Genomic DNA, 115,503 nt, shown 5'->3' on the forward strand with positions numbered 1-115,503 from the left:
TAAGTGGGAAAATGCTTCCACAACACCCCAGACTGTTCTCAAATCTCACAGTGATACGATTTAGGAAGAGTGATGTGTGCATTTGTGTTCTTATGAAATTAGTGGTTACAGTACATTTTGGCAACTGTTCATTTGGCAATGGATGTAGGGGGAAACATTGAAATGTTACTGTGTTCAACTAAAATATAAACGTTTTGGAAGGGCGGGGGTTATCAAGCAGGGGGCATGGTTTAGTCATCTTCTTCTATGAACAGGAGTCCATTAAGTTGGTCCATGTCTCTTATCTGAGCATTAAGCACACTTGGAATGCTGCAAAGACTAAGTTTGGTAGCCAGATGCCACCATGGGGTTTATAGCTTTTATTTGTTTATGATACAAGACCACGCTGATCATTTAATTTATCATACGGTCCTCATCGTTTTCTGATTACATTACGTAAAGTATATAAAATATAAACTGTTTCAAGAGAATCAATCAGGCCAGGCATGCGTAGTCATCTGAATCTCCACTCTTAATGATGCACAGTGCAGCGCTACTGAAGAGGAATCCGCATTTATCTTTGTAATACTGTACACAGCGTTTTCCTCTGAGGTAAACACTCTTCCATAAACAAGCTTTGGTTTAACCATCCCCAAGGTGTTATTGTTCCCTGCTGGAGCTCAATGCTTTTCAGACTACAGACAACCATTTACAGCTCCATCTGCTGCAGAAGCCCAGATAAACTCCTGTTATTAGCAATAAGCTTAGAAAAGAGATACAGTAGTCCTCTCTAGAGACTTAAGGTGCGTACACACACCACTATTGTCACCTGAAGAAATTGGGATCCACAACTGTGTGGCTTCCAGCAGGAGAGGTAAGGAGGACAACAAGGCCTTTGGGTGTCACAGTAGTCTACTCATCAGGGGGACACAAGCACACATGTTCGATTCTTGCCTGGGGTGGCTAGGAACAGCCAGAACAGCTGAGATTACTAGAGCGCGTACACGCAGCTTTAAACTTGAAAGAAAACTGAACACATGAGATAAATAATCGCTGACTGAATGACTGCACTAGTAGAGTAGTTTAATGCTGGGTACACACGATAAGATTTTCAGTGCGATTTTGTGATCCAATTGTTTTTGCGGCACGATTCTGCGCTCGTTTCTCTTATCTTCATTCATGTTTCTTATCTTTTTCTATTCACTGCAATGAGAAATCAAGCGCAGAAACTATCGGGAGCAATATCGGACATGACTGATTTTATCAATCGGATCCATCTATTGCACGGAAAATTATACCATGGGTATTAGGCATAAGAGTAGAGTTTCAGTTGATTACAAATACCAATCCATTAAGTGGTTCTTTTTAAGTCCTCCCTTTCACGTTGGAACTGCAGCCTACAGAATGTTTTATCAGCAATGAGCACAGACTGGAGTAAGAAAGTCTGTACTCTTGATTAAACAAGCCCCACTCAGAAGAAGAATATGCTGTATAAAAGAGAGAATAGCTTTTCCTGACTGGATAGAGTGCAGTATTATAGCTCAAATGAGGAGATTCAGCTCATTAAAAATGCCCATGACAGGTTCTCAAAGACCTCTTACAAGTGTCGGGTTCCAGTTACAAGCTGCCCAGTTTTTTATATTACATGTATTTTCTTTTCATTAAAAGATATTTATTCCAACACGGACCACATTTCAGAGGGGACCCCAGGAGACGATATATTGTGCTGCCATTTTAACAAATCCACAGCAGCATGGGGTTAGATGGCGGTGTTTCGGCACAAAAAAAAAAAAAAAAAAAAAAAAAAAAAAAAAAAAAAAGGGAAAGAACCCTAAAATAAATAAAATAAAAAAATACTCAAGATAGAAAGCTCTTATGCAGTCCGAGATTTAACAGCACTTTTACATTGATTCATGCTCTGAGCATCCAACTGTTGGCTTATCTGGAGGAAGTAAACCCTTCCAAGCTCTGTAATTCACACAGTCCAGCCTGACAGAGCCTCAGTAGATGAAATCACCCGGGACGTCTTGCAACATGGGCTCTTCAAACTTAAATCTCTTTGTAATGGCTTTTGATTCAGTTTGTTTTTCTATTTCGGTCTGTCTGCACTGTCCCAATGTGTAAGAAGCCATTAATATCAGCTCCTCTGTCACAGTCTGTTCTGAATCTGCCTGAGGCAGGCTGGTTTCTAGAGAACTCTCTGCTTTTAGCTCGTCCTCCTCCTCCTCTTGTACTGCTTGGTTCTCCTGTACACTGCTCAAAGCAGTAGCACAGGGACCTGGTAAATCACCTTCAGCCAACCACGGATGCTGTAAACAGTCCTCTGCTGTTGCACGACCTCTGCAAGGTAAAAGACAGCTTATATTAAGAATCCTTAAACGCAAGTTTAAGAAACAAAAACTAGATAAATGTGTCAACATGCCGCTGCTGTTGGAAGAATAAAAAGACCTAAAGCACCTACAAACTACCTGCCCAGCAGACTAGAAATGCTTACCTCTGATTAGTTTTTAAAGTGACTGTTGGCCATTTATTTATTTATTTGTTGTATTTATAAAGCGCCAACATATTACGCAGCGCTGGACATTAATTTAGGTTACAGACAATATTTAGGGGTGACATACAGCAATATGACAATACAGGAATACAAGAAAACCAGATCATGCAGCACAGTATGAGAACAAGGTACTGCTTAGTCAGTCACTGGATGGGAGCATGGAGTTAGGCAAGTTAGGTTCACTCAAATGCATAGCATGGGTGCACAGTAATAGAGGTGCATGATCAGGTAGGACACAAAAGGAGGAGGACCCTGCCCAAAGGCTTACAATCTAGAGGGAGAGGTAGGGACACGAGAGGTAGGGGACCAGAGTTCGGCTGTGGGTTTAGAGCAATTGTGAGGGGTGCTAGGCCAGAGTGAAAAGGTGAGTTTTGAGGGCCTTCTTGAAGGTGTTGAAGGAGGGGGCTGCCCTAATGGGTGGAGGTAGGGAGTGCCATAGTGTCGGAGCGGCTCTTGAGAAGTCTTGGAGGCGTGCATGGGACTGGGTGATGCGGGGGACGGTCAGGCGAAGTTCATTGGAAGAGCGGAGTGAGTGGCTTGGTGTGTATCTCTGAGTAAGATCAGAAATGTAGGTTGGACAAGTTTTGTGGATGGATTTGTAGGTCATACACAATATCTTGAATCCGATTCTGGACTGGATAGGAAGCCAGTGGAGGGATTCACGGAGGGGAGCCGCCCTGGTGGAGCGATGGGAGGAGTGGATAATTCTGGCAGCCGCATTCATGATGGACTGCAGTGGGGCTATTCGGGTCTTAGGGAGTCCAGACAGAAGGGCATTGCAGTAGTCGAGGCGGGAAATGAGGGCATGGATGAGGAGTTTGGTGGTGGCAGGGGTCAGGAAAGGGCGAATCTTACAGATGTTACGAAGGTGGAAGTTGCAGGACTTTGTGAGGTTTTGGATGTGGGGAGTGAAGGAGAGTGCGGAGTCCAGGGTGACACCCAGACAGCGGGCTTGAGAGGTAGGGTGAATAGTAGTGTGGTTAACAGTGACCTACACATCTGGGAAGTCCAGGGATGACCGGGGTGGGAAGATCATAAATTCCGTTTTGTCTAGATTTAGTTTCAGGAACCTAGCGGACATCCAGGAGGAGATGGCAGATAGGCAGGAGGAGACCTTGTCCATGGTAGTGGTGGATATGTCAGGGGTGTGGAGATAAATTTGGGTGTCATCTGCATACAGATGATAGTTAAAACCCATGGAGGAGATAACCTTGCCAATGGAGGATGTGTATAGGGAGAACAGTAGGGGGCCAAGGACCGAGCCTTGGGGGACTCCCACCGAGAGGTGGTTGGGGGTGGACGAGGACTCATTGAAGGAGGTCGTGAAGGAGCGGTTGGAGAGGTAGGATGAAAGCCAGGTCAGGGCGAGATCGTGAATGCCCATGGATTGGAGGGACTGGAGGAGTAGGGGATGATCTGCTGTATCAAAAGCTGCTGAAAGGTCAAGGAGGAGGAGAATGGTGTATTTACCTTCAGCTTTAGCTAAGGCAAGGTCATTGACCACTTTGGTGAGAGCCGTTTCGGTTGAGTGGGCAGGCCGAAATCCAGATTGCAGTGATTATATATTGTTCAAAGTGCAATATTCAGTGCTGCACATACAATGTAAACCAAGTTGAGGGAAAAGGTTGAGCACTATGGTCCCTCCCCTCTGTATCCCACTTAACTAAAGGATTTGTTAAGTACATTTGGATTTGGCTCTGGTGCTATTTGCTGTATAAAGATTTGGGAGGGTGTCATTTTTGGAATCCAGTGTTAAAATGTGTCTGCTGCAACTGATTGCTAATAATTCCAAGTGCATGACAATTTATGTAGTTTGAAGATGGACGAGTCCACAAACCACCTCAAAGCCAATCTCCTTCCTACTCCAATCCACCACCCTTGTTCTAAAATCTCCCAGGTGGCTGAATGCAAAGCCAGAATAGTTTACACATCTGTACTGATATGATGTTGCACTGCAGAAATCATCTTTGTCATGGTGCTGCACAGCCAAAGCAGAGGTTTAGCCAAGCAGTGGCACTGTAACTAATAGCTATGAAACAACTGCTGCTGTAGCTAATGACGGAATTGGCCCAAATCCCAGGGGTTGCATGTGGGCTTTTTCATTAAAAGATATCAAAGCCAAAACACTTTGGAGAAACGGGGGAGCCGGCATGTATGGTGAGCTGTGCAGATGTCCACCGCTCCCAGTGTCCCCCTCACATACCTAAAGCCCCTCCAGCAGCTTCGTGCGGGTCGCAGGAGTCAGGCTTTACTGCGCAGGCGATAGCCTGGCTTGCTGGCGTCCCACAGTGCGCGACAGCGGCTGGGAGTGCTCTGTGTATGATGTAATCGTGACGAAATGGGCATGCGTAGAACGCTTCTGGCCATGCACTAAGGGACGCCAGCAACCCAAACTAGCACCTACGCAGTGAAGCCCGACTCTAGCGAACCGGGAAAAAAAGCTGCAGAAGGGCTTTAAGTATGTAAGGAGGGGGGACACAGGATAATGGGGGGGGGGAGGAGATGAGCAGTGGGCATCAGGAAAGCTCACCATACATGCCAGCTTCCCCGTCTATTCTAAGGATTTCAAGAGAACCCGAGGTGGGGTTCTAAGAATGATATCCGCACACAGAGGCTGGGTCTGCCTATACAGCCCAGCCTCTGTTGCTATGTAGTGTCCCCTCAGGCCCGCCCTGCTATGCCCCCATAAATCACAGCTGTGTTGTCGACACGCAGCGGGCTGTGTTTACCTATGTAGTGTCACTCTCGCTACTCCCCCCCCCCCCCCCCCGACTCCTGCATAGCTCCGGTCCCCGCCCGCTGAGTGGAGGGAAGGGACGCGGGTGGGGACAGGAGCTATGCAGGAGGCGGGGGAGTGGCAAGAGTGACACTACATAGGTAAACACAGACCACTGCGACACGCTGTATGTCGACAGTGCGGCTGTGATTTATGGGGGCATAGCAGAGCGCGGGGGGGGGGGGATAGGCTGGGGGGACACTACATAGCAACAGAGGATGGGCTGTATAGGCAGACCCAGCCTCTGTGTGCGGATATCATTTTTAGAACCCCACCTCGGGTTCTCTTTCAGCTCAGGTATCCTTTAAGCTGGTTGGACTTCCAAAATACCTGCTTGTAATCCATTAAAGGAAAACCCAGGAGAGAGTGATATGGAGGGGGCAATATTTATTTCCTTGTAAACTATACCCATTGCCTGGCAGCCCTGTTGATCTCCTGGCATAAGTTTTTCCACTGAGAGGGCAGTGCAACATACAGCACTATAGATATAGGGAGGGTTTCTGGGGTTGAGACCAGGAGAATTAATGTAAGTTGTTATCCTGAATAATTTAGCATCTTCTATTGCAGTATGGTGCCTCTTTAATTGGAGATAAAAAAGATGCGCAACTATCTAGCACTGCAGACAAACATCCATCTATCAAGTGTGAAGTGTACTACTATTAAATATAGATTTGTGCACAAGCTTCTTATAGAAAAGGTTGTGGCTAAACAGGCTGAGTTGAATGGCCCTGCAGCGAGGCCTTAAAGCTGCAGTGACCTATTTAGGTAAAAATGGCCTGGTCTTTAAGGGGGGGGGGGGGGGGGGGGGGGAGTGTTTAACACTGTGGTCCTCAAGAGGTTAAATATATCCACAGAACCCCTTTAAACCTAGAATGGACTGACTTATTTACTTCCAAACAATACATTTTTGTACTGTATTTTACAGATACCTTCTTGGGATTCAGTGAAAATAAAAAGTACTTCCCGCCAACATACATGAAAAATACATGGTATTTAATGAAACTGAGGCAGGTAACTGTAATAAAAATATAAACGCTAAAAGCTTGTATCTTACTAATTCCTTAACAGGGCTAACTTGTCTAAATGAAATAAAAACTCCTGCATTTCTGAAGCCAACACCCAGGCAAGCTACTACACAACATGCATAGTAAGCAATTCTAATAGTAAAACGTGCTCACAACCGTTCTAATTAGAGGAGATGCAAGGGAGGTACGCAAGAAATGACAAGGGAAGCACGAGATACACTAAACAAATGGGGGAGAAAAGAAAAGAAAAAAAAAAAAAAAAAAAAAAAAAAAAAAAAAAAGAAGTACTTACTCAGGTTCTCTCACTAGAAGTGCTTTGATAAAATCAACAGCCAGTGCTGATATCTCTTCAAAGTCCCCATCTGTGTAACTCACATTCAGCTGAGAAATGTTTAAAAAAGTGTGCTGCTTGTCATCTCCCAGAAAAGGGGAGGTGCCTGTGAGCATTACATAGGTCAGTACTCCAATGCTCCTTCAAGAGAAACAATATAACAGGTTATGGACTATGAGAATGGCTCTAACACAACTTATTTTCCGACTCTAGTAGGCATCAACATTTTGCAGCAAACTAGTAACCCTCCATTCATACATATTATGTTGCAGTACTGTTTTTGTAGTAGCTAAAACTGGGCTTATACTCCTTGTCCTGAGGCAGACCTCAACAAGGGGAAAGGGGGAGTCAAGACTGCTTATGGCATAGGGAGCTGTAGTGGTCAACCACAGAATATACAGTGCATCCAGAAAGTATTCAAAGCGCATCACTTTTTCCACATTTTGTTATGTTACAACCTTATTCCAAAATTGATTAAATTAATTTTTTCCTTGGAATTCTACACAGCTCATAATGACAATGATTTTTTTCCCCCCGGGTTAGCTTTTTTTTTGCATTAGATAAACTCATATTTGTTGCAGGGAGCATTAAGTGGCTATTTCTTGTTCCGCTAATGTCTAGCAGCTTGGTCATTTCTTCCCTCCAGTTACAGTACTGGTCCCTGCAGTAAAGGCAAATTCTGTTGCCACTGCTGTGCTGCGGCCTGTGTAGCAGAGAAGAGTGTGCCTGCTTCCACAGTTGAAACCACCCCATCTTCTAGACTCATAAGCAAATCTCCAGAGGCTATCATGCTAAGATCCTGTATAGATTTGATCTGTATCACCCTTAACGATTGTTACATAATTGTTTGGTCATTGGGTCAATGTGTGGTATGAAAAATATACAGGCACGTTACTATAGCCAAGCAGCATGTACAGTTCAATGGAATGGGAAGGCGGGACCACTAGAAAGCGCACTTGTTACAGGCTTCCAGCAAGTTGGGTAAGTGCTATAACTATGTGTTCATTTATCACGTATCATTTAGTAATAGTGTGCCTGATCACCAAGCAAGGTCATGTAACATCCGCATACATGCTAGACATTTTACTAACGCGCACGCACGTGTGTGTGTGTGTGTGTGTGTGTGTGTGTGTGTGTGTGTGTGTGTGTGTGTGTGTGTGTGTGTGTGTGTGTGTGTGTGTGTGTGTGTGTGTGTGTGTGTGTGTGTGTGTGTGTGTGTGTGTGTGTGTGTGTGTGTGTGTGTGTGTGGCAAATACATTTTTTTTTTTAAGATGATTGGCATAAGAAGGCAAACAACGCTTTACTTGAGCTGTCCACACTTCATGGCAAAATTTGTAAAATCAATCATAATACACAATGTTATCATAATTCAGCCTCAAAATATTTCTGCAGGGTAGTACATTAACTGGGTAAACAGTTCTACATACATATGAAGGAATACAGTATACTTACCACATATCAGTGGCTGTGCTGATTGGTTCATAACTCAGAACTTCAGGTGCTTTAAAAAAAAAAAAAATTTGAATTACTTATCCAAATGTTCACATGACTAACAATTTTCAAGTGTTCCCTTTAAGCAAAATAGGTAGTTAGGATGCATACTATTCAACCTTACCACCTTGGCAGTACAGTCTTGTCAGCCCTGGTGAAGTCTCAGAACCCAGCTGCACTTCCTAGTATTAAAGTGAACCCGAGGCGAGTGATATGGAAGCAAGCATGCAGCATATCTTGTCAGCTCTGACAATATTGTCAGAAACACCTGATCTGCATATGCTTATTCAGGGTCTGTGGCTGATAGTATTAGAGGCAGAGGAGCCGCAGGAAAGCCAGGGAACGGTCATTGCTTAAAACATAACTAATGGGCGGGATATGGAGATTGCCATACTTCATTTTAAGCAATACCAGTTGCCTGGTTATCCAGCAGATCCTCTGCCTCTAATACTTTTAGCCACAGACCCTGAACAAGCATATGCAGATCAGGTGTTTGACATTATTGTCAGATCTGACAAGATTAGCTGTATGTTTGTTTCTTGTCTTATTCAGACACTGCTGCAGCCAAATAGACCAGCGGGACTACCAGGCAACTGGTAATGTGTAAAAGAAAAGAAATATGGCAGCCTCCACATAACTCTCACTTCGTGTTCATTTTAAAAATCAAGCTAGGCTCCTCCGAGACCTGCCACTGAGGAACAGGCTACACCAGTGCATAGGCTAGGTAGCAGTCACAGACTGCTTCAGTAAAACAGCATCTATGAAATACTGAGCTTCTACGTTAAGCATATCTAAAAGTTGCATTTTTTTTCAGTCAGATATGATAAATTATTGAATGGGAATTCCTGAAGAACCAAGTCCCACTGTTCTATGGTTATACGCAAATGTATCAAAATTACTGCAATAAAATGTACCTGCATGTAGCCAACAAATTACAGCTACAGACTCCTGAGGGCAGTCCGTCATGCAGGCACAGATCTACTTACTAAATGACCTTTCTTTACATGAATGTAGGTACTTCCATTTGTTAAGCATCTATGTCTATGTGCCAAGAGCAAGAAGACTCAATCCAGTCCAGTCTTGGAGAAAAACTGAAGTACTTGGCAACCAGAAGTCTAATAAATCAACTAAAGTTCTCCCCGGGGCAGACAGCCAGAGCACCTCAGGCACCCATCATAGGCCTAGAGCAGTGATCTGCAAACTTGGCCCTCCAGCTGTTACAGAACTACAAGTCCAACAATGCATTTGCCTTTATGAATCATGACTGGCTGTCAGGCTCCTGCAATGCATTGCGGAACTTGTAGTTCCTTAACAGCTGGAGAGCCAAGTTTGCAGATCACTGGCCTAGAGTCACTTCAGGCAGAGATCAGCAGTTGATATCTAAAAATTATAGCTAAGGTAGACATAAAATCATGACTGCCTACTCACCAACATATTCTGGGGTCCCCATAATTTCTCTTAATTCATTATTATTAACAATCCTGGACAAGCCAAAATCCACTATTTTTATATCTCCTAGAGGACGGTCACTGGTCAGCAGAATATTCTGTGGCTGTGGAAAGATGGAAAGGGAACAATGTTTATTTTTTCATGGAATGCTAAAGGCACAAAAGTATTGCTCTTTCAAAACATTACAATAACAGCCATACGTTTCGGTTTCTTAAAATTCCATTTAAAAGTGTGAACAGTTTTGTGATATAGTAAAGCAGAGGTGCAATACGATTACTGCGCCTGTGCAGGAAGCTCCTGGTGACACCAGCGGGAGCGAGGAAGCGTGCGGGCAGGGCCACGCAGGCACAGTGGTCCGCAACATTAAAGTCTCAAAAACCAGGAAGTGAACTGTGGTGGGGACTGGAGGATCGTTTTGTTCCGGTGTGGGCACAGGACGTCTGCTGGGGGCAGTTAGAATCCCCAGTTAAGTTCATATCTCCCCCCCCCCCCCCCCCCCCTTCATACTTAATCAGATGGTAAAAGTTTTTTTCATCTTCTCCATAGCAGTGCATTATGAAAAATCTTTCAGTTCAAACACAGAGTGAACTGAACCATTGGGGAAACATGGGTATTACTTTGAAAATCAGTTGTCGTTTCAGCTATATATAGGCGTCTGGGGATCGGAGGCTCCGTGAGTGAAGGCTGTCTTGAACCCAGGTTGGGTCAGGGCTCAAAGAAATTCTTTTGCATAGATAACTGAAATTTCTTAACTCTTCCTGTACACCTTTTTATTTATTTTATTTTTGTATTTTTTTTAAGGAAAAAAGCCCTTTAATTATTCAGACAGCTTGGTGTGCAGGTAAAATTGTTCCAAAAAAGATGATATATAAACAGTGTGACGGCACCAGCCCGAGGCTCCAGTAGCCCTTTTTCAAGCACAAAATAGGTGAGTACAGAGTAGAAGTATCAAGAAAATTATTGATCCTAGATGGAAGAGACCGTATAGTATGTATAGCAGAGCCAAGGCAATCCTGAAGTGAAGAGATATAGCACCTTAAGAGGAACTTTAACCAAGGATTGAACTTCATCCCAATCAGTAGCCGATATCCCCCTTTTCCACAGAAAATCTGTACCTTTTCTCGAATAGATCATGAGGGGGTTCTGTATGCCTGATAGTGGTGAAACCAGGGCTGTGGAGTCGGTACAAAAATCTTCCAACTCCGACTCTTCAGTTTCTGAAACCATGACTGACTCCGGGTGCCCAAAATTGCCCCGACTCCGACTCCACAACCCTGGATGAAACCCCTCCCACAGTGTGATGTCATGACCAATGTCTCCTGACAGTATTCTGTCTGTAAACCTGTGTTGCATTCTGGGAAATAACAGCTTTTTCCAACTGCCAAGCAAGCAGTACCTCACTCTGTGAAGAGCGCGCTCAGTAAACAAACATTCTGCACAGATCACTTGGCAGACCTAAAGATGTCACCACAAGGGAAATTTCAGAATGTAAAGAAAGATTTTAAAATGGGCAACCCGACTGAAAAATGTATAAGATGAATATTGTAATGAATAAGCAATTTTATTCATTATGTTATTTTCACTACAGTTCCTCTAAGACGCAAGTGTGTTACTTTTTTGCAAACTCAAGGATCTGTCAAGAGTATTTCCTAACATACATCAGTGACTGAGTGTGGATGTGTTTATCAATATGTGGGTGCTTTATAAATCAATAATCGCCCCTTGGGCTGTACCCATTGCTTCGACATTTATGAATTTCTAGAACTACTGACCGGCAGTAGTGATATGTCACATTATCAGTACATGTACATCCATCCCCAGATAGATTTGGAGCAGGACTGGCCAAGATCAAATGGTTAAACACGCAATTCTGAACTGGTATTTTGGAACTGCTGTACTAAACTGACTGCTCCCTCAGTAAGGCCCTGTTCTCACTCTGCCGCTTGCTGATCGCCAGCAATCAGAAAACGATGCATCACAAATAAATCCTATGTGATTACACTGAGGCAATTGTGATTTCCGCCTTCGCACTGCATGAAGCATTTTCATGGGAATTGCCGTGAGATTCTCATTCACTGGAATGAAAATCGCTAAGCACAATTGCGGAAAAAGCGTAAAAAATAGCATGGCAAAATGACATTTACTTGCGGTTCCGTGTGTGAACTGAAGCCACTGAATTGTGGTGTGCAGACAATTTAACTCAGCACCTTTGACAACCTGATCCTATGCAACTATTCTTAAACATAGACAATCAGATTTACATGTAGGGAGAGTGAAAGAAAATTAGAATACTATGGAAAACACAATCAGGTAAAGTTGGCAAAAATGTATTAAAAAAACAAAAAAAAAAACGCATGATCTTTCCATAGATTCAACCAGAATACGATTATCTTATGGTCTCAGATTACAGATCTCCATTATGCTGCCTTTCAGCCCACTTCCTATTCTGTCCCCTCTCCCAATTCCTTTCTTTCCTCCCTTCAATCTGCACATTACCTACTCATGTACAAACATGATAAATGTTGCCAGTTTTTCATGATCCTTTCAGGTGACCGTTTACCTACAATCACCATATGAGCTTCTTGGCACTCTGTTGAGCAGCCCTTTCTGTGCTATGGAGATGAAAGAGAACAAACAGGGTGTGATCTGCTGCAGCTCACAATGGGACCTACAACAGAGATTGGCTGACAATTCTTAAATACTCAGCAGATCAGTGAACAGAAGAATACAGATGCATAAACTAAGTTTTTAATCATTTTGGGTGGATAAAGATCAGTAATCTTAATTTATAGTCATCCTGTCACATTAATAAAAAACAACAAACTGCTGTAACCTGATCAAAAAGTCATAGAGGTATAGACCCCAAACCAAATGCAAAAGTTTGTTTTCTGTGTAACAAGATCACTGGTAAAGGGAGTCAGGTGAAATATCTCCAGTAAAAATACAAACGAAAGAAATACATTCTAAAGCCTCAAACGCAACTTAGATTACTACCACCTGGCAGTGATCGGGACTCTATCCTTTAGGTCAGTGCTGTCCAACTTTGCGGGCATGGAGGGCCGTTTTTTTTCCAGACCACATGGTGGAGGGCCGGCAGACCTCCCCAACCCAGCCCCCCTTGCAGCAGTTTCCCCATAAAATGCAATTAGAGTGGTAGCAGATTTCCCCACAAAGTCTAACCAGATTGGCAGCAAATTCTCCACACAATGCAATCAGATTGGCCGCAGATTTCCCCACAAAATGCAATCAAATTGGCCACAGATGTCCCCACAAAATGCAATCAGATTGGCGGCAGATGTCCCCACAAAATGCAATCAAATTGGCCACAGATGTCCCCACAAAATGCAATCAGATTGGCGGCAGATTTCCCCACAAAATGCAATCAGATTGGCTGCAGATTTCCCCACAAAATGCAGTCAGATTGGCCGCAGATTTCACCATAACCCTTTCCCTCATGATGCAGCTGCTTAAATTTAAATATTTACACCCCCCGCTCCCCTCGTCCCCCCCCCCCCCATGTTGCAGCTGGTGGCCTGTAAATATTTACAGTCCCCCCCCTCATTCTTCCCCCTTCTCACATACCTCAGATCGGCGGCAGGCAGGAGATCAGAGCCAGTCAGACCGGCGCATAGCAGCCGCGTGGTGAATTTAAATGCAGGAAGTGACATCATCGGTCACGTCCAGCACTTAAAGTCCACCTTGCGGCTGCTATGCGCCGGTCTGGCTGGTTGCCATCTCCTGCCTGCCGCCGATCTGAGGTGTGTGAGAGGTGGCAGCATGGGAGAGAACGGGGGGGGGGGGGGGGACTGTAAATATTTACAGTCCAGCAGCCGCAGCATGGGGGAAAGTGATTTAAAAAATAAAACCGTCCTAATAAAAAAAAAAAGTCCTCTCGGCTCTGGGGACTCCGGGGGGCCGGAGCAGGAGGCCTGGGGGGCCGGATGCGGCCCACCAGTTGGACAGCACTGCTTTAGGTGACAGTCCATGGATGTACAGTCAGGTCCATAAATAGTGACATCGACACAATTCTAACATTTTTTGGCTCTATACACAACCACAATGTATTTGAAATGAAACAAACATGATGTGCTTTAACTGCAGACTGACAGCTTTAATTTGAGGGCATTTACATCTAAATCAGGTGAATGGTGTAGGAATTACAACAGTTTGCATATGTACCTTGCATTTGATGAGGGACCAAAAGTAATGGGACAGAAAAATCATAAATAAAACTCACTTTTTAAAGAGACTCTGAAGCGAGAATAAATCTCGCTTCAGAGCTCATAGTTAGCAGGGGCATGTGTGCCCCTGCTAAACCGCCGCTATCCCGCAGCTAAACGGGGGTCCCTTACCCCCCGAAATCCCCTCCGTGCAGCCGGGGATCTCTTCCTGGTTGAGGCAGGGCTAACTGCCGCAGCCCTGCCCCACGCGCGTCTTTCAGCGCATATCTCCGCCTCACCCCCGCCCCTCTCAGTCTTCCTTCACTGAGAGAGGCGGCGATGCGCCGCTGATAGATGCGACTAGAGGCAGGGCTAAAGCCGTTGACCCTGCGTATAGGAGCAGCAAAATCTACGCCCAATTTGGTCGTTGATTTTGCGGGGGGGGGTGTCTCGTTTGGGGGTGAAGGGACCCCCGTTTAGCCGCGGGATAGTGGCGTTAGCGAGAATTATTCTCGCTTCAGGGTCTCTTTAATACTTGGTTGCAAATACTTTGCAGTCAATTACAGCCTGAAGTCTGGAACCCATAGACATCACCAGATGCTGGGTTTCATGCCTGGTGATGCTCTGCCGGGTGTTCACTGCAACAGTCTTCAATTCCTACTTGTTTGGGGCACTTTCCCTTCAGTTTTGTGTTCAGCAAGTGAAATGCATGCTCAATCGGATTCAGGTCAGGTGATTGACTTGGCCGTTGCATAACATTCCACTTCTTTCCCATCAAAAACTCTTTGGTTGCTTTTGCAGTATGTTTTGGGTCATTGTCCCATCTACACTCTGAAGCAACAATCAATATGTCAACATTCAAGAGAAGACTTCACATACCATCATGTATCGTTGGGGAGGATGACCAAAGGTACATGACAGACCAGCACAGAGCAGGTGTGGTAAGGAGAACAATAGTGTTGGGCTGCATTCTGGCACGATAATGTGTCCAGAACTCTCATACAGACTCATCTGGACTGCTAAACATACACTAGATTCTTGCTCAAGGTGGTCTTCAGCCATCTCGGACAAGTTTAATCTAGTGTGTACAAACTTAGCAAGAGAACACCAGGGAGGAATCTTTTGCCAAATTGGATCACCACCGATTTCCTTCACTCCCTGTATCTGTGACTAATCGCCAAGGTTAAACACACACACACACACACACACACACACACACACACACACACACACACACACACACACACACACACACACACACACACACACACACACACACACACACACACACACACACACACACACACACACACACAAACACACACAAACACACACACAAACACACACACACACACACACACACACACACACAAAATTGGGTGTAATGAAAAACAGGACCTTCTTAGATTTATCCATGTCGATCAATCTATTTTAAACTTTACGCCTATAACCATTTACAAGCAGACAGACTGTGAATTCACATGCAACGTCTTTTTGACGAATCAGGAAAAAAGGGCACATAGAGCAAAGTGGAGAGAAAGGGACCACCATAGGCTGCAACGATAATAGCCACCATTAGTGGCAAAAGAAATTTGAGCACAGGGAACCATCCCCTCGCTTAAATTTCACTCTATTGGCAGCTTTTATTATTGCAGCCTATGGCGGCACCCTTATTTCCAGGCACCTTTATTACTTGTACGCCTTTTGAGGTACAGTGAAATCGTCATCTGTCCATTTACATTCATCATCTGTATATGTTCTGGCTGCTGTATGGGGGTTGACAGAAATAATATTCCAGTCTGGCACAAAGTTGACTCCTCATCGACTTAAAGTAAACTCTGCTGCTTAATAGGTGAGCGGCGGGTGCCTTACCATGAGACAAGCATTGTTATTCAATAATAGAAGCTTAATACTGAAATGACCCTATAGTGAAGGTTAAGAAAAAAAATTCAGATACTTGGCATTAGCTTTTTGTATCTGGCATGAAGTTTAGAATTCTCCATAATGAACTAGAGAACGTGATCTTTTTACTGTTGAGCACAAACACAGTCATTGTTTGAGGTTTTATTTTTGTACTTCCGCTATATAAGTGGTTCTCTCACGCAATTACATAACAGATTCATATGTGCAACTTTAACTGAAACCTCAGAAACTCGAGACAACAGACAACTTATAACAGATCCTATTGAGTTGCATTTACCTTCAGGTCAAGATGTACTACATTGTGCCTGTGCAAGAAACAAACTCCTTTTAATATCTGCCTTAAGAGCCGCTGGACATCCTTCTCTTTGAAGGCCTCTTCCCCTTCTGCTACACACTGGTTGAAGATTTCACCACCAGCAGCACTGTTGGAACAGAGAGATTGTTATTGTAAGTAAAATAGAGGAGAAAAACAAATCAAAAATCGATTGCAGAGTCTATTATCGACGTATTCATGTGTGGTTCATACTCAAGACACATACAAAGATGAAAACAATAAGCATAACTTCACCATTATGCTGGGAATACACGTTTCGTTTTTGCCTTCGTTTTAGCCTTCGATTCGTTTGGTAAACGAATCGAGTGTTGAAAACGTATGTGAAAATAGTCATAATCTCATTATAGTTTCGATTAATAGACCCCAAAAACGAACGACTAGTGATCGAACATGTTTGATATTATCTCTCTTTATCCATCTAATCGAACCATTGGTAGGCTTGATGGCTGTTCAGATCGATTATATATTAGTTTATGCCGTCTGTCCCTGTACTACGTTTCGTTTCTTTGCAGCCTTCGATCATTGGAAAAACGAAACCATCAGAATCTAAAAAAAAAAAAAACGAAACCGTGGGTGGTGATATTAACCGTACGATCGATTATTTCGGGATCGAAAAGGACAAAAGGCACAATCGAAACGAAGGCAAAAACGAAACGTGTATTCCCAGCATTAGAGACACCAACCAGTTTCCTGACATGTTAACATATGGTGAGCAGCTGGAAAAAAAAAAGTGCCCAAATCGCCCACCCTATAAAAAGTCAAACACTCTACATGGGTTGTAAATTATGTTTATGGGCCCTTGCAGGGTGGAGTGGGGCAGCAAAACAGCCCTAGTCCCTGCGAAGTATCTTTGTCCAAGTGGCTCTCTCTCATGTATGTCCCCCAAAAAGGATGATTGGGAAGGTACTTATGTTATTTGGCAACATCCCCTTACTAAATTGTGGGGACCAGAAGAATAAGGAGTCTCTTTTACACTACTCATTTCTTGTTCACAGAAAGGGAGCACACCTACCGCTCTCCTTTAAAAAAATATATATATTGCGGGAAAGTCATTCACCGCAATAGCCGAACATCTATATCCCTAGGCAGGAATTGAAGTCCTGAAGGACTTCATAAGGACTTCATAAGTGGTTAGAGTAAATTCAGTAAAAATACAAGCTCTTTCTTAATGACGATAGACCAAGGGAGGGGTTATGGTTGTCTCAGGTTTGAAAGGCAACTGTAGCGAGAGGCATGTGGAGGCTGCCATATTTACTTTTAAGCAATACCAGTTGCCTGGCAGTCTTGCCTCTAGATCTTAATGGAGGCTTCCCCCATCCTCTGCTGCCCTGATCCAGCGCTGGCTCCCTCAAAGAAAAAGGTAAACTAAAAAAACTCCAGTGCCCTGTGCGCACAGGTGCAGTAGCGGTTTCCCGATCAGATTCCAGCGGAAATAGGCACGCCTGATCGTCTCCACTCTACTGCGCAAGTCTGAGTCGTCTGTGCAGTAGAGTAGACCCAATCTGCGCCATTTCCTATGGAGCCCATTGGAAACCCCCAACTGCGTCTGCGCACACCTCTAACAAGCCCTTGTCAGCAGATCATCTGGGGCCCCAGATCTGGATCCTTTCTGGTAAGGAGGGCGGAGGAAGCATCTTTAGGATCCAGAGGCTTTCTTCTCGGGGCATTTTTTTCCCCTTTGAGGTAAATTTTAGCATTCAACAAAAATACACTAGAGGGAGTTTAAGAAGGACTAATGCTTTGGTACTCATGTGCAGAGAGAAGCTAGACAGGAATTGATGACTCTGCAAAGCTGTAGTGTAGCAGAACTGTAACCCTGGGTCTTCTGTGGACTATAGTTGTGATTTTTGTTTCTATTTTCTGTAGCACTGAACAGAATAGGGGTGATCAATGAGATGCAAATAATTGCTGCTTACATTCAAATTTCAAGTAAATTATATGCAGGTTAAAATTTAACTAATCAAAACAACTTCCTGTCATTTTTTATTCGTCCACGTTTAATCCGCATAATATTTACATGGAAGATTAATGCAAGGAGACATTATTTGTATCTGTTCATCCTTTGTATCATCCCGATTCAAAACTTGGTTGTTCATCCTTAGTACACAGCACAATACACACAGTAGGGGATGCCAAAAATACAATGCATAGCTCAATGTACAGTTTAAGAGAAGGTCAACAGGGTCAGGTTATCAGCTCTGAGCTCAGAAGTGAAAGACTAGCTGGTAACCCCTTCCAGTTCCTCTCTAAGCAGTGGCACAACAAAGAAGCTTGGGGCCCCGATGCAAGTTTTACATGGTGCCCCAAGCACTCTATTGATATGGAGGCTCAAAACCTATTAAAGACAGCTGCAGTGTTAGAGAGTTGTATTTCGAGTAAGGAAAATGTTAAGGATTACCACTATGCAATGCACATAAAGGGGTGTTAATTTCCAGTATAGCACCAATAAAAAGCTAATAAGATGGATTAAGGAGGGACCCTAGTAGGCCCCTCTGATCCAGGGGCCCTGAAGCGCTCGCAACCTCTGCATCCCCTATTGCTACTCCACAGTCCTAACTCATCAGGGTTTTTCAACTTACGGTAATCTTCAAGTATTTCCAGCTGTGCATGTTTTGTAAAAATCCACTGAGGTAGTTAATGAGCTTGGTCTGATTACTTCCGTGCAAAATATTGCACCACTACTGTACTCCTGCAGATATACACTATGTCATTGTAATACCTAAGCTGTTGGCCTGTTAACTTCTGAATAATGTGCACTTCCTTGTTAACACTGAATATTAACAAGGTCACACTGTACATTATACTGTGACCTTGTATATGCCTGTACTTAATATCCTTATACAATAAACTTTTTCTTGGTAAAAAAAAAAAAAAAAAAAAAGACTGCACAACTCTGAAAGACTGCACAACTCTGAAAGACTGCACAACTCTGAAAGACTGCACAACTCTGAAAGACTGCACAACTCTGAAAGACTGCACAACTCTGAAAGACTGCACAACTCTGAAAGACTGCACAACTCTGAAAGACTGCACAACTCTGAAAGACTGCACAACTCTGAAAGACTGCACAACTCTGAAAGACTGCACAACTCTGAAAGACTGCACAACTCTGAAAGACTGCACAACTCTGAAAGACTGCACAACTCTGAAAGACTGCACAACTCTGAAAGACTGCACAACTCTGAAAGACTGCACAACTCTGAAATAATCAGGCCGCCAAGGGGGTTAAAACAAACGTGAATTAGGCACATTCAGTTGTGTACTGACAGGAATGATTGTATAATGCTGCTATCTAAATGTACTATAACCCAAGTATATATTTACAGTTTAATATGTTAAACTAATAAGAAAAACAAAAACTTCTACCAAAAGAAAAAACATGATTTAGGGCTTGAACTCTATACTTGCACATGTACCGTATATACTCGCAAGCAAGCCGACCCGCATGTAAGCCGACCCCCCCACTTTTACCCCAAAAAACAGGAAAAAATGATTGACCCTCATGTAAGCCGGGGGTAGGAAACGCTGGCCGCGTGATCCCCCCAGTATAGCTAGTATAGTGCCCAGTATAGGTAGGTAGTGCTCAGTATAGCTAGTAAAATGCCCCAGTATAGCTAGTATAGTGCTCAGTATAGCTAGTATAGTGCTCAGTATAGCCAGTATAGTGCTCAGTATAGCCAGTATAGTGCTCAGTATAGCCAGTATAGTGCTCAGTATAGCCAGTATAGTGCTCAGTATAGCCAGTATAGTGCTCAGTATAGCCAGTATAGTGCTCAGTATAGCCAGTATAGTGCTCAGTATAGCCAGTATAGTGCTCAGTATAGCTAGTGAAGTGCCCCAGTTTAGCTAGTATAGTGCCCCATTATAGCTAGTATAGTGCCCCATTATAGCTAGTATAGTGCCCCATTATAGCTAGTATAGTGCCCCATTATAGCTAGTATAGTGCCCCATTATAGCTAGTATAGTGCCCCATTATAGCTAGTATAGTGCCCCATTATAGCTAGTATAGTGCCCCATTATAGCTTGTACAGTGCCCCAGTATAGCTTGTATAGTGCCCCATATAGCTAGCATAGTGCCCCATATAGCTAGCATAGTGCCCCAGTATGGGTGGGTAGGTGGGTGGGTAGGTGCTGTCCCTCCCCGCTCCCCCGCGGCTGCCGCTATTACCTTAGGCGGCGCCGCTTCCTCTATCCCCGTCCTCCTCCGGTAACTCATTCACAGCAGCGCGCCTCTCGCTGCTGTGATGACGAGGAAACCATAGAGAGCGGCTTCCTGTAGCGGCGATGCCGTTACTATGGGAACCGCTCTCTATGGTTTCCTGCGTCATCACAGCAGCGGGGGGCGCGCTGCTGTGAATGAGTTACTTACCGGAGGAGGACGAGGATAGAGGAAGCGGCGCCGCCTAAGGTAATAGCAGCGGCGGCGGCCGCGGGGGGAGCGGGGAGGGACAGCTCCTATCCACCCATGACTCGCAAGCAAGCAGACCCCCCAACTTTTGGCCCACTTTTGGGGGGTCAAAAATTCGGCTTGCTTGCGAGTATATACGGTATCTGAAATGATTTCACATACCAGTAATTCAGAATGTTTTTAGTGCAATCATATTTCAAAGATTCTAGCAAAGGTCACTGTGGAGGGATTGTTTATCAACATATTTATCTACAACTCAAATTTGCCACTTTTCAGACTACGAATTCTAGCAGCACATACATAACCAAGATTTCATTTGCTGCTACATGTATGATGGGCTTGATGGGTAAAATAATTTTGCAGTTAATTTACCAGTTTGTTGTTAGTCTTAGACTGTGAAAATAAAAAGTGATCTCACTTTTTATTTTCACAGTCTAAGACCAACAACAAACTGGTAAATTAACTGCAAAATTATTTTACCCATCAAGCCCATCATACACGTAGCAGCTAATGAAATCTTGGTTATGTATGTGCTGCTAAAAATTCTTATGTAATAACTAGAAAACAGATTAATTTCCGCTCAGGATCCCATTTATGAACCGGGAAGAGGAAACAAAAGCTTTGGAGCTCCAATTTGAACAGTACTTTGAAATTCTCAGAGACTGCTTCTGCAAACATGGAATGGAACCTTTGCAATAATACAATGGAGGAGGCCTACAGCAATGTCTAACAATGAGAACAGCTTGTGTAACCGGTTACATCATCCTTTGGCTGCTTTAACTAGGGGACTAAATGAAGAGCTGAAGCTTGTGAAGATGAAAACACACACGCTTACTGAATTACAATGGAATTACCATACTATTCGTAGAACACAAATGTGTGCATCAATTACTCTGTTTAAAGTGAACCTGTGAAGCGAATCAAACATGAAAATATTTTACATACTGCAGTCCTAGAATTGCTGAATGCAGTTTTTTTTCACCCTAGGATAGTCTTTTATATGTGCATGCAGCAGGGCTGTGGAGTAGGTACAAAAATTATCCGACTCAGTTTATGAAACTTCTGACTCCAGGTACCCAAAATTGCTCGACTCCACCGCCCTGGCATGCAGCAAGACTTGAAAACTTGCTCCAATCCTACAGCCTTCGCCATTTTTTCATCAGTACAGCAAGTATGGAAAATCAGTGGCTTGAATTGCCCACCCCTCTCTTTCAGTTTAACAGAATGGCCAATATGCACCTTCCTGCAGGGTCCTTCAGGACTTATTAACCTAGTATAGCTTCTAAGAAACAAAATCATATCCAGGGTTTTATTTGAGCAATATATATTTTCATATAAAAAAAAATAAAATAAAAAAAACAACATTTCCAAGGCGCTGTATTTAGCACAAACGATAGGAGATACCCGTAAATACCATACATCGTTTACTGCACAGTTCAGTTGGAGCCTCCAGCAACCCACAGCCAAGCACAAAACTTAACCTTACTTAATACGTAGTTTATGGAGGATATAAAAGAAATTAATCCAGAATTGCAAATTAAATTTCATTTGAAAGAACAGGCGTAACAGATCAGACACACTAGGGAAGGACCCTGCCTTTGAAAGTCTACAACCTAGAGCAATCAGAAACATGGAGGTAAAGGCCTCTGCCTTTGTAAGCCTACATTCGAGTAATCAGAGACATTAGGGGGGAGGACACTTCCTTCTAAGCCTACAAGCTAGAAAATAGTGCATTGGAGACACAAGGTAAGGTGATGAAAGAGGAAGAGAGCCTTGACAATTGGTACACAACATGGATGAGAGTCTGAATGTGACTACAAACAGTACACTTATCTGAAGCGATGGATTTTAAGGCTGTGCTTGAAAGCTTCAAGGCTTGAAATATGGTGGACAAGATGTGGATGACCATTCCAAAACAGGGGTGAAGTTCATAAGAAGTCATGGATGTTGGAGAGGGTGATATGACCAAAGTTAAAGACAGGAGGGTTTCATGTGCAATGAAAGCATTGTGGGCGGAATGGTAACGGGAAAGGAGTTGCCTGGGTAATTGGAAATGAGGAGACTGGCAAAGATAGCTAGAATCAGAGGAGCAGGAGGAAAGGCAGCTGAGACAAGCATCAGATCAAAAGGGATTGGAGTCAAGAGCCTTTATTGATATTGTGCAGAGTGGGATGTTCCAATAGTCAAGACAGAATAGGATTAGCATTTTAGTAGCCTCTTGTGCAAAGAATGGTTGTATTTGGGGTATATTTTTAAGATTGATGAATCAGGATGTAGTTATGATTAATATGAGGCTTAAATAAAAGTCCATAGACCAATAACGCGAAGCAGTGGGTATTATGAGTAAATGCTACTGGGGTTTTCTCTACACTTATGTAGAGTCATAAGTTTCTCTACACATATGACTACAAAAAAACAAAAAAAAAAACAAAAAAAAACAAAACAGAAAGATGCTGAAAAGAGAAGTTCCGTTTTACTCACAATCTAAGGAAACCAGATGGCATGAATAAAAAAAAATATTAATTTAAAAAAAAAAAAAAAAAAAAAAAAACCATAAATTGTCAGGGACATGAGATATGGGACATGACATTGGAGATGAAAGGTAGATGTGGGTGTCTCGAGTATACATGGGAACAAAAAGTTCTTCAAGAACAGAGCAAAGCTCTTCCCCAAAAAATGTTTTCCAGTCGAGTGGCATGAAAATGTAACCAGGTGGTGCGCGACAGCTGGTGCAGGTCTGCTTACAGCATAGGAAGATGAGGAGGCGAGCCAATGACCGCTGAGGGCTCACCAAAATTAGCCGTGTGTAGCACCCAGCTAAAAGAGCCCTGGGAGAACACTGCAGAGACTTGTGGTACACCAGACGACAGCAGGCATGGGGAGGAGTTAATACTGGAGTAAGGCCTAGTGCACACCGAGCGGTTTTTGAAGCGTTTCTCAAACCGCTTCCTCCTGTGAAAACGCTTGGCTAATGCATCTCAATGGGCTGGTGCCCATCAGCGGTTTGAGGTTTTTAGCAAACTGCAAACGTGAGTCCTGCAGCACTTTTGCGGTTTGCAGAAGCATTTCTGCCTCAATGTAAAGTATAGGAAAAGCGTAAACCGCTCTGAAAAATGCTAGATCAGATCGGTTTTCCAGGCGTTTTTGTTACAGTAAGCTGTTCAGTAACAGCTTTACTGTAACAATATATGAAATCTGCTACACAAAAACGGTCCAGAAAACACTAGGCATGTTTAGAAAACCTCTCTAAACATGCCTAGAATCGCTCTGAAAATCTGCTCTAAAAACCTCTAGCGTTTTTCGGATCTGCTAGCGGTTTTGGTGCGCGCTGGGCCTAAGACAGTGAAAGAAAGCTCATACAGGTGAAGGGGAAAATCCATTCTTTCAGCAGTTTACTTTCAGTTTAAATTCAAGAAGACCTTGTCAAACCTGACAAGATGTTCACGAAAGATATTCTATGCACGTTTCTTTTATTCCTAGAAGCCTTATGCTGGGCATAGACGGGTCGACACCTCCTTATCAATCGAGCCGCTGATGGCTCGATTGATAATATCCGACAGGTCCGATGACCCGCCGGATAGACTCCCCGCTCGATCCCCGCGGGCGGACAATAGCGGGGAATATAGCAGAAGATAAGGAGTGCTCGCGGGGACGCGGCGGGAGTCGATCCGGCTAATCGAGCCACCGGGTCGACTCGTGTATGCCCAGCATTAGGAAGGATAAAAAACTCTAAGCACCTAACGAAAAGGTTTTTAAAGAGAACCTGAACTGAAAATAAAAAGTCAAAATAACCATACACTGGTCATACTTACCTCCCGTGTAGTCTACTCCTCAATCTCTTTCTCCTCTCCTGCGTCCCATATGTCCACTGTGATCAATGGAATTCTCCGTCCTCCATTTTTAAAATGGCCATTCCCCCATAACAGCTTCCTGGTCAGCACACTTTTAAACTGTAATATCACCCACTTGAGCCATAGAGAAACATGGACATTACCTTGCACGTTCAGTTGTAACTGACAGCAGCTAATATATAACTAACAGTAACTGGTATATTCAGTTCTGACAAAATACTGTCAGAACTGGAAGGGGTCACTGTAAGAAGAAAATGGTGAGCCTCTAAGAGGATTGGACGGCGAGGCAAGTATGTAATATTCATTTGCAGCTACGTAATGTGTTTATTTTAAATATTTTTACTCCCTTCAGGTTCCCTTTAAAGATGTTGAAACTATTGTAGAATGATGAAAAGATATGGGACAATCACATTTGTAGTTTTTTCTAGAAATAAAAGTCATCAGAATAGTACCTAAATTACTAGCACCTTTAGAACTATTAGAAATTATATTAAATTGACGTATAGTACAAAGTATAGAGAAGAAAACATCTTAAAATTCAGAACCCATGAACGTTCTAGAAATTTTTTGGTGGGAAAAAAAGGTTCCTTAAAACTGGACATGTGATACTGCAGCCTAAAAAAACAAAAACAAAGAAACACAGATATACATCTGCAACTGACCATTTATTGGAGTGAAGCTGGGAAACTTAATTCCTTCTTCACACACCCTATCAAATAAGTCATTAGTGGTTTTGCCAGCCAGAGCCACTCAGGCTGTGTGACTAATGCCAGGTGCAACGTAAAAGGGAACTGTAACAACAGGATTAAGGTCATCTTAATCAGTAGCTGATGCCCCCTTTCTCATGAGAAATGTTACCTTTTCAGATCATCAGGGGCTCTGTGTGGCTGATATTGTGGTGAAACCCCTCCCACAGTATGTTGTAAGCACCTAGGTACTGACACACTGTGGGGAGTAACAGCTGTTTCCAACTGTCAAAAATGCATCATCTCCTTCCACAGAGATCACCTGCCAGCAGTAAAAATGTCGCAATGTAATACATTTCAGAATGTAAATCAGGGATATGAAAGATTTTACAATGACCAATCACTGACTGAAGGTGGCCATACGTCAGGTGACTTGGCAGCCAATCGACCATCCAATTTGATGATTAGAATCAAATTGGATGAAAATTGGTGCTGCCAAGTGCATGCCCAAACAAAGCGACCAATTTCGGGACAGAAATTTGTCGCATGGTCAAACGCGCATGCCGCAAGATGTCGGGCTGAAGTTGGTTGTCGGGTGTGTAGCAGTACGGCGGCAAATTTAGGAACAAGCGACAAGACGAAACCCTCACTGCCATGTATAAATGTGCCCCACAGTATGTGCATTTATACGTTACCTGTCCTGTAGCAGCCTCCGCCAGGTAATGTATAAATGCACACACTGGGGGGACATTTCTACATTGGGTGCAGCAACGGTGCCAATTCCCTGAAGATTTCATGCTGAAATCGGACGGGTATCGGCCTGTAGGATATGGGCAGAATCAACAAAAGAAATTTATCTCTAATCAGATTTGATTAGATAAATTTGTCTGTCAAATCTGCCCATAATGGTTAGCAAGGCTGTGGAATCGGTACAAAAATTCACCGTCTCAGACTCCTCAAGTTAGGATTCGACTGACTTCGACTCCTAATTTGCATATTACAATCTTGTTGATTGAAAGTATGTAACATGAAATGCATCTCTTAACTGCCATTAATAAAGCGGAATATAACCCTGCATTTCAACTTTGCTCTAAAACATTATTTACAGTATATTATATGCAACCAGCATTTTTTTTTTTTTTTACTAGACCAGCATTGGAAGGGTTACACAGGGCTTTAAAGTCCCTAGAGATTTCTGCAGACTCATCCAACTTCAGTTAGATACTTTTTGTTTACAAATATGTATCTTTTAAGTGTTTATTGTGACTCATCTCTCTCACTGAGAAGGAGCTTGGAGGACAGCCAAAGAGTGTAACTGTTTATCAATAGATACATCTAACTAAATTGAATGTAACTATCTGAACGTCTGCACGGAACTTAAAACCTCTGTGTTTAACCCTTCCAATGCTGGTCTAGTAAAAAAAAAATGCTTTTTGCATATAATATGCTGTAAATAATGTTTTAGAGCAAAGTTGAAATGCAGGGTTATATTCCGCTTTAAGGAATTTTAAAAGACAACTGAAGTGAGAGGGATATGGAGGCTGCCATATTTATTCCCTTTTAAACAATACCAGTAACCTGGATATCTGGCGGATCTTCTGCCTTTAATACTTTTAGTCATAGACTAAAACTAGTCCTTGGTAAGAGTACTTGTAGAAGATACAGATAGGAACAACGAACATCTATCGGGCCCTATTCAATTTAACTGTGGGTACATGTAAGAGTGATGTGCAGGTACTCTGCAGGGGAAGGAGGAGATTCTTCCTCTATTACACATTCTTCAGGTACAATCAACCAGGTTTATGGGTAATAGACAACACCTCTGTGTTCAATGTGCACAGCATTCTCAGTGGATTCCCTGCAGCTCTGTGGGGAGGGCATATGTATAGTACTACCATGTAACAAAGTAAACCTGAGAGATGAAATTAAAGTTATACATACCTAGGGCTTCCTCCAGCCCGCTTCAGGCTAATCAGTCAATCGCTGTCCTCCTCAGTCACCTGGATCTTCTGCTATGGGTCCAGGTACTTGAGCCAGTCGGGTGTAGTGCGCATGCACACACTCCACCACCTGGAGCGTACTACATGAGCGCAGCACTATTGTGCAGGTGCAGAATGGTCCTGGCTGTGGCAGCGGCATGTGGCCGGACTGCACTGACTGGCTGAATTACCAGGATTCGGAGGTGGCGGAGGAGGACAGCGAGGGACTGATTAGCCTGCTGAGGGCCGGAGGAAGCCCCAGGTATGTAGAATACAAAAAAAAAAAAAAAAAAAAAAAAACTTTTCTTTTCATCCGTCTCAGGTACTCTTTAATTCACAGTCAAACTAAAATTTTAACATATCAAATTATTTGATTTTATGAGCAAATTTGCATAAACCAGCATCAGTGCAGAATTATTTCCATCTCATTGACCATCTCTATTACGGTAGTGACACAGCTACACATCAGGCTTTATTACAGCATAGATGTTATTTAGTAGATATAAGAGATTCCTGTGTACACATATATACACAGTCACAATCAGATATGTATATCAGACTTTAAAAATACAGGGACTGCTTTATTAAAGTAGTACAACTATTTTCTGATTGGCTGGTTTCATTTTTGTTCACTAAGCAGAGCTATTACTATATATTATATATACACATTTATTTATGATTATTATCTGAGAAATAGAACATTATCATATTTTCTATTTGGATTACAGTTTAAATTCATTAGGAGTCGGTGCATTTTTTGCCGACGCCGGGTACCCAAAAATTGCTCCGACTCCTTGACACCGACTCCACAGCCCTGATTGTTAGGTCTATGGGCACCTTAACCACATAACGACCGCCCCCAGCCGATGGGCGGCGGCAAAGTCTGGGCCCAAACGACCGCAATACGCCCATCGGCGGGGGCGGCTGCGGGAGTGGCTATGCGGCGATCGCGTCATTCGTGACGCGATCAGCCGCCGGGGACTGGCTCCGCCCCCCGTTCGCCGTAACCCGCCGGCCGTTCGGAAGCGCCGGCGGGTTACTGGCATCCGGATCGCCGCTGCAACAGTGTATAATAGGCTTTGTAATGTATACAAAGCCTATTATACTGGCTGCCTCCTGCCCTGGTGGTCCCAGTGTCCGAGGGACCACCAGGGCAGGCTGCAGCCACCCTAGTCTGCACCCAAGCACACTGATTTCCCCCCCCCCTGCCCCCTGATCGCCCACAGCACCCCTCAGACCCCCCCTGCCCACCCCCCAGACCACTGTTTGCACCCAGTCACCCTCCTAATCACCCATCAATCACTCCCTGTCACTATCTGTCAACGCTATTTTTTTTTTAAGTCCCTAATCTGCCCCCTACTCCCTCCTGATCACCCCCCCACCCCTCAGATTCTCCCCAGACCCCCCCCCCCCCCCGTGTACTGTATGCATCTATCCCCCCTGATCACCTGTCAATCACCTGTCAATCACCTGTCAATCACCTGTCAATCACCCGTCAATCACCCCCTGTCACTGCCACCCATCAATCAGCCCCTGATCTGCCCCTTGCGGGCAATCTGATCACCCCCCCACACCAATAGATCGCCCGCAGATCCGACATCAGATCACCTCCCAAATCCATTGTTTACATCTATTCTCTCCTCTAAACACCCACTAATTACCCATCAATCACCCCCTATCACCACCTGTCACTGTTACCCATCAGATTAGACCCTAATCTGCCCCTTGCGGGCACCCAATCACCTGCCCACACGCTCAGATTGCCCTCAGACCCCCCCCTTATCAATTCGCCCGTGCAATATTTACATCTGTTCTCCCCTGTAATAACCCACTGATTACCTGTCAATCACCCATCAATCACCCCCTGTCACTGCCACCCATCAATCACCCCCTGTCACTGCCACCCATCAATCAGCCCCTAACCTGCCCCTTGCGGGCAATCTGATCACCCACCCACACCAATAGATCGCCCGCAGATCCGACATCAGATCACCTCCCAAATCCATTGTTTACATCTATTCTCTCCTCTAAACACCCACTAATTACCCATCAATCACCCCCTATCACCACCTGTCACTGTTACCCATCAGATTAGACCCTAATCTGCCCCTTGCGGGCACCCAATCACCTGCCCACACGCTCAGATTGCCCTCAGACCCCCCCCTTATCAATTCGCCCGTGCAATATTTACATCTGTTCTCCCCTGTAATAACCCACTGATTACCTGTCAATCACCCATCAATCACCCCCTGTCACTGCCACCCATCAATCACCCCCTGTCACTGCCACCCATCAATCAGCCCCTAACCTGCCCCTTGCGGGCAATCTGATCACCCACCCACACCAATAGATCGCCCGCAGATCCGACATCAGATCACCTCCCAAATCCATTGTTTACATCTATTCTCTCCTCTAAACACCCACTAATTACCCATCAATCACCCCCTATCACCACCTGTCACTGTTACCCATCAGATTAGACCCTAATCTGCCCCTTGCGGGCACCCAATCACCCGCCCACACCTCAGAACGCCCTCAGACCCCAGCCCTGATCACCTCGCCAGTGCATTGCTTGCATCTATTTCCCCCCTCTAATCACACCTTGAGACACCCATCAATCACCTCCTGTCACCCCCTAGCACACCTACCCATCAGATCAGGCCCTAATTTGCCCCGTGTGGGCTCCTGATCACTCGGCCAAACCCTCAGATCCCCCTCAGACCCCCTTCCGATCACCTCCCCAGTGCATTGATTGCATCTATTTTCCCCTCTAACCGCCCCCTGAGACACCCATCAATCACCTCCTGTCACCCCCCTAGCACTCCTATCCATCAGATCAGGCCCAATACATCCTGTCATCTAAGAGGCCACCCTGCTTATGACCGATTCCACAAAATTTGCCCCCTCATAGACCACCTGTCATCAAAATTTGCAGATGCTTATACCCCTGAACAGTCATTTTGAGAAATTTGGTTTCCAGACTACTCACAGTTTTGGGCCCGTAAAATGCCAGGGCAGTATAGGAACCCCACAAGTGACCCCATTTTAGAAAGAAGACACCCCAAGGTATTCTGTTAGGTGTATGATGAGTTCATAGAATATTTTATTTTTTGTCAAAAGTTAGCGGAAATTGGATTGTTATTGTTTTTTTCACAAAGTGTCATTTTTCACTAACTTGTGAGAAAAAATAAAATCTTCTATGAACTCACCATACCCCTAACGGAATACCTTGGGGTGTCTTCTTTCTAAAATGGGGTCACTTGTGGGGTTCCTATACTGCCCTGGCATTTTAGGGGCCCTAAACCGTGAGGAGTAGTCTAGAAAACAAATGCCTCAAAATGACCTGTGAATAGGACGTTGGGCCCCTTAGCGCACCTAGGCTGCAAAAAAGTGTCACACATGTGGTATCGCCATACTCAGGAGAAGTAGTATAATGTGTTTTGTGGTGTATTTTTACACATACCCATGCTGGGTGGGAGAAATCTCTCTGTAAATGGACAATTGTGTGTAAAAAAAATCAAAAATGTGTCATTTACAGAGATATTTCTCCCACCCAGCATGGTTATATGTAAAAATACACCACAAAACACATTATACTACTTCTTCTGAGTACGGCGATACCACATGTGTGACACTTTTTTGCAGCCTAACTGTGCTAAGGGGCCCAAAGTCCAATGAGTACCTTTAGGATTTCACAGGTCATTTTGAGACATTTGGGTTCAAGACTACTCCTCACGGTTTAGGGCCCCTAAAATGCCAGGGCAGTATAGGAACCCCACAAGTGACCCCATTTTAGAAAGAAGACACCCCAAGGTATTCTTTTAGGTGTATGATGAGTTCATAGAAGATTTTATTTTTTGTCACAAGTTAGCGGAAATTGATATGTATTGTTTTTTTTTTCACAAAGTGTCATTTTCCGCTAACTTGTGACAAAAAAAAAATCTTCTATGAACTCACCATACTCCTAACAGAATACCTTGGGGTGCCTTCTTTCTAAAATGGGGTCACTTGTGGGGTTCCTATACTGCCCTGGCATTTTAGGGGCCCTAAACCGTGAGGAGTAGTCTAGAATCCAAATGCCTCAAAATGACCTGTGAATAGGACGTTAGGCCCCTTAGCGCACCTAGGTTGCAAAAAAGTGTCACACATGTGGTATCGCCGTACTCAGAAGAAGTAGTATAATGTGTTTTGGGGTGTATTTTTATACATACCCATGCTGGGTGGGAGAAATCTCTCTGTAAATGGACAATTGTGTGTAAAAAAAATCAAATAATTGTCATTTACAGAGATATTTCTCCCACCCAGCATGGGTATGTGTAAAAATACACCCCAAAACACATTATACTACTTCTCCTGAGTACGGCGGTACCACATGTGTGGCACTTTTTTGCACCCTAAGTGCGCTAAGGGGCCCAAAGTCCAATGAGTACCTTTAGGATTTCACAGGTCATTTTGCCACATTTGGTTTCAAGACTACTCCTCACGGTTTAGGGCCCCTAAAATGCCAGGGCAGTATAGGAACCCCACAAATGACTCCATTTTAGAAAGAAGACACCCCAAGGTATTCCGTTAGGAGAATGGCGAGTTCATAGAAGATTTTATTTTTTGTCACAAGTTAGCGGAAAATGACACTTTGTGAAAAAAAACAATTACAATCAATTTCCGCTAACTTGTGACAAAAAAAAAAAATCTTCTATGAACTCACCATACATCTAACGGAATACCTTGGGGTGTCTTCTTTCTAAAATGGGGTAATTTGTGGGGTTCCTATACTGTCCTGGCATTTTAGGGGCCCTAAACCGTGAGGAGTAGTCTTGAAACGAAATTTCTCAAAATGACCTGTGAAATCCTAAAGGTACTCATTGGACTTTGGGCCCCTTAGCGCAGTTAGGGTGCAAAAAAGTGCCACACATGTGGTATCGCCGTACTCAGGAGAAGTAGTATAATGTGTTTTGGGGTGTATTTTTCCACATACCCATGCTGAGTGGGAGAAATATCTCTATAAATAGACAATTGTGTGTAAAAAAAATAAAAAAATTGTCATTTACGGAGATATTTCTCCCACCCAGCATGTGTATGTGTAAAAATACACCCCAAAACACATTATACTACTTTTCCTGAGTACGGCAATACCACATGTGTGGCACTTTTTTGCGGCCTAACTGCGCTAAGGGGCCCAAAGTCCAATGAGCATCTTTAGGCTTTACAGGGGTGCTTACAATTAGGCACCCCCCAAATGCCAGGACAGTAAACACACCCCACAAATGACCCCATTCTGGAAAGTAGACACTTCAAGGTATTCAGAGAGGAGCATAGTGAGTCCGTGGCAGATTTCATTTTTTTTTGTCGCAAGTTAGAAGAAATGGAAACTTTTTTTTTTTTTTTTTTTTGTCACAAACTGTCATTTTCCGCTAACTTGTGACAAAAAATAAAATCTTCTATGAACTCACCATGCCTCTCACTGAATACTTTGGGATGTCTTCTTTCCAAAATGGGGTCATTTGGGGGGTATTTGTACTATCCTGGAATTTTAGCCCCTCATGAAACATGACAGGTGCGCAGAAAAGTCAGAGATGCTTGAAAATGGGAAAATTCACTTTTGGCACCATAGTTTGTAAACGCTATAACTTTTACCCAATCCAATAAATATACACTGAATGTTTTTTTTTTTATCAAAGACATGTAGCAGAATAACTTTCGCGCTCAAATGTATAGGAAATTTTACTTTATTTGAAAAATGTCAGCACAGAAAGTTAAAAAACCAGGATTACGACCTGGTAATTCTATTTTTGACAACCCTCCAGGACAGTGACATTGAGATTTGGGCTCCGCCCCCCAGAAACAGGAAACACCCAGCGTGAGCTCTATAAATCTGTTCCCAGGTATCCACACCTCAGTTGTGCACAAGACCTGAACCTAGTCATACTGGATACCCTAATACTTCTTGCCCACATCAAAATACATGATGCTTAACGGGTGGGAACTAAGGACTGTCCTGGAGGGTTGTCAAAAATAGAATTACCAGGTCGTAATCCTGGTTTTTTCGTCCAACCCTCCAGGACAGTGACATTGAGATGATAAACAAGGAATCACCCACCTTAGGGCGGGACCACAGCCTGTAGAACTTTCCTCCCGAAGGACTGTTCTCCTGCTGTCATCAGATCTAGACGGTAATGTCTGACGAACGTGTTGACACTCCTCCATGTTGCTGCCCGGCAGATCTCCGATGCCGATGCCCCAGCTCTATAGGCCCAGGAGGTTGCCATAGCTCTAGTAGAGTGTGCTGTGATCTCTTTAGGTGACTCCAACTGCCTCAATTTGTAAGCTTCCTCAATACAAACCTTGAGCCATCTTGCTATCGAAGCTTTGGTCATTTTTTTCTCCCACTTTATTTCCAGTGAAATTAACAAATAACCTGTCTGTTTTCCTGAGTTGCTTCACTCTTTTTAAGTATATTAGTAAGCACCTCCTTACATCCAGCTTGTGCCACTGCTTCTCTTTTGGATGAACTGCTTTATTGCAGAAGGTAGGCAATATTATCTCTTGCCCCCTATTAGACACTGATGATACTTTTGGTAAAAAAATCAGTTACCGTCTTCAATATCACTCGGTCTTCAAATATAGAACAGAATTGTTCATCACTGCTTAGTGCCTCTAATTCGCTTACTCTTTTTGCAGAGGTAATCGCTACTAAGAATATGGTTTTAATTGTAAGATTCCTTAACGAAATTTCTTCTAGAGGTTCGAATGGCTCTTCCATAAGTACATTGAGAACTAAAGATAGGTCCCACCTAGGACATGATTTCTTAACTATTGGCCTTGATCTTTCTACCGATTTCATAAATCTGATCACCAGGGGATCTAAGGCTAATTTCTTATCAACGAAAACAGAAATTGCTGCTACTTGTACCTTAATTGTACTTAAGGCCAAACCCCTCTCAATTCCATCTTGCAGGAACTCAAGAATTGTCGGTAATTTATTGTCTTTAACTTTATTTCTCTTTTTCCAGTCTAAAAAAGTCTTCCAATACTTAGAATAGATCGATCTGGTTACTTTCTTTCTGCTATTCAGAACCGTCTTGATCACTCTGTCTGACAGGCCCTTGGACTTCAGAACATCCCTTTCAGAAACCACGCTTTTAGATGCAGATTTGGAACATGTACCCATCTGTGTTCCTCTTGATCTAAAAGTAATTCCTCCAGAGGGAGGAGTAAAGGATCTTTTTTCAGCATTTTTAGTAACAACGGGTACCATGATCGTTTTGGCCAATCTGGTGCTATTAATATCAGAGTCATTCTGGACAGTTTCAACTTCTGTAATACAAGAGGAATCAAGGGGATTGGTGGAAAGGCATATGCTTTGCTGAAGATCCAATCTTGGGCCAACGCATCTATTGCACATGCTCCCTTCGGATCTAGAGAGAAAAACCTTCTGCACTGAGAGTTCGTCTGATTGGCAAAAAGGTCTATTTCGGGCCACCCCCATCTGGCCGTTATCATTCTGAATACTTCCGGGTTGAGCCTCAGCTCGGAATTTGACAGTCTTTGTCTGCTTAGAAGGTCGGCCATTCGATGTAATGTCCCTTTCAGATGGACTGCTGTTAACGATAGCAGATTCAGCTCTGCCCAATCTAAGATCTTCAGTGACACTTCTAGGAGTTTTCTGGACCTTGTCCCTCCTTGTTTGTTCAGATAGGCTACTACTGTTATGTTGTCTGAACGAACCTGAAGATGATGCCCCTTTAGACACTCTGATGCTTGTAATAGGGCCATATGAACTGCCTTCATTTCTCTGAAGTTGGATGACTCTCCCCTTACTGGGTCTGTCCATGACCCTTGCAGGTATAGTCCGTCCACATGGGCTCCCCAACCCATCAAACTTGCGTCTGTTGTTATAATCTTTGTTGGAGGAGACCGCCATAGTCTTCCTAACTGAAGATTTTTTATATCCATCCACCAAGGCAGTGATTCCTTTACCCAGGTTGGTATTGATAACACGCTTTCTAAATCGCCCTGATTTCTGTTCGTTTTCCAGTAGCCAGTTCTGGAGAACTCTTACGTGAGCCATTGCCCAATCTACTGCTGGTGCTGTTGAGGTTAGAAGACCCACTATACTCATGCACTGCCGTACTGAGATGGCGTCTGCCTCTAGAAGGCTGACTATTGTCGACTGCACTTTTGTCACCTTGTCCTCTGGCAAGAACAGTCTTTGAAGGGGTGAATTTATTATGAACCCCAAAAATTTGATCACCTGGGATGGATCCAGATGTGACTTTTGGTAATTTACTAACCAACCCAGGGTTTCTAACTGACCTAACACCCTCTTCAGATCTCTTTGAAGCAGTACCGCATTGTCTGCTAGAACTAATAGGTCGTCCAGATAAGGGATTATTATAATGTTCTGGAGATGAAGATTTCCTACCACCTCTGCCATTACTTTCGTAAACACTCTTGGTGCTGAAGATATTCCGAAAGGAAGGCACGAGAATTGATAATGCAGCACTCCACCGTCTCCTTGTACACTGAATCTTAGGTACTTTTGAGACTCCCTTCTGATTGGGATGTGCCAATAAGCGTCTGTCAGATCTATGTTCACCATAAACACGTCTGCATTCAGTAAGTTCCTCATCGTATACACAGTTTCCATTCTGAACTTTTCGTATACAATAAAGGGGTTTAGTGGTTTTAAGTTCAGAATCATTCTGAATTTTCCGGTTGGCTTTTTGATCAGAAAAATTCGAGAATAGAACCCTCGGTTTCTTTCCTGAGGTGGTACCTCTTTTATGACATTTCTGTCCATCATGTCTCTTAGTAATTCCTGTAATGCCATCCTGACTTCTCTGTCTTTCGGCATTAAAGTCTTTACAAATCTCACCGGGGGCTTTTTTATGAATCTTATCTTGTACCCGTCTTTTATTAGGTCTAAAATGAATTGATTCGAGGTTATCTTTCTCCACTCTGGATAAAAGCGAGATAACCTGCCCCCTACTTTCAGCCTGGCGTCACTGGTGCTTGCTTTGGGGCTCCGCTGGCTTATGCAGCGGAGTCCTCCTAGGCCCTTCCTTATTAAGTGGCCAAGTCCTTCTTTTTTGGACCCCTTTATCTCTCGCCTGGTTATTGCGGCGAAAAAAGGGCCTATTCGGCTTGAATTTCTTTTTCTTCGGAAATGATAATTTCCTGCTTGCCGTCTTCTCCAAGACTTCTTGGAGCTGAGGGCCAAATAACAGATCCCCCGTAAAGGGTAGATTACATGCCTTAGACTTGGACGATTGGCTACCGTCCCATGTCTTGAGCCACAGATTTCTGCGGGCATTATTAACTAGTGCTGTTGTCTTTGCTGTAACTCTTAGTGACTCTGTTGAAGCATCAGTAACATAATTATTAGATTTCTTAACAACACTCAGAGCTTCTAAAATGTCCTTTTTAGGAGCATCAGTTTTGACTAATTCTTCCACCCTCTCTATCCATAATAAAGTGGTCCTAGAGACACAGGTGGTGGCTGCAGCAGGCTTAAAGTTAGTTACTGCTGCTGTATAAGCTTTTTTAAGTGACAAATCAATTTTCTTGTCTGCTGGGTCTTTAAGGAAACCCAAATCCTCAAAAGCAAGTTCATTCTCCCTATTCATTAGACTGAACGCTGCGTCTAACTTGGGACAACCTTCCCATAGTTTTGCATCTTCTTCTGAAAAGGGGAATCGCTTTCTAAACCCTCTGGAAATAAAAAGTTTTTTCTCTGGGTATTTCCATTGCGTATTAATTAGGTTTTTTGTTGAGGGATGTACAGGAAAATTTAAATGTGGTGTGGGATCCATACCAGAATATAATTTATCATGTATGGACACAGGAGCGGGAGTGGTCTGATTAATATTCAAGGTAGTGTGAATAGCCCGCACTAATTCATCAGTCTCTTCCACCAGAAATCTGAATCTTGAAAACATAAGTTTCTCATCCGTATCACTTTGATCTGACATATCATCCTGTGATAAATCCCTGTTAACCTGTCCTCCAGGAAGAACATCCTGTATTTCCTCTTCTTCTTCTTCATCTGAAGAAATTAAACGTCTTGTAGTTTTTACAAGAGCTTTTCTTGGCTTAGGATTCTCCTTGGGAATAACTGCCACAGGAGGTACCACAGGAGCTGACCCTGTAGGCAGATTTTCCCTGAATGCTCTAAATGTCTCTACCATTTCATGCCTCATGGTAGTCATAAACTCTTTGCAGGAGGCAGTATTCTCTTCATTAATTAACTTTGTAATACATCCTTGGCAAGATGCTTTTGTCCAGCTAGTTGGCAAAACAACCTTACAGACAAGGCAACTCCTGGACCTGTTAGAGCTATCGGATAAGTCCGAAGTCTCCTGAAAAACATATGAAGAGAATAATACCATGAGATTAATTACTATAATTCATTAAAGCCTGTAATTAATCACATAAATCCTCTCCTGAACAGAGGTGATGTTTATTCATATATACTCTGTGTATATAGTGAGCTGTTTACCAAAAAAAGGAATATCATTATCTGTAAAATAAGCTTAAGTACAGCAATCAGACAGATAATTTAGGATGCATATCAACTCAAGTGTAGCTCATCTAGACAGAATGTAGATGCATACAGCTGCTAAAATGTATTGCAGGAGAGAGAGAGGAAAAAAATTTTTTTTTTTTTTTTTTAAACTTAATATATTTGGTGATACTGCACCAATAAATCCCTCCTGCAAACTTAGAAGGAAAACATCCAACATTATATGCAGCTGACCCAGTATCCAGCTCACTCCCCACAATGAATGCACCATGTAGTTAACATTCATTCAGGTAGCTAAGCAACAATTACTTATGCAAAACACATTGAGCTGCACAAAAACCAATCAGTCACATGTGAACAAATGCTTTTCTGAACTATCAGGACTTTTACAATACTTAAACTGGTAACAAACATCTTGCTCCATTTAAGTAATCAAATCACCAAGTAGTCTAACATGCTTTTTCTGATCTATTAATTAAACTTAAGATCAGTGCAGTTATCCATGTTTAACTGGTTTTAAACAACAATGTGCCACCACAAAAAGACAGCTTCAGCAAATATCCTTGATCTAGCCACTGTCATTCATATGCTGACTAAATACATCTGAGCAGCATAATCAAACCTCAGACCAGTGCGGCGACCAGTCAGACCGTGATCAAACGCGGCTCCCCACAAGATCTCCGCCGGCTTACCTGATCCTGAAGTTTTCGTGCGTCCATCCTCGGCAAAGGCCAAACGCTAAGTGCCACAAGGAACGCACACAACGCTGTTTTGCAGCCGCGCAAAATGCGGAAGTGAAGTCACTCGTCGGCGGAAGTACCGCTAGACTGGGGGCAAAGCCATCCTTCCTCCGTGCAGAGCCGATATTCCCCCACCGCTGCGTCCAGGACCTCCGTCAGGGCTGCTCCGCGTTGTCCTCCCTCTAGCACGCACAGCCGCTCAGGTGGCTGCTAGAGGGGAAAAACCTGTTTAAGCAGGTAAGGAGCTTTCTGCTGCAACAATATTCCAACCCTCCAGGGTAGTGAAGCAGGCTCCCTCAGGGAACTATTACCAGCCTCAGCACTCCCAGGCTGCTGACCAGCTAGCTCCCTTTACAGAGCTCATGTTCCCAGGGAAGGAAACACACAACTGAGGTGTGGATACCTGGGAACAGATTTATAGAGCTCACGCTGGGTGTTTCCTGTTTCTGGGGGGCGGAGCCCAAATCTCAATGTCACTGTCCTGGAGGGTTGGACGAAAAAAGTCATTTTTTTGACAAAATTCATGTCTTTTTTGATGAATATAATAAAAAGTAAAACTCGCAGCAGCAATCAAATAGCATCAAAAGAAAGCTGTATTAGTGACAAGAAAAGGAGGTAAAATTCATTTAGGTGGTAGGTTTTATGACCGAGCAATAAACCGTGAAAGCTGCAGTGGTCTGAATGGAGAAAAAGGCTCTGGTCCTTAAGGGGCGAAAAGACTGTGGTCCCGAAGTGGTTAAATCATTTATAAATAAATTGTAAAAATTAAGCACTTTTCTCCATTAAATTATTTTGATTGCATTTCCTCTAAGTGAACACACCAGGAACTAAAACCTCTCTGTGGTGGTACACTGGGTACGCCCACAAATTGCTGGGCGATTAAATAAGAAACTTTTAAAATTTCCGATGTTGTAAAAGGAATATATCAGGAAAAGCCATATTTTGGACCATTATGGCAACACATGATCATATTGCCCTGCCCACTAAACACATAAAAGATGTTAGGGTTGGTTAGTACTACACATAGAATTCTTGAAGCAGCGAAAACCTTAAAAACATGCAGGACTAATCCATCTATTGTATCCACCTTAAAAAAAAATAAAAAATAAAAAGGCCAAGGTGCAGTCAACAAACAGAAGAATCTTATGTTAGTCAAGTTCTACAAAAGGCTGTCTGAATAGTCTAAAGAGCATATGCTATTTTCAGATAGACAAAACTTGAGCTCTATTATACATCAAAAAAGGCATCAAATAATGTCCCACATAGTAATGTTTATGGCAACACCACTAACCGTGAAATTTGCAAGACGTGGAGAATGTAGGTCTTTTGTAATGAAAACTTATCACATCTGAGCGGTGCAGGGGTACCTCACCACTTATATGCTACAGATTAGTGGACAAAAGCTATACTTCCAGAATGTGAAAATGTAAACACTATTCACAAATGGTGGGCATGATTAAGGTGCGCAGGAAATGCATGTTTTGGACTGGCATTATGTAGTTTATACACGCATTGCATACACAATAGTGCAATGTTCTCTCTACAAGCCGCATGAGCATACAGAGTTACACAAAGTAATATCACCGTTGAAGTTGATAGCATGCATGCAGCATGTTCCCTGAATGGTTATCAGGTTAGGTTGGACTGGCTTTTTAATTCTAAATAACGTATACATTAGCTGCAGTCAATTAGGTGTGAATTCCATCTTGTATGCACATTTCATGCAAATTGTATGCATCTTGGAAATCGTTGAATCAGAAACAGCAGAAAGTGAATTTGATTAGCTCAATCCCAAACGGTATACAATTTCCACTTATTGTGTAATTTGCATCTTATTGACCAGTCTCTAACCCCCCCATACATGACCTTATAGTCATTTGTCCATTGAAATCTTGAGCTAATTGTTAAGGGGAAGACAAAACTAGGGGCTAGAAGCCACCAGAGCGCTTAGGGAGCGCTTTAAAATGCTAGCAATTTCCCTAAACGCTCTGCCAATGTAAATGGATGGGACAAAATTCCACAGTAGCGATTTCGGTTTGCAAAATCCCAATCACAGGACATGCAGCATTTTGGGAGAGTTTGCGCTTCAATGTAAAGTATTGAAGCGCTGGCAAATCGCTCATGAATCACTACACAGAGATTTGTGTGTGATTTTAAAATTAAAGCAAACTATATAAAAAAAATAAATAAATTAAAAAACGACCAGAGTTGAAATCGCTAATCGCAATCACAATAGTTGGCAAAAAGCTTACAGTTTTTAAAATTGCTTCCAAAAATCACCAGAAACAGTTCATGAAATAGCTTTCAAATTGCTAATTCAAAACGCTATGCGACTTGTAGTGGGTTCCAGGCCTTAATCTGTTTTGGGGATGTGGTAGGAGATCAGGGTGCCTGAAAAAACTCACGCAGACACAGGGAGGACATACAAACTCCATGCAGGGAGGACATACAAACTCTACGGCGCAACTGAACACAATGCAGATGCTATGAATTTTTGTGCATCTCCTGTCCACCTGTGTTAAGCCCAATCTACACGATATGATTCTTTGTGTGATTCGATTACGATTCTATTTACGATCCGATTAAATCCAACATGTCCGATCGGGATTCGATTCAGTACGATTTGCCATTGCAAAACAATGGCAAATTGAATCGAATTCCGATCGGACATGTCGGACTTAATCAGATCGTAAATAGAATCCTAACCGAATCGCACAAAGAATCATACCGTGTAGATTGGGCTTTACAGAGCAATGTAAAGGGAAGGGTCACATTTGAAGCCTTGTAAAAAAAAGTCGCAAAAAAAAAAAAAACTTTCCAGCAGCTGAATCTGCATTCTTGGCCCACAGCCAGTTGTAAACAGCTGTCAGCAATAGGGAATGCACACGTTGCACGATAAAAAGCAGCCTAGCCAACTTTTTCATCACAATTGTGTTCCAACACCACTAGGGACCGCTCTCACCTTATGTGGTAGCTGCAATGACCCACAGACAGCACCACTAGCGTAATATCCAATTCACTAGCACTCTGTTCCCTTGGATCTTCTCAATCCTTTTTGTTTTTATATGTGTTACAGCCAAAACCAGAAATCGGCCAATTCTAGAATTGGCCGGCCGTTTTTAGAACTGGCCGATTTGACGTCGGCCAAAGTCCAAAATGCTGGGAATTTCTGACATTGGCCGGCCAGTTCTAGAAGCGGCCAAAGTCAGTTGGCCAAAGTCCAAAACGCACAGATCCCAGAACATCCTGGGTCCTGTCCAGCACCATGAATGGCACTCGGAACCTCCTCTCTGCTCTGAAAGATACACAACAGCATAATACCCTTCACAGGAAAAAAAAAACGTTCTTTGTCACAGCGAATACACAATCCTGCAACAAATCAGCAGCGTGTCTACTTCTTGACGAAAGCAGACAAATTTATCATCCTGCGCTTTAAAATTAGCTGCTCTGCCGCGGCAGTCGAGTGACACAGGGGAGAGATCAAATTACAGTGGTGATTAGTGATGGCTGGGTGCGCTTCTCTGGGCGCTTTGCATGGCTGGGGGCTTTTCTGGGTGCTTTGCATGGCTGGGGGGGGGGGGGGGGGGCTCGCTGGGCGCGTTGCATGGCGGGGGCTTCACTGGGCACTTTGCATTGCTGGGGTGCTTTGCATGGCTGGGGGGGCTTCGCTGGGTGCGTTGCATGGCGGGGGGGGGGGGGGGGCTTCACTGGGCACTTTGCATTGCTGGGGGTGCTTCAATGCACACTTTGCATGGCTGGGGTGCTTCACTGAGCACTTTGTATTGCTGGGGGTGCTTTGCATGGCTGGGGTGCTTCACTGAGCACTTTGCTGCTGCATTGCTGGGGGTGATTTGCATGTACGGGGGGGGGGGGGGCTGCGCACTTTGCATGGCTGGGGTGCTTCACTAGGTGCTTTGCATGGTGGGGGGGGGGGGGGCTGCACTGCGCACTTTGCATGGCTGCGGGTGCTTTGTATGGGGGGGGCTGCGCACTTTGTATGGCTGGGGGTGCTTTGCATGGCTGGAGGGGGGGCGCTTTTTGGCTGAGAGGGGGGGGGGCTTTCGTGTGCGCCGGGAGAGTTGCCTGCACTACTCACAGACCTCAGATCACGGCGACCGAAGAGGCGGGGAGAAGCGGAGAGAGGCAGAGCAGCGCGCACGCTACCTGCCCGGACCTATACACTTCACATGCGGAAGTGCCAAATGACTGGCGCTTCCGCACTGAAGTGTTCACGTCCTGCGGGTAACTTGTGTGCTTTGCCTCTCTCCGCCTCTTCGGTCTGGTCGCCCTGATCTGAGGTTTGATTAGTGCAGGCAGCGGGGGAGAGCCGAGGGAGCAGGACTTCGGGACTTGGCCGGCCACATACAGCCACAACGAGTTCTGGCCGGCCAAAGTCCGAATGAGGGGACATTTCTCACATTGGCCGCATCAGCGGCCACTTCTCGTTTTGACCGGCCAGAACCCGAAGTGGCCAGACTTCGGGTTCTGGCCGTAACATATGCATGCATACGAAGTCAAACGCCTCATTGCGCAGACTGTTTATCACCCTTCTACCATCGCCTGGTCAACCACTGTATCACCATGCACCTTAGGGCTCAGTCACCCACCATCAAAAATCACCTGTGTACCCCACACCAAAGAATTTTTTTTCTTTTTTTTTGTGTTTCAATAATTTTTATTGGGTTTTGTAAAATAAGAAGCATACACCAACTGTATCAACATTGAGTAACTTCAACAAAGAAAAGCAGAAATTATTGCCTTAAACAAAAACTAGACAATAAAATTTTGTAGGTGAGATAATTACAAGGATTGACAGTAAAACTGAAATATGTTCAGGTACACTTGGATTTATTATTTTAAAGAGAGAACCCGAGGTGTGTTTAAAGAATGTTATCTGCATACAGAGGCTGGATCTGCCTACACAGCCCAGCCTCTGTTGCTATCCCAAACCCCACTAAGGTCCCCCTGCACTCTGCAATCCCTCATAAATCACAGCCATGCTGTGAGGCTGTGTTTACATCTGTAGTGTCAGTCTCAGCTGCTCCCCCGCCTCCTGCATAGCTCCGGTCCCTGCCCCCGTCCCTTCCCTCTAATCAGCCAGGGGAGGGAAGGGATGCAGGCGGGGACTGGAGTCTGCAGGAGGCGGGTAGAGCAGCAGACTGACACTATAGAGATAAACACAGCCAGCTCTGACAAGCTGTTTGTCAGCAGCGTGGCTGTGATTTATAAGGGATTGCAGAGTGCAGGGGGACCTTAGGGGGGTTTGGGATAGCAACAGAGGCTGGGCTGTATAGGCAGATCCAGCCACTGTATGCAGATAATATTCTTCAAACCCACCTCGGGTTCTTTTTAACCTTATGATTAAAAAAAAAAAAAACAAACAAAAACCACAATTTTCCTCTAGCAAGATATTACTACCCAGATCTGGTGTGTAGTGAAAACAAAATGGCAGCTTCCACTTGGAAACACCCCGTTTTTTTAAAGCAAATGGCATAAATAAATAAAGGACACTTTCTCAATATTGTTTTAATAATTACGGTTATAAGCTACATAACAAATGTTATGTAGCATTTCATGAATGCAAAACATACATTAAAGCTCAGAATAGTTACATACAAGTCTGCGCTAAGCTACAAAATATACAAGGCAGTCACATGGGGTAGACTGCACTTGTAATTACTTTAAAATGAGAGTAATGGCCCATACTCACGAGGGACTTTTGTCGCCTCAACACGCGGCGCGCGCGTGTTGCGGCGACAGGTCGCCCGTGAGTATGGGCCGTCGCACGCGCGCGCACCCCAAACTGTCGCCCGCCGCTCATGTCGCCATGCGATTGAAAGTTTCCAATCGCATGGCGACAGTCGCCGCCGCACCTCCCCCGCAACTGTCGCTAGTCCGCGTGAGTACGCGGACTAGCGACAGCAACCTCCATTGTATCAAATGGAGCTTCCGGCGGGGGGGAGGAGGAACGTCGGCGACAGCTTCCGCCTCGCCGCTGGTCCCTCTTCCGCGTGTGTACGCGGAGGGACCTGGCGAGAAGCTGTCGCCGGCCTGTCGCCCACACGCTCACGTGTGCTGGCGACAGGCAACATTTGCAGCCCGTGAGTACGGGCCTTAACTAGGCCTGTAAGCCAACAGCCATGTGCTGATATGGATGCCTTCAATTCCCCTGAAGCCAACAACCTACCATGCATTACTAAGAAAATGCACTCAATTAGAGCTTGCATATAAAAATTCTTCAGATGAGTGCTCTAGAATTTAAAGAGACTCCGTAACAAAAATTGCATCCTGTTTTTTATCATCCTACAAGTTCCAAAAGCTATTCTAATGTGTTCTGGCTAACTGCAGCACTTTCTACTAACACAGTCTCTGTAATAAATCAATGTATCTTTCCCCTGTCAGACTTGTCGGCCTGTGTCTGGAAGGCTGCCAAGTTCTTCAGTGTTGTGGTTCTGCTATGAACTCCCCTTTATGCACACTGCCTGTGTGTTATTTAGGATTAGAGCAGCTTTTCTCTTCTCTCTCTTATCTTTAACAAGCTGGATAAATCGTCCTCTAAGCTGGCTGGGCTTTCACATACTGAGGAATTACAAACAAGGGCAAAGCTGTTTGCAGGAAGAAAAGAGCAGCCTGAAACTTCAGTGCATGGGGGAAAGAAACACACAAATGATCTCTTGAGATTCAAAAGAAAGGCTGTATACAGCCTGCTTGTGTTTGGATGTATTTTCTATGTGTGGACATACTGTACATCAACCTACTTCCTGTTTTGGTGGCCATTTTGTTTATAAACAAACTTTTAAAAACTGTTTTTAACCACTTTTAATGCGGCGAGGAGCGGCGAAATTGTGACAGAGGGTAATAGGAGATGTCCCCTAACGCACTGGTATGTTTACTTTTCAGCGATTTTAACAATACAGATTCTCTTTAAAGAAAAGGTGTGCTTACACTACTGCTTAAATATATAGGTCTAATGTATTGTAGAACTCTGCACCACTTCAGCAATTAATCATAATTTATTGTAGCATAAAAATACAAATCTCTCTCTCTCTCTCTCTCTCTCTCTCTCTCTCTCTCTCTCTCTCTCTCTCTCTCTCTCTCTCTCTCTCTCTCTCTCTCTCTCTCTCTCTCTCTCTCTCTCTCTCTCTCTCTCTCTCTCTCTCTCTCTCTCTCTCTCTCTCTCTCTCTCTCTCTCTCTCTCTCTCTCTCTCTCTCTCTCTCTCTCTCTCTCTCTCTCTCTCTCTCTCTCTCTCTCTCTCTCTCTCTCTCTCTCTCTCTCTCTCTCTCTCTCTCTCTCTCTCGTGTGCATAATTAGGCAACTTCCTTTCCTTTGGCAAAATGGGTCAAAAGAAGCACTTGACAGGCTCAGAAAAGTCAAAAATAGTGAGATATCTTGCAGAGGGATGCAGCACTCTTAAAATTGCAAAGCTTCTGAAGCGTGATCATCGAAAAAGCAAGCGATTCATTCAAAATAGTCAACAGGGTCGCAAGAAGTGTGTGGAAAAACCAAGGCGCAAAATAACTGCCAATGAACTGAGAAAAAGTCAAGCGTGCAGCTGCCAAGATGTCACTTGCCACCAGTTTGGCCATATTTCAGAGCTGCAACATCACTGGAGTGCCCAAAAGCACAAGGTGTGCAATACTCAGAGACATGGCCAAGGTAAGAAAGGCTGAAAGACGACCACCACTGAACAAGACACAAGCTGAAACGTCAAGACTGGGCCAAGAAATATCTCATGACTGATTTTTCTAAGGTTTTATGGACTGATGAAATGAGAGTGAGTCTTGATGGGCCAGATGAATGGGCCCGTGGCTGGATTGGTAAAGGGCTCCAGTCCGACTCAGACACCAGCAAGGTGGAGGTGGAGTACTGGTTTGGGCTGGTATCATCTAAGATGAGCTTGTGGGGCTTTTTTGGGTTGAGGATGGAGTCAAGCTCAACTCCCAATCCTACTGCCAGTTTCTGGAAGACACCTTCTACAAGCAGTGGTACAGAACAAGTCTGCATCCTTCAAGAAAAACATGATTTTCATGCAGGACAATGCTCCATCACACGCGTCCAAGTACTCCACAGCATGGCTGGCAAGAAAGGGTATAAAAGAAGAAAACTAATGACATGGCCTCCTTGTTCACCAGATCTGAACCCATTGAGAATAAGTTTTTGAACCCCTACCAACCATTAAGAGTTCTGGCTCCCACAGAGTGGTTAGACACTTCTACTCAATTAGTCACCCTCATTAAGGACACCTGTCTTAACTAGTCACCTGTATAAAAGACACCTGTCCACAGAATAAATCATCAAGCAGACTTCAAACTCTCCAACATGGGAAAGACCAAAGAGCTGTCCAAGGATGTCAGAGACAAAATTGTAGACCTGCACAAGGCTGGAATGGGCTACAAAACCATTAGCAAGAAGCTGGGAGAAAAGGTGACAACTGTTGGTGCGATTGTTCGAAAATGGAAGGAGCACAAAATGACCATCAATCGACCTCGCTCTGGGGCTCCACGCAAGATCTCACCTCGTGGGGTGTCAGTGGTTCTGAGAAAGGTGAAAAAGCATCCTAGAACTACACGGGAGGAGTTAGTGAATGACCTCAAATTAGCAGGGACCACAGTCACCAAGAAAACCATTGGAAACACATTACACCGCAATGGATTAAAATCCTGCAGGGCTCGCAGGTCCCCCTGCTCAAGAAGGCACATGTGCAGGCCCGTCTGAAGTTTGCCAATGAACACCTGAATGATTCTGTGAGTGACTGGGAGAAGGTGCTGTGGTCTGATGAGACCAAAATAGAGCTCTTTGGCATTAACTCAACTCGCTGTGTTTGGAGGAAGGAAATGCTGCCTATGACCCCCAAAACACCGTCCCCACCGTCACGCATGGGGGTGGAAACATTTTGCTTTGGGGGTGTTTTTCTGCTAAGGGCACAGGACAACTTAATCGCATTAACGGGAAAATGGACGGAGCCATGTATCGTGAAATCCTGACGACACCTCCTTCCCTCTGCCAGGAAAACTGAAAATGGGTCGTGGATGGGTGTTCCAGCACAACAATGACCCAAAACATACAGCAAAGGCAACAAAGGAGTGGCTCAAGAAGAAGCACATTAAGGTCATGGAGTGGCCTAGTCAGTCTCCAGACCTTAATCCAATAGAAAACCTATGGAGGGAGCTCAAGCTCAGAGTTGCACAGAGACAGCCTCAAAACCTTAGGATTTAGAGATGATCTGCAAAGAGGAGTGGACCAACATTCCTCCTAAAATGTGTGCAAACTTGGTCATCAATTACAAGAAACGTTTGACCTCTGTGCTTGCAAACAAGGGTTTTTCCACTAAGTATTAAGTCTTTTATTGTTAGAGGGTTCAAAAACTTATTTCACTCAATGAAATGCAAATCAGTTGCTATCTTTTATTTAAGGTTATTTTTTCGATTTTCCTTTTGATGTGCTATCTGCCACTGTTAAAATAAACCTACCATTGAAATGGTACTGTTCTGAGACTTTCATTACTTTGTCATTGGACAAACTTACAAAATCAGTAAGGGGTCAAATAATTATTTCCTCCACTGTACATGCACACGCACATACATACTACCTGATGGCCCAGCATTGCCCGGGTATGTATTTGGCTGGTGTTCGCTCCCACTTTTTCTAATATGAACACACAATTACAATTAATTCGTATTTGTCTCCACCCACTTTTTGGTTATGGGGTTAAAAAGTATCCTATATATTATTCCAGTTAATGTACTGTGTGTACGCCAAATCTATTTCGCGCGTGTGCGTGTCTTCAAGAACTAGGCAACTTGAAGGGCGGGACCCCAAATAGTGAACTGTTTTGCCCTATGGTTCTTTTTAATGTTTGTATTTTTATGCTACAATCAATATAATTACTGAAGTGGTGCAGAGTTCTACAATACATTCTACTGGATCTCCTGTAGTACCCGGGTACTGGCACTCTGCATGCTTCACCCGCTTTGTGGTAGAGCCAGAGTGTGTGTTCTCACTGACTAAATACATAGGTCTATAATTTAAAAGAGAAAGCAAACCTGATAATCAAACCAGATACTTCGATGTGCCATCTACAATTTATACACAATTCTAAAGTACATGTGCAAATAAGCAGTCGTGAGGCTACACTTGGAAAGAGGGCTGTGGAGACAGGAAGGTTCACTATGATGGCAAAATAGGCCCTGATGCGCTAAACTGCATTAAGACTGTAGTGCATGACAATTTTACAGTTACTACCGCTGCTTGTGATCAGCAATCTTACCAGGGCTATGGAGTTTGTACAAACATCATCCAACACCTAAGTTTATGAAATCACTGACTCCAGGTACCCAAAAGTTGCTCCGACTCCACAGCCCTGAATCTTACAGCAGTTTTAGTGCAGGAAGCAGCCAGTGTTTAGATGAGCACATGTGCACACCCCCGTACTAGACAAAACTAAGCATAGATCATCATATGGGCTGGTAAACAAATGACTGACAGCAGTGGGGGTTCACTGTCTTATTCGTACCTTTGAAACGGGTGGGTGATCAGAGGTGCTCATAACAGGCAGTGGAACAGAGCTGGATCAGTATTGTATACATGCATAAACATACATTGCAGCAGACAGCTGCTGAACACTATGTATTACCATATTTTTTGGACCATAAGATGCTCTTTCTTCCCCAAAAAAGTGGAGGAAAAAAAGTAGGTGCATCTTATGGTCCAAAAGGTGTGCAGATGCCCCATCCCCTCCCCCCTCACAAACAAAAGCTCTAACCTATCTAGCTGCGACTCCTCCACTTCTGGCCGGCGACAAGAGTTTCTACTGTATTTCTGCCACTCTCTCCAGCTGCATCGCTGCTCAGTTTCCGCTGCATTTCAGTGTAAATCTGCTGCTGCTGGCCCTGATGCTGTCTGCCCAGCCCAATCACAAACCAGCATGAAGCCAGCAGCCAATCCGATGTGTAACTCCACCCACTTCAGTCATACCGCTCTATCAGCATCGGTACCAAAGGCTCTTCAAGTGGGATATCCAGGCCTCCATCCAGCCAATCAGCTTCTTCAAAATGTGGGTGCAGCCTATCAGTCATCGGGGTCCCACTTGGAGGTCCTGGCGTCTAATAGGCTGCACCTGTATTTGTAGGAACATGATTGGCTGAATGGAGGCCTGGTTTTCCCCACCTGAACAGCCTTCCGTATCAATGCTGGTGGAGCGGCATGACTGGAGTAGCTGAAGTTACACATTGAGTGGTCAGCAGCAGCAAATTTAAAACTGAAATGTGGCGGAAGCTGAGCCTGGGCGCTGATGGTGGAGTGACAGCACAGAACGGCGCTGATGGAGTGACAGGCAGCACAGAATGGCGGAAGTTAAGCCCTGGCGCTGTTGTGGAAGTGACAAAACATAATGGCGGCAGCTGAGCCTGGAGATAGTGGCTCTGATGGAGGAGTGAGTGTAACGGTGCCCGGACAGGTGAGGAGGGACAAGGTGGGACAAAGTGGGTGAGTGCTGAATGCCGGTGAGGAATGCCTCCTCCAATTGCAGGGAGATTGTGTGCTCCGTCCATTAATGCATGTGCACTGTGCGAGCTGGGCTGTCAGTGAGCCACTCTGCTGGCTGTGCATCAATGAAGGTCAATGGAGAGGGGGGAGCGTGCCCTTAGTGTGTCTGATTACTGGGGGGTGGGTCCTTAGTGGGGGGAGGGGGGACCTGGCATGCTTTTATTACATTAGATGGCACTCTGTGATGGGGCCCCAGGGAATAGTGGCTAAGAAGGTGGGGGGGGGGGGGGGGAGACTACATTGGGCAGAAGCTCCATAAGATGCCCCTGCACCATAGACGCACCAGGTTCAGTATATTTTTTTCCCCTGGTTTTGTCCCCTAAACCTAGATGCTTCTTATGGTCTGGATCATTTTATGGTCTGCAAAATACGTTACATACAGGGTCATTGAGTTGTAAGGCCGCTTCAATACAAAAACCGTGAACCACTGCAGCAATGGTTGCAATTTTGCTGACTGTGCAGTAGTTCTTGGCTAAGGTTTCCAAACCTTATCTGGGTATTATTAGAACATAGTGGGGTTGCTGAAAGGTTAGCAAATTAGTAGCGGTGCAACGCCAGACCTATACAGAAAATTAGATTGTTCAAAAGGAAATAAATATGGCAGCCTCCATAAGCCTCTAAGTTCAAGTGAACTTATAATGAAATGTATGTGTAGTACGAATAATTACAACATTAGTAGCAAAGAAAAAAAAAAAAGAGTCTCAATGTTAGCTACCTTTTTTTTTTTTTTTTTTTTTTTTTAAACATTGCATCATTCTGTCATTTGCAGGTTACAAACTACACTGTATTTTAAACTATGAAACAGAGTTATGGTAATGACCCTTTGAACTTTGCTGCAGTAAAGCCTTAAACAAGAAACCATGAGAGACAGATTGAGAGAAGTGCTTCCGAAAAAAATCACTGTAGCCAACCCATGTTGGGTCGTAGAGCTCAGAGAAGCTATTTTGCACAGATAAAGCAGCCCATACACTCAGCCGATTTTCTGGCCGACCGATCGATCCCGATCGATCAATCGATCGCAAATCGGTTGGCCAATCGACCGATCGACGGCCGATTTCGATCGATTTCGATGGATTTCCATCGAACTTGCAGGGTGGAAAATTTAGGTCGATCTGATGAGATTGCCTTATCAGTTTGCATTGGCCTTAATGGAAATCTGATGGCAAAAAAATGCCATCAGATCGAATTTCAATAGATTTCAAACTGAAATCTATTGGAATTCTATCCTGGTAAAAAATGTTCTAAAAACGCATCAGATAGATCATCAGATGCATTTCTTATCTATCTGCTGCCAATCTGACGAGTGTATGGCACCTTAACTGTTTCTTAACTCTTTCTGTCCCGGAAACAAGGGAGACTCAAATCTGTGCTACTAATGCTCTATTTCTTAGCTGTACTACGGAGTAACCAAGCAGCTCACCCTGACCACTAGGAATGTATAGGGATAAAAGAGACCAGAAAGCCCTCCTACTAATAAGCAATGCTTGGTGGAATTTGCCTTAAAACAGAAGGAAATTTGCAATAATTCAGCTATAAGTGAACATTTGTGGATACCCACAATGCACCACTACTGAATATGCAAATTATCCCCTTTCACCCTTGAAAGCAAGGCAAGCATCCAGAACCGCTGGTGTATAGAAAGCCTATAGCTTTAAATATTACACAGCCACACCAACCTCACATGTAGATAGCCTGTTTCGGGCTTTTGGTCCTCCTCAGTACATGGCAGGGATTGATATGGCTGTATGGGATAGGGCTTGGACCAGTACCACAGAGTAACCAAGCAGCTCAGGGTGCCTACACATAAAATCATAAGTTTATTTTCACTTCAGTTTCCCTTTAAAGTACACCTAAAGTGAGAGGGATATGGAGGTGGTCATATTTATTTCTTTTTAATACAATGCAAGTTACCTGGCTATCCTGAAGTCTGTCTGGATTAGCCCTATGCTTGGTTTAACCTCCTTGGCGGTAACAGTGTGTGACAAAAATGAGTTTCACTTACCTGGGTCTTCTACCAGCCCCATGCAGCCATGCTGTGCCCTTGTAGTCACTCACTGCTGCTCCAGTCCCCCGCTGGCTGACAGCTTGCCGACCTCGGAGGTCTGCGGGCCACATTGCGTACATTTTTACGCATTCCCGCTAGTGCAGGAACATTAACACATACATTCTTACGCATTAGTGGTGCAACGCGTAAAAATGTATGTGTTAATGTTCCTGCACTAGCGGGAATGCGTAAAAATGTACGCAATGTGGCCTGCCGACCTCCGAGGTCGGCAAGCTGCCGGCGGGGGACTGAAGCAGTGAGTGACTACGAATGCACAGCATGGCTGCATGGGGCTAGTAGAAGACCCAGGTAAGTGAAACTCATTTTTTTATTTGCTTGGACCTTCCCTTTAAGGTGTGTGATACAGATACTACAACAAAGATGAGCAGGACTGCCAGGCATCTGATATTGTTTAAAAAAGGAAATACGGCAGCCTCCATATACCTCTTAATTTAGGTGTACAGTACTTAAAACAGCCTGATCTGGATTTTTTTCTCTGGGTACTGCATGAAGCTGCAATGGCATACAGTTTAATTCACTAACCTTTCAGCACACACTATAGTCTACCGGGAGATGGGATCATGGGGTGGGGGATAGACAGCTGAGGCAGAGTGTTAGGGGATGAGAATACCACCTGAATGTAGGGTGGAGCTCTCACACATCCCCATTTATGAAAAACAAGGTTCTTAGTGGGACGTTGCATTGCATTTCTTGTATAACAGGAACGCAAAGAGAAAGTACACATTACAGTCACGCCTCTCTGTACAAAACTTCCCATATAGTGTATTCAAATTGCTAATAATGCTTTCTTTTGGGGGAAGTGGGGGTTTGAATGTAATAAACATTTTAAAAACACAACTACATACAAACAAACCCCAAAACCAAAGATAATGGCACAAAACTGCAAGCATGCTTCCAACCTCAGAGCAATTAACAAGGGCAGCTCACTGAACCTGTGAGCATTTAAGCCTGGAACCCCACGTAATTTTTAATTATGATTGGCCACTCACTGACCAATTTTACCACCTCCATGCAGTAGGAGTACCAACAGATATTGAATACTATGAGCAAATTATGTAGGTAAACCCTCAGGTCCCTTTCACACTAGGACATTTTCATTGAGTTGCATTACCCTTTTGTACCGCAGGGCAACGATAAAGCAATGAAAGTCTATGAGACATTTCATAGCTGATGTCGTACAATGCGTCGGAAGCATCGCATCTGACATGGAAGCATCAACGAGTTACGGGTCAACATCCGCGGCGACGCGCGTTGGCTGGGAGTCATGCAAGTCAATGGCGCTGTAGATATTTAAAAAAAAAATGTTCAGGTGGCAGTGCGCATGCGGGTAAGTATTTTTTTCCAATACACTTCCATGCAATTCATATTTGGGACACAGGAAGTTAGTGCTAGAGCGCCTCACGTATAGTTTGGCTTGCTGCCAAAAGTTAAATTACAGCAGGTATCTCCAAAGTCTTTTTTTAGCGGTGTGATCATCCAATTGCACCACATCTAAAACGCTGGTTGCTACGGTGAAACCAGCCTCATACTACATAGAGGTGGTCAGTAATTCGCCAATAAGTTGCATACAATTTGCATGAATTTGCCTTCAAGCCAGAATTATTTGTATCTCATCAGCCATCCTGACAGCAAAGTAGATGGCAGGTGAAAGAATTATAAGAAATGTGAGGAGAGGAATGTGGTCATCTCATACGGCAAAACTGAATTCCTTGAGTCCAGAAATCTACAGGACCTTCATATTCTATAGCGAAATATAACACTGCTTCCTATGAGTGCATTTGTATTGTTAAAAATAGGCTGTTCAGTGAAAGGTCAAGAGACGCAATTGAGAAAACCTGGGCAGTGTTCACCAGGCATGGAGAAGGGTGTCCCAGGACATGTGGGTTATGATAGCCTGAATAGCATAGCGTGTGAAGCACAATGGGACAAGCAGATGCTGAACTCAGTTGTGTTTGACAAACTGTTTGTGTTTAGTGGGTGAGGACTGGGCATAGAGCCAAAGCACAGTTACATCCCACAATGCACCTTTTATTCTATGTAAAAACATAGGAAACAGTCACAAGCTGGTGAAAGAAATAGAAAAAAAAAAAAACCTTTGGGGGGGGGGGGGGGGGGGGACATTATAATCAAAATTATCAAAGGTGGCAATTATTGAACTGAACCATATTCTCAAATACAGCATAGTCTGTCAACTATCTGTCTATCCCTGAATGAATCGGGATACAAGTGGCAGCTAAGTGACCCAAGTGCTACTACACAAACCAAGCTAGTCACACAGACAAGTAAACTTTAGTTTATCTAAAAGTAAAGACTTTTAGATAAACGTACTACACTTCAGCCTGTGATAAACTACATAGGTTCTGAAATCCAATTCAATACAAGCCACCATACTGCATAGTTGTGCTCAACATTAAAAATATTTTCAGCCGTGTCCAATAATGTCATTGGCCATATTCACGCCCTAAATGACTATTAGTTTCAGAAAGATTCTATTAAAATTATCCATTTCAGCTGTGTGTTGTCCTCTCATGCTGGAAAAGAATATACAGACAATCCAGTTGTTGTGACCTCAACTCCTGCTTCCTTCTGTACCCCTTCTGCCAGAAGCTGCTCCATCATGTACGGTGCCATCCTCCCTCCTGCCTCGGAAAAGATGCACGGCTATAGCAGAACGATGCACCTGCACAGCACTCAGATTGCTGAAGACCCACCCAAGGGATTGAGTCCCAAGTCCCTACGGACAGCCGTTGTGTGTGTACGCACCGTAGCCTTCCTGGCGGTATTGACTAGCCTGGCTCGTCCAGCAGAAACATGCTGAAAGCGGTATTGACGAGCTGAGCTCGTCAATACTGCAAGTGAGATTTCCTGTTTGTCTGCCCCGCCGGCTTCAGTTTTCCCTCATCAGAAGGATTCCCCAGGATGGCTGGATGCCTGACTGCACACTGCAGGTAGCGATCTGTGCTACCCCCAGCGTGCAGAACTAGCATCCAGCCACCCTGGGGAATCCCTGGGCAGCGGATCAGTGGGGCAGAGTTCTGCAGGGCTGGCGGGGGCTCCCCCTTCTATGCGGTGGGCCCCCTTCTGTATGGGAGTTGTCCCCCTTATGTACGGGCTGGTGGCCGGGCGGGTGCTCCTCTTCTATGCGGTCCCTTCTGTACGGGCTGGTGGCCGGGCGGGGACTCCCCCCTCTATGGGGGGTTTCCCCTTCTATGCGGGCGGGCTGTGGGTGGTCTCTCTTCCTCCCTCATACCATCTCCTCTCCCTCCCGATCCCCTTTTCTTCAAACCCCCCGATCTGAAGCTTTGAGGTCTACTCACCCGAGGGCTCCCTCCAGCGGTGGCAGCAGCACTTCCTCCTCCATCGCCGAAGTCCCGGTCTGTGTTACAGTACGAGGCTTGGTGACGTCACCAAGCCTCGTACTGTAACTACACAGAGAACGAGACTTCGGCGATGGAGGAGGAAGTGCTGCTGCCGCCGCTGGAGAGAGCCCTTCGGTGAGTAGACCTCAAAGGGGGGGGAGGGGGGGTGTTTGAAAAAGAGGGGATCGGGTGGGAGAGGAGATGGTACGAGGGAAGGAGAGAGGCCACCCACATAGAAGGGAATTCACCCCGCCCACCGCATAAAGGGGGGAGCCCCCCATAGAGGGGCTTCAGACGGGGAGCAGGGCATCAGGGGGGGGGGGGGGGGACACATCTGGCCACCTATAACTGGCTACACACCTGGCCACACACCTGACTACCCTTACATCTGGCTCCCTATACATCTGGCTATACACCTGGCTACCCTAATGGCCCATACTCACGGGCTGCAAAAGTGGCCTGTCGCCAGCACACGTGAGCGTGTGCGCGACAGGCCGGCGACAGCTCGTCGCCAGGTCCCTCTGCATACACACGGCGGAGGGACCTGGCAACTAATCCGACGGAAGCTGTCGCTGTTGTCCCTCCCCCCGCCGGAAGCGCCGTCTATTTGCCATTATGTTGCTGTCGCTAGTCCGCGTACTCACGCGGACTAGCGACAGTTGCGGCGGAGATGCGGCGGCGACTGTCGCCAGGCGATTGACCGCGCCAATCGCCTGGCGACATCAGCGACGGGCGACAGTTTGGGGTGCGCGCCCATGCAACGCCGCATACTCACGGGCGACCTGTCGCCGCAACACGCGCGCGCGCCGCATGTTGCGGCGACAATTGTAGCCCGTGAGTATGGGCCATTACATCTGGCTATACACCTGGCTACCCTTACATCTGGCTCCCTATACATCTGGATACCTAAAACCTGGCTACACATCTGGCCACCTATATACCTGGCTACACATCTGGGTCTTCTACTCACCATTGGCATGCTGATCCCTCGCCGCATACCTCTAATTGCTTACCCAGTGCCTTCTTCCATGTCCCTTGGCGGATTTTGCTTCTCCCTCGGTGATGACATGTCCCCCACCAATCAGCGTTGACACCAGGGTCACACAGCGTCATCAACATCTTGCTACAAACACTTTTTTTATTGAATTCAATACAATAACCTGTATTGCATTCAATAAAAATCAGGATGGCTGCAGGGGGCTGAGAGAAAAACTGTGTCCTTGCAGTCTAGATCGGATCCTCCTGTCCCCTGCCTCCAGTTACTTTCGTTTTCGGCGACAGGCCCGACAGACCTGGCCACCCATCTGCTTCTTCACGTTCCTGTCCACAATAGCAGCATAGAGGGTGCTATTGCAGACAGGAACGAGAGACTGTGACTGTGACTGCACAGGATGGCTGCAGGGCGCTGGTAGAAGCCCCAGGTGAGTAAAACTGATTTTTTTCAGACTGAAGTGTTCCTTTAGGCTCCTTACACACTAAGACGTTACAGGCGCACGTTAGTGCAGCCTATGACGCTCCCCCAACGCACAGCAATGTAACACAAGTGGGCTGTTCACACAGCCCACGTTGCGTTACATGTAACGCTGCACGTTCTGCCGAAAGTGCAGCATGCTACGGCGTTACATCGGCTTAAGCCGCGTTACTGTTTGCACATGCTCAGTCATGTTGGGGAGGAGCGGAGAGCGGCTAGGCACATGGCTAATTAATATTCACTGCACGTTGTGACGTGCAGTGTACTTCCTGGTGCGGCAGCTCTGTGCGGCGATAGGACGGCGGGACCACGTTATGCCGCATGCGTCCAAGAGTACACATCACGGACGCCAGAGTGAGCTGCACAACGCGGCTCACTCTGACGTCCACATCGAAGAGCACCAGGCCTTGCGTTAGATGCACGTTATGCTACCTTAACGTAGCACCTAACGCAACGTCTTGGTGCGCAAGTAGCCTTAAAGAGACTCTGTAACATCAAAAACGTCCCCTGGGGGTACTCACCTCGGGCGGGGGAAGCCTCAGGATCCTAATGAGGCTTCCCACGCCGTCCTCTGTCCCACGGAGGTCTCGCTGCAGCCCTCCGAACAGCCGGCGACAGGCCCGACTGTTCAATTCAATATTTACCTTTGCAGGCTCCAGCGGGGGCGCCGTGGCTGCTTTCGCTCCGAAGGAGGCGGAAATACCCGATCTCAGTCGGGTCCGCTATTCTGCGCAGGCGCCGGAGACTTGCGCCTGCGCAGTAGAGCGGACCCGACGGCGATCGGGTATTTCCGCCTCCTTCGGAGCCGACAGCCGCCAGAGCGCCTGCGCAGGAGCCTGGAAGGTAAATATTACGTCACCGCTGTACGGAGGGCTACAGCGAGACCCCCGAGGGACGGCAGACGGCGTGGGAAGCCTCATTAGGATCCTGAGGCTTCCCCCATCCGAGGTGAGTACCCCCCAGGGGACGTTTTGTCGTTACAGATTCTCTTTAAGGACTAGGTCACAGTACTCAGTTGCATTGCAGAATTCTGCATGTCAACGCACTGCCTATCCAATTCTATGGGCTTGTTCACAGTACTACGTTGTAACTGATCGTTATTTTAACTTGCTGCACGCAGGCTTTGTATTCAAGTCTATGTCTAGTCTCCATTGCAGTTCACACTCATAACACGTGTGTTATGCAACTTATCACTGTGAGCCTAGCCTAAGGGCTTTTTCTAAGTTCACAGCCCTGAGAAATCACATTTTACCCTTTCAGCCCTGGTGAGCAGTGCATAAAATTATGGTATAAAACAGGGCTGTGGAGTCGGACCAAAAATCCACCGACTCCTCAGTTTAGGATTCCACCGACTCCTCTAATTTGCATATTACAATTTTGTTAATTAACAGTATGTAACGTGAAATTCGTCTCTTAACTGCCAATGCTTAGGAATTTTACAAGACAACTGAAGTGAGAAGGATATGTAGGCTACTATATTTATTCCCTTTAGACTAACTAGTCCTTGGTAAGAGTACTTGTAAAAAGGTACAGACCGGAGGAAAAACATCTATCAGGCCCTAGGCAATGTAACTGGGTACATGTAAGAATGATGTGCAGGTACTCTGCAGGGGAATGAGGAGATTCTTCCTCTATTACACATTCTTCATGCACAATCTGAACAAGGTTTATGGGTGATAGACAACACATCTGTGTTCAATGTGCACAACATTCTCAGTGGATTCCCTGCAGCTCTGTGGGGAGTGCATATGTAGAGTATAGTACTACTGTGTAACAAAGTAAACCTGAGAGATGAAATTAAAGTTTTATACATACCTGGGGCTTCCTCCAGCCCCCATCAGGCTAATCAGTCCCTCGCTGTCCTCCTCCACCACCTGGATCTTCTGCTATGAGTCCAGGTACTTGAGCCAGTCTGGTGTAGTGCGCATGCACACACTCCGCCGCTGGGAGCGTACTAAACCTGCGCAGCACTATTGCGCAGGTGCAAAATGCTCCCGGCTGTGGAAGCGGCACATAGCCAGACTGCTCTGACTGGCTGAATTACCTGGACTCATAGCAGAAGATCCAGGTGGTGGAGGAGGACAGCGAGGGACTGATTAGCCTGAAGGGGGTTGGAAGAAGCCCAATGTATGTATAACACTTTTCTTTTCATCCGTCTCAGGTACCCTTTAATTTGTAGTCACCAAATCAAATTTTAACATATCAAATTATTTGATTTCATGAGCAAAGAGAGTGCATACATTTGCATAAACCAGCATCAATGCAGAATTATTTCCATCTTATTGACCATCTCTATTAGTGACACGACTACACCCCAGACTTTATACCTACAGCATAGATGTTATTTCGTATATATAAGAGAGTCCTGTGTACACATCATATATACTGTACAGTCACAATCAGATATGTATATCTGACTTAGAAAATACGGGGACTGCTTTATTGAAGCAGCACAAGTAACTAATTTTGATTGGTTTATTTCATTTTTGTAGACTGAACACAGCTATTACTGTATATATACACATTATTTTTAATGACTATTATCTGAGAAATAGAACATTTTATCATATTTTCTATTTTAATTACAGTTTAAATTCATTAGGAGTCGGAGCCGGTGCATTTTTTCCCGACTCCGACTCAGACTCCAGGCACCCAAAATTTCTCCGACTCCACAGCCCTGGTATAAAATGTATAACCCCAAGTCCACAAGTCCTTTTTGGTACTTGACTCGTAGCTGTGACTGGTACAGTAGTTTGCCTTTACAGTGTGTACCACCACCACACCCCAAAGATGGATCATGCACCGCAATAGTGTGACCCACTATCAGACTGAGTCAAACAGCGCCTGCAGGGATATCAAGGCCTCCCTCTGCCTGTACCGATCCACTTCACAAATTCAATTGCAGCTCAATACCAGTATGCACCTCAAAACAAACCAATAGGCTCTATAGTGTAAAACCATTAACAAATTTATTAAAAGATTAATCCGAACCACTCACATGCTATGTCCGTTGTAATAAGGCATTGAGTTTTACTGGCTCAACCTCAATCGTGGGCCGTCCGGCAGGCTCCCAGCGGCGCTGTCTCGCTGGGCTCCGACTCCGGGAAACCACGCCGACCTCACTTCCGCCTACATGCGTCCCAGTCCAATCTGTTTCGCAACTTCTGGTGACTTATCAGGGGCATACGCCTACGTGGTTGCGTATGGAACGTAACCCATGTAACCCCTCCCACCCGTATCATCATAGTACGCATCACCAGTAGGAGCTACGCATGTTACCATGCTCCCATTACGCGTTGCCATAGTACGCATCACCAATAGGAGCTGCACGTGTCGCCAAGGGAACCAAAGGCAATTACGCCTATCGAATTGAGCACGCAGCCCACCGGAGACCGCGCAAAAGAGCCTGCTGGTACATAACAAACAAACTCCATGGACAACATTACAAACAGTAACAATGACTTAAAATACATTCAATTGCAGAATACAAAAACTCTGCCTAATTAGCCTTTGCCTAGTAGGGAATTTATATACATTTAGAACAATAGCAGCAAAGATAAATAATAGTGATAAACACCACATCTATGTACTAGTATAACATTTTTATAATTTCCAGATCTAATACACAGGGGTGGAAGGAAACTTCTCCCGATCTCCATAGCAACCAATTCACCCTTAAAGTGCCCCCTTTGACCAACCAGATGGTCACCTAAATAAATAAAAAAAATAAATAGAAACACACACGTGTGAAAAATTTATATAAGTGATAAATTATCCCATACCTACAATTTCACGGAGATCAGAGGAGAGGACTTCCCCCCTCCCCTCATAACACAACTCCCCCCATGGAGGCAAATGGTACTAATATCTATACCCCAATACAAGATAAAATTTCTACCTATCCTAGGTACAAATTAAAGGTGAACATATCAGCCCTAGTCATTACTTAGATAGCACACCAGATCTATGTCTATATTGAGACCTTTCGGCTTCAATGTATTTAGGTGGTGAATCCACCAAGTTTCCCTTTTAGATACCTCTCTTGTGAAATTACAGCCCCTCCAATTCCGTTGCACTTTGAGGGGAGGGGGAAGTCATTTCCTCTGATCTCCGTGAAATTGGAGTTATGGGATAATTTGTCACTCATAAATTTTTCACACGTGTGTATTTCTGTTATTATACATTTGTATTATTTATTTAGGGGACCATCTTGGTTGGTCAAGGGTTAGGTACAATTACAACGTTCAATCTGCACGTTTAGCCCCCTAGGGGGCACTTTAAGGGTGAATTGGTTGCTATGGAGAGAGGGAGAGGTTTCCTTCCACCCCTGTGTATTAGATCTGGAAATTATAAAAATAATGTTATACTAGTACATAGATGTGTTTATCACTATTTATCTTTGCTGCTATTGTTCTAAATGTGTGTAAATTCCCTACTAGGCAAAGGCTAATTAGGCAGAGTTTTTATATACTGCAATTGAATGTATTTTAAAACGTCATTGTTACTGTTTGTAATGTTGTCTATGGAGTTTGTATGTTATGTACCAGCAGGCTCTTTTGCGCGGTGTCCAGTGGGCTGCGTGCTCAATTCGATAGTGAGGTCGGCGTGGTTTCCCGAAGTCGGAGCCCAGAGAGACAGCGCCGCTGGGAGCCTGCCGGACGGCCCACGATCGGGGTTAAGCCAGTAAAACTCAATGCCTTATTACAACGGACATAGCATGTGAGTGGTTCGGATTAATCTTTTAATAAATGTGTTAATGGTTTTACGCTATGCAGCCTATTGGTTTGTTTTGAGGTGCATACTGGTATGGAGCTGCAATTGAATTTGTGAAGTGGATCGCTGATGATCGGTACAGGCAGAGGGAGGCCTTGATATACCTGCAGGCGCTGTTTGACCCAGTCTGATAGTGGGTCACTGTATTGCGGTGAGTGATCCATCTTTAGGGTGTGGTGGTGGTACGCACTGTTAAGGCAAACTACTGTACCAGTCACAGCTACGAGTCAAGTACCAAAAAAGGACTTGTGGACTTAGGGTCCTAAATTCATGATATATATTTGTATGCAGTGATTAGGATAGCGCACCACCGAGAGTTACACCCGTGATATTAGCGCAGTGGTTATTTATATTGCATAAAATTATGGGACTCGGAAATATCTACACAGAAACAGACTTGCCGTATTTTTCAGGCAAGAAGACAATTTCTTTTTCCTCCCCCAAATGTGGGGGTGAAAAGTCACTGCATCTTATAGTCTGAATAATACAATTCGGACCTGCGGAATTTACAAAAAATAGGCCTAATTAGGTATAACTTGGGGAGATTACCCCTCCTCCATTAGAAGCAGCCAGTGTTAACCCCATTCCCCACCAGCATCATCCAGTGTGAAACCCCGCCCATTTCACCAGCAGCACCCATTATGTACCCACACCTCGGTCAGCAGTGCCCAGGGAGAGATCTCCCTCCCCTACCAATTAGCACTACACATTAATTTACAAACCCCCACCTGCCCATCCATTAGCATCCAGCATTGTTCAACTGGAAAACCTTTAACTTAATGTAATATTGTAAACAAGTAAACATTACAGAAACTGTGTCCTATGAAACAACTTAGATTGGAGTAGTGGGCAAAGATTGAAGTCAAGAAATGAGGATAGTTTTAGGAGCCATTTAATTTAAAAACAGCTCTAAAGTCTAAAGCATGTTCCCTACCCACAGCAGATCACATTCAGATTCTACTTAGCTGCCAGATTAATCAAAAGCACATAGCATGCATTCCCTGTAAAGTGGATCATCAACTCAAACTTTTCTCACACAGCTTTGGACTGAGTGTGACAGGAAGAGGGAGGAACTGGAACCTAGACAACAATAAAGGCCACTGATGACCTAATGTTTCTGTTGTACAGGATGGAGCTTCTTTTCAATAGAACTAATTCCTTGTCCATATTCCAATAATACTTTGACTGTGTTGGCTAAGCCCCATATAAGATCATAGAAGATGTATACAGCATGAAAGCAAACAGCTGTACAGAGTAAGTAGCACACACATGGTAAATTACAGACAAGGTATAATTACACAGAAGACACATCAGTCATCAAGTCAAAACTCTGATGAGGACTGCATTTATATGCCAATTATCACAGAGAGGAACCAGGTTAATTCAGCACGAAAAAATGTGTGCCATATGAATTCTATGAATGTGTGTTAAAGTTCAAACAACAAGTCCCTTGACAGATAAAATCAAAAAGGTCCTGCTGTATGGTCAAGCATAAAAGTAATATCCTTCAACACAAGGTTGGGCATGTTGATGTAACCTGATTTTGCCCTGAATAGTTTACAGGGAAAGAGGCCTGTTTTATTTAAATCACAGGCCTTTACTAAGGAGCAATGATATACCGGCATAAAGTCAAACCCATATATAATAATTGGTAGAAGTGTACACTGTATACATTGCACACTTACATCAGAATAACACTGACTGCTGTTGATGAATTGGCACTTTGTCACCTTTTTTTGATGTGGCGAACCAGGTTTTGTAGATTACAACATATGACATATGTATCTAGAGGTCTTATAAAACAAAGCAACATAAATCTAGATGTGAACTGAAAGGATAAGCATTTGCTATGGAGCGAATTCTAAGGGCAAAGAGAAAAGGAGTGATGCAAACCAGTGAAGGTGGCATCGTGAAAAGTCAAGTAATGAAAGGAGGTTTCACTCTCCTTAGAATTCTCTATGCAACAAAAGGTGCCCATACACTCGTCAGATTGGCAGCAGATAGATAAGAAATGCATCTGATGATCTATATGATGCGTTTTTAGAACATTTTTTACCAGGATAGAATTCCAATAGATTTCAGTTTTAAATCTATTGAAATTCGATCTGATGGCATTTTTTTGCCATCAGATTTCCATTAAGGCCAATGCAAAATGATAAACAATCTCATCAGATCGACCTAGATTTTCCACCCTGCCAGTTCGATGGAAAACCATCGAAATCGATCGAAATCGGCCATCGATCGGTCGATTGGCCAACCGATTTGCAATCGATCAATCGATTTGGATCGATCGGTCGGCCAGAAAATCGGCTGAGTGTATGGGCCCCTTAAGTCTCAGCATTACAATGGTATAAAATGCGTCTGGCTTTGAAAGCAGGAACGAGGCATGAAGTTCATCAGGTCATAGTTACGCTGTATGGGAGCTGAATAAAATAAGAGTGAATGCCAGTGACATGGTTTTACTTCAAGGGCTAAAAAAAATAAAATGGGTCTGAAGAGTAAACATAGGATTCCAGAAAAAAAAAAAAAATCTAATTTAGCATTATTTGATAACATACAACAGGTCCTATTTTCCCTTCAAATTTAATTAAATAATCAGCATTTACAGTCTCCCAAGTTTCAAAGGAAATTTTAAGGCATTGCAATAGAAACATAGGCCACCTGTTGTAACATAATGGAAACAGAGAGTCGAGAACTCTGCAACAAAGGGAAAAAAAAAAAAAAAAAGGTGATCACATCCACTCTCCAGGAGAGACGTGAAAAGGCAGCAATCCATGCATCACCTGCATCACACTCCACTAGAATCAAAGTAAAACTGGACCTCCAAGGCCCCGTTCACATTTAAAATCGCAAAACGCTGGCGATTACCTCCGGCGTTTTGCGGGAGTGATTTTCCCGCGATTAACGCGGAAAAATCACTGGACACGCGGCAGGTATGGCGCGATCGCGATTAGCGGTGCTATGCATGCTAATCGCGATCGCTAAATGCTAATCGTGAATCGCGGCAAACCGCTGCATGTAACAAGTTTGCTGTTATCGCTAACCGCAAACGTGGCAGTGAGAACACTGCCATGTGTTGCATGCTGCAGCGGTTTTTAAAAAAACCGCTAGCGGTTTGCCTGGAGGGGGAATCGCGCGATTCCCACTCAAGTGTGAATAGGCCCTAAAGGTAGCCATACATCCAGCGATGATGGGCAGGTTCGACCAAGAGACAAATCTCTAACAGAATCTGATTAGAGAGATCTATTGGCTGCCCATACACCACAGGTCGATTCCTGATCAATTACTTGCTGCTATATACATTATCTGTCCGCCACTGGCTTCGGGCGCACTCCTTGCTCCATACACGCACCCCACGTAGCTGCCATAACTCACGCACCCCAGTTTCTCTGGCAACCACGTGGGGTACGTGTATGGAGCAAGGAGTGCGCCTGGAGCCAGCAGAGGACAAGGGGTGGCAACGGACAGGTGATTTATAGTGCACTGGGTGGCACATTACACATTAGGCCTGAAATTGGTCACATTGTCGATCGTGCATGCACTTGGCGGCACAGATTTTCATCTGATTATAATAATTGAATCAGATGGTCGATCGGCCACCAAGTCACCTAACGTTTGGCCACCTTTAATGTTAAAACCACTATTGTGCGAGCCACAAAATACAATGCCAATGCAGAGATTAAAGGACAAATCCACATAAAGGACAAACTACTGTTTAACAATCTACAAAACCATACAGAGAAAACAAATGACATCTGAAAACTATTTTCTATCTCCTAGATGTAAAAAGGTAATAATAAAGAATTGCAGATACAGCAAACATATTTTCCAGAATTGGCCAAGACTATTTTTTGTGGGAGAGATTGGGGGACCAATATTTTCCTATCCATTTTGTATCCATAGCGGCAACATCATATACACAAATATCCACCTCCGCATTGGTAAGCTCCTGGATGGCCCTGAGGTTTCCTTAACTTCCACTTAAAGAGAACCAGAGGTGGGTTTGAAGATTATCATCTGCATACAGAGGCTGGATCTGCCTATACAGCCCAGCCTGTGTTGCTATCCCAAACCCCCCTAAGGTCCCCCTGCACTCTGCAATCCCTCATAAATCACAGCCACGCTGCAAACAGCTTGTCAGAGCTGGCTGTGTTTATCTCTATAGTGTCAGTCTGCTGCTCTCTCCGCCTCCTGTACAACTCCAGTCCCCGCCTGCATCCCTTCCCTCCCTGCTGATTGGAGGGAAGGGACGGGGGCAGGGACCAGAGCTATGCAGGAGGCGGAGAAGCAGCTGAGACTGACACTACAGATGTAAACACAGCCTCACAGCATGGCTGTGATTTATGAGGGATTGCAGAGTGCAGGGGGACCTTAGTGGGGGTTTGGGATAGCAACAGAGGCTGGGCTGTATAGGTAGATCCAGCCTCTGTATGCAGATAACATTCTTTAAACACACCTCAGGTTCCCTTTAATTTACCCTTATACTACATACATTTGTTAAAATTGGATGAAAAAGATTGGCTCATTAGTGGCCACCATTACAGTGGCCCTCTATGCCTATTTGACTCAGCGAGCCTAATAAGGTCTGCACATGCCTAGTAGAAAGAAGCACTCATGCAAGGAGGAAAAAAAGCCATGCACAAGTGTCATCATTCTACTGGACAGGTGTGGATTTTACCAGACTATGCCCAATCTAGATATGTAATACACTGCTGCCACAAACAACGTGCTGCCTTGTCACAGTGTGAATCTGCACTACCCAGTTCAGAAGCCCAGCCACACCTCCTCCTGATGAGGCAATTGCCTGGCCTATGCACCGATACAGAGGCTAGCGCACTGTCAGTTGGGGTGCAGTATGTAAATACAAATGAATTCTCACAAGGGTTCAGTTAACCTGCCATGTGCAGCCTAACTCAAGTAAAAGTTAAGGGGGGGAGGGGTGTGTGTGTTAAGAGTTTGGAGGAGGAATTTCAGACTGGAGCACATTTTTTACACTTGTAAATGGATTGGGACAATTGTGAACCTCCAATTTGACGTTTTTCCTTGTGTGTCCAAGCTGGGAAGATCTCCCCAAACTGTCTCAGAGGGAATACAAATAGCAAAATCAGACAAGAGATTAAACTACCTGCAGGTCATGTATATTTCCACATGTGCAACAACAACTTGTTACAGCATGTAAACCCAATTCAACTCCACAGGAACAAAGACGGCAATTGGAATCTGTATTTTAACCCTTACCCCAATGTAGCTAGAAAAACAAAAAACAAAAAACAAACAAACTCAGAAGCACTTGACTTCCATTATAATTCCACTAAATCAAGTCTATGTGCTAACAAACGACAAAAACAAAACAAAAAGTTAACTTACAATTCCAAGACAAGGATCATTTCTGTGGCAGTTTCATAGACCTCATGCAGTTTGATGACCCAAGGGTTCTCTCTTGCAAGTTCCAATACTGAAATTTCATGAAGGATTTCCATACGGCAGTCCTGCCCTTTCCGACGTTTTCTCATAATCTTTGCAGCATATTCCTTTTCTGTGTCTTTTTCAATACACTTTCGGACCACGGCAAACTTTCCCCTGAAGAAACAAGACAGTGTGATTGCGCAAGCTCTTTAGTCATAAAAGAAAACACACTAAGTTACCTAGTCTTATGGCTACAAAAAAAATTAATAAATAAATAACTACTCTTTGGGGACGCTACAGTTGTGACCCGTTAAGGACCAGAGCCTTTTCGTTAGCGATCACAGCGATTGGCTCTGGTCAGTAGCCAATGAAATTGGCTCCTGACCAGCACATGGAGCTCAGCTACCAGACAGCTGAGTGTGGCAACAATGGAGCGGTGATGGGAGATCTAGGCCCGAGCAGGAATAAGAGAGCTCCAAAAAGTTTGTAGAATGCAATCAGCTGCATCCACAAGAGATAAAGCACTTAAGTACCAGCGGCCTCTGCCCACTTAAAGACGCTGAAGCCTCTTAAAATTCATCTTTTTATTTAACAATCCCCTTCTACACTATCCCGCTATCCCGCGGCAGAACGCAGTGTTTAACCCCCACCCACCCCTCAAACAACGGGGAATAAATCCATAACTTTCCCAGTCATGGATTTTGCTGCCCGGGGAGGCAGAGCTTTGAGCTGCAGCTCTGCATCCATTTTTGCTACTCACCGCCTCTCCCCCGCCCCTCAGCGAAAGAAGGCAGAGGGGAGGGGAGAGGCGGCGATCAGAGCCAATTGACGGGAGTAGAGGAAGAGCAACAGCCCAAAGCTCTGCCTCTACTAGGAAGCACTCCCCACAACACTGCCCGGGGGATTGGGGGGTTAACAGCGTTCTGCCGCAGGATAGCGGTGTTTTGGAGTGATAGTTTAGATTGTTAAATAAAAAGAGGTATTTTAAGAGGCTTCAGACTCTTTAAGAACCAGAAATTGGTGGTACAAGAAATGTCAGTATAGCGACGAATACCAATGAATCGCCGCCACCACCGCATGCCGGGAACCTGGGCCACCCACTCTGCCATCTCTATGACGGCAGAGTTTCTGTGAGCCGGTCAGGAGCAGCTTTCATTGGCTCCTGACTCTGCCTATCAATGTAAGCCGATGGGAGCTGCTTACATTGATAGGCAGGGCGTTCTAGAGACGGCAGAGCTGCCCGGAGGAGACAGCGGCGAGATCATCAGGAGCGGCAAGGAGACAGCGGCGAGATCATCAGGAGCGGCAAGAACACGCGGCATCGGTGTGTTGAAATCTACGCCCTAGCAGCCAGATAGCCATTAAAACAGGGCGTAGATTTCAAACTATTAAGGTCCTTAAGTAGTTAAACTGCTTTACTTGCCACCATTACTACTTTTAAAGTTTACCTGAACTGAGAGGTATTTGGTGGCATCTATATTTTTTAAACAATACCCGTTGCCTGGCAGCCCTGCTGATCTTTGACTGCAGTACTGTCTGAATCACATTCCTGAAACAAAACATGCAGATAATCCAGTCAGACTTCAGTCAGAAACACCTGATCTGCAGGCTTTTTCAAGGTCCATGGCTAAAACCTGGTACACACCTTACAATTTGCCAGTCATTGACCAATCACAATTGATCATTAAGTACCATATAGTAGTGACTGAGGTATTTTAAAGCCCAACTCCAGATAAAAGAAAAGCATGCATACTTCTTAACAGTGTATATAGGGCTAAGAATGTACTGTATTGGGAATTAATTACCATGATTAAGACCTGTTTCCATCAGAGCCAAAGTCAATGGGCTGTATTCATCTTAATGCATTTTTTTCCTTGCGCACAAAAAAAAAAAAAAGGAAACAACTGATAGCATGTTGCTTTTTATATGAATACTGCACGCTTTCATACATTGAGGAACTTAAGTAGCATTGCCCAAAAAAAAAAAAAAAAAAAAAAAAAAAAAGGGGGCTGTACAGTCAGTACAAAAATAATCGACTCCAGAGGCTTGTGAAGCCACCTACTCCAGCAACCCAAAAACTGCTCCAACTCCACAGCCCTGCAAAAAACTATGCACAAAAAGACGACACAGGCCTCATGCGGAAACAAGCCTAAATTGGAAAACTTCTTAAGCATTTCTCTAACAATTGAGTAAGCTTGTTCATTTAAAGAAAATTCTTATTGAGTGCACATTTTGACAGAGGAAGCCAAAACAACATAGACTGGCAGATGTGTTCCACACAACATGTGATGAGCGCTCTAACCATCCTTGAACATGCCTTTAACTTGTGATAGTTGCATGTACTGTTCAAGTAGAAACAACTGTGTCACTAGTACAATATGGAGTACTCCCTACAGTCAGAACCTAATTGCTGATCCCTGTGAAAGCCCTGCATAGCAAGGTCACATATCAGGAAACACCTGAAGTTCTACAATATCAGGTTGTATGTGCTTTCACTCTGAGTTGTGGTAATCATACTGGTTTTCAATACAGTGACGATAGACAGTCAGGTTAGACACTTCATCCAAACTTTGGCTATTGCCTTGGAAGCCCTGCTAAATGAACTTGAGTGGTTAAACTAATAAGGTAGCAAATTTGTGGCAATAGAAAAACTGAAGAGATGAATGTGAAAACTCATTGGAAATGGGCATATGTAAACACCCCTTTGTCCTGCACATTTCTGAAGCATGATGTCATGCTTTGACATAAAGAGCTGTGCCTTCAGCAGCCTAAACAGAATTGCATGATGACCTACTTCTACGCAAGTAGATCTACAAACATTGATTTACACAATCAGACTTACATGCTTGAAAGGACAGAAGCACACTGGCAATGTTTAAAGTCATATGGTTGCCAGGTCCACTACGGAGAAGCTTTCTTTTTCAAATGCTGCAGTCAAGGACTACGAAGTACATGTATATAAACAAAGAAGAAATTATTTATAGGCATAAATTTCAGTAAGTTTTTGTCTTCTACATAGAAGACAAGATATATTTCACATCATAGGCAGCACCAGAGGGGGTGCTTTGGAGTGCTGAAGCACCTCCTAAAATTGTCCAAGCACCCCCTGAGCACCCGCAGCCACTCGCCACCCCGCTCTCTCTCCCTTCTGTAGTGCTACAAGAAAATGGCTGCCGATGTCCAAAAATGTGGGCATCGGCAGCCATTTTCTTGTAGCACTACAGAGGGAGAGGAGGTGGGGAGAAGCACAGAAGACGCCTGACGCATTAGAGGAGGCGGTGGGAACAGACACAGAGGTAGCGGCCAACAGCTCAGAAGGGTGCACGAGTGATGGCCGCGCGAGCAGGTGGGGGGGGGGGGGGGGGGGGAGCGGGCTGGGGCAGTTATATTACCTGCGCCGGGACAGCTATACTACTTATACTGGGGAACTAAACTACCTATACTGGGGCAACTTTATTACCTATATCAGACAGCAAACCACAATGTCCCGACACCAGAGAGAGAACCCACAAGCATGGCAAACATGTAGGAAACCGCCTGCCGAAATAGAAAATGCTGAGTACTATGAAAATTTCTGCTCATTACAAGGTAAACCAACTCAAAATGACATCCCTTATCAGTTGCTGGAACATCCAAGGGCTGAACGCCTCAGCTTTTGGATCCAAAACCAATGATCCAGATTTTAAAAGACTTAAAAACATTGATATCCAAATCCTCTTGGAGACATGGAACCGGGCAGAGGATGAATCTTTAGTACCCATGGGGTATCGGGAATTCTCCATATCTGCCCAGAAAAACAGGAACATTAAACAGGGCCGCTGCTCAGGAGGCATACTAATCTGGTACAAGGAGGAGCTTACAGAGCACATCAAAGCAATCAAATGCGGAGACAGCCACATCTGGATCAAAATAAACAACTCCATCCTAACTGCTCAGTCCGATATGTACCTGTGTGCAGCATACATCCCCCCAACAGAGTCCCCTTACTACAAACCTGACATCTATGAGGTCCTACAAAGAGAAGCCAGCCACTTCCAGTCTCAGGGCAGAGTGCTCATCTATGGAGACCTCAATGCCAGAACAGGCACAGAGAAGGATTATCTGACCTCTGAGGGAAACGCATACATACTTGGAGGGGAGAGCTATTACCAGGAACCAATACAGACAGCTAGAAATAGTTACGATAAGACAGTAAACAAAAAAGTGGGAAAGCCCTATTGAACCATTGCCGGAGCCTCGGCCTACACATAATGAATGGGCGAACTAGGGGTGACTGTTATGATCACTTCTGCAGCATGTACTGCTGGCTGCAGTTGTACTGTAGACAAGCAGTTGATTTCTTTACATGCATTTGCTCGCATTGTTTTGCTTGCAATCACACTAAGTGTTGATTCCATCTGCAGTCGCTCTGAAGTTAATGACAGTTTAAGATGCACTGGTGAAGTCAAACATTGGCCTCGATTCATAAAAATGTGTTCGGTGAAGTAAATCAGTGCGGGGAAACTCCGCGCTCGGCATTTCAGACTTCTGGGTGGGCATTCATAAAATGTTGCGATAGCAGAGCGGAGATTTCCCGCTGTAGGCAGGCGGTAGGCTGTCGGGAGCCTTGCGGAAACACAGGAGCTGGCTGAGTTCCTCAGTGCGCAGCTCTCTCTGCTGCTGCTTGGGAGGTCTGTCCCATTGACTTACATGTACTCCGCACGCTTATCGCTACATCCAAGCAAGCGGTATTTTCCGTCCGCATACCGCTTGCTCTAATTTTTATGAATGGACATTTTGTTACATTTCCGCCTAGAATCGCCGCACAAGGCGGTGATTTATCACTCTGCTCCGGAATGTCAGCTCCGCATGCGGAAACAGCCTTTATGAATACACATTTTGTTCAGTTTTCAGTAAAATCGGCTGTTTTCAGCATTTCCGCATGCGGGAATGCTTTATGAATCAAGGCCATTGTCCGTTGCAGTGGGGCTGCAATCCCTTTCATGCAGGTTGCATAGCTTTGTCTGGCTTTTCCTGCTCTCAGCTTGTGACTAATTATTCACCTGTGTGGGAATCTGCATGTCTGCTCCCATTGGATGACCTCAGTATAAAGATCTGCTTCCTGCAGGGCTCCACGGGCTATCATAGTTTCAGATCAGTCTGTTACTCTGTCTGGGCCCCCCCCGTTCCTAGTCTGTTTGGACTGACTCCTGCGTAGGGGTCAGTGAGTCCTTCTAGTCCTGTTCCTGGTTATCAGTATTTGTTACTTTGCTAGTCTTGCATCATATATTGGTTCATCGCCGATATATACGCATACTACCGCGTTTGTTATTTTCCTTGTATTCGTGCTACGTTAATACATCAGTGTCGCTGATATATACGTACGCGAACTGTTTATATCCTGTGTTCAGTCAGTCAGTTTCCAGCACATTTCGGTAGGTTGCGCTTAGCGTGATCACCCGTGCTTAGTTAGTTCAGTCCTGTTCCTGTTACCTTGCGTGGATTGCGCTCACTTCTGCATAGAAGTAGCGAATACTTCCTAGTCCTGTTCCTTGTATTGCTCCAGTTCCTAGCCAGTGTTCCTTGCTTATGTTATATATCGGTTCATCGTATGTATGTATAATGTATAATATATATATATATATATATATATATATATATATATATATATATATATATATATATATATATATATATATATATATATATATATATATATATATATATATGTTAGTCAGTCGTTTGTAGTTTCATTGATAGCTGTAATCGTAATACGCTAGGGAATCATACCTATTGTATATTTGTGTGTATTACGTCTGCTTGCCTTGACTCTGCTATTTCCTGACTATTCTGTCCTGTCCTTGTGAGGCACGCCACCGCTGCGGTCGCATTGGCTGCCTCATTCCAGTCTGTCTTGTTATGGATGCTTGCTGTCACTAAGCAGTGACTAGTTAAAGGAATACTATCGATCCCCAAGTGTTCTAAAATGACAATGTACAAATAATGTCTAAGTAGCTGTGTAAACATTTTCCTACTTTTCAGGTTAAATATCAGAGGCAAAAGCTGTAATTTATTGAGGGTAGGATTTAGCTATATTGGGACAAATAAATTGCAGAAGGGGTGTCTGCTTCAATGCACAGCCAGAGTTGCATATCAGACTACAGAAAGCAAATATCAAACTCTGAAAGCAAAAACAATATGAAAAAGCTGTGAGAATTCGTTACATTTCCTCTGCTCTCTTCAGACATTTCAGTCAGAAACAGAGCTCCCAACAGCTGCAGCTCCCGTGTCCTGTCTCTCTCTGTCACACACAGAGCTACACAGAGTTAACTGATCTAGTGTGAGGGGAATTTCCCTTCTCCTCATAGCTCAGTCAGCGGTCAGTTTTGGCGTCAGTAAACTTTGAATGTATTTTGCTAACAGTAAACAAAGAAGTTGCTACTAAAATGTATACACCAGGACTTAGCAGCACTTCCCAAACAATTCCTGTGTCAATTGAAAAAAAATGTGAATCGATAGTATTCCTTTAACCACTTAAGGACCAGCGGTCTCTGGGCACATAAAGACCAGAGACCGCTGGTCCAATCCCGACGAATCGCCCGCACATACCCGCCGCAACCGCCGTCATCGTCGCTCGCCGAGACCCTTAGGACATAGACTCTACCGTCTCTATGACGGCAGAGTCATGTGAGCAGGTCAGGAGCCGCTTTCATTGGCTCCTGACCCTGTTTTTCAATGTAAGCCAATGGGAACGGCTTACATTGAAAGACAGGGTCAGGAGCCAATGAAATCGGCTCCTGACCGGCTCACATGACTCTGCCGTCATAGAGACAGGCAGAGCCTATGAGATGCGGCGAGAATCGTCGGGTTTGAGCGGCGCGATCGGCGGGTAGTGGCGGAAACGCGCTGCGGACAGTGATTGAGATCTACGCTCTGCCAGCCAGGAGCCCACCAAAACAGGGCGTAGATCTCAATCACTGCGGTCCGAAAATGGTTAAGCAAGCGTTCATTCTGTCTGCCAAGCTAGGTTCATGCCAAACCACCGCACAACCGACCACATCTACACACTGCACAGCCTTATCAAGACCCATGTCCACAGCTCACGTGGCAAAATACACGCTTGCTTTGTGGATTTTAAGGCGGCGTTTGGCTCGGTGTGGCACCCAGGCCTTTTCCTAAAACTCCTAGCGGAATAGGAGGTAGAACCTATGATGTCATCAAGAGTTCATATACTGGGAACCAATGCAGTGTGAAAGTGGACAGGAAGAGAAGCGCGTTCTTCAAGCAGGGTCGATGAGTCAGGCAGGGCTGTAGTCTGAGCCCAACGCTCTTTAACATATTCATCAACCAACTGGCTGTAGCCCTGGAAACCTCCCCAGCACCAGGCCTCCTCCTGCATGACCACGAGGTGAAGTTCCTGCTGTATGCAGATAATCTCCTGCTGCTCTCCCCGACAGAAAGGGGCCTACAGGACAGCCTGGCAGTACTGGAGAGTTTCTGCACCACATGGGCACTGCCCATCAACCCAAAGAAGACAAAAAAGTGATGGTGTTCCAGAGGAGAAATCTAAAATGCTCACCTCCTCATTTGTATTAAAATGGCTGCCCACTGATGACCACAAACCGTTACACCTACCTGGGGCTGGAAATTAACCAAACAGGGAGCTTTAGAGGAATACTGTAGGGGGGGAATGTCGGGGGAAAATCAGTTGAACTTACCCGGGGCTTCTAATGATCCCCCGCAGACATCCTGTGCCCACACAGCCGCTCACCGATGCTTTAGGCCCCTCCTCCGGTTTACTTCTGGAATTTCAGACTTTAAAGTCTGAAAACTACTGCACCTGCGTTGCCGTGTCCTCGCTCCAGCTGATGTCACCAGGAGCGTACTGAGCAGGCCCAGTATGGTCTGTGCCTGCGCAGTACACTCCTGGTGACAGCAGGAGTGAGGACAGGGCAACGCAGGCGCAGTGGTTTTCAGACTTTAAATTCTGAAATTCCAGAAGTGAACTGCAGGCAGGGCCGGAGCATCGGTGAGCGGCTGCGTGGGCACAGGATGTCTGCAGGGGACCATTAAAAGCCCCGGGTAGGTTCAACTCATTTTCCCCAGACCCCCCCTGTACAGTATTCCTTTAAACCAGGAAAGGAAAAAGCCTGCAAAACGTTTTATACCAGCAGAAGGCAACTTTACCACCTAAAACCACCGGTGAGAGTCTGGGTAAAGATATTCAACAGCATCACCACCCCAATCCTGCTTTATAGCAGTGAGGTATGGGGCCCGGTCACCTACCTTGACCAATCAAAATGGGACTCCAGCCCAACAGAAATCTTCCATCTAGAGTTCTGCAAGTATCTTCTCCAAATCAATCGCAGCACTTCGAACTCAGCTTGCCGGGCAGAGCTAGGCAGATTCCCACCATGGCTGACTATCCAGCAGAGGGCGCTCTCATACTGGCCGCATATACAGAGCAGCAGCCCCAGCACTTACCACCATAAAGCCTCACTGAGCCAGGGTGGCGAGGCCATACCATGCGCTTTGAAACAAAGCGTCAACAGCCAGCCCAGCCAAGACCACCAACACAGGCTGGCAAAAGCGCAAATAAAAGGAACGATAGAAAGCTGCAAGGACCAATACCTAGAGGAATGGAGAAGTGACAAAAAGAACTCCCAGAAACTCACTCACTGTCTACGTGACCAGGGGGTCCTGGAGGATGAGGCCCACGTCCTGCTACATTGCAGCAAATATACACCATTGAGGACCGCCCACTTCCAGAGACTCTCTGCCCACATCCCAGATTTCACTTCCACAGATTAGGAGAGGAAACTATATCCTACTGGGGGAAGAGGAAAAAAACTGTGCAAATAACAGCCCGATAGATCACAGCCTGCCACCAACTGAGAGGAACATGATACCACATGGACTGTATAACCCCATACTCCCCTCCCATATGGACTGTATACCTATACCCCCCTCCCCTAAGGACTATACATCTCACCCCCCCCCCCATACCATCCACTACATCCTCCACACGCCTATGGACTGTATACCTATATCTTTCCCTTATTCCCACAACCCCCCCCCCTTAATGTTTTGCTTTGGCAATGCTAAATGTATTTGGTCCTGCCAATAAAGCTTTTTTGGATTTGGGGGAGAAAGAGAGAAAGAAAGAAAGAAAGAAAGAAAGAAAGAAAAAAAGAAAGAAAGAAAAAAAGAAAGAAAGAAAAAAAGAAAGAAAGAAAGAAAAAAAGAAAGAAAGAAAAAAAGAAAGAAAGAAAAAAAGAAAGAAAGAAAGAAAAAAAGAAAGAAAGAAAAAAAGAAAGAAAGAAAGAAAGAAAGAAAGAAAGAAAGAAAGAAAGAAAGAAAGAAAGAGAAAAAAAGAAAGAAAGAAAGAAAGAAAGAAAGAAAGAAAGAAAGAAAGAAAAAGAAAAAAAGAAAGAAAGAAAGAAAGAAAGAAAGAAAGAAAGAAAGAAAGAAAAAGAAAAAAAGAAAGAAAGAAAGAAAAAAAAAGAAAAAAAGAAAGAAAGAAAGAAAGAAAGAAAGAAAGAAAGAAAGAAAGAAAGAAAGAAAGAAAGAAAGAAAAAGAAAAAAAGAAAGAAAGAAAGAAAGAAAGAAAGAAAGAAAGAAAGAAAGAAAAAGAAAAAAAGAAAGAAAGAAAGAAAAAAAAGAAAAAAAGAAAGAAAGAAAGAAAGAAAGAAAGAAAGAAAGAAAGAAAGAAAGAAAGAAAGAAAGAAAGAAAGAAAGAAAGAAAGAAAGAAAGAAAAAGAAAAAAAGAAAGAAAGAAAGAAAAAAAAAGAAAAAAAGAAAGAAAGAAAGAAAGAAAGAAAAAAAGAAAGAAAAAAAGAAAGAAAGAAAGAAAAAAAGAAAGAAAGAAAGAAAGAAAAAAAGAAAGAAAGAAAAAAAGAAAGAAAGAAAGAAAAAAAGAAAGAAAGAAAAAAAGAAAGAAAGAAAAAGATGGAGAAAAAGAAAGATGGAGAAAGAAAGACAAAAAACAATTGCGGGCCAATTAACCTGCTCTGAGGTCAAGCAAGATATAGTTTCCCATTCCATCCACGAAATAGCTGTTCAGCCAGCATTTGGCACAGATTTATCCTGTTTTGCAAGCACCAAGGTCCATTATTTATTGCTATTGTATACCCACATCTGCAAAGTCTGCAGTCTTGATCATACAAGTACTGTACAACAAAAGTGCAAGACACGAATATGCTGCAGATAAAAACCAGCTTGTAATCACTTTTTTTTTTATTTTATTTTTTTTACACATATAAAACATTGCCTGCCTCTTCCTGTCTGACAATTTGACTTTAGCCAAAATACAAATCTAACCATTTCTGCCACTGGGAAGTGAGCCTCCAGTCCGCAGCAAATAGTCACGTCCCTGCAGCTGAGGGGCTGTGCGCGCGATTGTGCATGTGGATCCCCGTGATCGCGATGTTGCCCTTACGGGGAAGGGGGGGGTGAGCCAATCTGTACATGTCCACCGAGATTGAACACCGTTTTAGTTTAAAAACAGTATTCATACTTAAATAGAGCCGCCGCAAAGTTCCCATTCATTAATCTCCCTTTTAGGCTCACGTGATCGCAGGCATCCATTGATGCCTGCGTCACTTCCCTAGTTACAATGTAGCAACACATTACTTCCTATAGCGTACTTCTTGTATGCTAATAGGAAGAACTCAGCGTGAACATCTTGTGGCCAAATAGTAAAATTACACCTATTGACTTTAGGAAATAAAAAATGTTTTAATATGTAGGTCAAGAGGGCATATTAACCTCCTGAGCGGTATGGACGAGCTCAGCTCGTCCATCACCGCCGAAGGCTGCCGCTCAGGCCCTGCTGGGCCGATTTTTATCAAATAAAAAGCAGCACACGCAGCTGGCACTTTGCCAGCCACGTGTGCTGCCTGATCGCCGCCGCTCTGCGGCGATCCGCCGCGAGTAGCGGCGAAAGAGGGTCCCCCCCCAGCCGCCCGAGCCCTGCGCAGCCGGACCAATCAGTTCCGGCCAGCGCTAAGGGTTGGATCGGAGGCGGCTGACGTCAGGACGTCGGCTGACGTCCATGACGTCACTCCGCTCGTCGCCATGGCGACGAGAAAAGCAAAACAAGGAGGGCCGCTCATCGCGGCCCTTCTGATCGCCGGAGGCGATCAGAAATATGCAACAGGAGCGCCCTCTAGTGGGCTTTCATGCAGCCAACTTTCAGTTGGCTGCATGAAATAGATTTTTTTTATAAAAAAAAAAAACCCTCCCGCAGCCGCCCTGGCGATCTCAACAGAACGCCGGGGCGGTTAAACCATGGGCTAAAAATTAGTGATGGATGTAAAACTGAAAAAAATGCATATTTATTTCCAAATAAAATATCACCATACATTATACTAGGGATATTTTAACGTTGCAATAACCGGGACAAACTACCAAATAGAATGTGTGGATTTTAATTACGGTAGCATGTATTATTTTAAAACTATAACGGCTGAAAACTGAGAATGATTTTTTTCTTCATTTTTTTTCTTATTCCCATTATAATGCATTTAGAATAAAATAATTCTTAGCATAATGTACCACCCAAAGAAAGCCTAATTGGTGGCAGAAAAAACAAGGTATAGATCATTTTGTTGTGATTAGTGATAGTTATTGGGGAATGAAAGGGAGGAGCGCTGAAATGTGAAAAATCCTCTCGTCCATAAGGTGAAAAATACCCACCGGCTGAAATGGTTAAAGAGACTCTGTATAAAAAAAAAAAAAAAAAACCTCTGGGGGGTACTTACCTCAGAAGGGGGAAGCCTCGAGGTCCCAATGAGGCTTCCCCCATCCCTGTAGCTGCAGGCAATCCAGCGATTGCTCCCCCGAAGCGTCCCGCAATCCTCACTCGACAAGCCTTGATATATTTACCTTCCCTGGCTCCAGCGGGTGGCGCTGTTGCAGCTCTCAGCACAGAAATAGACGAAATAGCCGATTTCTGTCGGGTCCGCTCTACTACACAGGCACAGGAGACTTGCGCCTGCGCAGTAGAGCAGACCGACAGCGATCGGATATTTCCGCCCATCTCCGAAGAGCAGATACTGCGCCTGCGCTGGAGCCAGGAAGGTAAATATTTACATCCGCTGTTCGGAGGGGCACAGCGAGACCGCCGTGGGACACAGGAGGACGGGGAAGCCTTGATAGGATCCGGAGGCTTCCCCCACTCGAGGCGAGTACCCCCCAGGGGAACTTTTTTTAGTTTTCTTTAAAGAGTGATTACGGGGATTGGAAACCGAAGTCATTTCATTGAATTTTTATTGGCATTTGCTTATTGTATGTGCTCAGGTTTTGTGCCTCGGTAGTATTGAACACACGTCTGAATGAATCCTACAGATAACAGAATCTATTGATATGTTCATTTATCCGCTTGTCTCCATTGTGGAAAATGGTCCATTGTGAACCTAGCCTTCCTCATTTCTTACTGTGTCAAAGAACTAAGAAAAAAATAATCACAGCATCAGACACCAATAAAACCCTAACTCTTTCACAGTCTATCTAAAACTAAAAGAACGCCAACTCTTGGCCAGAATTCCACTCACTGGAAATTTAGATGGAAAAATCTGCCCATATTAAGTACACATATGCTTTCACTCCCTAACTCACTGGTAACCATTTCCTCGTTTCAATTTTAAATAAAAAATCATTTGCGAAGGATTGGCAGAGTTCCTTTTTTCAAAACCAGAATGACTGGTTTTGCTGGTCTAATAAAACATCCATTAAATGCATACCCACGTTTAAGTATAGCATTGCTCACCTTGACTGCAATTTAAATACATACACTCTGTAGAACATAGGTCATCGAAGCAGGCTGATCAGTGAGGGGAAAGCTCTGAGTGCTCAGATCTCAGGCAAGGGTTGGCTTGTACACAGCACTTACAGGGACTATCCTGTAAAATTATTTGCAAGTGTTTTAGAATGAGCCTTGCACAGCAATCAGATTGCAGCACCCACTTCAGAAGAGGGTACATAAACGCATTGGAGGAAAAAAAAATATATATATACAAATGTAAGAAATGCAGTGCAGCACAATAGGACAGTTGCATTTAAAAATAGGTCCATTTTTTATTTTATATTTAAACATTAACAATGTAGGTTTGGATGTTTTTACTGTCTATAATCAATGCAGGCTATCAAGTGTCCCAAAGTTAGCACAAGGTCAATACGGTAGTTTCTCTCTGCCCTCAGAAGTTGTATTCTGCCAGGAAACCATTTATGGCTGTAATTAGTTTATCAGTGAAGTTTACTATATTCCGAACTAGGTACCAAAAAGATAGAAGCTGTCACTTCCATGCCTAGAAATTAACTCTGTCAGACAGCAAGGAAAATAAATAAATAAATAAAAACACGCCTGGTTAATGTTTTGTAATGTACATACATACACATTTCTCTGATGTCACATATAACCTCGGTTACACTTTAAAGTGCAGAAGATTTTTTTTCAAGTAAAACATGCGTTAGAGACCTATACATGCACCGTAAGTTATGTGCAAAGAGGCTTGTTTTAACCGTTTGTTTGCTGCATAAGTGGGCAAATTAAACAAATGCAAGGAGGCCCAAGAATATAAGACAATCGTAAAGCTGCTCTCCAGGCTGCCATCTACCGTATAAGACGCACCTAGGTTCAGAGGGCACTAGAGGAAGCCGCACACAGAAGACTGAGGTCTGCAGTCCATGCGGGCATGATAGATTAGGTAAGCAGATGACGATCAACACCAGGGAGGCCAGACAACACAAGGGAGGCCAGACAACACAAGGGGAGGGGGCGGAGGCATGCGGGAAGCTGGGGAGACAGGAGGACCATGGTCGAGGACAGAAGTGAGAGGTGGTGAGACAGAAAAGACAGGGAGATGCACACAGGCAGGGAATCCCCGACATGGCTGCGGTTTGTATCAGCTGGCATTCGGAAGTCGGGGATTCCCTGCCTTTGCCATAAAAGACACTGACTTTTTCTCCCCATTTTTTGGCTGGGGGAACACACGTGAACCAGTGGCGCTGGCTGGGGGGGGGGAACACACGTGAACCAGTGGCGCTGGCTGGGGGGGGGGGGAACACACGTGAACCAGTGGCGCTGGCTGGGGGGGGAACACACGTGAACCAGTGGCGCTGGCTGGGGGGGGGAACACACGTGAACCAGTGGCGCTGGCTGGGGGGGAACACACGTGAACCAGTGGCGCTGGCTGGGGGGAACACACGTGAACCAGTGGCGCTGGCTGGGGGGAACACACGTGAACCAGTGGCGCTGGCTGGGGGGAACACACGTGAACCAGTGGCGCTGGCTGGGGGGAACACACGTGAACCAGTGGCGCTGGCTGGGGGGAACACACGTGAACCAGTGGCGCTGGCTGGGGGGAACACACGTGAACCAGTGGCGCTGGCTGGGGGGAACACACGTGAACCAGTGGCGCTGGCTGGGGGGGAACACACGTGAACCAGTGGCGCTGGCTGGGGGGGAACACACGTGAACCAGTGGCGCTGGCTGGGGGGAACACACGTGAACCAGTGGCGCTGGCTGGGGGGAACACACGTGAACCAGTGGCGCTGGCTGGGGGGAACACACGTGAACCAGTGGCGCTGGCTGGGGGGAACACACGTGAACCAGTGGCGCTGGCTGGGGGGGAACACACGTGAACCAGTGGCGCTGGCTGGGGGGAACACACGTGAACCAGTGGCGCTGGCTGGGGGGAACACACGTGAACCGGTGATGCTAGCAAGAGAACCCATTTTTTTACTACCCCTCACCAGCACCAGATGCATACTAATTTAGACAGTTTGATGGCACTCATGGCAGATAAGATTAACAAGTGTGACATTAACAGCCACCACCTTACAAAGCCAAAGAAAGTAAAGCAAACCACATTAAAAAGTTTAAAGAATGTTCACACATTAAATTTCTCCACTCTCACCCACTCTTTTCCCCACCTATGTATAGAATTACCCAATGAGCCAATACATACATAAATCCACTGATTACCTTAGATCTGTGGAGTCGGAGTAATTTGGGGTACCTAAAGTGAGGAAAAAAATGCCTAGGGCCCAATCAATGTTCTTTGTTCCTATCTGCACCCTCTACAAGTACTCCAAGTACTCCTACCAAGGACTAGTTTTGATTTCTATGTAACAGCAACTCTACAGCTATAGTTTAAAGTTTGGTTAAACTGCATCTCTGGTGTACATATATGGGAAAGTTTAAAAAAAAAAAAAAAAAAAAAAAAGACACCACAGAGGTACACTAATGCTTAAAAGTTAGAAAGTTCCAAAACGTTGTTTCAAAGAAGAAAAGTCACTAGATCCCAGTACCAGCTAGGTTCCTGTGCAAAGATCTGCCCCCCTTGCAGAAAATGGCCCTGGTCTTTTCTATGTCAGATATAGAAAAGGCAGAGGCCTTTTCCTGCAAGGTGGAAGGGCTACATGCTGGAATCCAGCTGATATGGGGCTCCGATGCATCTTATTATACAGACATGGTGGGACATGAACATCAGCAATGACAGGCCGAGGCGGCCGACAAGGTAGAGTGTCAGCTTCCTGGCTAAAGTGCCTTTTATGTTACATACTTTCAAGCAACAAGTTTGTTCTATGCTAAATTAAAGGAGCTGTAGAGTCAGAGGAATCAAACTGAGCAGTTTTTGTTTTGTTTGTTTTTTTTGTTTTTTACCACCGACTCCACAGCCCTGGATTACCAATTACCTTCCACTGGTAAGAAAGAAACAAAGCTTTGTCGTGAGCCACTGTTATGAGCATATGGACAGGGACGCAGAAACACAGGGGAATGATTATATAGGACTAGCAGACCCAAGCCCGTTTAAAAAACGGGCTCTAGGGTCTGTGTTTCTCGCCGCTGCCCGCCGCATATACTGCGCATGCATCCACCGCACGCGCACACCCGCCTGGCTGCGTCCCTGTCCTGTCTCTGTGAGGCTGAGTCCGTGCTGCCCACATGCGCAGTAGCAAAAAGCACGGACCCAGCTAAACAGACAGCACACAGGTTTTATTATAGAGGATAAATAAATGAAATAGCTGCAAATGAATATTACATACTGACCTCACCATTTTCTTCTTACAGTGATTCCTTCCAGTTTTGACAATATTTTGTCAGAACTGAAATATACCAGTTGTTGTCAGTTATATATCAGCAGCTGTCAGTTACAACTGAATGTGCAAGGTAATGTCCATGTTTCCCTATGGCTCAAGTGGGTGATATTACAGTTTAACAGTGTGCTGACCAGGAAGCGTTATTGGGTTAATGGACAATTTTAAAATGGAGGACGGAGAATTCCACTGATCACAGTGGACAAATGGGACACCAGGAGAGGAGAAAGATTGAGAAGTAGACTACACAGGAGGTAAGTATGACCTGTGTATGGTTATTTTGACTTATTTTCAGTTCATGTTCTCTTTAACCACTTGAGGACCCTGGGCTTTAACCCCCTTAAGGACCAGGCACTTTTTTTCCATTCAGACCACTGCAGTTTTCACGGTTTATTGCTCGCTCATACAGCCTACCACCTAAATGAATTTTGGCTCCTTTTCTTGTCACTAATAAAGCTTTCTTTTGGTGCTATTTGATTGCTGCTGCGATTTTTACTTATTATAATTCATCAAAAAAGACATGCATTTTGGCAAAAAAATGTTTTTTTAACTTTCTGCGCTGACATTTTTCAAATAAAGTAAAATTTCTGTATACATGCAGCGCGAAAAATGTGGACAAACATGTTTTTGATGAAAAAAAACCCATTCAGCCTATATTTATTGGTTTGGGTAAAAGTTATAGCATTTACAAACTATGGTGCAAAAAGTGAATTTTCCCATTTTCCGTTTCAAAATTTTTTATTGAAAGTTTTCAAATTTCAAGTTTTAACAGACTGTACACGTTGTGCATTAAAATGAACATAGAAGACATGTGGTATTCACAAACAAGCGTCTATTAGAGCCTGGTAATACTAAGCCCAAGGCGCTTCATATTAAGATCATGTATTTGTATTCTGACAGGCTTCTCTATCTTTGTACATAAATCGTCTCATGTATATTCAATAGGCCAAGGCCTGAAAGAGTCTTATATATGGTTACATATTGACCCTGGTAGGGGTCATTATCATATAAAAATACTATTTTAGCAGAACAGTGAAAGGAAAGGAAGGAAAAAGAGGGAAAAGGAAGAGAAAGGGAAGAGCGTGAAAGGGGGAAGGAGTTGTAGGAAAGGAAGGGAAAGAAGGAAAGAAGGAGAGAAATCCCCCGGGAGACATGGGTTGTAAATTCCAAGTCACTTCTCATTGTGGACCAATGTAAGATATCCATGGATCCCATATTTTATGGAATCTTACCTCCCTATCCTCGAGTATGCTCGCCATTTGTTCTTGTACCATAAAGGTTGTAACTCTCTGTTTCACCTCCTCAAATGATACAAATTGTGTTTTCCAAGCTTTAGCTATCGTCTGATTTGCTGCAATAAAAATATAGTGGACAAGGGAGTTTTGAGTTTTTGTGAGGGATGGGATTTTAAAATGGAGTAGAGCTGACCAGGGGTCTCTTGTAGTTCTTCTACCTGTCAGCGAGTGAATCAGCCTGTAGATTCTATTCCAGAATCTAGAGAGCATCGGACATGTCCAGAAGGTATGGAGCATGTCCCCTTTAGAGTCACAGCCGCGAAAACATAATCCTGCATTTGCTCCAGGTAGGTGAGCTAGCCTGGCAGGAACCCAGTACCATCTCATTAAGACTTTGTAGGCAGATTCAATCACTGCCAGATTAAGAGAGAGTTTAGGTATCACTCCCCATGTTTCTTCCCATTCTTCCTGCGGTTTACTACTTTTCAAATCCAGCTCCCATCTGGTCCTATATTTATGGTGAGAAGAGAGAGGTGGATCGTTTAAAAGCGCATACAGGTCAGAGATTATACCCTTGGCAAAGGGTTCGTTAGAGCAAAAGCGCTCAAATCGTGTTAGAACCACAGGAAATTGTGTTTGTAGGGGTATTAGAGAAAGCAGCCAGTGTTTGATTTGTAAGTAGCGAAATTTTTCAGATGATGGGATTTGATACTTTTCCTGTAGTTCATCCCACGCTATAACGCCTGAGTTACCCAAAAGGAACTTAATTTGTTCAATGCCTTTATCTCTCCACCATTTAAAGCTGTATGGGTTGTCATAGCCAGGTTTAAACAAAGGGTTGTTAATAAAAGATAATAGAGGCAAAGTGGGGGAAAGTAAATTTTTAGAATATCTTATTGAGTCCCATGTGTTCAGGCAGTGCTGCAAGACTACACTCAGATCTTGTGGACGGAGAGCTTTTGATATCCATATGGGGGTTTGGACCGATTGAGGGGCGGCTGCTGGGATATCGAACAGGGACCATGCAGGCATTTTAGGGCCTTTATATAAGTCTATTAAATGGACCAATTGTGCCGCTTGATAATAATGTATTAAATTTGGTACTCCTAGGCCCCCACTCCTTTTGTGAGCGTACATTGTAGATTTAGGGATCCTAGGGCGGGTATCTTTCCAAATAAATTTTAATAATTTACTTTGAAGCATCCTGAGAAAGTGAGGGGGAATGCGAACTGGTAGCATCCTGAATTGATACAAGATTTTGGGCAAAAGCGTCATTTTGATAGAGTTTATTCGACCCAGCCAGGAGAGGTTATATCTAGCCCACTGGGTTAGTGTTTGCGTGATCTCTTTATTCAAAGGGTAGTAATTATTATGGAAAAGCGTTTGATATGAAGAGGTTAGTTTAACGCCTAAGTATTCTAGTGTGGGGTCTGTCCAGGAGAATAGAAACTGAGTTTGTATATTTTGACAGGTTTCTCGGGTTAGATTTATATTAAGAGCTTTTGATTTACTAGTATTTATTTGTAGTCCTGATAGCCGAGAGAATTTAGTTAGTAAGTGAAATAGCTCCGGGATAGATGATTCTGGTTGTGAAAGGAAAAGTAGCAGGTCATCTGCGAATAGATTTAGTTTGTGATGCACCCCTGCTAATTCTATCCCCGATATCTTGCTTTCTTGTCGAATAGCTATTGCTAATGGTTCCATGGCCAGAATGAATAGAATAGGAGAGAGGGGACATCCCTGCCGAGTGCCTCTATAGATCTTAAATATAGGGGAAGTAAATCCAGCGTAGTGAACGCTGGCTGTTGGATTAGAATATAATGTTTTTACCCATGTGATGAAGGAGTCCCCCATTCCCCACTTGCCCAACACTTTGAATAAGTATTCCCATGAGATCGTGTCAAAGGCCTTGTAAATGTCCAAGGACAGGCACAGACCCGGGATTTTCCTCTTGTTTAGAAAATCTATAATTTGGATAGCTCTTAAGGTGGCGTCCGAGGCCTGTCTGCCTGGGACAAAGCCCACCTGATCTTTATGTATTATTTCCGCCAGGAAAAGATTTAGCCTGACGGTCATAATTTTACTTAAAAGTTTATTGTCTATATTCAGCAAAGAAATTGGTCTAAACTGATATGGTTCAAGAGGTTCCAGTTCTGTCTTAGGGAGCATGGCGATATCTGCTTGAAGAGAGCTGGTATGTGGGGTGTTACCTGTTTTGTAGGCATTAAATAGAGACACTAAAAGAGGGGACAGAATGGGTGCGTATTTTTTATAAAATAGGCCAGAGAACCCATCTGGTCCTGGGGTTTTAGAGGTTTTAAGAGCCTTAATAGCTAGCATCACTTCCTCTGAGGTAATGTCTCTATTCAACGATGTCACCAAGTCAGGGGGTATCTGTGGTAGAGGAATAGTACTTAGAAAATCATCTATATCAGAACCACTGACTGTCGTTGGTTTGCTGTATAACTTTACTAGAAAATCGTGCAGGTTAGAGACTATTTTGGCTGGGTCTGAAGAGACCCTGCCCTTTGGGGACCTAACCGCCAAGGTGGGAGGTTTATATATTCGGTTTTTCAGCTTATTTGCTAGTAGGGTATGGGGTTTATTACCCCATCTATAGAATTTATTCTTTTGCCAACGTAGATGTTTTTCTGCCTGGTCTGTTAATTTTAGGTCAAGTTGTGTGCGCAGGAAGTCCCTCGCTTTTTTGAGGGGTGCTGTGGGGTTAGCTTTCCACTCGGCTTCTGCTAGCTCAAGCTTAGTGGTTAATTCTGTGATATCTTTTTGTTTTTGTTTTTTCTTATGTGAAGCCAGGCCTATTATGCGCCCTCGTATGGTGACCTTCAATGCTTCCCATAACGATATTGGGGACGAGACAGATTCCTCATTTATGTCAATATATTCTGTTATATATGTATGTATTTGTTCTAGGGTGGAAGTATCTGATAAAAGGGAATCATTCAGTCTCCATTTAAAGCTTGACTTCCTTGGGATTAGAGAGGTAAAATGAACAAGTAGTGGGCTATGGTCTGACCATGGAACCGTTAGAATCTTAGCTCTGGATACATTTGACAAAAGGTGCTGATGAAGAAATAGGTGGTCAATACGACAGAAGCTGCCGTGTGGGTTCGAGTAGAATGTATAATCTTTTGCAGAAGGGTTTAATTCTCGCCATGCATCGCATAGACTCTGGGTTCGAAATAAGGTCTGTATGGATGAGGGTTGTGGTGCTCCTGGTGATGATGTGGATGCCTGGGTTAATGGACGGGACCTATCTAAACTTTCATTAAGTACTGCGTTAGTGTCACCGCATAATATCAGAGTGCCTTCACAGTGGCAGTTAATTACCTGAAGTAGGTGCGATAAAAACCTCTCCTGGAAGGTGTTGGGAGCATAATAGGAAACCAGTGTAACCTTGGTATCGTGTAATAAGCCCACTAGTAGTACGTATCTGCCCGTTGGGTCTAAAATTTGCTTTAGGCATTTAAAGGCAAGGCCTCTGCGAAAGGCAATAGTCACCCCCCTCACTTTCTCACGCGCCGCAGAATGGAAGGTTAATGGGTAGTGGCCGCTCAAGTAGGAGGGGCGAGAGGACACAGAAAATCTCGTTTCCTGTAAGCAGACAATGTCAGCTTTGCAGGATTTATAATAGCGGAATGCTTTAGATCTTTTTTGTGCAACGTTAAAGCCTTGTACATTATGGGAAATAATGGTTAAGCCTTCATGGTTAGATATTGTAGCCATTGGAAAGTTTTAAGATCAGAGATATTTGTAGCTCGGATTTTAGAGATGATTTGGAGTCTCCAGGGGTTAGTTCAAGGAACTGAGGGGAGAAGAGAGAGAGGAAGAGTGAAAGTAGAAAGAGAGAAAAGGATTTGAAGATTACAAGAAGGTGCGTCCCTCTGGAAGGAGGCCAAACAGAGGGAGGCCATACACATTCGGAACTTGGTTCATCCCATATTCGATGAGCATGGGAGGGACCAAAAATTCTCCTGGTTACAGCCAGGAGCAACACCGTCAACATGGCGGGGGGGATCAAATGGTCCCCCTCAGCCGCATAGTTTGCATTTCACATTTTGATTACCAATAATTGCCACTCATTTAAAAAGAAAAAAGAAAAAAACAGAAAAAGAGGAAAGCAAACAAACCCTTAGAAATAGACCACAGAGGGCCAGTGACAACCAAACAAAATTACGGTTAAACTTAGTAAACCAAAAACCTATGAACGTCACAGTATTTAGGCCAACTGTACAAAACATTTAGTATCAGGGGCTAGGTTTATAAATCCGGTGAAGTGAGATGGCGTAAATAATATAAATCTAGGCCCAGAGTAGAATAAGCAATTTGGAGCTCATAGCCCTTCAGGTGCTTAGTAAGTATGTTAAGGTAACCCCTGAATTCTTGAATCTATTGCTGATGGGCCCCAGCAAAAACATAGAGCAACTGTAATACTATAATAAGTCTATATATTAAGGTGAAAGAACTTTAACAAGAAAAGACAGGACTTGTAAATGGAGTGTCCAGCAGAGCTCCATCTGCTCCATATCTAGATATGGAGGAATAGTGTGCTTCAGAGAGGAAGAGCTCATTGAAAATTCAGCCTGGGTCAGAGAGACGTGATGGAGATTGCGAGTTTCCATTTCTTCTTGAGGAGGTTCGCCGGGGTTTGACTGTCTCCCATCCAGGTGTAGAGCTTGCGGAATGTTGACTGCGCTCTGGGGAGCTCGGCAGGGTACTCAGTTTGAGCAGATCAAACTTCTTTTGAGCCTCCTCTGGTGTGGAGACCGCTACTTGTTTGCCATTATAGGTGAAAATCAGTTTAAAAGGGAACCCCCATTTGTATCTCACGCCATGAGAGTTAAGAATCTGAAGGAAAGGCTTCATTGCACGGCGACGCTGAACCGTGGCGGGCGCTAAATCTGTAAAAAGCTGATAGTCATAGCCTTGAAATTTTAAATCTCCTTTCTCTCTGGCTGCTCGCAACAAAGCCTCTTTTGTATTATAGAAGGTTAGTTTCACAATGATGTCTCGTGGGGGGCCGTTCGGTTTGATCGGGGTGAGAGCTCTGTGGATCCGGTCAAATTCTAGCCTTTCAATAGGCAAGGTATGATCAAGTTCCTGAAACATGGCAGTGATGGTGGAGTTTAGGTCAGTAACTGTCTCTGGGACACCCCGGATTCTCAGGTTCCCCCTCCTAGCTCTGTTTTCAAAGTCTTCCATCTTAAGTTGGGAAGAACTGACATCTGCTTGCACTATTGTAATGTCCTTTTCGTGTGCATCTAGGACCACATTTGTTTTGTCCATTCTGCTCTCTAGGTGGTTAATACGGGCCCCGAGATCTCTGATCTCCAGCTTAAGCTGGGTTGTTATATGGGTAGAAGCCTCCTCTAGCCTGCGCTGCAGTATAGCTTCAAACTGTTCTAAGAGCGCTTGGTCATGAGTATTTTTTTGAGTACCTTTAGCTGTGGTCTTTGGTTGTTGTCTGCTTCTAGTAGCTGGTGTGCCTGAGGAGATAGAGCTGTCTTCAGACCTCTGCGTGGGGGAGCTGCCGCGCTGGCTTTGCCCGGACGCCATCTTAGGCCCTGTTATACGCGGGGAAGCTGGCCGGAGAGAGCTGGTGTGTTCGGGTTCCACTGTCGGGGAATGTCCACCGGGGTCCCTAGGTTAGCGGGGGTTAGTTCCGGTAGGTTTTAGCTGCTGTTCGTTGTCCGTGATGGCACTGTTGTGAGCTAGTGCTGTATGCGGAGGAGCTGGCCGGACGCCATCTTAGGCCTTGTTATGTGCGGAGAAGCTGGCCTGGGAGAGCTGATGTGCTCGGATTCCGCTGTCGGGAGTTGTGCACCGGGGTCCCTGGGTTAGCGGTGGTTAGTACCGGCAGGGTTTGGCTGCTGTTCACTATCCGCAGTGGCAATGCTGTGGGCTAATGCGGCTGAAGGGTGCGGAGCAAGCTCAATGTGCTTCCATCTTGCTCGGCCGCTGGCCACGCCCCCCGAATTTTCCCATTTTCAAGCATCTATGACTTTTCTGACCCCCTGTCATGTTTCATGAGGGACTAGAATTCCAGGATAGTATAAATACCCCCCAAATGACCCCATTTTGGAAAGAAGACATCCCAAAGTATTCACTGAGAGGCATAGTGAGTTCATAGAAGATATTTTTTGTCACAAGTAAGCGGAAAATGACACACTGACAAAAAAAAAAAAGAAAAAAAAAAAAAAAAGTTTCCATTTCTTCTAACTTGCGCCAAAAAAAAAATTAAATCTGCCACGGACTCACCATGCCCCTCTCTGAATACCTTGAAGTGTCTACTTTCCAAAATGGGGTCATTTGTGGGGTGCCTAATTGTAAGCACCCCTGTAAAGCCTAAAGGTGCTCATTGGACTTTGGACCCCTTAGCGCAGTTAGGCTGCAAAAAAAAGTGCCACACATGTGGTATTGCCGTACTCAGGAGAAGTAGTACAATGTGTTTTGAGGTGTATTTTTACACATACCCATGCTGGGTGGGAGAAATATCTATGTAAATGACAATCTTTTGATTTTTTTTACACACAATTGTCCATTTACAGAGAGATTTCTCCCACCCAGCATGGGTATGTGTAAAAATACACCCCAAAACACATTATACTACTTCTCCTGAGTACGGCGATACCACGTGTGACACTTTTTTGCAGCCTAGGTGCGCTAAGGGGCCCAACGTCCTATTCACAGGTCATTTTGAGGCATTTGTTTTCTAGACTACTCCTCACGGTTTAGGGCCCCTAAAATGCCAGGGCAGTATAGGAACCCCACAAGTGACTCCATTTTAGAAAGAAGACACCCCAAGGTATTCCGTTAGGAGTATAGTGAGTTCATAGAAGATTTTATTTTTGTCACAAGTTAGTGAAAAATGACACTGTGAAAAAAAAATAAAAATCAATTTCCGCTAACTTTTGACAAAAAATAAAATCTTCTATGAACTCGTCCTACACCTAACAGAATACCTTGGGGTGTCTTTTTCTAAAATGGGGTCACTTGTGTGGTTCCTATACCGCCCTGGCATTTTACGGGCCCAAAACCGTGAGTAGTCTGGAAACCAAATGCCTCAAAATGACTGTTCAGGGGTATAAGCATCTGCAAATTTTGATGACAGGAGGTCTATGAGGGGGCGAATTTTGTGGAACCGGTCATAAGCAGGGTGGCCTTTTAGATGACAGGTTGTATTGGGCCTGATCTGATGGATAGGAGTGCTAGGGGGGGGGTGACAGGAGGTGATTGATGGGTGTCTCAGGGGGTGGTTAGAGGGGAAAATAGATGCAATCAATGCACTGGGGAGGTGATCGGAAGGGGGTCTGAGGGGGATCTGAGGGTTTGGCAGAGTGATCAGGAGCCCACACGGGGCAAATTAGGGCCTGATCTGATGGGTAGATGTGCTAGGGGGTGACAGGAGGTGATTGATGGGTGTCTCAAGGTGTGATAAGAGGGGGGGAATAGATGCAAGCAATGCACTAGCGAGGTGATCAGGGCTGGGGTCTGAGGGCGTTCTGAGGGTGTGGGCGGGTGATTGAGTGCCCTAGGGGCAGATAGGGGTCTAATCTGATGGGTAGCAGTGACAGGGGGTGATTGATGGGTAATTAGTGGGTGTTTGGAGGAGAGAACAGATGTAAACACTGCACTTGGGAGGTGATCTGATGTCGGATCTGCGGGCGATCTATTGGTGTGGGTGGGTGATCAGATTGCCCGCAAGGGGCAGGTTAGGGGCTGATTGATGGGTGGCAGTGACAGGGGGTGATTGACAGGTGATCAGTGGGTTATTACAGGGAAGGACAGATGTAAATAATGCCCTGGCGAATTGATAAGGGGGGGGGGGGTCTGAGGGCAATCTGAGCGTGTAGGCGGGTGATTGGGTGCCCGCAAGGGGCAGATTAGGGTCTGATCTGATGGGTAACAGTGACAGGTGGTGATAGGGGGTGATTGATGGGTAATTAGTGGGTGTTTGGAGGAGAGAATAGATGTAAACACTGCGCTTGGGTGGTGATCTGATGTCGGATCTGCGGGCGATCTATTGGTGTGGGTGGGTGATCAGATTGCCCGCAAGGGGCAGGTTAGGGGATGATTGATGGGTGGCAGTGATAGGGGGTGATTGATGGGTGATTGATAGGTGATCAGGGGAGATAGATGCATACAGTACACGGGGGGGGGGGGGGTGATCAGGAGAGGGCAGGGGGGGGGATAAAAAAATAGCATTGACGGATAGTGACAGGGAGTGATTGATGGGTGATTAGGGGGGTGATTGGGTGCAAACAGGGGTCTGGGGGGTGGGCAAGGGGGGATAGGGGTCTGAGGGGTGCTTGGGTGCGACATAGGGTGGCTGCAGCCTGCCCTGGTGGTCCCTCGGACACTGGCCGGCAGGATGTTGCGGCGGGTGAGCGGAGACAGGCTCCGGCGGAGGATCGCTCCGCCCATGCCCCTACAAGGACCGCCGCCATTTGTCAATACGGCGGTCCTTGCAGGGTCCACTTCCCGGCCGCCAATTGTCAATACGGCGGTCGGGAAGTGGTTAAAGGACTTAGAGGCCAAAATGAAGAAAATTACACTATCTTTTTATTAGCAGAATCCACGGAGGACATCCTGCACGTCCCCTGCTCCGTTCCGCCGTCAATGCAGGTCTTTCCGTTCCCCAGGTAAGGATTAGTCTGCTTAAATCCTTACACTAAGCGTGTTTCTTTACTGCAGACTGATGAAATGCATGGGCAGTAAGCATACATTGATCCAGTATGTCCCCAGACACAGTGTCATACTAGGCCAGTGTTCTCAATGACAGCTCTCTGCAAAGGGAAAGGATAAGTCAGGGGCATTTGCAAAAAACCTGACAGCTTGTTTATTTCCCACTAGAGGTACCACTCTGGGTTTAACTTCAGTATAGGAACAGTCTACAGTATTGTAATGGTCCAGGCCCTAATACCACATACCAGTTTTACCCACACCCTGCCCACAACATACAGAACGGTCTCCATATACTACCCACAAAGCACACATGAACAAGTTTGTAATCACAGACAAATAGGCTGGTGTAAGTTGTGAACAAGAAAAAAATGCTACAAGGCAAAATATTCAAACTACAATGGATATAAAAGGCAGGTAAATTACTAGAAGCCATATTAACATCCTTTTTCAAGCCATAATAATCTAATGCTCAAGTGCTTTAAAGTTTATACGGAACAATTAGCATCAGTTGCTGCCAAAAATGCCTACATTAAACCTACATACACTTGATACATTTTCAATTCCAAAAGAAGATCATGTATGATTGTCAGTTTAAAATCTAGAGCAAAGTGCAGGTCCCACGACATAACCGACAAGGGGCTTGATTGAGCCGCAGTACTAGACTAGCGCGACCAATGCTATTGTAATGCACTACTAACCAAGTTAGTAATGCGGTCACACTAGTCAAGTACCGTGGGTTGCTCTAATATAGTAACAGTACACAGTGCCATTAGTAAGGGTAATATTGCCCTGCAAGGTCTGTGCATCAACCCCATGGTCCCAGATTGGCCGAGTTGGATCGGAAATATAAAAGTGATAAAAATTCCAAATATGGTACAGCCATATATTAAAACTGCATGAATTTGGTCCTCTATCTATACAGTGCCTGAAGTACGTTTCACAGCCTACAAGCCACTTAATCAGAGGTCACTTTTCTCCACTATAGCAACATACAATACTGCATTAGACACCACAACAAAACATATATACAATATCTATAGTTACCATTTAGCTATGCATATTGTATATAGGTTTTCCTGTAGGGTCGTAGAGTATTGCATGGTGCTACAAGGGAGAAAAGCAGCTTTGCCAATGCCATATATCTTACCATGGTGGGGGCAGAGGGATACACAGCACACAGTGGAGCAGCACGGAGTGGAAAGGGTGAGCGGGCAGAACAATCAGTGGCTGCTCTGACATCACTAAGGTTCTGCCATGCTGAATCTTAAAGGGAACCCGAGGTGAGAGGGATATGTAGGCTGCCATATTAATTTCCTTATAAACAACGCAAGTTGCCAGACAGCCCTGTTGATCTTGAGGCATAAGCAGTGTAGGAGTCAAAACCCTGAAACAGGCATCTGGCTAATGCAGTAAAACCTGAGTCAGCTGAGTTAGAGTACCTGATCTGCTGCATGCTTGTTCAGTGTCTATGGCTAAATGTATTAGAGACACAGGATCAGCAGGGCTGCCAGGCAACTGGTATTGTTTAAAAGATAACATCTATATCTCTCTCAGTTAAGGTCCCCTTTAAAGTGGACCTGAACTATTGCAAAGGACAGAAGAGAGAAATGCAGCCTGTATGTATATAGAGAGTTTAGACTTGTGATTAGACACATGAGGGGGAATTAAACAGGCTAATCACTCCCCTGGGTCACATAACTGCCACAGCAGAAATGTCAGATAAGCTCATGTGAAAGCACAGGCTGTTAATTTGTTTGCTTCCAGGAAAGCAGGAAGTAGAAAAAGAAAAATTTTAGGATTTGTATCAGCTGTAACAAAGTTTTTTTTGTTTAAAAGCCATTATGCTGCTGAGCATCTTTTAGAGCAGAGGACGTTCTGAGTTCAGGTGCACTTTAAAAAGTTAATCTGTATGGCAGTCTCCATATCCCTCTCACCTCGGGTTCCCTTTAAAGAGACCCTGAGCAGATGATAAAAACTGAATTTACACTTACCTGGGGATTCCTCCAGCCCACGAGGTCCCCTGAAGGCCTCCTGGCTCCTTCCCTGGTACCAGCCTGAAGTAGTCAGATTTGTTTCCCGCTTCGGTGAATTGCGTCATTACGCTGGCCAGCTATGTGTCATCACGCTGGCCGGTGAGAAGATGCGTAGCCGGCCGGTGTAATGGCACAATCCACAGAAGCGGGAAGCAGACCTGAAAACTTCAGGCCAAAGTCATCCTGTAACCGGAGCCGGGTCCAGGGAAGGAGCCAGGAGGCCTCTGGGGGACCTTGCGGCCTATGATGGGCTGGAGGAAGCCCCAGGCAAGTAAATTCAGTTTTGTTTTTTATCACCTGCTCAGGGTACTTTAAGGCAATGTCGGTCTTTCTGCTTTACACACACACTAGATGCTTGCCAGGGTTTAATCTAGCATGTGTAAGTAGCTTTACATATGACAAGATTCAATTGCATGTGAGCAAGCTGAACTGAAGAGAATGCTTCAATACCATAGATTCATTTGAATATATTTCAGCTACTACAACATTTTAATAAACTTGCTGATAGCCATGTTAATAGTGTACCATCTGGTGTAAAAGAGGAAGGGCAGCTGTCAGGTGGTGAATTCACCGCCTGCCAGTTGCCCTCCTGCACCGGCCGGGTGCTTATTAGCACTCGGTACTGGCCCCATAGTCACATCTGGGCACAGCCGTAGCAGTGGTCAGATGTGAGATGTTGCGGCCCTCTGCCGCCAGGTAACGCCACCGCTTGACACACGTGGCGTTACCACAACTGCATTTAAATTGCACAGAATTGCACTGGTGGGTGGAAGACGTGACCCTGAACTGCTCGGCAAGCATGCAGTTCAGTCATCCATCTGTAAGAGGCCTTACTTACAGGTTGACTCCTATATTTACCACTTCTCACCAGTCAGAGTAATAACAGATTTAGCAGTAAGAAGGGAACAAGTAAAGCTATAATCATTACCAAAGATGACATATCATTATCCTCATGTGCAAGTAGCTCAAAGCACCCAAATTACTAGTCTACTGTATCTAGTCAGCCACATAAGTATGTTTTGTATCATTTAAGCATATCAAGTTGCAAAATAATCAGGTGATGCATTCCTAAAGAGGCAATCCATCGTGGCAACATCATGCAAGAGCTTAGCCTCCTACAGACTCGTCTACACATCACTTGGCTGCCAGCTTATATTTCAGGCCATTAAAGCAAACCTGAAGTGAAAATAAACCTACGGGATGATAAAATTGTTCTAATTTACCATTAGTAAAACGCATACAGAGTCAATTTTACATTTTTACTTTAAGGTAATCTGAATAGAGAGGTGTAAGGTGGCTGCCATTTAAATTTCCTTTTAAACAATACCAGGTGCCTGGTCTCATTGGCGTTCGCAGTATTTCAATCACACGCCTGAAACAAGCATGCAGCTAATCCAGTTAAGACTTCAGTCAGTAACACCTGATCCACATGCTTGTTCAGGGTCTACGGCTCAGAAACGTATGGTCAAGTGATAAGCAGGACAGCCACGCCTCATGCATTGTTTAAAATGAAATATTTTTTTGTGTTAATGATTTTTATTGAATTTTAAACAGTTGACAAACATATGAAGCATAAACATACATCTTAATAGTTGAATATAACAATTCGAAAAGTTGACATCTAAGGTTCCAGCTTTCTCATATCTTTATACAGAGCATATATATGTATGGTCCGAGGACCTACTAAACCTTAAATGAGCTTGGAGAGTACACATCTCGAGTATGAAACAGATGAACTTAGCTAAGAGTATAAAATGAAATATTTTAAGGCTGGGTTCTAAAGGTGCCCATACATCAGGCGACTTGGCGGCTGATCAACCATCCAATTTTATTATTATAATCGAATTGGATGAAAATCTGTGCTACCAGGTGCATGCCTGAGTGACAAAGTGACCAGTTTCAGGACGGGACAATTTCGGGACTGTCTGCGGTCTCCGCCCCACGCGGTTTCCTGACGTCACACGCATGCCCTTACTAGGAAACCACGTGGGGCGCGTGTATGCGGAAGAGGAATCTCGGAAGCCTGAGGGGGACAAGCGGAGGCAGCAGAGAAGTAATGTATACACTTTGGCACTGGGGGGGGGGGGGACATTAGGGGGCACAGCAGCGAGGTGGCACACAGGGCCAATTCCGGTCAACAACAACAGAGCTTTCCAGCACAAAAACCTTATTAAACCTAAACCCTCAGAGTTATAGCCATTTCGGCTCAATTCACTAAGCATAACCACATTTGGTAACGTGGAATTTTATCAATCATCTTGCAAAATGCAAATTCTCTAAACTTATTACTGCACTAAAATGTCTGACTAGTGAAGTGAATGCCTCAACACGTTAGTAAATGTCATTTCACAAATTAAAGTGAACCTGAACTGAGTAAAATTTAAAATAAAAATGATGTACCTGCAAATGAATATTACATACTTAACTTGCCGTCAGAAGATCACCATTTTCTTCTTAGGCCTCATCCACACTTATTGCGCTTCTGTCTGCTTTTTATTCGCACAAAGTTACAGATTGATACGCGTTGCTAAAAAGCAGACAGACGTGCACTAGTGTGAATGAGGCCTCAAATTCTTCAAGTTCAGACAAGATTTTGTCAGAAGTGAATAGCAGTTGCAGTCAGGTTTATATCTGTTGCTGTCAGTTATAACTGCAAGCATAACTGATGAGCAAGGTAATGGCCATGTTTCCCTATGGCTCAAGTGGGCGGTATTATAGTTGAACAGTGTGCTGACCAGGAAGCCATTATGGGGTAATAGCCATTTTCAAAATGGAATTCCATTGATCACAGTGGACAAACAGTATGCAGCAGACGAGAAATACTGATGAGTAGACTACACTGGAGGCAAGTATAACGTGTGTGTGTCTATTTTGACTTCTAATTCAAGGTTTGCTTTAAAGAAAACCTGAACTGAAAATTAAGAGTCAAAATAAGCATACACAAGTCATACTTACCTTCCATGTTGTCTACTCCTCAGTGTCTTTCTCCTGTCCCGCGCCCTGTTTGTTAACTGTGATCAAGGGAATTCTCTGTCCTCCATTTTGAAAATGGCCATTACCCCATAACAGCTTTCTGGTCAGCACACAGTTAAACTGTAACATCGCCCAATTCAGCCTTAGGGAAACATGGACATTACCTGGTACATCAGTTTTCCTCTCAGCTATAACTGACAGCAAGTGATATATTTCTAATCTGACAAAATATTGTCAGAACTGGAAGGGATTATTGTCAGAAGAAAATGGTGAGCTTCTGAGAGGAACTGAAGGCAAGGTAACTATGTAATGTTCATTTGAAGTTACCTCATGTGTTTAATTTTTACTCAGTACAGGTTCTCTTTAAAGCATTCAGTAAATCAAGTAAAAGTGTTTGGTATTTATCTCCAGCTCTGACCAGTCAGCAACTTACAATCTCCATGCAGTGAAGTTGACAGATGCAGCAGACAACCATTAGGGAGAGCAACACAACACCTAGGTTTCTCAACCCATTTTGTCCGACACACTGGCTGGTGGGACTTCAGAACTACTGAGCAGGAAATGGAGCATATATATGTACACAGAAGCGCTCCCTCTGGATATATATTGGTACACAGAAGTGCTCCCTAGTTAGCTTACATATCTAAAAGGGATGCCAGGTATGCACAGGACAGACAAAGCAAAGGCTTATGCAGACACTTATGGGAAGACTCAGCTTCCTGCCTGACCTGCTCCACAGCTAGTGACTTACCAAGCAAGGCCTAGTGAATTTAACCATGTTTTTTGTTTTCCGCTACATTACCAAACTTCTAGCACATGCAAGGAAATCTTAATTAATTTGGGGAAAAACAAAAACGTGTGGGTAAAAATACTGAATGCAGACTGCCCTTAATGAATAGAAGCCTTTGGCTTCCATTACCTTTTCAGGAAATGGACTAAATTAGACAAGCTCATTAACATAGGCATCTCCTTTTGAACACTATTTGTACTGAAATATAGGGACGAGCTTCCAAATTCTACACAATTCCAATTCCCGATTGGAAACTGGCGTGCAAGAATCGTAACTCCGCAGAGTACCAAGACTTATTTTTCGCCCAGTCACAAGATTTGGAATCATTAGGCCAGAGTTCATAGTGTACCCAGTTTGCCAATCAGAAACGTGGATTACGCATAACGCTGTACATTCAGCAGAAAAAGAAAATTCAGCGAAATACAACAATTTTTTTTAGTAGAATAAGAACCATATTTTTCACCGTATAAGATGTTTCCCGGAATATAAGACGCACCCAGGTTTAGAGGACAAAAACCAGGGGAGGAAAAAAAAAAAAAATTATATACGCACTAAACCTGGTGCATCCATATTCCAGGAGCCCAAGTATTATCCCCAAATGGTATCGTCCTGTGTCCCCCATGTCTACTCATGTGTCGTCCTGTGTGCCCTACATTTCCCATACGTCCCCTTTTGTGTGCCCCGTTTCCCCCCATGTCTCAGTGTCTCCTCCCCCCCTGCTATAACCCTCTATTCTCCTGCCCCCCTCCGTGTGCGCAGCGTCCCCTCCTGTGCTCCAACCGCGTGCTTCTGCCATCCCCCTTGTATCTCCTGCCCCCCCCCCCCCCCATCCTACGTGTCTGCAGCGGCTTACCCAATACATGCCACCGGCGAGGACTAGAGACACCCGGCTTCTCCATACGCTTCCTCTTGTGCGCAGCTTGTACTGATCACATCATCAGTAGCCGCGTAGTAGAGGAAGCGTACGTAGAAACCAGATGTCCGCAGCTCTCGCGTCGGCATGTATTGGGTAAGCTGCTGCAGACACAGAGAGGGCGGGGATACAAGGGGGATAGCGGAGGCTTGCGGTGGGAGCTGAGGCACCCGGGGGATTGGGAACAGGAGGAAACGCTGCACAGAGGGGGATAGAGGAGGAATGGAGGGGGGGGGGGGGTGGAGACAAGCAGGGAATCCCCGACGTGGCAGCGGATTACAGTTCATTATCGGCAGGTGTTTGGAAGTCGGGGAATCCCTGCCTTTGCTGTATCAGACGCAGGGACACTTTTTCCTCATTTTTTGGGGAGAAAAAGTGCGTCTTTTGCGGCAGGTGTAACCCAATTTAAACATTAGCACCAGGCCCCGGCTGAGGGGAATCCACCAGACACTGACACAGATGAAATTATCAAAGATTTATTTGTGACCTAACAGTGGTCACTGTCAGCTTTAATCAACCCGTAACACTTCAACACAATACACCTCCCATGCACCTCACAGGTCAAAATACACAATCCCCAAGTCTTCACAACCGTGTGAACCGGTAAATGCTGCGTAATAAAAAGGTCAAGTTACCTACAAATTATATAAGACCTACAAAGGTCTTCTGGTACAATAATCAATCACTTTACAGCATGTTTACATCACAGTACCACTGTTGGGGCGTGGGCTGGGGAAAGGGGGATGGTCTACTGAGCAATTTCAGTTCCTAAACAGTTCTCAGTCCCATGCAACTAAGTCCAAGCTATATTGCTCAGCAAAGCCTTGGGGGAACTTGTGACAGTTCTTAAAAATGGTACTGTATACTTGCACAGTTCATTGGTTAATCCCAAAAAGATGTCCACCTTGCTCAAAGATCTCTTAGACTCTTTACCCTCAATATCTCCCCATAAACACTTTACACACCTGTCTGGATAGGGCCTCCCAAAATAAACAAAAAATATAAATCAAATAATCAAAAGGAAAAGAGGTTAGGAAAAGTAAAAAATATAAAGTGACCAATGCACCCAGCTATGCCTCCCAAATCCACCTCCCACAATATAACTCTTAGTGTACTTTGACTTTTAGGTTGAATAAGCTCTAATTTAGAGTTGATGCAAAACTTGTACTCCAAAACTTAAATCTGTATCTCGGTCAGATGACAGTTCACTTCTTACTGTAGCACACTTTAGGATCACAAGACGCAATGAAACTCCTCCTCTTCTACTTTTCTTTTAAAGAGAACCCGAGGTGGGATTTAATTATGTTAGTGGGGCACAGAGGCTGGTTGTGTACACTATCACCAGCCTCTGTTGCCCCATGGTGTGCCTCCAGGACCCCCCTGCGCGGCGCTATCACCTCCGCAGTGCTAGCGACACACAGCGTGTCGCCAGCACAATGTTTACCTATGCCGTGCCTGTTAGCGCCGCTCCCCCGCCTCCTCTCTATCAGCGCTACCCGCCCGCGTCCCTTCCCTCCCGCTGATTGGAGGGAAGGGACGCGGGCGGGTAGCGCCGATACAGAGGAGGCGGGGGAGCGGCGCTGACTGACACCGCATAGGTAAACATTGTGCTGGCGACACGCTGTGTGTCGCTAGCACTGCGGAGGGTATAGCGGCGCGCAGGGGGGTCCTGGAGGCACACCATGGGGCAACAGAGGCTAGTGATAGTGTGCACAACCAGCCTCTGTGCCCCACTAACATAATTAAATCCCACCTCGAGTTCTCTTTAACACTGAAAGATTCTCTTTTACTCTCACGGCCTTAATTTCTGGTTTCATTAGGACTGTGTACTTAATATGCATAAATCACACTTTGGTTCACTTCTTGTATCAAACTCTCAGTAACACTTCAGAACATATCACAGAAGAATACTTGAACTAACTCTTGACTTGAAACGGACTTGACAGGAACAATGTCTCTATAACAGGACTTTATGCAAAAGGGGGGCTGTATCAGCCTTGCGGGGTACTTTATGGAGGCGGTTAATGTCTTAGTGACAGCAAGGCCTTTACTCAATACACCTTATATAAGCGGCAGAAGATTTCTTCACTTTAGTTGGGCAGCTCTATCTTGCATCAACAACTGTATTATAAACACAAGATCTCTGTATCTTTAAGCTTTTGCACACAGTCTCTAGTAACAGTACTTGGAACAGAACTGGCCTCTCCAGGTTCTGGGTTGCTATATTTCTATCTCAGGAAGCCTCCGCTGGACACTGGCTACTAACTGAACACACACTGTAATTGAAGTTGGCTCTCAGGCCTTAAGGTGCGTACACACATGCGACTATAGTAGTTTGTATTGATCGTTCCCCGATCTTTACCAACGACGATCGTTACAAAAAACGAACCACCGACTATTAAGGCAAACGACGAACGAGCCAAATCGCTACAAAAGAAAGTTCTGTCTCGGCGGATTTTAACCAACGACGATCGTTTGCAAAAGTAGTACATCGTTGGAAACGATCGTTCGTACTAGGCTTGACATGCGCATTTCACTATTTCTCCATGGAACTTCTCATTTTTATGCGCAGGCGCAATAGTTGCTTTCTGTGATGTAACGTTCGTTCTAACGATCAGATCGTTACACACATTTTAAAACTACCTTTACTTAGGTCGTTCTTTCATCAATTAAAAGTTCGTTCGTCGTTCTTAACGAACGATCGTTGTCGCATGTGTGTACGTAGCATAATACTCATCTGGCTGCCAGGGTCCTATCTGTCCTGACTAGCTCGGATGGACTCTTTGCAAGCTGCCTCTGGTCTCCGGTTACTGTCTGGCCGGGTTGCCTTTGCCTTACTTGCTCCACTGTAGTCTCTGCGTGGCCGTCGGGTACTCTCAGTCTCCTGGGTGACTGTGGCGGCCTTTCCTTGGTCGTGGCCTCCATGTGCCGTTTTGGTTCCATCAGCTAACATCTAAGGCGAAATTTAGCCTTAGATGCTAAAGTTACCTCACACATAGAAATACATTGGCAAAACTTGTGTGACCCTCTCACACAGGAAATACGGTACTATGTGTACCAATGTTGGTCTCATGAGCTTGATGCACAAAGCAATGGTAAGTTTGCCATGTGCAGGCGGCACAAGGCAATTTACTGGTACCAACGCCAGGAAAGCAGCCTACCTTACCCATTACAAGCAAGTTTCTGGAACTAATTATGCTCGCAAACCAAAGTTCCATTGTAGTTTGAAACGTGATGGATAGATGTGGTACAGACGAAAATCAGCATAAAAAACAAAAAACTAAATTACAACGACAAACGATAGATATCACATATTTTGGCTGATTCAACTGGTGGATCAATTCTGACAATTATTGAACAGATATCATGCAGTGAAGAGGTGTATAATTCAAAACAACATTTGATCATACAAGTTCCAGTGTGAATGGTTACTTCTGTACGCAGCATTCGAATGACAATCCGAAGCATTGTCCTGCACATCACGAGTTTGATGATGATAAAAAAAAAAAAAAAAAAACACCTTTAGCTTCTTTACCAAAATGCTTTTTATAACGGAGACAAATGCATGTGGTGTGCAAGGAAACACTCTACGTACAGATTGAGTAGATGAGTGAAACTCTCCCCAATAGGGAAACCGGCACCATCGAAAAAAAAGTAATGAAGCTAACTGCATTTGAAACAAGTTACATTTTTCCTTTATAGATCTAAACTATCCCACACTAAACTGCAATGCATCACAAATGGATGTAGATTTTATTGAGAAATTCATTACACATTAGTAATTACAATATCAGCAAGGCTAGTAAAGACAGCATGAAATAAATCTGCTTTCCTGAGGTATTGCCACCACTGTGTAATATTTACCACCTTCATTTAGTTTGCAATAAAGTGAACTGTAATAAAGCTGTGGAATGTGCTCATCTGTTATGCCGGCAAGAATTGAAATCCGCCGTATGTTAGCCATTTGTGAAGCCAAGACTATCCAACGAGATTCAATTCAAACGCATACTTTGCATTAACTCTACATGTGAACAGTTTGGCATACATTTCAATGATGTGTTAAAGCATTTAAATAGTTTGTAATACATATATCCAGGGGGTATGACACACACCCCCCTTACTGCTCTTGGATGTCAAGACATTAGCCTGTTCAGACTAAATGATAACAGAGTATGTACTGTACCCTGTAACTTCAGTGACAGATTGCACTGCCTAATGAGGAAATCATTTGAGAGGATTCGTTTTTCACCCATGTGAGAGATTCAGATAAATGGTTTAAACCATAATTTTACAGTAATCACAAAATTGTACATTAATGCTCGTCTGAGTTTACCTTAAAGGACAACTATCAAAGTTTACTAAAATTCTAAATGCCACTTGTACTTCCAGTGGTTACTAGCAAATAGCAATACAAAGCCCCCCCCCCCCCCATCTTTACATGTTTTGCATGAAGAAAATGACATTTACAGAGAATCCAGCACACAGAAACAATCTTCACTGGTTCTAATACTGAGTACAATGTGTTCAGAATGATAGAAATCAGAAATATAGCTTCAAATGTGTGTAAATAATCATCAGCTGCAGCTCTGTGTTCTCCGGTGTGTCTCTCTGCCATGCAGTCTAAGGTAAACAGTTTACAGCCAGGTTACAGTTCAGACCCCCCCCCCCCCCCCCCAAGATGCCAACACAAAATTGTAACAGTTGGTAAACAAGGCTTTTCTTTTCACACAGGCTGTGCTAGAGACTTCTGAAAAGCTTTCTAGTGTTGCTAGCTAAAAGCTCTATAGGCATGTTTAAAACATTTTATATAATATTTGGTTTCCTTTTAAGTAATATACTCTATAAAGAAAGACCATGTAGGTGTTCAAATATGCACTCCCCGCAGAGGAGTTGTGGATCTACTGAGAATGTGAGACAACTCCTCTACGTTCAGTTTGTACATTGAAATAAAGGGAAGAGGAGGGATTATAGATAAAAAGAACCCCCAGCATGTAACTGAATGGCCAATCAGTCCCTTGCTGTCCTCCTCCACTATCTGTATCTTCTGCTATGAGTCCTGGTAATTCAGCCAGTGAGCGCAGTCCGGCTATGTGCCACTTGTGTAGTACGCTCCCGGCGGCGGAGTGTGTGCATGCGCACTACACCCGACTGGCTTAAGTACCTGGACCCATAGCAGAAGATCCAGGTGGCGGAGGAGGACTGCGAGGGACTGAATGAAGGAAGCCCCAGGTAGGTAGATTGTACATGAAGAATGTGTAATAGAGGAAGAATCGCCTTATTCTCCTGCAGAGTACCTGCACATCACTCTTACATGTACCCAGTGTTACATTGCCTAGGGCCTGATAGATGGTCTTTGTTCCTGTCTGTACCTTTTACAAGTACTCTTACCAAGGACTAATTTTAGTCTATGACTAAAGGGGAATAAATATGGAAGTCTACATATCCTCACTTCAGTTGTCTTTTAAAATTCCCAAGCATTGGCAGTTAAGAGATTAATTTCATGTTACATACTTTAAATCAACACGATTGTAATATGCAAATTAGAGTCGTCAGAGAGTCGGTGGAATCCTAAACTGAGGAGTCAGAGTCGCTGGATTTTTGTACCGACTCCACAGCCCTGCAATCAAAAGATTATATACAAATTAGAGGTGTCCGAGGAATCATAAACCGGAGGAGTGGGATGATTTTTGCACTGACTCCACAGCCCTGCTTATAGCAGTCTTGTTTAGGTGGGCACTTGACCAGGTATTTTACAAGAGATGTGTTGGACATTAGCTAATCAAGGAGCACAAGCTGAAACTGAGAAGATTGCAGTCAATAGCATAGTCCTATGCAGGCTGTGGACAATGTCAGTCCTGTTGATTATTTTACAAGACCCAACATAAGTTAAATAAGGGCCTTTTTCCATGAGCAGTTGATAGGCAGTGAAAATAACTGTTGAACTTTCTCAACTGCTTGCTGCTGCCTGGTAGCAGTTGCTCACTGAGTGCACAGATCAGCCGCCTGTGGAACAGGGTCCTAGAAAGTGAATAAGCAGAGAAGCTCTGCAGAGGAGTGTCTACACAGACCTTGGGCAAAATTTGTGTATGGAATGAGGCATTTGGCAAAGCGTTAGTGTAGCGTCACCTATAAGGGTGTACTCACATGAGCGTTTCAATTCTTATAAAGTGAATCGGAACCAGTTTTTAAATTTAAAAAAAAGAGTCAGATACTCATCTAAGGAGAGGGAGGCTCTGGGTGCCATAGAGCTTTCACTCTCCTGTCCAGGTCCTCGCTGTTGCGCTGGCTCCCCCGTAGTGGTATTCGACCGTTTCGGTCAAATACCGCTGTTCCCCCGCCGAAGGGAGGCTTCGGAAATGCTTCGGGAGCACTCGGGCCGCTGTACACTGCGCACGCGCGAGCGCCCTCGAGTGTGCGCCGCCTATCTTCGGGAGGACTCAGCTCCCGAAGACTTTCGAAATCCCCGCGGTCGGCGGATGTGAACGGGGAAGCCAGCGCAGCACCGAGAGAGGAGAGGGAAGGCGCATTAGGACCGAGCCTTCCCTCTCCTTAGGTGAGTATCTGACTTTTTTTTATTTTTTTTTATTTAAAGGGGCGCTATGGTGAAAAATTTAAAAAAAATTAAAATATATGTGCAAACAAACAAGTATGTTTTTTCCAGAGTAAAATGAGCCATAAATTACTTTTCTCCTATGTTGCTGTCATTTTAAGTAGGTAGTAGAAATGAGACAGAAGTGACAGGTTTTGGACTAGCCCATCTCTTCATAGGGGATTCCCAGCAAAGCTTTTATTCTTTGTAAGGGCTGGTTCAGACGGACGTCTGCGTAGCGTCGCGTCTGGGGGCGTTGCGGCGGCTGAGCGGTCAGGCTTTCAGTAGCCTTCGGTCGCGTCGTGATGCGGTTGCGTTTTTTTTTTCCCGTAGGGGAACATTAGCCGTCGCGGTTGGCCGCTCCCTGGAAGCTACATGTTGCTTCCAGGGGCAGCCTGAACGCTCGCGAAAATCGGGACCCGAACGCCGCGTTCGGGTAAAAGCGCGCAAAAGCTTGGTGTAAACGCTCTCATTCACTTGAATGGGAGCGTTTACCGCGACGGTCCGAACGCTTGCGGTAAACGCTCCGCAAGCGTCCGTCTGAACCAGCCCTAACGATAGTCCCTAAAAAGGATTTAAACAATGATGCTGGCCAGCTTCCCTGCTCGCTACACAGTGTTTTGGCTGTTGGACAGAGCAGCTGCCATTCACTAAGAATCCCCTGTGAAGAGATGAACTAGTCCAAAACCTGTCGCTTCTGTCAGATTTCTACTGCCTACTGTAAGTGACAGCAACATAGGAGAAAAGTAATTTATGGCTCATTTTACTCTGGAAAAAAAATGTACTTCTTATTTGTATGTTTGCACATATTTTAAATTTAGAATTTTTTGCCATAGTGCTCCTTTAAATATGGGGTCACATTAGCTTTAAAGGGAACCAGAAGCCCCAGAAAGAAGATTTTATACATACCTGGGGCTTCCTCCAGCCCCATACGCACGGATCGCTCCCACGTCGCCCTCCTCCGCTTCCTGTATCCGGCGGTACCGGATCCCGCAGTTTCGGCCAGTCGGCGGCAGCACGCGGACAATTGTCCGCATCACAGGGCCTCTCGGCATACCCGTACACGTGCAGCTGCATACTGCGCAGCCGCATGCGTAAGGGTATGGAGGGAGCCCCTTCTCATGCGGACATTTGGCCGCATCCGCCGGAAGTGACGGGACCCGGTACCGGCGATCCAGGAAGCGGAGTATGGCGGCGTGGGAGCGATGCAGGCTTATGGGGCTGGAAGAAGCCCCAGGTATGTATAAAATCTTTTTTTCTTTTTAGGATTCCGGCATCTCTGGTTCCCTTTAAAGTCAAAAATTTGAAAGGCAATTTTACTCATTTTCATGCAAATTTGAATAAGTGTGAACCCTGCCTAATGTTTGTACTGTATGATGCAGCATGTGTACTCAATACCATTTGTGTAAACATGCAAGAAAATGTTGTAGGCCTCTTACACAGTAAGACGTTGCGTTTGATGCGACGTTAAGGTGCGCATAATGTGCCCCTAACTCAACGCATTTAAAGATTATAACTTGGACATTATTTAGCCCTCGTTTGGTGCGCCGTTTTCGCACAGTGATAGAACAAAAACGGCACATGCTTTTAAAAAAGAAAACATTACTGAGCATGTGCAAACAGTCTAACGCAGCTAAAACGTGTATAACGCATAGCATGCAGCACTTTCATTTAACGTGCAGCGCTAGACACCAATGCAACTTCTGCACTGTGAACAGCCCATTGATTTTTCATTGCTGTAAGTTACATGTTGTTGTAACGTGCGACTTTAACATCGCACTGTGAAAGAGCCCGTAATGTACTCAGTTTTGGTTCAGTATCAGAAGTGCATACCGTATATACTCGCATATAAGCCGACCCGCATATAAGCCGACCCCCCAACTTTTCCCTGAAAAACCAGGGGAAAATGATTGACCCCCATATAAGCCGGGGGTAGGAAATGCTGGCCGCCTTATTCCCCGAGTGTCCCAGTATAGCTAGTAAAGTGTCCAGTATGGGTAGGTAGTGCCCCAGTATAGCTAGTATAGTGCCCAGTATAGCTAGTATAGTGCTCAGTATAGCTAGTATAGTGCTCAGTATAGCTAGTAAAGTGCCCCAGTTTAGCTAGTATAGTGCCCAGTACAGCTAGTATAGTGCTCAGTATAGCTAGTAAAGTGCCCCAGTTTAGCTAGTATAGTGCTCAGTATAGCTAGTATAGTGCCCAGTATAGCTAGTATAGTGCCCAGTATAGCTAGTATAGTGCCCAGTATAGCTAGTATAGTGCCCAGTATAGCTAGTATAGTGCCCCAGTTTAGCTAGTATAGTGCCCCAGTTTAGCTAGTATAGTGCCCCAGTTTAGCTAGTATAGTGCCCCAGTTTAGCTAGTATAGTGCCCCAGTTTAGCTAGTATAGTGCTCAGTATAGCTAGTATAGTGCTCAGTATAGCTAGTAAAGTGCCCCAGTATAGCTAGTATAGTGCTCAGTATAGCTAGTATAGTGCCCAGTATAGCTAGTATAGTGCCCCAGTTTAGCTAGTATAGTGCCCCAGTTTAGCTAGTATAGTGCCCCAGTTTAGCTAGTATAGTGCCCCAGTTTAGCTAGTATAGTGCTCAGTATAGCTAGTAAAGTGCCCCAGTTTAGCTAGTATAGTGCCCCAGTTTAGCTAGTATAGTGCCCCAGTTTAGCTAGTATAGTGCCCCAGTTTAGCTAGTATAGTGCCCCAGTTTAGCTAGTATAGTGCCCCAGTTTAGCTAGTATAGTGCCCCAGTTTAGCTAGTATAGTGCCCCAGTTTAGCTAGTATAGTGCCCCAGTTTAGCTAGTATAGTGCCCCAGTTTAGCTAGTATAGTGCCCCAGTTTAGCTAGTATAGTGCCCCAGTTTAGCTAGTATAGTGCCCCAGTTTAGCTAGTATAGTGCCCCAGTTTAGCTAGTATAGTGCCCCAGTTTAGCTAGTATAGTGCCCCAGTTTAGCTAGTATAGTGCCCCAGTTTAGCTAGTATAGTGCTCAGTATAGCTAGTATAGTGCCCCAGTTTAGCTAGTATAGTGCTCAGTATAGCTAGTATAGTGCCCCAGTTTAGCTAGTATAGTGCCCCAGTTTAGCGCTCAGTATAGCTAGTATAGCGCCCCAGTTTAGCTAGTATAGCGCTCAGTAAAGCTAGTTAAGTGCCCCAGTTTAGCCAGTACAGTCCCCGCTCCCCATGGCCGCCGCCGCTATTACCTGGCTGCATCTTCTATTTCAGTCTCCGTTCTTGTAAACATTCAGAGCAGCGCGCCCGGCGCTGCTACTGTGACGAGCGGCGAGCCAGGAAAGAGCGGTTCCCATAGTAACAGGACGCTCTTTCCTGCCTCGTCACAGTAGCAGCGCCGGGCGCGCTGCTCTGAATGTTTACAAGCACGGAGACTGAAATAGAAGATGCGGACAGGTAATAGCAGCGGCGGCGGCCATGGGGGGAGCGGGGGACCCGCGGACCAGCGGAGGGGGGACCCGCGGACCACCATGACTCGCATACAAGCCGAACCCCCAACTTTTGGCCCCCTTTTTGGGGGTCAAAAATTCGGCTTGTATGCGAGTATATACGGTAATTCTCTTTGTTATATCACTTTTTCTGACAAATTTAAACCTTGCACAACCATATTCTAGGACAACAGCTAAAAACTTTTTTTTTTTTTTTTTTTTGCAAAATGTCATCTTAGAAGACAATAACACTAGCAACACTAAACGCTCAGCTCACGGTTAATGAAAGGGGAGCATAGCAGTAAGGCTAGGGTCACAGTGGGCATTGTGCTCCCTGTAAAAGAAGGAACACAACAGAACAAGAAAGTCACACCCTACGTCATCCAAGCGTTGCATGCATTCAATCAAAGGTATGCTTCGCTGTCACTTTACACGCATGTTTTGTGGTAATGCACTGCATGGGATGCCGTTAAATCACGCTGGCCATACTTTGAACATAGGAGAGAACAGAGGCACCAAAAGGATAAAAGGGGTTTTAAATGAGCTTAAAAGCCAAAAATTTGGTAATTAGAGGAGGCAGTGGTGGACTTACCTCCTCCAAGCAGACACAACACGACTGTACAGTCTATTTATTAACGAACTCCAGATAAAACAAAGCACCGCGTTTCACGGGTCAGTGCCCGCTTCCTCAGGCAATAGAAAAAGGAGTTACAGCTGCAAATGACAGATCAGAGGGTATATTGTTTCTGCTATGATACAGCCTACATTTAAAGCTTCGATCAATGAGTGACAAACGTGCAACATAATATGGTATATTGGCAGTAAAGGTACAGTATTTCGTATTATAGAATTGTTATGTTGGTGGGTTGGGGTACCCACCAACATAACAATTCTATAATACGAAATACTGTACCTTTACTGCCAATATACCATATTATGTTGCACGTTTGTCACTCATTGATCGAAGCTTTAAATGTATAGTTCAAGTGCGGAGGTGGCACACCTTACCCAAAATGCGGGTGCTATTGCCTGTGGATACTGAGCCCCAGCATCCAAGAATTTAACAGCAAGGTAAAGAAGTCCAGGTCAGCACACCTTTTCAAAATGAAGATTTTTCTCAATTTATTGAGAACTCCAGATAAAACAAAGCAACGCGTTTCACGGGTCAGTGCCCGCTTCCTCAGGCAATAGAAAAAGGAGTTACAGCTGCAAATGACAGATCAGAGGGTATATTGTTTCTGCTATGATACAGCCTACATTTAAAGCTTCGATCAATGAGTGACAAACGTGCAACATAATATGGTATATTGGCAGTAAAGGTACAGTATTTCGTATTATAGAATTGTTATGTTGGTGGGTTGGGGTACCCACCAACATAACAATTCTATAATACGAAATACTGTACCTTTACTGCCAATATACCATATTATGTTGCACGTTTGTCACTCATTGATCGAAGCTTTAAATGTATAGTTCAAGTGCGGAGGTGGCACACCTTACCCAAAATGCGGGTGCTATTGCCTGTGGATACTGAGCCCCAGCATCCAAGAATTTAACAGCAAGGTAAAGAAGTCCAGGTCAGCACACCTTTTCAAAATGAAGATTTTTCTCAATTTATTGAGAACTCCAGATAAAACAAAGCAACGCGTTTCACGGGTCAGTGCCCGCTTCCTCAGGCAATAGAAAAAGGAGTTACAGCTGCAAATGACAGAGATCAGTTTGCACTATCTGAAGAAGGGGACCCGCCGTGGCCCCAAAACAATTGTCAGTTTTCACGTGCTTATGAAGCAATAAATTGAGAAAAATCTTCATTTTGAAAAGGTGTGCTGACCTGGACTTCTTTACCTTGAAGCTTTAAATGTAGGATGTATCATAGCAGAAACAATATACCCTCTGATCTCTGTCATTTGCAGCTGTAACTCCTTTTTCTATTGCCTGAGGAAGCGGGCACTGACCCGTGAAACGCGTTGCTTTGTTTTATCTGGAGTTCGTTAATAAATAGACTGTACAGTCGTGTTGTGTCTGCTTGGAGGAGGCAAGTCCACCACTGCCTCCTCTAATTACCAAATTTTTGGCTTTTAAGCTCATTTAAAACCCCTTTTATCCTTTTGGCGCCTCTGTTCTCTCCTATATAATATTGTATCCACCCTGGGTGGAGGTTTGCGACCCTTTTCTACTATCTACAGAGAGAGACTTCTTATTCCTGAGTGGGGTCAGGATAATCTCCCCACCTGCCTTTACAGTGGTTGCCTATTGGTGACCCATGCTTGTGAGTATAACAACTAATACTCTGTCATTATCCCCTTTGTCAATACATACTACACTATTGGGGCTCTTGGTGTTCCTCTGTTTATATACTTTGAACATAGATGGTGCATTGCAGTGTGGGAAGTTGCATTACAATGCGGTTATTGTGCTGCAATGCCCCACTGTGAATGTAGCCTCACACAACTAACCTAATTTTTCTAGTTTTACAGAATGCATTGCAAAAGAAAAACAAATCTGCAATTTTTGATTTACAACAATCAAAATTACTGACTAGTTATCTCAGCAGTCAGGAAATTATACCAGCCCTCACATGCAATTTAGAAAATTTGGAATACTTAAGTCACAGATGGACATTACCAAGAACAATTACAGTACATAACATGCAGACAGCAGTATTAAAAAGATTAGCATTTTGAGGTTGTAAACTGATCACAACATCCAGAACTGGCACAGCCGTCAAAACAGCAAATGATCAGACAGTTAATGCAAGTGTTTATCAGGAAAGAAGCTGGATTGTAATCTGAGCAGATTAGCAGTCATTTCCTGTACTGAACACAGAATTGCAAGCATTTTGCATTGCAAATGTCTCATCACCACCACTTCAGTTTCTCAGAGAAATGGGGAACTTTAATATTAGTCACACAGGAAACCAAAGAAGTGGAAATATTTGAGCTATGCCAGCTTCATAAAAAAACATTTTACGGAACTTTAGTCGTGTCAGAATAAAAAACTTTGCTCTGTATTAAGTTATTGGCATATACTGTAAATCAAGCCACAGCACAACTTGAGAACACACAGGTTAAATTGCAAGTCAAACACTACAGACAAAAGGTGCACAGCCAAATGAAATTAGCAGATAACGTCACTTTGCACTGTGCCATTACAGCAGCTTGTTCAGCTGGTTTCTGAATGATAGTTCCGTTCTTGGCAGAGCTGAACACGTCAGATGGTTTGTTTTTGAAATTACGAATCAAAGCAGCTCTGGACTTAAAGCCCTGCTCTGTCCAACAATCCATCTGGATACAAGTATGCAGACACAAATGGCATTCAGAATACCACTATGGCACCATGTGACAAAGCATACAACTCATTTTACAATTGACTACAAGAATAATCGATAGGACACAATTTGATTGTTTAAGACGACATTTGAATATGCTCCCTCCAGGTCATTTTTTGCCACGTTTACAGTGGGGTGTTGCATTGTGTTCACTGTATGACAGGAACACAACTGAATGAAAGAGTCATAAGCATGTTATTGCCCCATTGCATAGTCAATGAAAAGTATGCTTCACCGTACCAGTCAATGCACATGTTTAGCAGTAAAACTCATGCAGTGTGTTACCATACCGCAACCTGTTTTATTGCAACGCTCTTGCAGCATTGTGAGGTGGTACATTGCGGTAAGCCACATTACAAAGCAGCCATTATGCCTAGGACCCATTAGCAGTGCTTTTCAGAGGGCTTGGGATTTAAAAAGCTCTTACTAATGTACTCCTATGTGTGTGATGCCACTTGAGGGATGTGATTTTTTTTTTTTTAAACTACCATAGCAAAAGCTTTACAAATCACAAGCATTTAGAAAAGCACTGCCAGTGGTCTCAGGCCTTACACTACATCACAACACTCAGGGCCAGTTTCCACTGTCGCGAATTCGCATGAGTTTGCCGCATGCAAATTCGCATAGCCAATACAAGTGGATGGGACTGTTTCCACTTGTCAGGATTTCGGAGCGTTTTCGTCCTCGGTAAAAATTCGCATGGCAGAGCCATCAGAATTTGCATACCGCTATGCGGGTTTATGCGAATTTTCATGCGAATTCACATGAAATCAATGGAAAAGCACACAGGCACTGCCATGGTTAAATTCACGTACAGCATCATTCATGCAAATTTGCATGAAAATTCGCATACACACATGCGAAATTCACATCCGCATGCAAATTTTTACCACGGCGATTCGCACCACACAAGTGGATTCACCACTGGGCAATCTAAACACACCTGCCTGTTCAAAAATATCTCTCTCTCTCTCTCTCTCTCAACAACTCCCCCCCCCCCTCGCATAAAACAAAACCACTGTGGCAGTTTGATTCTGTCCATAAATCTGACTGCCATGTTACATCCATATGAGCTTTATTTCTTGGAACTCTGACGTGTACTTTTATTGGATGCTCTTAAATAGTTTTTTTCATTGTAATAACACAGGGAACAAGGAAGCCTCACCTGCCTAGCTCATGGCCAGGAGCAATCGTGTACCGTGATGTAAATGGCTGGCTCTGGATAGGGATAGTAGGCTCCCCGAGAAGGCCTGGCCTTTCATGACCTCTCTTCTCTTGCTGCTGTCGTCTTACAGTCCGGGGTGTGCTACAACAGTTATCCATTATCCCATAACTTTCCTCCGGTATCATCCTGATAGCTGCTAAATAAACCTGAGCAAAAAAAATAAATATAAAAGTACTATAAGGATTCATGTTTCATCAAACCAAGAGCCTACAGTAAATACATTTCCAAAATATTCAACTACATTGCCATGTGTAGAGATGCTTAAAATTCATCATGTATTTTTCAACTCCATGGTTACCATAATTAACAGAACCTCACACAGGGTTAATGCAATTGACAAGCCTAATGATTAGATAGTTTGTACCCGACAGCTTTATCTGTTACCAAGCTGTGAAGTAACTATTCACCAGAATTGTAGATCGTATTATCCCCACACAAAATTTTAGTTCAACTCCCCCTAATTCTGGTACTTGCAGGAGATTTAAAAAAAATAGAATTTGTCATCACATGCCATGTACTGAAAGGTAGTGCCAGTGTACCTCCATTCGCATTTTTTTAAAAACAAAATTCCTAATTTCTCTGCTTGTGATCGCTTTGAACCGTGGTTTAACTACTACCTGGCTGGCAGCAAGTCAACGCCTATCGCTACACTGAACGCTCCGGTAATGTAACCATCATAGAACACATCACAGACTACAACAGGGGAACTAAACGCAGTGCTCAGCAAAGCGGTAACAATGTAACATTCTCTCAACTACAAGCCCTCATTGTACCGACCGGGGAATGGGATACACAGATACATACCACGTCCAGCACAGGAGCCTGGAGCCGCCGCACACACTCTCCCAACGGCTAGCTGCAGGGATTCGCTATAGCAAAACGCAGCACACAGCAAAGCCGAACTATTAAAACGACACGCCCACAATGCACTCAAGGCCCTGCCTACTGGCGGAGATGTCGTCTGCGCAAACGTAAGGAGGCGTGGTTTTACTCGTCAGTCAAATGCTGATAGAGTGACGTTAGCTTCTGCAAATTCTGGCTGTTGAGTCCGCTTTCGGGGGATTGCTGACCTAGTTTATTGGTCCTCTGCTGGGCGTGTTCGTCAAGATGCGAGCTCGGTGCAGTGCATTAGAGGCTAGGGAGCGACTGTACCATTTTTCATAATAGGAATGAGTATAACGCTTTTTTTTAGTTTAGAATTAGGTAAAGAACTCTAACTGTCAGGTTTTGTCCACATCTAAATCGCTGACAGCAGCAAATTTTGATTTTTTTTTGAGCATTTTTCCCTCCTCCCAGCGCTCCACTGCACAATACGATTTTGTGCAAAGCAATTTTGTAAGGCCCCATTCACACTTAGAAGCGCAAACCGCCGA

At 44.4% G+C, this 115,503-nt stretch overlaps 2 protein-coding genes across 2 annotated transcripts; both read right to left on the reverse strand.

Annotated features, from left to right (window-relative positions):
* Positions 1 to 1,852: 1,852 nt before the first annotated feature.
* On the reverse strand, positions 1,853 to 115,039 carry STK17A (serine/threonine kinase 17a). Its single transcript, XM_068236362.1, has 8 exons — positions 114,935 to 115,039; positions 114,071 to 114,276; positions 66,789 to 67,001; positions 15,966 to 16,110; positions 9,585 to 9,708; positions 8,118 to 8,166; positions 6,627 to 6,806; positions 1,853 to 2,319 (listed from the first exon to the last, which is right to left on the reverse strand). Exons 2-8 carry the CDS (start codon positions 114,253 to 114,255, stop codon positions 1,980 to 1,982), a joined length of 1,236 nt encoding a protein of 411 aa, XP_068092463.1. The 5' UTR covers positions 114,256 to 114,276; positions 114,935 to 115,039; the 3' UTR covers positions 1,853 to 1,979.
* LOC137518468 (uncharacterized) lies at positions 35,693 to 38,647 on the reverse strand. The gene is made up of 2 exons (XM_068236361.1): positions 38,161 to 38,647; positions 35,693 to 37,304 (listed from the first exon to the last, which is right to left on the reverse strand). Exons 1-2 carry the CDS (start codon positions 38,185 to 38,187, stop codon positions 35,949 to 35,951), a joined length of 1,383 nt encoding a protein of 460 aa, XP_068092462.1. The 5' UTR covers positions 38,188 to 38,647; the 3' UTR covers positions 35,693 to 35,948.
* Positions 115,040 to 115,503: the final 464 nt, after the last annotated feature.

This window comes from Hyperolius riggenbachi, chromosome 5 (genome assembly GCF_040937935.1).
Source record: "Hyperolius riggenbachi isolate aHypRig1 chromosome 5, aHypRig1.pri, whole genome shotgun sequence".
Lineage (NCBI taxonomy): Eukaryota > Metazoa > Chordata > Amphibia > Anura > Hyperoliidae > Hyperolius > Hyperolius riggenbachi.

Excerpts from the sequence above, each read along its gene's own strand:
- STK17A (XM_068236362.1), bottom strand. The coding sequence starts at position 114,255 with ATGATACCGGAGGAAAGTTATGGGATAATGGATAACTGTTGTAGCACA. Across the intron at positions 8,167-9,584 it reads GGGGACCCCAGAATATGTTG|CACCTGAAGTTCTGAGTTAT; the intron begins GTGAGTAGGCAG and ends TTTTTTTTAAAG. Across the intron at positions 2,320-6,626 it reads CTTCTAGTGAGAGAACCTGA|AGGTCGTGCAACAGCAGAGG; the intron begins GTAAGTACTTCT and ends TTTACCTTGCAG.
- LOC137518468 (XM_068236361.1), bottom strand. The coding sequence starts at position 38,187 with ATGGACGCACGAAAACTTCAGGATCAG. Across the intron at positions 37,305-38,160 it reads CACGAAAACTTCAGGATCAG|GAGACTTCGGACTTATCCGA; the intron begins GTAAGCCGGCGG and ends TATGTTTTTCAG.